This window comes from Pygocentrus nattereri, chromosome 27 (genome assembly GCF_015220715.1).
Source record: "Pygocentrus nattereri isolate fPygNat1 chromosome 27, fPygNat1.pri, whole genome shotgun sequence".
In the NCBI taxonomy this organism is placed as follows: domain Eukaryota; kingdom Metazoa; phylum Chordata; class Actinopteri; order Characiformes; family Serrasalmidae; genus Pygocentrus; species Pygocentrus nattereri.
In genome coordinates this window covers 16,695,270-16,834,833 of record NC_051237.1, presented here as the reverse complement: position 1 = coordinate 16,834,833, position 139,564 = coordinate 16,695,270, and the positions used below count along the sequence as shown (strand labels likewise).

At 40.2% G+C, this 139,564-nt stretch overlaps 1 long non-coding RNA gene across 1 annotated transcript; it reads right to left on the bottom strand.

Moving 5' to 3' along the window:
- Positions 1–72,411: 72,411 nt before the first annotated feature.
- LOC108440255 lies at positions 72,412–125,333 on the bottom strand. The gene is made up of 2 exons (XR_001858820.1): positions 125,126–125,333; positions 72,412–72,605 (listed from the first exon to the last, which is right to left on the bottom strand). It is a non-coding gene; the product is annotated as an uncharacterized LOC108440255 (long non-coding RNA).
- Between the last annotated feature and the right edge of the window lie 14,231 nt (positions 125,334–139,564).

Below are 139,564 nucleotides of genomic sequence, written 5' to 3'. Positions count from 1 at the left end.
CAACAGACCATGCAAACTCACAGAGTAGGGCGCTAAGTAGTGAAGCACGTAGTGTGTAAAAAGTGCTTATTCTCTATTGCATCACCTTCTACAGAGTTCCAGACTGCCTTGGGAAGCAGCATCAGCGCAAGAACTGTGCATCAGGAGGTTCATGAAATCTGTTTCCATGGTCAGGAAGCTGCACACAAGCCTAAGATCACCGTGTGCAATGCCAGGCATCGGCTGGAGTAGTGTAAGGCATGCCACCACAGGAAATGTGTTGAGAGTTCAGTGGAAGACTGAGTCTGGCAGATGCCAGGAGAAATGCTGCCTAGTTTGATGGAGGTGGAATAGTGGTCAGGGGTGGGGGTGTTGGGGGTTCAGGGTTTGGGATCAGCCCCTTAGTACAGTACACAGACATATTTTAGACAATTATTTGCTTCTAACTTTATGGCAACAGTTTGGGGAAGGCCCTTTACTGGTCCAGCATGACCGCGCCCCTGTGCACGAAGTGAGGAATGACGTGTTTTGACAAGTTTGGTGTGGAAAAACTCCAGTGGTCTGCACAGAGCCCTGACCTCAAGCCCATTCAACACCTTTGAGATGAATTGGAACATTGATTGTGAGCCAAGACTTCTCATCCAACATCAGAAGACTGGAGGCTGTTTCAATTGCAAAGGCATATAAATGCCCATCGTTTTTAAATGGATTGCCCAACAAGCTCGTACAGGTGTTGGTCAGTTGTCCATATACTTTTGCCACACAGCACAAGTTAACACATCCACATCCACATGAACTTAAATAGGACATTTTTCTGTATATTTTATTTTTTATTTTTCTCTTTTTTTGAGCAGGCCACTTTTTTTTTTGCAGAACATAAACAATATCTGTGTAGTAAAATGTGCGTCCTCTGTAGTATGGGTACTTAGAAAGTCAACGAAAACATGTAACTTGAATGAGACAAACTTTTTGACACTACTACAGAGCTTATTAAAAATGATATCCATATTATCAGTCCTAGTCTTTGTATTCAGAAATTCAGTCCATACTCCCACCATGAGTTCCCTAATCAGCTAATAAAAACACCCAGCTCACTCTCTTGCTCTCTTTAATGAGAGTTAATCTGCTTGTCTACTATAATCATTTAGCACCGAAGTTGGTTCATTCAGCAAAAGAAAAAGTGCCCTTTCTTTCCAAGGAGTCTTGGCCCTTAATTAAAGCCAAATTTATCCTGGCCGTTTTATGAAAGGGCACCGCTGACCTTTAAAAGGAAATTATTCTGGTCTCCTTTATCTTTAGCCATCGGTATAAGGTTCTGTGAGCAGTCTTCTGTAAATGTTTGTCTGAACAAAATGGAACAGGCTGATACTCAGTGTAAATAAACCAAACGGCTAGATGCACCACTACTTATTTCACTGGTCTCCTGAACAAAAGCTGAGATGTTCTACTATGATTCCTTAGACCGAGGGGGCAAATTGACCTTTTTTAAACTCAGGCTCCGTCCACACATACTGTATCTAGATATTTTTTTGAAAATGCTGCTTTTTTCTGCATTTTGGCCTTTCACTGAATGTTGTTTTCATGCACTCCTCGGGATAGAGATTTTGAAAAGTCCATTTCCAGTGTTTTGGTGTGAAAGGGCAAAACACAGCTTTTTGAAAAGGCTAACATCATGCTGCTAACTTGCGCATGACTTTGGCCGTTTTCATTTATGGAGTATGCAGAGATCCTGTCTGAGATATGACTGATGAGTGAGCTGTTATCACATACTGTAAGGCATTTTTTCTAAGTGGCTTCCATAAAAATCTGGATTTAAATGTTTGTAAAATATTGAATCACAGAAGTCTGATGGCCTGCAGGTCAAGTCTACATCATTTGCAACACAGAACTGTCACATTTCTGCTCCAGCTTTGCAGAGCACCCTGTATTTTGCACACTGCACATGCTCAGGATGTTCTTCTTGAGATATATGACATCAAATATATTGCTCACTAATATTTGCTAATGAAAGCCAGTTTTCAAGTCATTTTTTTGCATTACATGTAGAGGTTTTCAAAAAGAACAGCTGCTGTGGACAAAGATTATTTTGAAAACTGAGGGAAAAGAAGTATATTCAAATACATGTGTGTGTAGAAAGCCTGTAGAAAGCCTGTGATACAGGATGGAAGGATGGGGGAGGTCATCTTATTGGCATGCTGACAGAGGTCTCAGTGCAAACAGATTCCTGTCATTACCGCAAAACCTCACAGGTCAATAACGGCTTATCTCCTTCCAAGGCCAAAATCAAAAGAGGCATTAGCTGTTGCACTTCATATAAACTGCTACAGATGACTTGGGAAATGGAACAGCCGCAAAATACATTCCATTTTTTAAGACCAAAAAAAAGAGATTTTGTCCTGAAGCAGTGCTATTTTTTGCTTGAGACGCTAAAGTATTAACCTAGATTGCAAGGTAAAAGTGCATATCAACAGTGTGACTGCCTGTTGTAATTTTTAAAGTTCCCCTCTTTGGTGACAAGGATAGTCCTGCTTCTCCCACGATGCATTGTTTCAGCTGCCAAAAGTCTGTCTCACCTGCCTAGGGCATGGCCTCATTATGGGAGCTGATTATAGTCCTGCAATAATTAAGGTCAGTGCGAAGCTGTTTAGAAATTATGATAATTTACCTCCACATAGCAGACGAGACCTCCCAGAGTGTCATTTGTCACACGGCTGCGGACCTTGGAATAGAATTTGCGAATGTAATGGGCCACGAGTATGCAGCATGCTTTGAGTGTTTGACCTTTTCAGTGGACAAAATATTAACACATTATATAAAAAGAAAACTGCATCTCAGTGACAGACAATGTAGAACGTTAGGAAGAACGCAACAGAGCAAGAAGAGAAAAGCATAGAAAAGAATAGAAATCCCAGTTGCAGATGTACTGACACTGAAACACATTTGTGGTCTGTAAAAGCAGTTCTGTTTTTCTGTGGTCTTTCAAGGCAGCTGCACAGACAAAAGCATGAGTTGAAAGTGTGGAGGGAATTTACATTCTCCATGACTGCCAGTAGCTTTAATGATCTCCCAGTCCTCAGGTGCATGGTGCCGTGGCAGCAATTTCATGTCATGAGGAAAAGTGTCATCTGTTGTTTTTATGCCAGTCTCTGCATGCCTGTGCCTTTGTAGTAAAGCAGAGGGATACAGCCTGGACAGAAGAGAAATGTAACTGAAATTTCAGGTCAGAAATGTCTATAGCACTACATTAAAAAGGCTGAAAAAAACCCATAGGTGATCCATTTTTAGAAGATGAACAAAGTATAGGACATACATGTCCATTGCCCTACATGATGTGTAACTGTACAGACAGAAATGTATTAGGATCTTATGTCAGTGGAAATGGGTCACTCTATTTTAGATAGACTAGCACAAATACAATGACCAAAGCTGACCGAGTTTGAAGAACAGTTCATTTAAATAGGACAGTGCCACTGATGCTTGCTGTTGACCATCCATTAATACTAGAAATCCCCTTCAAATGCAAAAGTCTATACAGGTTTTTTTTGTTTTGTTTTTTATGATGTATTTTATAGTACATGTCTATCTGACCTGCATACGTACAGACATTCATATCTGCATACGTATACATACCCACACATCTCATATGTACATCTCCTGACCTCTTTTCACATTGGCTGGTTTTATTTATTTATTCGGTGTTCTATATGTTCTATACAGACCCATGAGACCATCATAATATCAGGTTCATTCTGCGTGCTGTATAAGGAATAGTTGCATTGGTTACTGGTTTAATTGTTATTTGAGCTATAGAACAATAGAGAGACTCTGCCAATGCCAATACCATCATGACTGATTTGGTCACAAGCTGTATGCATCAAGGAAAAATGCAAAGCTAAGAAGCCCCAACAATTGTGTCAAGTGTGCTTTAATGTTGGTATCTGGCCTTTTGAGTTACGGAATAGACCCATGAAGACCTGAAGAATCTCCCCTAGTCCCCTAGCTGCTGACAGAAAGGCTGCAGGTCAAATACTATCTTACAGAAGTTGCACAGCTTGTCCATTTTCCATTTTGGTATGTGCTGAAGTAGAAATGTAGTAACAGCTGCAGCATAAAATAAGTCTTTACATAGCTCAGTGGAATGATAATGCTTTTGTGAAAAATCAGTCATGATCAAGTCTTTCTCAAGGTCATTTCTGAACATCTGTTTCATTCTCTCCCCCTATCACTGTTTATTTTAGCAGTGATTCAGTGTTCCTGTGAATGTACTTTGAATTTGAACCTCCAGACATTTAAAAGTGCCTGTGGATCTGTAAAAGTGAGACCTGATATTCGCACAGGGCAGAGGATGCTGTATCATTGTCAGCAGGGATCTGTGAACTGCTTACTCCTGCACATCAAAGGAATCAAAGGTAAGAAAGAAATGGTCCATAATCATGTCCACACCTTGTTTAGAGTAATACGCATTAGCTTAGGATGTATAATGGTTTGAGGTTTTAAGGTTGCTGGAGTTTCTCCACTGTCATCTCAATTTGGGTGAATGTTGTGTTTGTCAACAGTGGATGCAGGTTGCATAGGGAAGAGTTGAATTAGTTGTTGAGGTAATTGTGTGTATTATTTTGCCATTGTTTTGTCTCACCTGGAAAAAATGCATTTGTAATGATGATCTGCCCAACACCACAGTAAGTATGCATTCATCATGGTGCTGCACAACCCTTGCTGCGATATCATAAAAAATCCCTGACCACCTGAAGAAAGTAGCCAGACAGGGGTCTGTCAAATTTTTTTCCCAGGGGCCCATAAGTTGAAGATCCAGGCCTGCCTGACTCTAGATCTTACTTTTAACCATATTATGACCCTGGCGTGTTCTGAGAACACAGGAACATTTCCGTGTTGAGGTGGTGATCAAGCCATTATTGTGTGGTTCTCTTGAATGCAAGCACTTTTTGTTGAACAAATCGTAAAAATTTGTTTGATTTTTCCATTTTTGTACTTTCACCCAAATATGCAAGTTTGCTGCACAACAAAGCCACTTCCACATGAACAGCCATACAGCAAAAGAGCATGTTCATTTGCATTCAACTGTAGCTAAACTGTATGTGTTAATTCACCCTGTAGGTTTTAACTCCACACTGCATATTCTAATTGGTGGGAAGGACAATACATTTCCTTTGCCCACATTGACACCCACTGTAAACTAATTGAGGGCATCTATTAGGTCCTGTACACATAAGTGATCAGTTAGTGTCTCTCCAAGAACACTGGTGAACCATCCATGGGTGAAGGTTTGACAAAAATGTGAGTCTGGATTCGTGTTAGCTCCCAGGCTGGGACACCTGGCATTGCTGGGCAACCACTTTTGGTTAAAACTGAGGGGAAAATCCAGCCCAGTTTCCTTATGGGTCTTCTGCAGAATATTTCATCTTATAAAGTTTGCAACAATCCTATCAGTGGATTACTGCAATAAAAAAACTGACACTAATAGTATGCTCTGGCAAAGTCTATAGACTTAAATAGGCCACTTTCCTTTGAGGGAGTAGAGTACTCTGTGTTGTTTATCTATTTTAATCTTCTCTCCTCAGTAGTTTTTCAATTTAAACTGACTAGACCACTAAAGTGAATGTGACAGCAAACCTCTAGTTTAATAAACATGGTGGAGAAGGTACAAGGGGAAGTTCGGAGGGTTTTCTGTGGAGTATATTCTATAGTTTCTGCATAGAGCAGTTGTTCTTGTGGCAGGCTAGCCACAATGTCACCAGAAGTGACAAAATATTTCCCCTGAACCTGACATACTGAGAAACTCTGCTGTGTGTTCTGTCACCAAGGCCTTAGTATCTACAGTTTTTGGATTGCGGCAGATATGAATTTGAATATTGTCCTCACTTATTCTCCTTAGTGGTTAATGTAACATGACTGTCTACAACATATGGCCATCTACAGACTACAAACATAATGTTCCTGGAAGAAAACAGCCTCCGTGTTTTTGTTTACCAATAGATTTTTGGCACACTAACTGCATCGTGTTCTGTTAAGCAGCTTCACGCCCTCTTTTAAAGCAACCAACCTCTAAAACCTTTTAACCTGGTTAACTTGACTGGCACATATGGTGAATGTACGCACAAAATTAAACATGCAGAACAACACCATCAGTGATTTTGTGTGGTGTCATGGTGTGGTTGTCAGTACAGTGTTTGCCACTGTACTGGTAGGCTGACCTGGACCTGCTGGTAGGCCTGAGCTTTGGGCCAGTGGCCAGCGAGCAGATGGGTGGGTGGGAGGACAAGCTGCTAGTTCTGTGTTAAATGAATTATAAATGCATTTGGAGGCCTTCAGTCATGTTTTGCTTGGTCTACGTTTATTTTGATACTTGTTGATGGAGTTTTTTATCCCCTGCACAACCAATATGGCTCACTGAGACTGGAATTTTCCCAACAACTACTGGATCAAACTGGACTGGCCACCTCGACTGTGGCTGTGATACTAAATTCACTTGACACACTTGCTGAGCTGTTGACTGAGCTTGATATCAGCAGAACTAGTGCTGACAGGAAAACTGAAGCTGTTGGACTACAAAAGGCAATTACAGCAGCAAACTTCGAATTTATTGCCTATACGAATTATAAAATCTTGGGGCTGCTCGATCCCTTCCAGCAAGTTGTGACAGGCGAACACACAGTTTTAATCGCACATGTTCAACTCATTCAAACCACATCTGATCTGTTCAGAGTTTGGGTTTTGATGCTGAATTACAAAAAACTGGACAAACTGAGAAGAAGCAGATCCAGCTTCCCCAAATTCCCCAAAATTAATATGACTGGTGTGTACAATGCACCAGTACGTGGTCAAGGGGACACTTGATCAACACAGAGATGACAATGAGCAAAAGTGCAAAAGGCTGCTCTTCAGCAGTATAAACTCTCCTATTGGGAAAATGGCTGCGCGTTTCAATGAATGTAACAGCCAGCTTGTGGATGGTTTGAGTGCTTTGGATCTAGGCAGTCCAAACTTCTTGGACATGTCAAACCATTACTCGATCTAATAAAGACAGTTGTAGTGGAGGCTCAGTTTGTTGCTGCTCACCATTTTCTACCTCGACTAATAGGGTCCAATGGTGAAAACCTGACCCTGGAAAAACTCATTCAGAGTTATTCTAGCACTTTGGAGGCAATGCCCTGTGTACTGAATGCATTCACAAACACTGACATTTGGGGCCTCTACAGCAATGTGCAAGAACTCCTTCTCTATGCTGAAAACTCTGAACACAAGCACAGCATGTTGCACAAATGCAAAGCCCAGTTGATTCCGGTGGCCTTTGAAAGGGATTTCTCCATCAAATTTCACAGAGAATGTAAGGAAAAAAACTACTGAGAAGATTCACTTCAAGAAAGGGAAGACTTTTTTGAAGATTTTATTGATCATAAAGGCAAACTAAAATGAATATTTTGGCAAGTTTGGTGGGCTCACTTAGCACATAGTGTTGTATTAGGGTCAGGGTTTTTTTCTTTTTTTTATTTGAATGTATATTGTGTGATGTTTCTTTTGAGAAATTGCTCTACTGGCTTGTGAGTTTGGTTGTGTGCTTGATATAGTTGCTAGTTTTGCTTTTAGTGTATATCTATTTGATAAAGCTGAAGTAAGATGCTCGTATTACTGATTGCATTTTAACACCATGTTATAGCACCAATCAGATTGTGCAGTTTTACTTTAAATAGTGGCAAAATACATTACACTCTAATTATCACTGCTCCCCTGAAAATTCCCCACTGTTTTTGCCCAGTGTTCTTATGAATTGTGCTACCTTGTTGAAATGTCCTACTGTAGCACATACTTACAGGTAGAGCTCTACATAAAACTTACGTAGGATATTTTGATAGCCTAAAACACACAAACTGAAATCAGCTTTTTATTCACCAGTTTCTTGATCAAATGTTCCCTTTCCACCTTAAATATTGCAACAGATACCTTTTCGGTGCCTCAGACTACTGAGGCACTCAGGCACCATTTAAGGTGGAGTAGTAAAATCCAAAGAAGCTGGCAAATAAGAAGCTGACTTTAGCCTCGTCTAAATTGTAAGTAGTAATAATAAGTGTAGCTTGGTTAAAAAATATGTACAATTGTATTCCTAGGTCATAGAAAATATGAGGTTCATTTCTGTAAAATAGGTTCCTGTTTCTTTAAGAGCAGAGCTTCCCTGCAAAGCTAGTTTGGAATGCACTAGCTTAACATGTGCTTTGTATCAGCAGGTTAGATGAACTCTTAAATCATTGGCTGAACAGCTGTAACTGACCAATGGTGTCAATCTGGGGGTGGAACTTAGGGAAACAGGGAGAAATGTAGCAGAGAGACAAGAGAGGAGCAGCATAGAGGAGCAGAGAAAGTTCTAAAAGGTTCTGAGAAGTTCTGGAGAGAGTTCTACAGCATGTAGCTGAACAAGTTACTGAAAATGAGTTAGTGTTCATTAAATAACATTAAATAACTGACAGTTGACTAACTTAAGGTAGAAAAACAAATTTACTTTAAAGCAAAGGTTAAAAAAATGCGTTTACTACATTTTTACTTTGTAAGACCCCAGGGCCCCTCGGCTTAGTAACCCATGACCCGGACATGGGGAAGGGAAGCGAGGGCACTACATAAAATGGAGGCAGCGCTGGGATAGGATAGAGTTGGGCTGTTAGCTAACTTAACTAAGATCTGTTTACTAGTGAAAATGGCAGATTGAACAGAGCTTGTTGAAGCACTTCAAGGTTGGTGCCGGGTGAGGGCTTAGATGAGGCTAATGCGCTTTTAGGTATTGTCCCAGAAGACACAGACATTGCAGAAACAGAAGACACACTACAGACTGTTAAATGCCTTGGTCATGTGCTTGTCAGAGGATGAACTTTTTATGCAAAGCTGAGCAATCTCATGGTCTTTTGCGAATGTAGAGAATGTCTGGCTGCAACGCCTGTTCCAGCAGAAGTTCAGTCTGCACGGGGTGGTGAAAGGTGGCCTCGTCACAGTGACTAGAACCCCAGACAATGCTGCACAGATCAGCCAGAATTTGTTGAATTTGCTGAAGACAGTGGAAAACAAAAGGCAAAACAGTGGATGACCTTCAAAGTCTGTTCCCTCAACCTAACTGCCCCACCAGCTCAACAGAGTCCATCTTGAAAGCTGTTGCTGGTATATTAGACAAGACAAAACCTCAAAAACAAGGTGGTAATTATCGCAGACTCTGACTCTTTTCAAGAGTATACTCCAGCAGGTGAGGAACAACTGGAGCTCTGGCTAGAGCAAGGAAGGCTCGTGATTGAGGAAAGCAACTGCTCTGACAGAGAGGAAAGTCTTATGGGCCAGCACTCAAAATGGTCAAAACAGTTTGAGCTACTACCCCTAACCTTAGCCCAAAGGAGTTCCTGGAAGCACTCGAAAGTGTGTTTGGAAGTGCAGAGTCAGGAGATGACTTGTATTTCTCCTTTCCTCTGATGTAGCAGCAACCAGGTGAGAAGCTATCTGATTTCCTCAGACACTTGGAGTTTTGGATGGAATTGATGGGTTTGAATAAACAAGTCAAGCGACTCCAACAGAAGCTTGATAATAGGATCACTGAAACTGGTTCTTTAGCTTCCGTCTCAAAAGTAAAAGCCTCAAAACCAGCATCCCGTTTTCCCCAAGCAGCAGCCAAAAGTGCAGAGCAGCATTTCTGCTATCGTTGTGGTGAAGACAGCCATTTCGTGACAAAATGTCAAAACTCAGAAAATCAGGCAAAAGTTATTAGAAAGTTTATCCAGGCTCTGAGGTCAGTCAAAGGCAAGCATCGTACTGATGAGACTGCAGGTGGAGAAGTTAACTGTGCTGTGAAATAAAGTGTTGTTCCCAAACACAAGTCTTGGGTTGATTGGTCCACCTAGCATTATGCTACTGAAGGTGAATGGGCACCCATGTAATGCACAGCTTGACAGCGGCTCACAAGTAACCATTATCTTTGAGCCTTGGTATCAAAAGTTCCTGTCAGATGTCCCTATTCATTCTGTTTTTGGACTAGGTCTCTGGGGTTTAAGTGAATCCAACCTCAGTTATCCTTACCATGGTTATGTTGTGGTAGATCTTGGAAGACCATTGGAAGTCTTGGGTAGTAAAAAGACTGTGACAGCCCTTGCTCTTATTTTTCTGAGTCTCAAAACTTCAGATCAGACCCCTGTCATTTTAGGAACCAACGCTAGTCATGTTCGACAACTTGTGAAACTGGCATTGACATTGCTCTCACTCTTGGAATAGACATGTGTGATAAGGACAAGCATAGGACTTCCAAAGACACAGCAGTTTCTGTGAAAGATGAAGGGGATGTAGTCGGCTATTTTAAATGGCAAGGCCCAGGTCCCTTGATTCTGCCTCCTGTTGTACATGCAAATTTGAGCTAAAGCACTAAGTTGACCAAGAAATTCTGATGGTGGATGACTCCCTTACAGCTCCGCTTCCAGCAGGGGTGTTACTCCAGCCAATGGTGGTCCCCAGTTGTGCCCTAGCCCTGAACGTTTTCCAAGTCTCTGTTAAGAATGAGTCTTTGAAAGAAACAGCCATACCAGTAGAAACAGTAGTTGGTTGCATGCATCTTACTGAGTCAGTCACAACTATTCCGTCTGTTAAAGTTGTCTCTCCTGAGTTTGATTCCATTCTGATCAACTTTGGAGCACTCCTGCCATCTGGCCCCTGCAGATATAGAGGACCTGAGAAAACATCTCCATGTATTATCAGAGTCACGCAGCCCCTACGCCACTCCGATTGTAGTTGTGAGGAAGAATAATGGGACTGTGAGAATAGTAGAACTGTCCCAGATCAGTACACTACAGTATGTATTGAAAATGCGTTCAATGACTTATCAGGGAGCAAGTGGTTCTCTGTACTTGACCTGTGAAGTCGTTATTTTCAGATAGCCATGGCAGAGGAAGACAAGGAAAAAACAGCCTTTATCTGTCCACTAGGCTTTTACCAGATGGAAAGAATGCCACAAGGGATTATGGGACCTCCAGCTACCTTCCAATGGTTGATGGAGAAAGCAGTTGATGGCATTACTACAAGTTCTATTGTACCTAGATGATTTGATTGTCTTTGGACAGTCTCTCAAAGAACATGGAGAGTCTGCTTAAGGTCCTTGATCGACTGTGAGAGGTTGGACTGAAGATCTCCCTTGACAAGTGTCAAATCTGCTTGCTCAAAGTGATATACTTGGGACACATTGTGTCAGCTGATGATATCTCACCAGATCCATCAAAAATTGAGGCAGTCACAAATTGGCCCCAGCCCACTAACCTGAAGGCCCTGCAATCATTCCTAGGCTTCTGTGGCTATTATAGAAGATTCGTAGCTAATTATTCCACTCTACTCAGGCCCTTGACAGAGCTCACAAAGGGCTATGCCCGTATTAAAAAGGGCAAAAAACACAAAGACCAAAACAAAGTGTACTGGAAAGACTCTGAACCATTTGGTGAAAGATGGGACCAGACTTCCACTGATGCATTCCAGCAGATCATTTACTGCCCGATGCATGCACCTGTGTTGGCATTTGCAGATCCCCAAAAACCACACATCCTGCATGTGGATGCTAGCTTAAAGGGAATTGGTGCCATGCTTTATCAAGGATACCCTGAAGGCTTTAGACCAGTTGCCTATGTCAGCAGAAAGTTGAAGCCATCTGATAGAAACTATCCAATTCACCAGCTGGAATTTTTGTCCTTAAAGTGGGCTGTTGTTGAAAAGCTACATGATTACCTATATGGGGCAAAGTTCACAGTACGCACGGACAATAATCTTCTGAACTAAGTGCTCATGACTGCTAAACTCAATGCTGTTGAGCACAGGTGGCTGGCTGCTTTATCGGCATATGATTTTGATGTCCAGCATTGGCCAGGCAAGTACAACATAGACGCTGACCTACTCTTAAGGAACATGCCTGGTGAGAGCTCTGGGGAATGGAAACCTTAACTGAGTCTGGTGTGAAGTCCATTTGCCAACAAGTGAGTGCTCCTGATACTTCTGAGCTTCCCATGAGGTGTGTGGACCAGTGAACTGTGTCTCCTGACTGTGTGCCAGACATCTACACCTTCCCAGCTCAGCTGGAATTTATATCACTGAGACAAATGTCAAGAGCAGAGGTTAAAGGAGCTCAAGAAAGTTATGCTGTGATAGGACCAGTAATGCAGGGCCTCAAAAATGAAAAATGGCTGGAAAGCATTGATTCCAGCTCAGAGCTAGCTCGTATGAAGCGAGAGATGGGGAAGTTGATCATGAAAGACGGGCTACTTCATGGTGTGAGTCAACATTCTTCTGGGGAGGAAATTGTTCAGCTCGTACTGGCAAAGGAATTCTGAGAAGAAGTGCTAAAATCTATGCACAACAACACGGGGACCCTTGGGCTGGAGAGAACCATCGATTCCCTTAGGAGCAGGTTTTTCTGGCTGAAAATGTCGGTAGATGCAGAAGAATACATAAAGAATTGTGGACAATTGTGGACAGTGGTCACACGAAAATCAGCTTGTCAGATTATGAGCAGCGGACCAATGGATCTCGTTTACATTGATTTTCTGTCCATAGAACCAGACTCCAAGGGCATGAATAGCGTGTTAGTGATAATTTAGTTAGTGACCATTTCACGCGCTGTTCACAAGCATTTGCGGTGGTCCGCAACCAGAGAGGTTCAACCAAACTTTACTATCCCCCAATGGCAAAGATGGTGACAATCATTTCCAGTATGTTGCAAAGCTCAAGGATGACTTGCAACAAGCTTACCAGCTTGCCTCTGAAGCAGCTGATTGACACATTCAAACAAGAGAAATTATGACCAGCGAGTAACATTCCACTTACTGGAAGTTGGCGATTGAGTACTGCTCTGAAATTTGGGACTAAGAGGGAAACATAAGCTGGCATGCAAGTGGAGTCCTAACCCCTATGTTGTGGTGGGGAAAAATGCCAAACCTTCCAGTTTACAAAATCAAACATGAGAATGGTAGAGGTGAAGTCAAGACTATCCACAGAGACCATCTGCTACATCCTTCAGCATGACCGGTTTGGCAGTGGGTCAGTAATGGTGTGGGGTGGCATTTCTTTGGAGGGCCGCACAGCCCTCCATGTGCTCGCCAGAGGTAGCCCGACTGCCATTAGGTACCGAGATGAGATCCTCAGACCCCTTGTGAGACCATATGCTGGTGTGGTTGGCCCTGGGTTCCTCCTAATGCAGGACAATGCTAGACCTCATGTGGCTGGAGTGTGTCAGCAGTTCCTGCAAGATGAAGGCATTGAAGCTATGGACTAGCCCGCCCGTTCCCCGGACCTGAATCCGATTGAGCACATCTGGGACATCATGTCTCGCTCCATCCACCAACGCCACGTTGCACCACAGACTGTCCAGAAGTTGGCGGATGCTTTAGTCCAGGTCTGGGAGGAGATTCCTCAGGAGACCATCCGCCACCTCATCAGGAGCATGCCCAGGCGTTGTAGGGAGGTCATACAGGCACGTGGAGGCCACACACAATACTGAGCCTCATTTTGACTTGTTTTAAGGACATACAGTTGGATCAGCCTGTTGTGTTTTTCCACTTTAATTTTGTGTGTGACTCCAATTCCAGGCCTCCACTGGTTAATAAATTTGATTTCCATTGATGATTTTTGTATGATTTTGTTGTCAGCACATTCAACTTTGTACAGAACAAAGTATTCAATGAGAATATTTCATTCATTCAGATCTAGGATGTGTTATTTGAGTGTTCCCTTTATTTTTTTGAGCAGTGTATTTCAGTTTTTGTGTTTATTTGTCTGATGAGGACATCCAAACGTTTGGATGGGGGAGGGTGTAGCCTGGTTAAAAAATATGTTCAACTGCATTCCTAGTTCATAGAAAATATTAAAGCTAATTTCTGTAAAATAGGTTCCTGTTTCTTTAAGAGCAGAGCTTCCCCGCAAAGCTAGGTTGGAATGCACTAGCTTAACATGTGCTTTGTGTCAGCAGGTTAGATGAACTCTTAAATCATTGGCTGAACAGCTGTAAATGACCAAGGGTGTCAATCTGGGGGTGTACGGCATGTAGCTGAACAAGTTACTGAAATTGAGTTAGTGTTCAGTAAATAACTGACAGTTGACTAACTTAAGGTAAAAAAAACACAGTGAACCAACTTTGCTGTGTGTATGTGCCTTGCTAGTGACTGTATGTGTTCTACCAGCTTCGTTAGCTGTAGCCAGAGTGCTGGAGATCTGCTAACTCATGATTTGAGGAGGACACTAACCAGATAGCGTTATGAACTTTTGCATTGTTCAGAATTCCCCTGGCTTCACGGGCCTGCACGTCACGGGCCTGCAACAAGGGTGTGTGTGTGTGTGTGGGCCCACATTTACTTTAAAACAAAGGTTAAAAATACTTTGGGTTTCCACTGGAGTTGTTACAGTATAGAATTTACTCGTAAATACTGAGCTGTTAAGTGTACAGTCATATTTCTGAGTTACTGAGTATTATTCTCTTTATACTTAGCAGTTGAGTTTATGCTCATTAAACTGAGCATAAACTCATTCATCTGTTTATTAAATTATTTTTATTACTTTGTAAGGCTTAAAGAGAACCCAGGGCCTCTCGGCTTAGTAACCCCTGACCTGGACATGGGGAAGGGAAGCGAGGGTGCTACATAAGTTCAAACTACACTGAATTAAAAAACACTATACACAGCCTGTTTTATGGGATAGCACTGATTTTAAAATTGTTAATAAACAAGTATTAATAGTATTTATTTTAAAGATGATTTACAATCCCAATTCCAATGAAGTTGGGATGTTACATAAATAAAACAAATAAAAACAGAATACAATGATTTGCAAATCCTTTTCGACCTTTATTGAATTGAATACACTACAAAGACAAGATATTTAATGTTCAAACGGATAAACTTTGTTTTGTTTTTTTTTCAAATATTCACTCATTTTGTATTTGATGCCTGCAACACATTCCAAAGAAGTTGGAACAGGGGCAACAAAAGCCTGGGAAAGTTGAGGAATGCTCAAAAACACCTGTTTGGAACTGGAACATTCCACAGGTGAACAGGTTAATTGGAAACAGGTGAGTGTGATGATTGGGTATAAAGGGAGCATTCCTGAAAGGCTCAGTCGTTCACAAGTGAGGATGGGGTGAGGTTCACCACTTTGTGTGCAACTGCGTGAGGCAAATAGAAACTTTTTCTTAAACTGTTGGACTAAGTGTGCAAGGAATTACAAGGAATTTAGGGATTTCATCATCTACAGTCCATAATATCATCAAAAGATTCAGAGTATCTGGAGAAATCTCTGCAAGTAAGCGGCAAGGCAGAAAACCAACATTGAATGCCCGTGACCTTCGATCCCTCAGATGGCACTGCATTAAAAACCGACATCATTCTGTAACAGATATTCCCACATGGGCTCAGGAACACTTCAGAAAACCACTGTCAGTGAACTCAGTTCGTTGCTCCATCTACAAGTGCAAGTTAAAACTCTGCCATGCAAAGCGAAGCCACATATCAACACCACCCAGAAACGCCGAGTGGACTGACGCAGAGAGGAAAAGTGTCCTGTGGTCTGACGAGTCCACATTTCACACTGTTTTTGGAAATCATGGACGTCGTGTCCTCTGGGCCAAAGAGGAAAAGGACTGTCTGGATTGTTATCAGCGCAAAGTTCAAAATCTCTGATGGTGTAGGGGTGTGTTAGTGCCCATGGCAGGGGTAACCTGCACATCTGTGAAGGCACCATTAATGCTGAAAGATACATACAGGTTTTGGAGCAACATCTGCTGCCATCCAAGCAGCGTCTTTTTCAGGGACGTCCTGCTTATTTCAGCAAGACAATGCCAAGCCACATTCTTACAACAGCGCGGCTTCGCAGTAAAAGAGTGCGGGTACTAGACTGGCCTGCCTGCAGTCCAGACCTGTCTCCCATTGAAAATGTGGGGCGCATTATGAAGAGCAAAATACGACAACGGAGACCCCGGACTGTTGAGCAACTGAAGTTGTACATCAAGCAAGAATGGGAAAGAATTCCACCTACAAAGCTTCAACAATCAGTGTCCTCAGTTCCCAAACGCTTATTGAGTGTTAAAAGGAAAGGTGATGTAACACAGTGGTAAACACGCCCCTGTCCCAACTTCTTTGGAACGTGTTGCAGGCATCAAATTCAAAATGAGTGAATATTTGCAAAAAACAATAACGTTTGCAAATCATTGTATTCTGTTTTTATTTCTGTTTTACACAATGTCCCAGCCTCATTGGAATTGGGATTGTAGATTTTTTTTTTGTGGGTATTCTAAAATAAGTCACAGTTTGAACCTAAAACAGACCTTTTTTTTTCTTATACATGGCAGAAACATACAAAAAGCTTAGGAGCCAAACACATATATTGCCCTAGCAGTGCAAAGTGTCAGTAGACTGTTGGCAATTTGTGACTCTTTTAGTAAATCTGTCCCATTGAGTATACAAATACATTTCCTTGCTCATTGGACCAGGGCTGACTTCATGGCAGGCCAATTCAAATGTCCTCTGGGCCAGTTTTGTCCCTTGGGCCACACTTTGAACAGCCCCGTGTTTAAAGGATTTAAAAGTCCCTATCTTTTGCAATAGATGACAACCACTGAATGATTATTACAATTATTAATGGTTATTATGGTCCATTATCACCCCTCGAGTGTTCATAGAACTATTAAATCTGTATAATACATGGGCTCAAGAGTTGAAGGCCATAAGCAGGCAGAAGTGTCATTATACAGGACATAATCATTAATGGGGGACAAATTGTCCTCCATTTCCCTGTGAAAGTACAGCAGAACTGCGTGGAGGACATGACTCTTAATGGCCTTGGTGAGACTTCCAAGTGTCCAGGACAATGAAAAACACTCCTTGTGCAGGTTTTTCCCTCCTTACCTCCTCTTTCATCTCTCGCTCCTCAGAGCGAGACAACAGTTTGTTCTGGCCAGCAGCAGCCCTGTCAACCAGACCTGTGTTTTTATAATGCCACGTCTCCCAGGAGCAGCGATATAGTCATCAGTGTGAACATGGCTCATTTGTCAGGCTCGCTGACTGCCCAGCCATGCAGAAAGAGCTTTTACGTACTACAGACCAACAAATGTACAAAGCATTATGAATAGGAAAGGCCTGACACCGCACAACCTTTCCTCTTTCAGCATCCATTTAAATCTCTGGTGAGTGTCTTTTCCCTGTGTCTGCATGACACTCAGTCTTTAGCACAGATACATGACACAGATTTTTAGTGAATGCAGGCCTATTTTGTGACGTGTCAGGTCATTTCATGGTCCGTAAACATTGTCTGACTGGCTCTCATTATTGTAGTTATGCACTCTATGAACCCTTTGTGGTAGCCTAACTCTGAAAGAGAAAGCAACCTGTACTGCTGTCTACCACTGATAGCATTTAGCATATTTGTTAGGTTGGATTTATGCATTTAGTCTGACTCTGAAAATGAGTAACAAATAAATAAAAATGATTCCTAGCAGAGCCTGGGTTCGATTCCCCGGCCGGGTGACCGGGGTCCTCTCTGTGTGGAGTTTGCATGTTCTCCCCGTGTCTGCGTGGGTTTCCTCCGGGTTCTCCGGTTTCCTCCCACAGTTCAAAGACATGCAGTCAGGCCAATTGGACATGCTAAATTACCCCTGGGTGTGAATGTGTGAGTGACTGTCTGTGTCTGTCTGTCTGCCCTGCGATGGACTGGCGACCTGTCCAGGGTGTATCCTGCCTTCCGCCCGAAGACTGCTGGGATAGGCTCCAGCATTCCCCCGCGACCCTGACGGAGAAGCGGCTTAGAAAATGGATGGATGGATGGATTCCTAGCAGAAAGCTGTAAACCATCCAGAATGCATCATATTAGAAACATGGCAATCAAATCTCAGGCAGATAACTTACCAAGAAATTACACTAAGCAAATAATTACAACCTTGCTATTTTTCCAGTTATTAAAAAACTTGGAACACATTATGGTGTCTAGCTTAAAGTATTTCTATCTAGAAGTTAAAATGTAATACAACTATTCAATTGGCAAGTGATTCCAAACTTTTCCATTTGTATAAGGTGTATACACACTGATGAGACAAAACATCAAGATGGTCCTCCATGTACTGCCAAAACAGCTCTGACCTGCCTAGACAAAGACTCTACATGACCTCTCAAGACCTAGAAGACTCAAGATTCAAGAGTTTTATTGTCATGTGCACAGCAGAACAGGCAGTTGCACTGTACAATGAAATTCTTACTTTGCTGTTCCTCCATTCACCATATAAACTCTTAAGAGAATAAAAAAAGAAAATATAAGAATAACTCTAAAAAACAGTAGTAAAAAGTAAAAGCAAAAAAGTGTACAGTATGTGCAAAGTTGAAATAAAATTAAAGTTACATGTGCGTATGTGCAAATAGGTTGAGCAGCTGTTCATGAAGTGCATCAAGTGACATGTAAACAGTAAACAATATTACTCTGTGCAATAATAGATGTAAACAGTGTTGTTCTAACAGCAGCAGTACAGTGTAGGTAAGATGCAGTTATTGAGTGCAAGGTTAAACCAGTTCAGAGTGCGAGGGGGGAAGAGGTAGTTAGTGAGGTGTTCACCAGCCTGATGGCCTGTGAGTAGAAACTGTTGATCAGTCTAGTTTTCCTGGACTTTACACTCCTGTAACGTCTGCCTGAAGGTAGGAGTGTGAAGAGTCTGTGCTGGGGGTGTGTACTGTCCCTGATGATGTTGTGAGCCCTAGTGATGATCCTGGTGTGATAAATGTCCTGTAGTGAGGGGAAGGCTGCTCCTGAGATGAACTGGGCAGTTTTGATCACATGCTGGAGAGCCTTCCTGTCCTGAGCAGTGCAGTTACCATACCAGACCGTGATGGAGCTGGTAGGAACACTCTCGATTGTACTCCTGTAGAAGTGCTGAGAATTTTGGCTGGCATGCCAAATTTCCTCAGCCTTCTCAGAAAGTACAGTCACTGCTGGGACTTCCTGATGATGAGGTGTGTATTGTGAGACCAGGTGAGATCCTCACTGATGTGGAAGCCGAGGAATTTGAAGGTTTTCACCCTCTCCACCTCTGTCTCACCAACATACAGGGGTGTGTGCAGCTCCCGCTTCCTCCTTGGATCAACAATCATTTCCTTGGTCTTGTCTGCATTCAAGGAGAGATTGTTGTTATGACACCAGGGTACCAGCTCAGCCACCTCCTTCCTGTATGCTGTCTCGTCCCCACCAGTGATCAGTCCAACGACTGTAGTATCATCAGCGAACTTAATGATGCTGGTGTTGTTCTGGGAGGACACGCAGTCATACGTGAAGAGTGTGTACAGAAGGGGGCTCAGCACACAGCCCTGGGGGACCCCTGTGCTCACTGTTCTTGTGCTGGATGTGCGGCTGCCGACTCTGACTGAGTGGGGTCTATCTGATAGAAAGCTCAGCACCCAGTTGCAGAGGGCAGGTGTCAGTCTGAGGGTGAGGAGCTTTTCTGAGAGTTTGTGTGGGATGACCGTGTTAAATGCTGAGCTGTAGTCAATGAAGAGCATTCTGACATACGTGTCCTTGCCCTCCAGGTGTGTGAGGGCTGTGTGAAGGGCTGTGTTCACTGCGTCGTCTGTGGACCTGTTCCATCGGTATGCAAACTGAAGAGGGTCTATAGTGTTTGGAATGGTCTCTTGGACGTGAGACCATCGCAGCATGGTGGGCATGTAGCATGGACTGAACTTCACCGTTTAACCAGGGTTTCTGGTTGGGGTATTTTCTGCAGCGCCTTGTAGGGACAACGCTTTCAACGCAGCTGCTGATGTAGCCCATTGCCCCAGAAGCATAGTCCTCTAGATCAACAGTACAGTCCTCATTCATAGCAGCAGTTCTGAGCACATCCCAGTCTGTACTATCAAAGCAGTCCTGAAGCACTAAGTCAGTTTCTTCTTCCACACTTTGATAGTTTTACTCACTCACAGTGCTTGCTTGAGGAGTTGTCTGTATGCTGGGTAGAGGAACACGGAGATGTGGTCGGACTGTCCAAAGTGTGGCCGAGGCATGGCTCTGTAGGCCCCCCTCACGCTGCTGTAAACTTGGTCAAGTATGTTACTCTCCCTCGTCGGAAAGCTCACGTGCTGATGATACTTGGGGAGAAAAGTCCTCAGGTTGCAGTGATTGAAGTCGCCGGTCACAATGAACGCGGCGTCCGGGTGGCGGGATGTAAGCAGCCAGAATGTGCACAGAGCTGAACTCTCTAGGCAGATAAAAGTCTCTGCACTTCACCATCAGCAGCTCTAAGTCAGCTGAACAATGTTTTTCAACAGTCTTTACGTCCGTACACCACCTGTTGTTCAAGTGGATGCAGACACCGCCGCCTTTGTTCTTCCCCTACGCCGCGGTGGATGGAGTGCGTTTCCAGCTGGATCGCCGAGTCTGGCGTGCTGTCCGAGAGCCAGGTCTCTGTGAGGATAAGAGCACAGCACTCTCTGATCTCACGCTGGGTTGTTATTCTGATCCTCAGCTCATCCAGCTTGTTTTCGAGGGAGCGAACATTAGCTAGCAGCAGGCTAGGTAGCGGTGGTCGTGTAGCCCTAGCCTTTAGCCTAGCATGTAGCCCACCTCTCTTGCCCCGCTTCCGCTTTGGCCGCTCTGTTCATCGGCTGCGCCGCTCACCCGAGGCCGGTGCTGCTGGGCCTTGCCGGCTGGTGCCGGTGGAGTGCGAGCGTAAGAGAAAGTCTGAGAGGCTAAAGGTAAGTTCATGATGAACTTTACCGATCTCCAGGAGTGCCTCTTTACTGTAACTAACTGAGCCGTAGATAATAAATAGTTAGTTAGTATAATAAAAAGATAGTTAAAATAAATACTAAAGTTAAAATAAGTAATAAATAGCGTCGGTTGCAGGAGGAGCACGCAAAGACGTCTGCCACGGTGGGTGCCATCTTATTTCATGAACGAAGACAATCTGACCTGTGGTATCTAGCACCAAAACATTAGCAGCAGGTTCTTTAAGTCCTGTAAGTTGTGAGGTGGAACCATTTGTTGTTGCAGATGCTCGGTTGGATTGAGATCTGGGCAATTTTGCAGCAATTCAGCACCACAAGTTTATCAAGCTGTCCAGGCCAAGTTCTAAAGGCTTTAACTGAATAAATGCTCACAACTATTCCACAGAGCCAAATTATTAACTAAACATTAATCAAACTCTAGCAATACAATGTAGCTAAGATGAACAGAAAGATATACCTGAAAAATAGTGATTTAGGAAAATGGATTACTTACAATCCATTTTTAGCAAAAGTTTAGACACATTTTGTCCACTTTGAAAAGTAGCTTTAAGCACCATGTTAACTAATGAGGATGCTAATAAAAACTGGATAAGGGTGAGAGGACATCTTTGCAGGAGACCACATTCACGTTCAGGCTCACACATCACTGCTGTGCAATAATGTGTAACCTTCACTAAATGAACCCAAAAGTCCCTAAACGTATTCACTGTAAAAAAAAAAAAGGTCAAAGATTAAAAAAATACACTTAAAATGCAAAATAAACATGATGGGTTTATTGCACTGTGCTGGGAAATGGTCAGTGTTACAGGTCACATGCCCCAGCTGTGCACATCTGTGTTAAATTATGACCGTTTGGTGACATCTGTGTGGGTTCAGAATTAGAGGCTGTAATAAAACCAGTTCACAGCAGTTTCTGCACATCATGATGACTGCTTTGACTCCTGTCTACTACAAGCTTAATGAAGTCTAAAATTAGATTAATATTTAATTGAAGAGAAAAGCAAATATGGTCATCAGCCAATAGTCTGAAAAAATAAAAATTTAACCACGTGGTAAATATTACACAATGTATAATGATGCAGTTAAAGCTGGGCTACTCAGGACTGAACAGTTTGGTTTTTATTGAGGTACTGTGTTAGTGTACTTTTCCTTTCAGTACTCTGAAGAGTAAAACAACAGATCAGAAAGCTTCTAAATGTTGTGAGCATTATGAAAAAAAGAAATCTTAGTTGATTCATTTTGATTAAGGAGGGACGGAAATGGTTTTGTACTTTTAAAGCAGTGGTTCTCAAATTGACCCTCAGGGACCCCCAGAAAGTCCACATTTTAGCTCTAACTCTGTGTTGCAAGTTAAGTTGGACCAAAAATCTGGACCATCTGGGAATCCCAGAGGACCAGTTTGAAAACCACTGCTTCAAAGTCCTGGTGCAAAAAGGTGTGAAATTAAGAAATTAGTTTGAGGGGTCTTAGGATGATTGTCACAAAAGGTACGTAGCCTGTATATCCTAATGTATATCTGTAGCACTTCAGGGGTTTAATCAGCACCCCCCACCTCAAGTGGTACAGCCATGGTTTGCTGATCTCAACTGATTCTCCTACAATCGGCAAACTTATTATTCTCATTGCCCATTCCACCTTAAATGAGACAGAGGTTAAATCCAGACTCCTGTATGGGTGCTAGTGGGAAACCACTGCACTTTTTAAGGTGTAAAGGAAATGCGAATGAGGAGCTGACATCAGCCTTGAGAGATAAGTGTATCAAATCCAGTGCAAAGGTACATATCTGGTACTGGCTTTTTTGCATTACTTATTATGTAGCAAATTCCATGAATCATGTGAAGACGGTCAGCTGCAGTATAAGCTTCAAAAACCCATGGTGCTGCCCAACAAGACACAAAACAAAAAGCTATTAAAGGGGGATGAGGACATATCCGAGCAGATGGGCTGTAAAATTGTTGAACTTGCATATTGTAGCATATTGACTGTCATGACTGTCACATTCAATAAAAAAAAATTGCCACTGTTCCTTCATCACTAATGACCCTTCTTGGTTATCTCAGTGAAGCATGTAAATAATAAATAAGAGTAAGAAATGAGGAAGAATTCGAGGTTGGCTGGTCTGCATCATGTAACTCTGTCTGAAAACAAGTCCCACTCTGGCCTTGTATGCCACCATTCATTTACAATATTTCACAACTTTTTGAAAGATTACTGAAAATCATTTTTATTTATATCCATAGAAGTATGTTTGAAATGTCTCATAGTGATGAAAAAATGTAAAATTTAATGGTCATAAGACTAGCTGTTAAAATGTGAAAATGTCACTCTGTCACTCAAATTTTTTTATTTTATTTTTTTAGAATAGTGCAAAAAGCATTCATGTCTTCTTCCGCAACCTGAACTATGGTCCTATTTGAAGGAAAACACTCCAGTGGATATTAGAGCAAGACCTTGTGTAATCAACAGTGAAAGGTACTTAATGGGATCAGAGAATGACACTGCCCGAATGGAGGGTTACAGTATTCTTGAAAGTCTTCTGACCGTACAGGTAGGGCAAAGTGACCCTTCAGTGAACCAGTACTGTGATGGACTAGCAGATTCAATATATGACATGTGTATATGGGTTTTCATTCAGGCCATTCAGCAGCGGACATGGCCAGAGGGAGCATAGTGCACACATTACATGAACACTAGTCTTAATAAGGAGTAATAAATACCAGAGATGGAAATGTGCTCTACTCCTTCATTCTTCAGTCACTGAATAACATATCTAAGTGGAGCTTGATTTATTTGTTTGGGATATACACAGTTCAGATGTTTAGAATCACTGTTAAAAGGTTTGGACTTTTCAATAATATAAAACAAATTTTGTTGCAGATATTTATATAAATATATATTTATAAAATGATTCTAGTAAATTGATAATATAGACACTTCTAGTTCTATTGATAATATATACACAGTGTATACACTATACACTGTAAACCTACACAAGTTAGCAGAGCTTAACATAAGGTAACCAGTTTTCTTGCTATTTTGCCTCACCTGGAGTACAGATTTTAAGGGGCAGTCGTGGGCTGGAGGTTAGGGATCTGGCCCTGTGACCGGAAGGTTGCCGGTTCGATCCCCAGGCCGACAGTCCATGACTGAGGTGTCCTTGAGCAAGACACCTAACCCCCAACTGCTCCCCGGGCGCCGTGAATAGGGCTGGCCATCGCTCTGGGCAAGTGTGTGTGTGTGTGTGTGTGTGTGTGTGTGTGTGTGTGTGTGTGTGTGTGTGTGTGTGTGTGTGTGTGTGTGTGTGTGTGTGTGTGTGTGTGTGTGTGTGTGTGTGTGTGTGTGTGTGTGTGTGTGGTGTTTCACTTCACGGATGGATTAAATGTGGAGGTGGAATTTTCCTGGTTGTGGGATCAAAGAAGTATTACTTATTTAGGATCAGAAAATTTAAACTTGGCACTGGCTGCACCAACAAGGCTAATGCCTGGTAATAAGGTAAGTCTTTCATAATTTTCTGGATGTTTGGTCATAAGCTGAATTTTCACTAAGACCATGTGTAACTTTTACATATAGATGGAAGAAGGCGTAAAGACATAATCTTGACCATTCCTAGGCTATTATTGCCCTTACATGGCCAGGGACCCAGTAAAGTTTGCCTTAATAATCTTAACACAGCAAATCACTGTGAGGTTGGCTTTGAGTTTTACCGGGTTCATAAAGGTTCGTACTGATGAGCTCAGTGACTTTAAATGTGGCACTGCCATAGGATGTCATCTTTGCAACAAGTCAGTTTGTGTAACGTCTGCCCTGCTAGATCTGCCTCGGTCAGCTGTAAGTGCTTTTAAAGTGAAATGGAGCAACAACAATTCAGCCAAGAAGCAACAGACCACACAAACTCACACACTCAGGCTGCTGAGTGCTGAAGCAAATAACATGTACAATTCCCCTATCCTCTGTTGCGTCATACACTAGAGTTTCAAACAGCCTCTGTAAGCAACATCAGCAAAAAAACTGTGAAGTAGGTTTCCATGGCCAAACAACAGGACACTTTGCGCAATGGCAAGCATTTTCTGGACCCTGGAGCAGTTGAACCATTCTCTGGCATGATGAATCACACTTCACTATCTGCCAGAATGATGAGCAAAACCAGATTTGTCAGATGTCAGCAGAACGCTGCTTACCAGAATGTATAGTGGCAACATAAAGTTTGGTAGAGGAGGTATAATGGTCATGGGTATATACAATTTAAACAAGTATATCGCTGTTTCATGATGAATGGACCAAAAGGAATGGCCCAAGATGGCTTGGAAATACATCTGGTTCCATTGATTTACATTAAAAGTAAAGTAGATTTTTTTCCTTCTACTGTAAATTTACCATTTTGGAGATACAATTTTTTGTTCTGACAACAGCGATATGCTACCACTTTTTGGCAGCACTTTAGAGAAGACAGCCCCTGTGCACAAAGTTGTGGAGGAATTCCAGTGGCCTGCACAGACCCCTGACCTCAACCCCACTGAACACCTTTGAGATGATTTTTTTTGTCTAACATCAGTGCTTCATAAATGATCTTTTGAATGAAGAGGCACAAATGGGAATGGTATGTCCAATGAGCTTGAATAGGTGCTTTGGTCCACAGGTGTCCACATACATTTGGCCATTTAGTGTATATAGCTAGAAGAGCGAGCAATTGAAGTGTGAACCCAAATAGATTTTTAAAAAAGGAATATATGAGATCGTGATGACAAGGGAAATATCAAGGAGATAGGTTCTCCAGCTCACATGCAGCACTTCACACTCATGACCTAAAAACACGGTAAATATCAAGATCATGAGCCACATCTCCATCAAAAAGGTCCTTCGAATCCTCATAGTTCATAAGAATCAGAATCAGAATCCTTTATTGATCCCAGAGGGAAATTGCAGATGTTACAGTTGCAACCATTCATGTAAAAGAGTAAACACTTTAATAATTAAAACAAAGATAAAGAGATGAAGAGAAATAAGGTGAGAGATCATAAGATCTTACCCTCAAAGAACAGTGCGAAAGTGAAAAGTCCAGAGTTCACACACGAGCACAGAGCCACACGTCATTAGACTGCCTGATAAATTTCACAGTAACAAACAAAATAAATGCCAGACCTGAATACAGCTGGGACCTGCAGACCAAATGTTCTGGCGAGCAGATGTCACAGTGAGAGAAAATACATTAGATTATTCACCCTGCTAAATCTGAACTGCAATCATTTTCGCCTCCAGAAATATCGAAGCCTGATATTTTTTTTTATTATTTGTATCAAAAGCTGGTTTTCTGTCAAACGTTGCGGAGCTTCTTTTGACAAGACATGTGGACATGCACACGCCTGTGTCTCGGTGGTGGAGCGAGGTGTTCTGAATGGGTCTCTGGTGACTCTCTCTAGCCTGTCCACGGCTCATCTCCCCTGCCGCCCACTGAGCAGTCAAGCAGGCCCGGTGCCTGATACAGCTCGAGATGAACGTTCTGCTCCATTTAACACATATGCTGAGGGGCCCAGCCCATGTAATTGGCATTCCTGAGTGGCATCTATCATTCCATTTTAGCTCCCTCACTTCCAGCCAACGCTAGGGAGGCAGGCTGAAAGGTGTGAGTGTGCATGTGTATATGTGTGTGCATATAGGTGTTTGAGGGAGACCAGCTGGTTATCAGGCTTCAGTCATAATCTTAAATGTCTGCAAGGTGTTTTTAGGTACAAACCACAGCTCGGGGCGAAGTACTTTCTGGTAAAAGCTGGATTTCAACCGAATACTTACAGTAGTATAAATAAAGTAACGGAAGAAGTGTTTTACTCAACAACATTATCCCTTTTCTGTGGGGTGATTTAATACCCATACAGGCCATATGGGCTATTCTATCAGATTAGTTTAAATTGCAGTCCCACAAAAACTCTTTAAAATAGTAACTGAGATAATAAGATAATATTAATAATGAGGTATTAATCCTAATATTCCCTGTGATAGACTGACGGCTTGTCCAGTGTGTTTTCTGCCTTCTGCCCAATGAGTGCTTGGACTAGTAACCCAGGAGGAGAAGTGGCTTTATATATATATATATATATATATATATATATATATATATATATATTTTTTTTTTTTTTTTTTTTTTTTCATCATTTTAACATACCAGCTGTTCTTTACATTGTGTGAAAATTGTATGATGAATGGACCAGTAGAAATGCTCCACTATCACTTGGAATAAAATCTATATTAACTTACATTAATATGTAAGAGAGTTTTTACACAAAGTGCAGCAAAGTGACAGACGACAAAACGACAAAAATAGAGATACAAAAGCAGCTACACACACACACACACACACACACATACACACATACACACACACACACATATATATATATAATATGCATCAAGGAGGAATCTTTGATTCAGTGAGATGAGCAGCATTAGAGTACAGGCATGTTCAGATCACCTGATGGGAGGGTTCAGATACCTGCAACACTAATTGCAGTTGTAGCTCTGAAGCATTTAATGGGTATAATTATCCTGACAAGTCACAGGAATATTCACATGCACCACAGCTCCTCCAGAAAACTATGCAGCTCTCTCAGAAAAGGAGTAGTATTCTCTGCACAGCACCCTCCACACATACTGTCATGACTTTCCCTTAAAATTTATGTAAATTGTTTTATTTTTCTGTTCTTGCTGTCTGAACATTGAAAAACAAATGGGTCACCTGGATACGAGGCACGAATCCTTCTGACACCTATCAGAGAAGGAGAAGCCTCTAACAATTACCTCCAGTGTCAAATCTCCAAGAGCACTGTACCAGGGCAAGACTGATGGCTTTCCAGTGTAAGTTGCAACGAAGAGGGCAAACTAAGAAACACAGGCCAGGATGAGACATGTAGGAGGAGGGTAATCTCAGGAGAGGACATGGCAACCACAGTCAGATAAAAGTCTTGCCATCATGCACTCGTACAATAAAGGGTCCTCAATGGGGTTGCAGGGTCCTGGATGGAGCCGTTTAAACACGAAAACCCTTTTTGCCTCAAGCTATATGAGGAAGGATGCCAGCAGAGCATTGATAACAGAAAAGTTAGGACTGGTCTTGCTGTGTGTTATCAAGTCATGATGAAAGTACATGACATAAAAGCTACTACTTTTGGGTTAGAGTGCAGATAACCATTTAGGACCAGGAAGATGCATTTTTTGGTAGGTAGTTTAGAGCTACAACAGCAGGGTAGCACATCAAAATTATGAAACAAGTTGAACTTTGTATAAAAAAAGCTCCAGGTAAAAAGTGCAATCATCTTTGCTGCAATTTCCTCTCTCTTTCCATCCTCTCAGCATGCAAAACATGCAGTGTGGCACCATGGAGGTTTCGCTTCACTGGTTAGCAAAACAAGTCGTTAACCATGTCACAGTACATGAGCAGCACCAAAGGTCTTCTAGTGATATGAAACATGCTGGAAATGATCTGAGCCTCTGGGATAGCTTTAAGATTGGATCAGAAGAACTCTTCTCACAGCACGAGAGCCGCTCCAATTACTCATGATGCAACGAAACGTCTCTCGCAATGTTGAAAATTTGTTTGGGGTGCCAAAATCAGTGCCACTAGGCAGAAAAAATCCCTGAAGATCCGAAAGAGATGATGTCCTAGTGCTGTTCTGTAAGACCCATCGAGCTTTTTCTAACAGCTATGCTATACGCTAATAAGCTATTTTCTATAAGCCATATGGGTGGTTCTGTTGAATTGGTTCAAAGAGTTTAAGACCGATTGGACTTTTAACTTGGCGTTAAAAGACTTGGAGTTAAAATTATTTGGCTTTGAGTGACCCTATACTTTGATTATTTTTATTTTATTAAAATGAACATTTTATTTTGTAAACATCAAAACAATCTGAACACTGTCTAAAGTTTACCAAATTTAGCGAAAGTTTTGGGAGTGAAATTTAATCTAATTTTTAGCATAACTCCAAAATGCCAGCCAGTACATAACTAGAAAACACCGCGTTGAACAGCCACGCACATAAAAGCATGACATTTCTCATTAAAACACAAAAAAGTTACTTAATTGCAGAAAAGGTGTTTTGGTAGTGACAGTTCTTAATGCTACACATTGATTTTCAGACTTTTCAGACACAGTTACTTTTCGGTTACAGGTACAAAAACAAAGGGATCTAACTGCTCACCATGTGGCCTTGAAGGACAGGGATGCAGTCTCACTTCAAGCTCTCAGGATTTATTTTACAGAGACAGCAGTTTCCATTTGTATGGATTCACCAAGGTGCTGGAAACATTCCTTAGGAACTCCAGGGGCGTGGGCTGGAGGTTAGGGAACCAGTCTTGAGACCGGAAGGTCGCCGGCTCGATCCCCTGAGCCAACAGTACATGACTGAGGTGCCCCTGAGCAAAGCACTAAACCCAAACTGCTCCCCAGGCGCTGCAGATACGGCTGCCCACCACTCCGGCCAAGTGTGCTCCCTGCCCCCTTTATGTGTTTTTACTAGCATGTATTTGGTGTTTCACTGCATGGGTTAGATTGAGGAGGTAAAGTGTCCCCATTGTGGGACTAACAAGGGCCTCTTAATCTTAGTCCATATTAACATGTCACCCCGCCCCCTCATTACATTGTAATGATAGATTGAGATTTGGTGACTGGAGAGGCCTTTTTCGGGCCATATTGACCCAGTTTGAGATGACTTGTGAAAAGGTGGATTATCATGCGTGTAATTTGTGGACATAAAGGGATGCACATGGTCAACAACAATACTCAGATAGGCTGTTGCATTCAAATGACACTCCTTTGCTATTAGGGGGCCTGATGTGGGCCAAGAAGACATTCTCCACACCATTACCCTCCCACCAGCAACTTGAACTGTTGACACTAAGGCAGATTGAGTCTGTGGACTCATGCCGTTCATGCCTAAATTTGACCCTACCATCTGCAAGTCTCAGCAGAAATGATAGTCACCAGAGCAGATGAAGTTTATCCAGTCTTCAGGTTTTTTAGTTTAACTGCGTCTGTGCTTACTGTAGCCTCCGATTCCTGTTCTTGGCTGACAGGAATGGAACTCAAAGTAGTCATCTGCTGTTGTAGCCCACCTGCCTCAAGGTTTGATGTGTTGTGCATTTACAGATGCTTTTCTGATCACCACTGTTGTAAAAGGTGGTCAGTTGAGTTAACACCTTCCTGCTTTTGCTGTAATTTAACAATTTCATTAGTTATTCTGATATACAGTATTTTACCATAATAATAATAACAATACCAACCATTAAATAAAATGTAGAGGTCTGTGAATTAAACTTGTCTGTCAAGTAAAGATGATCATTTGTTTTTGTGAATGTACATTTTATTTCTGTAATTAAACAATGGCAGTATTAAAATACATATATGCTTTATTTACATGCAAGTAACATTAAAAGCTTTCTTTTTTTCCCAAGGCACAACCACACCACTGGTAGCTTTATGTGGCACCAACAACCAATCAGAGGCAACCTGAACAATCAAAGTCACTTAGATCACATTTATACCACATTATGAATGTCACATGATTTTATAAGTAATTGGCTTTTTGGATAATTGCGTGACTGAATAGGTGTGCAGATGCTCTTCATAAAGTGCTCATAAGTGTATATGATGTGCTGTAGACACCTGTGAAATTTATTTTAAAACAACTGTTTAATTTGGCAGTAAACATGTATTTCCTCAGGGGAAAGAAAAAACATTAATACTAATACAAATATAAAAATCATAAAAAAAAGTGTAAATTTCATGTTTTGCCAAACCTGCCCTTGTGGCAGCCCAGTATTAGCTGCCATCCAATACCTGGTTTGGTTAATCAGTGCTTCATTACTATTTGAATTCAGTTGGTGATGGAATTTGACCAAATGAATGAAATATGGGGGGTATTGAAGGTAAATCCAGCTCAGTACCCCTCTAGCTCACAAGATATCAACTAGTTTTTTGAGCATGGTGTGTATATATTACCTAGGACAGAGGTCTATGCATACACAGTACTGTACAAATGTCTCAACAGTTGAAGGACTGATTAATCAGATCAGACGTCGGATGATAAATACAAAAACTTTGGGCTGAGGAAATGGCTAAATGAAAACACTGAAGCACATAAAATCAGTACTTACTGTATTCATTTTCTTTGTGTTTATTTTAAAATGAGTGTTTTTCTGAGCAAATAAATGCTTACTGTCCATATAAATAGAACATAAGCTTCTCTTAAGACATTCATAATACATGCAAAGCGTGGCTGCTTTGCTCAGCACTCAGTGAATAGTTGTGTAACGTCATCTGTAAACTACTGTGTAAAAATACTGTGTCCTGGACTTTTTAATCTTCAGCAATAGGATCAAGAAGGATCAATTTTACTAGTCATACTAACAAAACTAATCATTACTAAAGCGTACAGTTTGATCCAATGATGCCGATGGCTGAGTGTCTTGAGAATAACAGTGTGTGGACAGTACTCCACTTACTGCAACTGGACATGGACATGACAGAGCTATTAGAAGGTGAAATCCAGGGAGAAAATCTCTTTTAAAAAGGCCTCCAGAAACACACACATATACAGGACTTTGTCTGAATGTTGCAGTGAACAATAAGGATGTCACACAATCAGCCTTTTATCAGCTCAGCAAAATTTGCAAAATACCTCTTTTCCTCCCGGCCAGACACAGAGACTAATGGATGCTTTTATTAGACGTTATTACTGCAGTGTTCTCTTGTCTGCTCTACTCAAGAAAGTTTTTGGCAAAGTGCAGCTAATTCAGAATACAGGAGCACATGCAGTTACCAGGTCTAGGAAGTGAACTCATTTTGTTGTTCCTGGGAGAAGTTTATACAGGATTGATCTACATTAAAAACTATTTTTTTCTTTTACTATTTCTAAACTATTTCTTTTCAAAACCTCATGAATGGAGAAATGGTACTATTTCCATTACACAATTGCACACAAGCTCAAATATGGCATGTATTAATATCTATAAATTCACACAGACCAAACATGGATAAAGGCCAGAGTGACAGGGTGAGCGATATGGCAGAAACATATTTAAAGATATTTAAAGTTTTGGCAGATTTTCCAAAATTTCTGCACAATTGAACATGTGAGATCTCATTCTAACCATTCTCAACAGACAGAAGGCAGACATGTGATGAGTTTAAAGCCACTAAAAGGTACATCATAGACAGTTATGACACATAAATGGTAAAAAATATGCTGACTCATGCCCATAACATTGTTTCATGATAATTCTGAGCTAAGGCCTAAAATGTATTATTATTTTTGTTTTTAATGCGTTAATGTTAGAGGGGAAATTAGTGCACGTTTTTTTTTTCCCTCAGATTTGGCACTATTTTACCATTACCAACACGACATAAACTCTCAGAAAGTATTCATTCATGCCTGGTTCCTATCAAGATAAGTCAAGTCATGTCAAGTCAGCACCTCTGTAAAGAAATCTTAGCCAGTAAGTTTCTCTAGAATGAGCCATTTCACATCAAACCAGTCTGAATGACTCTGTTTACATCTCACTGACTGAATCGTGATTTTGATGGGCAATAAATATCACAATATTTGCTTTTTATGGGGTCTGATAAGTTGGAACAGACAAAAAAGAATCAGTTTTGCTATTTTCAAAAATACAAAAATATGATAATTAGTACAATAAACATACTCAAGGTTTCACATACTGTGCTGCACTAAATCCAGCTAAATTGGCCTAATTATGCTCTCTTTGTATTGAGACATGCTGTTGTTCTTTAAGTACTGACAATATTGGCCATATTCTCAGAAAAGCATGTGATGCTATATGACAGGATTTTTTATGATATCAATATCATCATATTGGCCACTCTTAATTTTGAGCATATGCATGACGCTTGTTAGACTTCATCAGTTCTGCTGTCGTCTAGGCATTAATCCGTGCTCAGTTTCTGACAAAAACATATTTACAAATATTTATGGCCAAATATGCACACAAAAGCATCTACACATTACACTTACAGGAGCTTTTGTGACACCTCATCCCACAAGATTGAGGTCAGGCCTCTGTGTGGGCTAGTCAAGTTCTTCCACACCAAACTCATCCAACCGTGCCTTTATACTCCTTGCTTTGTGCAATGAGGCACAGTCATGCTGAAAAGGAAAAAGCCTTCCCAAAACTGTTCACACAAAGCATGAGTCTTTCCTTGGAATCAAAGCTGGAACTAAGGGGGGTGGTGGTTTACACCCTTCCATCTGACACTTGGCCTTGTGTTTGGTGATATAAGGCTTGCATGCAGTTGCTTGGCTGTGGAAACCATGAAGCTCCTGGCACACAGTTTTTGTGCTCTACAGTTATTGAGTCAGTAGAGCATTGGTGACTTTTATATGCTACGTGCCTCCGCACTCAGTTACCCCGCTTTATAGCTTTACATGGTCTAAAAATTGTTGCTGTAGTTCCTAAACGCATCCACCTTTAAATAATACCAGTCATAGTTGATTGTGGAATTTCTTGAAGGGAAGAAATTTTGCAAACTGACTTGTTGCAATGGTGGCATCCTGTTACAGTACCAGGCTTGAATTCACTGAGCTCTTTAGAATGACCCATTCTTTCACAAATGTTTGTATTTCCAAAAAACCTGTGGCACTGCAAAATGTAAATAAGAGCAAAATGCAATGATGTGCAAATCATTTAAACCATATATTTAATGGAAAGTAGTACAAAGACAATATATCATGTTGAAACTGAGAAATATTTTTTTGAAAAATATATGCCAATTTTTAAATTTTATGTCAACAACATGTTTCAAAAAAGTTGGGGTAGGGCAACAAAAGGCTGGTAAAGTTGTTTAATGCTAAAACATTTTTGGCAACAAATCAGTTATGTGAAAAGAGCCTTTCAGAAGTAAAGATTAGGATGGGTTCACCTTTCTTTTAAAGGCTGTGCAGCCAGATTGTGCAACAGTTCAAGAATAACATTTCTTGACATAAAATCGCAAAGAACTTTTGCTTTTTATCATCTATGGTACAAAATAACATTAAAAGATTCAGAGAATCTAGAGAAATCTCTGTATCCAAGGGACAAGGCCAAAAACCAGTATTTGTTTGCTATGATCTTGGGGCCCTCAGGCAGCACTACATTAAAAATAGACCTGATTCTGAAGTGGAAGTCGCTGCATGGGCTTAGAAACCCTTATTAAAAACACAATCTGTGGAAACAGCTTGTCGCTGCATCCACAAATGCAAGTTAAAACTTTAAAACGCAAAGAAGAAACCATATATAATCAGGATCCAGAAATGCTGCTGCCTTCTCTGGGCCCAAGCTCATTTGAAATGGAATGAGATGAAATGGAAAAGTGTCCTGTGGTCTGATAAATCAACATTTGAAATTCTTTTTGGAAATCATGGACACTGTGTACTCCAGGCTAAAGACCACTCAGCTTGTTATCAGTGCACAGTTCAAAAGCCAGTGTGATATAGGGGTGCTTTCATCATTAGTGCACATGGCATGGGTGACGTGCACATCTGTGAAGGTGCCATTAATGCTGAACAATATATACATGTTTGGGTTAAGTTAAAAGTGGTGATGCAGCACAGTGGTAAACATGGAAAACTTTTCTGATCCCTGTTATAGAGGAAACTTGTGTTAAAGAATTAACAAGCACAACAAGAGGTCACAGCACTCAATGATCACATCACTGACCACTGTAATGAACCCTTTTCAAGAAACCTCATCTTAAAAAAAATGTTGGTTTCTGTATGTGTGTCTGTCCTTATAATACATGGTTCATTTTACAATGATAGTATATTTTATTTGCTAGTTTTATTATGTATTGTGGCCTTTGTGTTATGTGCTGTTGTTCTTGGCTTAATATCCCAGAAAGCACACTGCACCATTAATTTCCATTAACCCTCCACTGCACAATGTTGCCTCAGGGTAAAAAATCCATTTTCCTTACTCGACGTGACCTCTGTTTATTGGCAGTCGAAGGGTTAATAATGAAGAGACGCATTTGAGCAACCCATTAAGATGCTTGTACTTTGTCATTACTTGTATTTTTGACCTCTCTTTGGCCTGGTGGAGCTTGTGGACGACATGCCTCTGCACCAGACTATTTCCCCTAGAAAAACATAATTTTCCATCCTTCCAAATATGTTTCACATCTGTTGGAGCATAAAGTTAATTTTGTAACATTCTGTGTCATATAAGGGAATTGCTTGAATGTTGCCTAGAAGCAACACTGTGTGAGAGTGGAATGGATATTGCCAGTAGAAGGGTTTAGCCACTTGAGAGAACACTGCAGTTATTGCTTTGTTTTTCATTTAGAATAATTTGTGTTTTTGCTTATTTAGGAAGTCTACATTATTTAGTAATGCACATGTATGCTGCAATGATGGCTGTTCCAGGCAATTCTGTTGTGTGGCATTCACTGTACTGTCTGTTTACCATTGCCATTGGTTTTGCCCAGAAAGTGAAAGCCAGGTCTGATTACTTGGAAATTATTTGATTCCTATTTGATTGTTTTTGCATTGTATTAAGAGTCATTTGTGTTTATTAAACCACAGTGTAGTGTCATTGTAACATAACATAAAATATAATTATTTGTTTTCCAACAAATTGTATACGTACTCTCTTTTTCTCTAATATTGAGATGAAAAAATCTTGTTTTCTCCATACTTTGCATCATTTGTGTCCTAAAGGCAACATATATGTATTTGCCTTAATGCATGCATTAGAGTTAAATGTACAACAAACATGCCAGTTTGATTTGATCGATACTTATATATAGTATTAACAGTTCCCATTTACAATATTCAGTTTACTTGCTTCTGTTGCCAACAGATGCTTCATCTACAAGCTGCAGTTATTAGCTTGAATTGTTTTTATATTGTTTATCTATTTATTTTAAACAAAATAATGCAAAGCAAAGATGAAACATTTATAACAAGTAATCCAGGATTAAAATGATAGTTAAGGTCAGTAGCTTTAGGACGTCTCCTGATGTGAGCTATGTTTAGTTCACACAATCACAGTATTTTTCTCATTTCTCTTAGTAGATGCAAGATCATGATCTGATACCAACACCATCGCAGCCAGGAGTTGATTTTCTGATAGACACACTATCTATTAACTGCAATTTTAAGCCTAAAAAAGAATAAATCATGCACTGTTTGTCAGCGAGTTGTAGGCTATATTTCACATCTCTGAGTGTGCTCTGTTCATCTGTTGATGGTCCTGAAATCTCTCAGGACCAGTTCTAATGCCCACAGAATGAGCACCACGAGCTAGAGGAGATAGTTATCCCCCAGAAGGCTGAAGTACTGTTACAAAGAAACAATACATTTGCCGAATCATTGCATGTAACAAGCTTTATTTACACTCACATCCAATAGACACCCTGTGCACAGAGCACAATGCATCTTATATATGTTGCGAAAGAAATAAAATCCATAAAAGCCATAAAAGAAATGCATGAAGCATCCAGCAAGTACAAGTGCTAGAGAGAAACTATGGGTAGATGGGGTGGGAAAGAAAGAAAAAAAAATCACACCGCTCAGCTAGGAAACTGTGCAGGGGAGTTTATAGATTTTAGGTTGCCGTGGCAACGCCAGCATCAGGACCATTCTTTGAAATAGCTTCAGAAGATGTTGAGGGTCTATTAAAAGCAGAGAGGGTGAACTATATGAAAAAAAGTAAATATGATTTTCTATGCCAGAGCCTCTGTAATATTCTTCACCTTAATTGGAAAACGTGCTAAAAGACAAGAGCACAAAGGGCTCTTTTGCCACCTTACTCTGTGTCTGTGATCATGCCCGCCATTGTTCTCCATCAATGGAGCCTTTTAGTGCTTCATTATCAAGCATCTGATAACATCTTCCACGTTTCAAAAGCTCTCAATAAAGTCTGCTTATTCCACCCAGGCTAGTTCGTTCTGTAAACAACCATTTCATCCTTTTCATTCATTCTACCACACTTCACGCGTCAGCAAAAACAGCCCCTGCCGTATTCGTCACACTAATGAAATGTGATATGCGTATGCTCCTATGCTCTGAGGAGTGCGGCGGTGCGGCTGGGACACATCAAACGGGGAGGGGATCACAGGAACCAGCAGCAGTCAGTCAAGGGAACGGCTGTTCAAAGCAGACTACGGAAGAGAGGGCAGTTGGCATTATGTAAACAGACTCTGGCAGGGCTGAGAGTGGCCGCCAAGGCAGCCAATGTGACAAATCCCCAGCAGGAGGGCTGAGACACAGACCACTGGATGAAGGCGAACAACAGGGATAGCAGAAACCCCAGCTCTGTTCTCTAGAAGAACCAGAAGGGATTACTACAGTGCAGAGGCAGTTCAATCAAACAATGCACACAAGCCCTCGTAATCAAAGAGGCCTCCAGCAAGAATAGCGGCCCGGCTATGATGCTTGCGGTGACAGTGATGGTCCTTGTGAAGACTCTTTGATTATCAAAGTCAAGTAATCAATACTGAGACGGTGGCATGAATCTGCAGGATATTTCAACCAGCACTGAATCCCAAAGACAGAGCTTGTTTGCTTAAAATGCACTCATTTTGCCTGCTGGAACAATTAGAACAGCTAACAGATGCCTATCCTTCACCCCCCCCCCCCGGCCAGGAGAAATCACATTCCACTTGTCCTTGATTCAAATTAGAAAATTCTGCTTGTCATAAAACCTCTAATCTAAAACATCATGCCAAGGACATGTTACACATTAGCCAAAGATGTCAATGCCAGTGGGGCAGAGTGTTCTTCCAGCTCTCCAGACAGATCTGTCAAAATGGCCCTTCTCTGATGAAAAACCTTACATTACATCTTCTATACTTGATAAGAACAGAAACTTTTGAGACTGAGGTATTCATTTCCTAGCCAATCTTCAGCTGCAATGTATATGTTGCCGCCCTAGTGGTGATTGAGCCTTTCTGATACAGGTGGTGATAATTTAAGACCATCGTATGCGTAGATATTCTTATCTGCATATCTGCAGATATGCATACTCTTCTTAAGCTTATCCATGGCTCTTCATTATTTATCATCCTTTAGTCTGTATTTTTTTTATTCTATTTGTTGTATTTTTATTTTAATTTTTGCTTAGCTAAGTACTTCTTAACAGTCAGTTTGCTTGTCTGTTCTGTTTAACATGTTACCTGTCACACCTGTTTGAGTCATGCCTCGGACAGACTCCGCCAATGTTGCGAACTCCAATTCCCAGGAGCTTGAGGGAGATCGCGTGACCAGTGACGATTCTGGTTGGCTGTTTTTGGCTCCGTGCTTTGGACTACACTGTTTGTGAACTCGACCTTGTTTTTCGGATTACCCTTTTGCTTGCGTTTGCCTATTGGAATGACCACAACCGTGATCCTTTCTGCCTTCCTGGCTTTAATAGCCAGCAATAGCTGCCAAATTAGACAATCACAAAAGCAGCTAATGCTTCACTGTTAAGAAATAATATATGTGGTGAGAAATATATTTTAGATCTCTCCGAAGGAGCCTGACGCTGAGGAGAGAATAAACAGTAGAGCCAGCAAATCACCAAATTCACGAAGGCTGCTGATGTATCTTCCTACAACTTGCACACACACACACACACATCCACGCATCTTCTAAGCCGCTTATCCTTCTGGGTCGCCGGGGGAGCTGGAGCCTATCTCAGCAGTCATTGGGTGGAAGGCAGGATACACCCTGGACAGGTCCATACAACATACAGCACATCTGTAAAGTGCAGCCAGTACAGATTAAGGCATTAAAAACCTATTACATTAATCATTGTAACCTTTTTTGTCTAATGGATGTGGTGTAGTGGTTTGCACAACTTGCATCACTAGCGTAAGCAGAAAAAAAGGGTAGGCTTGTAAAAAGTATATATTAGCATGTTTGGAAATGTTCTGCATGTTATTATGGAGCAATCAGTAAAAATACAGTCAGAGTCACTTTTTAAGGCGACTATGTTCAAGACATTGTTTAAAGAGCTATTTTTAACTCTATTTTAATATTTGGTCTCATAATATGGTATAGGAACCTGAAACTGAAAAAAATCAATTGGTCAAAGTATCAATGTTGCAAGCAAGATCGTTCTCCCATGCTTCTGATGATGAATTTCAGCTGATCTTATCAGACTCCTTAGTACCAAGTATAACAGACTAAATCACTCCTGTATAGTACATGCAATAAAAGCTCTCAAATGTAGAAATTATTTTTATTGTTTTTAACCATCTGGGGTCCACGAGCTTGCCTGCACATCAAAACTGTATGAAACTGACCAATGGACACTCAGGCAATCACGAAGAACTGACCCATCACGTCGGAAACTGAAATGCACGTGAAATGGCATGCAAAAAGTTTGCAGCCACTGATGTTGCTGCAGCAGTTTTGGAAAGTAGCATTTTGATATGAAACATATGGATGTCATGTTATATGCAAGTGTCTTTAAAGGTGAATTTAAGAAGATTTAGAAAATTGAGAAGATGCCTTTAGACCCAGATGGTTAATGTTGTTTTATCAGTGCTAAACTGCAAGACAAATGAAAGTAAACCAATAATAAAGTTAAAGTCAGATGTACCAATCTTTGATGACTCAGTAGACTGTTAGATGTTTGCTTTGACATTTTCACAAAGCCCATGTCAGCTTTTGTGTTATGTTCTCTAACCTCAACTGGAGTTATTCACATTCAAACACGGGCATACTGAAAATGAACTGAAGGCAGCGGTGGATAGTAACAGCTGCTACACAATGACTGGAGGGCTGAGGGAAAGAAGGTGGAGCTTGGAAGAAAGTGTAATGAAATAACTTGTCATAAGACAATGACAGCTTTCTTTGCTTGATCCGGGGTAGGCCTCTGATCAATAAGGCCTACACATGGCTGTGTCCCTTATTGACATGCTTAAGTCACTTATTCCAGGTATATCACCGGGAGTCAATAAAGTGCTCTTTGGTAACAAGGCTGGCGATCTCAGTATTCAAAGTTCACTTCAAACCCTGATCAAGGCAATGACACATGGGTATCTTTCTTTTTTTCTGCCGCAGATTTTCTAACAATTTTACATTGATTTCACCTGAAAAAACAATAAAAAAAGCCATTTTTAATCTTCAATGATAACATGCAAGAGTGCCTTGTTGTGTACTGAACTTTGAATATTGGCATATAAAAAATAGTGGATTTAGTACGGCATGATAATTGGTTGATTGGGCTGACCCCAGGCCTGTGACCAAGCCTTCTGAAGTTCCTCTCCACCTGAATGCACTCCTCTAGTGGATTCAGGTGAGAGCTGAGATCAGAGATATCTTGAAAAGTGATGGAGGAGAAAGGAAACAGTGTCTTTTGAAAGCTTTGCCCTCCATGAGTCTTCAGTTACACCACAGAGAGACACGCAGGAACAAAGTATCACACTTGCACCAGTGTGTGAGCACGCAAACACTCACACTCTCCTCTCTCTCCCTTTCCTTCTCTCTCACTCTCTCTGCAAGAGTCTGCAACTGTGCCAGGCGGCAAAATCACTCTTTTTGGGTCACTCTGCTGAGCGTGACAGTGTGCGGAAGGCTCACAGCAGCAGGTGTGGATTGCCCGTGAGAGCGCTTTGGCTTGCTGTGGACGTTTCCAGCCTCTAAATGCAGTTAATCTGGATCAAGCAATTTTGGCGCCACTGCTCTGTGAGTGCCCTTGAACGAATAGGAGCTTCTTCCTCACAGACCCTTCCTTTGCTTTCTTCTCTCCGAAATGAATCCGATTTTCTGATTCCACCCCCGAGGCCCAGCTTTCCAGGTGCTGGAGAAAACAGGTTGCTTACTTCAGAGCACCTGAGCACCATAGTGAAACATGCTACAAAGAAAACAGCTTCTAAGCACCCTATCCTTCTGCTTTCTGTCCTAAATGTCAAATGGCGCATCAAAGAAACATACACATATCTGCCATTCACTGGAGATTAAACTGTAGGACACAGATAAAGATGGTGTAGTATAGATTGAACTGTAACATCCTGTCCTGCCCTGTCCTTGTCTTTCTCTGTTTCAGCGTTGTTCTCTTGTTCCATATGAGTTTGTTTATGCTTTTGTTGTCGTTCTGGTCTTTGTCTCCTCCCTGTTCCTGCCTTCTTGTCATCTGTTTCACCTGTCTATAGTCTGTATCCCTGCTCTCTCATTAGTCCCAGGTGTTTCTGTTTGGTTCAGTGTGTATTCATACCCCAGTTGTGTGTTTGCTTGGTGTTTTGTTCTTGTCATCTCCCATTTGTTTTCTAGTAGTCTATGTAGTATTTTGTTAGTGAGTGTTCTTATTGTTTAGTTACTTTGTTGATTCTTTCATCATGGCTTTCAATAAAAACAAGGAACTGCGCTTGCATCCTGCCTCTTTGTCTCTCCCAACGTTACGTTAACGTGTCATTTCATTACATGAGGAGCCTTTTAATATTAATGCAACCACTGTGGGAGACATGGTTTACGATGCCTCTTGCAAACAGCATCTAGGGCATCTGTTGATTGTGCCCGTTTTCATTTCTTGCCTTCCTTTTTCCTACAGGGCCTCATTTCCCCCCCATCAGCCCTGACTGCCTTTACGTGATTAAGTTTCCAATTACTGAGTGTCTGGCCACTTCCATTACCTCTGCTGAGCAGGTCTCAGTCGTTCTGCTCTTCAGAGGCTCTGAGTGGCGTATGGGGACTCTAAAACGGGAGGTCTCTCTCTCTCTCTCTCTCTCTCTCTCTCTCTCTCTCTTTTTCTCTCTCTCTCTCTCTTTCTCTCCCTCTCTCTCTCCCACACACACACAGGAAGAGAGAGGGTGGGTGAGCTGAGACTCCTTGGGGCTCTGCAGGCATGCTATAAGCTCAGGCCAGAATTCAGAATTTTTTGCTATGGGGGAATAGGAGGGAGACTGACTTCATTAGAAAACATCTAATCATGGTGCAACAAGCAGACTAGTGAAAGGACTACAAACCTACAAATTTATATCAGAAATATAGTAACTGGCCACTTTATCAGGCACTCTTTGTCCATTTTATCAGGTCCATTTACCATAGTGCAAAAAGCCCAGTACTGTGTGGAGACTTCCCTGGGAAACTTGTCCTTTCTGAAACCTCAAAATATCTCACCATTTTATCCATTAGCTTCAGAGTTATGAGCATTTGTTTGACACTAGGCACAGAAAACTGCCCCATTCACTCCCATGTAAATTTCTCAAAATCAGAATCTGCTTATTTCAAGATTTTCTCTGTGTTTAACTCATCATAAGTCAGACATTTTCTTCTCAATACACACAACATTACACCAAAATAATCCTCAAGGGGTCTTATCTATCCGGTTAAGCGATAGAGTAAACATTGCCCGAGTTATGACTGTTTGTTCAGAGGGTGCAAATTGGACTCAAACAAGGCTTCTCCACTAAGAGCTGCATAATAACAGAGTGACAGTTCATTTGAATGACTCTCCCCCCCCCCCCCAACACATACATCTCTCCCTCTCACACACACCACACAGACACACACACACTTGCAGCTCTTTTCAAGCACTCTTGCAGTTCCTTCAGGAAATGCACATCTAGTTTTATGTATAATCACGGTAGAACTTTTTCTACATTCTTTAACTGTATTTCTTGTTTATGGTGATGCCTGCAGTAAAATAAATTCTTTATACATCTTGTACTTAGAGAACAAATAGACTAATTCTAAATATGAATTTCACAAACTCTATTTTCCTGCACCCCTGTACGATGCTTTGGTCGGTCTTGTTGATGGATCCAGTCACACTGTGCGTTTTAAACCCCTGCACCTCGCAAGTGAACAGTCAGTGGATGGGATCGTGCATAGTTTGCATGATAAGCTGCAGTCTTAGTCTATATATATCAAATCTGTGTGCATTGTGGGTGCATATTGTGGTCGCACTAAGGAACATTTTGTGCTGCACCTGTGCTCATATGCACATCTGGCCCATAATGTCAATGCTGGACTGAGAATAGCCCAGTAACCAAAAATATCCAGCCAACAATGTCCTTTGGTCCTTTGGCCAGACACTGATTGCTGATGAATGACTAGAGGATAACTAACAGAATCTGAGCAACAGATGAGCTGTCGTCTCTGACATTACATTAACAAGCTGGTCCAACTAGGTGGAAGTATCTAATAGAGTGGACAGTGAGTGGACACAGCGCTTAAAAATTCCAGCAGCACTGCTGTGTCTGATCCACTCACACTTACACACCACCACCATGTCACTGCAGTGCTGAGAATGATCCACCACCATATATAGCGGCAGTGTGATGGTCCTTCGGGGGTCAAATTATACAGAGAAACAGATACACTACAGTCTGTAATTGTAGGCCAACAAAATGCACCTATATGGTAAGTGGAGCTGATAATATGGTCAGTGACTGTAAATACGAGAACGTTGTAGAGCAGTGCATAGAAATCAAATTACTGTGATTACAAAGGATTGTTAGGAGTGATAGAATAAACTCCTGTGGAGAGAGGTTCAGTCTTTAACAATTTCACAGAATCAATATTTGCAATTCAGCTGTCTATAATGTCTTGAGTAAGAGCAACAGTGCCAGAGATCAGGTCAGTTAGCTCTGCTTCAAGTTTAAATAATGTAGAGCAGATGTTTGAGCCGTACCCTGCAGACTGGAACAGCTTCCAGAAAGCTAATCAATAGGCAGAAGGCGCTGTGGTAAATGGCGCACAGCCAGCTTTGAGCACAAAGCCAGGCGAGGGCAATGTCAGAGTATCAAAAGAGCAGAATGGAAGAATGTTACGGTCATTATCGAAGCTAGACCCAGTGCTAATGATAGCTGGGACAACCAGTCATTATGACAATGAGGCTGATAGCTTTGTTCGCTTCATTGAATGTAAGATGGTGCAGTTTAAGACTTTTTGGAAAGTCGTTCTCTAAATGTCCGTAGATAGGAAGTCAGAGCACACAGCTATCGCTTCCATATGTCCATCAGATAAGGAGGCGACGCAGTACACTGTAACATGTTGCAGTAATGTAACTATTTTTGAGTACAGTTTTAATTCCTGTACTCACAGTTCCTCTGTAACTGTGTTACTTGCACTAATTACATCTCTCAGAATAATATTTCTTATGCATGATGCATTTAAAACACAAATTTCCCCAACATAGGTTGGCATGTATGTGCTATTCAAGCCACATAAGCATATAGCCACATTACAATGATACTAATGGATAAAAATCCCTGTGCTGAAGAAGAGAGAGATGCAACTTCACCTAAATAGACAAGACTCAGTTGTCATTCAGACAGGGGTGCAAATTTGGTCAGACAAATGGGAGCATGGGGGTAGGGGGGCAACGTCTCCTGACTATATAACTTACATACAGCAATTCAAACTTAAAGCAATTCAATAAACAATAATACGTAAAACGTTATACAGTTACACTTGTCATATTTATTTCCTTTATATGCTAATATTTAAAAACAAATAATATTACCAACAGAAATATCATACACTGTGGTGAAAAGCATAGCATCCCTTCTAATTAATGAGTTCATCTGTTTCTGCCAATAAACACATGTATAAAGTCACATAACCATACAATCTCCATAAGCAAACACTGATTGTAACGAAAAAGAGTTCAGTACTTATTTAAACATTTCACTTCCATAGCATGCTACCTTTTCCGTAAGTCAGTCTCTGAAATTTCTGGCCTGCTAGATGTGTCACGGTCAACTGTAAGTGTTGTTATGTGGTGAGTGGTGTAAAGCACACCAACACTAGACTCTGGAGCAGTGGAAATGTGTTTGGAGTGATGAATCATGCTTTACCATCTTGCAGACTGATGGATGAATCTAGTCCATAGAAAAAGTAGTGTTGTGATCACCTCCAGAACAGGTTTAGTCATTCTTTTGTCATAACTGACTAAAACTAAATGAATGAACAATCTATTTTGAGATTAGAGTTAAACTGTATTTGATAGCTAGCTTATATAATAACTGATATAAGACAGTTTTTTTCAACTCCGCTATGTACTTCTTAACAAAATTAGCATAATTTCAAAAAGTGGAAGGGACGGGTCTTCCGGTCAGTGCATTTAGAAACAGCTCTGCAAGGTTTGCATTTTATTAATATAGATGTTATTTTGATGCAGCTCTTTTTTCTACTGACCAGTCTCTTGGGTTTTGAATAGTGTCAGATGATGTTTACTGTGATTGCATGATTGGCTGTTTCTTTATAAATAAAATACTGAAATTACAATTTAGTTTTACCTTACAGTTGTTTATGGGTTTTAGAGAGTAAAGTAGAAGTCAAATAATGAGTAAATTTTTTTCCATAAAGTAATAAGTAATATAATCACAATGTGAGAGAAGTAATTAGTAATTTGTAATAGATTTTTTTTAGTAACTCTCCCAACACTGTTGTCCAGATAAGTGTGTGTGTGTGTGTGTGTGTGTGTGTGTGTGTGTGTGTGTGTGTGTGTGTGTGTAAATTGATCAGACTATAATTACCCGCCTGTTGGCTGCCATGTAAGGCAATTACAGTGACTCATGTTCAACACGGCCCCCTTTTACTCGTCCTTACACCTGTCCCCTTCTCCAATTCAAACCGAATCTGTCGTTTAGCGACTCTTCGAGGGCTATCGACCTGCTCAGAAAGACACAAGAAGGCATGAATCAACATGCCAGTTTGGACTATTATAGACACAGATGAGTGGAATAAGCATGGATTACCGGAGTAATCCACGGCAGTGAAAAAATAGCGGCTGCTGAGTTTCTCTTGCCTTGAGAGACCAATTGATTTACTTTGGCAGGAGAGCCACATAACACTCCAGTATAACAGTGATCGATTGCTTCTAATACTGTGCATATGCCTTTCTTAGTTAAACAGATTCGTTAAACCATTCTGCAGAGACATGGGAAATTGTTCCCTCCATACTAAACATCATCTGTGATGAGGGATTTGGTGGAAACCGCAAAGAGAGAGAAAAGGAAAAAACAGCCCCTTTTGAGATCCATTCTAAATTGGTCTCTCTAGCATACTGGGGATTTTTGTCAGAGAAACAAGATTATTTGTATCTGGACAGCAGCGTCTGCCGCTCTATTCAGCAGCCGCTGCATTTTCTTTGCGCTGAGCACGAGATTTAGAGGCATTATCACTTTCGCCAACACATTTATCTTGGAGAAACAAGTTCTCACACGCTCACAAACGTAATCCCAGCTTTGCCAACAAAGGCCTTGAGGGCCCATCAGAGACTTTTTCAACTGATTTACCAAAAACAGACTAATCAGGTTGCAATACAGAAGTAAAGCATTTGACCAGGGTAGCAACAAACAAACAGGTCAATCAATAGAACATTTGCTTATACAACCCAGACACGTTGACAAGTCCTTAAGCAAAGAGCTATCATTAGTTATGAGATGTCTAGTACGGCCTGCGTTGAGCCTTGCCAGCAACACTGTCAGATTCTTCATCACCTTGAGTCCTGGGTCGGACTTGCTGCTCTATAAACGGCAGGCGCCATTCAACAATCGTTGCACGGAACTGGGACACACATGCCCAGCATCAAAGTCATAGCAGACACTGGCCTATATAACACTTCAGCCCCTGACTCGCGTCTGGCCCACTAAAAGAGAGACAAACTATTAATACTTGGAGTGTCTGAAGCCTGATAAAAGTAGAGGGCCAACACCGCATGCTTATTTTGACAGCTATTGTAGCACATTGCGGGAGATTAAATGGCAGTGATTGCTTTTTTTATAGGAAACGCAACAACAACAAATGCCACGTCTGGATATTCGTCAACATGTCCATGTCGATTAAATGCTGATTAAAGCGTGACAATGACAGGCAGCTCTGCACCGTCTTGACCCAGAGCTATTCATAAACTTGAGAGTATGTCTTCCGTCTCAGGGAAAATTGTAGGTCAAGTTAAAATGCTTCCTCTAGCTGTTTGAAGCCTGCATGAATTTCATGGCTATGTTCAAGCCCACACGAGAAATCAAGCTCATAATTGGAAGACATTGACAAATTCCAAACTACTTTTTTAAAACACTATAATAACCTACTTAACCCTGTGCAGTTGCTGGTGATATTAAATGGTGTAATTTTAAATTAATTATTTCTGAATTGATACCATATCTGTTATTGTAAGTAGAAGAGGATTAATTTGTAAGTACATAAGTACAGACTTAAACCTGTGGATACAGAATGTAAATTTCATCTTGACATAATTTATTACATTACAATGTAATTAATTGTGTAATTAGATTTTAATTGCAGGCTATGGTAAAGCATGTAGCAGCAATGACACTGACTGGCTTTATTAATGAGGCAGAGCAAATGATGACAGTAGTACAAGCAGCTGTTCAAACATCTGTCATTTTAACAAATGATTAGCCAGTTAGCTAATTAATTTACCTGATTACCAGCAAATATGCAAGCTTACTCAATAAGCTCTGCAAAGGTTATTTCCATTAGTCTTAATGTCTCAGGAGACTGAGGCCATATCTGAACATTTCAGGGCCAAAGATGGGGGTGGGGCTTAAGTGACATATGTAATTGTATGCAAGAATAAAATGAAAATTAACGTTTCTAGACTCACTGAACTTTTTGTACATCTGATAGTGATAAATAAAAAATACAAGCATATGAAAAAGTCAGAGCTTCATATCACTGCTGTCGGAACAAAACCTTGTATGTCCAAAATGGTAAATTTACAGGAGAAGGAAAAAACCTACTTTACTTTTAATGTAAGTCAATGGAACCAGACTTTTTTCCAAGTCATTTTGGGATGTTTCTTTTGGTCCATTCATCATGAAATACACACAATGTAAAGGGCAACAGGCGTTTTCAAATTATGACAAAAATTGAAAAACGGCAAGATATGGAGATATGAGGTTTTGTTCTGACAACAGCCAAAAAAACAAAAACAAACAAAAAAAAAACCAACAAAACATATATTTAGCAGTATTACACAGAAGCCTCAACCTCCAAATATAACATCAAGCTGATGAGTATTTAATGTGTCCACTCTTTGCCTTTATAACAGATTCCATTCTTTTCAGGAGACTTGCTTTCTGTTTTTAAAGAAATCTGCAGCAATATTTCTGACAACTCCAAAGTTCAGTCTTAGAAGTTGGCTAGAAGTTCAGTCTTAGACGTTTTCTGCTTCTCATGACCCGAGTAATCCCAAATATACTCAGGTTGAGGTTTGGGGTGATCCAATCATTATTCTGGGAACATCAGCAGCTTCTTTGTTTGACCTGCAAGTTTTCTTTCTTGTCTATTTCCTTTTCTTTGTAACAGCTTCTTAACAGCTGCATAACCTCTTAGATCCATAGTGCTGAGTGGTCTTCTCACAGTGGAAGGATGGACAGAAACACCTGTGTATTTTTCATACAGTATATGAAGCAGGAGTGGAGCTTGGTTTTCTCCTCTTTCTCAAAGATATAAGCTTTTAGTACTTTTTATCTGATGGTGACTGCTTTGGTGGTCTACCAAGTCTTGCCTATGAGTTATGAGTCTCATTTTCCCTAATATATTTTAATCATTTTTTGAGCTTCACTTTTGGGAAGTTTTTTCACTTTTTTCCTTTGCTGTTCACCTGGATTACCTCATTGATCATCAGAACGTAAGTAAGTTATTCATTTTCAGGATAATGTTCATTTTGACTGGAAATTAAATAAATAAAGGGTGGTGTTTGATTTTTGCACAGTAAATACTCAGGGCGCATTCATGGCCCAAGAGCCCTGGCAGTCATTTATACTGCCTACAGCAAAATTAACAATAACAACAAAAAAAGTCATTCTCAATCATCTATGGTCTGTTTTAATTTCCATGCTTTTTTAATTGATATGAAATTATAGCATTTAATATGATCACCTGGTGCATTATCTGCATTTTGAATGGCTGTTTTATGAAACTTGTTTGCAGCTGCAACTGTTTGCATTTGTCTAACTGATAAGATCGTTGTTGCATTTATTTTAGTTTTACTTCATGGCATTGTATATGAATGTGTACATTAATTATGATACTGTTATAGTGACACTGTAAATGCTTGGGTATTGTGCTCTGGATTTTCTGGACATTATGGCTGGACTTCTCCTGCAGTAACTTCGCTTCTTGCTGGAACAGAATTCCCCTGCGACTCCGCGCTTTCCCACAGCTGTCCTCTCCGTTTCACGTTCCCTCAGGTAAAAGAAGTGACGACACAAGGGAGGGTGCAGAGAATAACTAATTGGTTGATTTGCTACCTAATTGCTGTCAATAAGACATATTTGCACTCTGTCGTGTCCTGCTCATCTACAAGCGAGGGAGTCTCCTGTGTCATAATTATCCATAATGCGGCCGCGGGGAAGAGGAGGCCCAGCAGGGTGCTGTCATCTGTATCTACAGCCAACAGGATAATAAAGCCCACTCTTCAAACGCAACCCCTCTCGCAAAGACAGAATGGCCACAAAGCTGCAGTAACATGCAGTAGGTACAATGCAAAAGTCAGACAACCTGAGAAAATGATATTTAAAGCTACACTGTACATCCAAAAGTTTGTACACCTTTGCTTATCCAGCATTTCTTCTGAAATGAAGGTATTAATAGTGAGCTTGCTACACTAACAGTCTCTACTCTTCTGGGAAGCTTTACACTGAATGCTAGAGCAGTCAGTGGACTTTCTTTTTATTGTTGTATATTCATTTTAATGTGTCTTTACAAGCAACACGATTTTCTCGGCCGCCCTAAGATTTTGCACAGCACTGAACACAAAGAGACACTTCAATGGGTTGTTTCAGACATGTTTAAAATGCTTTTAACAATGTTGGTCTGGACTGAAAAAATAAAGGATTTTTTTTAGAGCTGGCTCGGGAGAGTGGACTCGCCAGACATGAGGAACGCGAACCAGGCTGTGTCACTTATGATTCACAACAAGAAGTCATTACAGAGCAAAGTCCAAGGAGCACAGCTTCAGACTGTGGAAAGCAGCACTTAGTGGCCATTCTAGCTTTGCCTAGTCAGTCACTGAGCAAAAAGAACAAAGTATCCCAATAAGCTCAAAAATAACCCCTGCAGAATCAAACTGCAGAGCAAATAACAGTTTTTAGTTTGTGAGAACAAACACACCCAGGATTTTGGGGGGCTCATACCTACTATGTCCATTTTTCTTACCACTTCAACTTCTGTGGTTTTTCATCTGGTTAGAATCTGTGCTGCTGGTGAAAAGTGGAAACGTTGAGCTTCACTGTGAAGCACTGCAAATGAACTTATTCACAAAATCCAGTTCTGACAGAAAGAATCAGGAGGCAAGAGTGAAGAAGGACCATTTTTATAGGCTCGATGGAATTTTACAAGTTGAAAGTCAACACTGAAGTAGAAATGAAAGAGTCTTTGAGGTAGGCCCCGTTCTTCGTCGAGGTTTTGGCGCGCGAGACCCTCGCTGATCCTGCCAGACAGAGATGGCAGGAGGTGGACCCGACCCCTCGTCAACAGCCAGGGACTAAACTCGTGATGGTGGGCAGAAAGGCGGGGAATGTTGAAACATTGGCACCTGAAAACAGCAGAACTGCTATGCAAGTCAAGTCATTTTAAAGACAGGTGCAGGCCTGTGATGGGTCAGGAATAATGAATGAATGATGCATCGTTAGAGTAGGAAATGCTCATTCAGAATGGCTTTTGTTATTTTTTTTCATCATAACCTAATGCAATTATTATCTTTTTATTTTATGTTATTTTATTTAAAGGTTATTTTTAAAGTTGGTGAAGACTTTTTTCTTTCAAAAAGTAGCCAATGGCAATTCATTAGCTTACAAGATTTATGAAAATATATTTGATGTGTTGTACTTTATTAGTTGTCTGTTCTAATCTTGAATGATTAAGTCTTTAAAGGTAGTCATTGTCACTATTCACTTGTGTAGGACCATCAAGGAGTCAGTTAGTGAGGCAACGCCACTGTCCAATCTTCAGTCTAATCCCACTACGTTTTATACATACTTCTATAGTGGCAGGTGGCAAAAAACAAGATGAGACTAAACTTTGTGTGCACTGACTCTGCTTTCCACAAAAAGCTATCCATTAACACAGGAAGACTTGCCACAAACAGCAAATAACATATTAGATGATAACTGTTGGCCAGCATTTATGTGTTAAAATCTGTAGGTACCTGCTCATCCAATGCTTCCTCTGAAATCGAGGGTTTTAATGCGGAGCATGTGTTACAGCCTCTATTCTTCTGGAAATGCTTCACACAAGAGGTTGGAACACTGCTGTGAGAATTCGACTGCATTCAGCCACAAGAGCATTAGTGAGGCCAAGTGCTGATCTTAGATGATTAGTTCTGAATCATAAATGCCTCTCCAGCTCATCCCAAATCCAGCAGTGCTCCATCACTGCAGAGAATGCAGTTACTGCTCCATCACCCAATGCTGGAGGGCTTTAAGCCCCTCTAGTTTATGCTTGGCATTGGACACGGTGTCCTTAGGCTCATGGGCAGCTGCTCCAGGGTGTTCCAATGTACTGACAAAGCTTTTCTACTGAGATCATAAAAGCTGTGTGCGTGTTTGTATTAGTGTGTATTTGTATTTGTGTTGAGTGTGTGTGGTGTGGTCTGTGTCTGGGTGTGTGGTGTGTTGAGTGTGCTGGTGTGGGGTGTGTATGAGTTGTCTTAATTGTGGTGTTAGGTGTGTGTGGTGTGTATTGTGTTTGTTGTGCACTGTGTTGAGTCTGTGTTGTGGGGTGTTTAGTGTGTGTTGAGTGTTTATTGTGTGTGGTAGGGGGTGTGATGTGTTTATTGTGTGTGGTGTGAACTGTGTGGTGCGGTCTGTGTTGAGCGTGTGTGGCGTGTTGAGTGTGTATTGTGTGGGCTGTATAGAGTGTGTGTTGTGTGGAGTGTGTGTGGTGTGTTAATTGTGTGGGTGTGTTGAGTGTGTGTGGTGTGGTCTCTATCTATGTGTGTGGTGTCATCTGTGTTGAGTTTGTGTGGTGTGATTATTGTGTGTGGTATGTGGTGTGTTGAGTGTGTGTGGTGTGTTTATTGTGTATGGTGTGGGGTGTGTTTAGTGTGTGGGGTGAGGTGTGTTGAGTGTGTATTGTGTGTTTACCTTAAATTCTGTGCCACCTTAATTTGATTGCAATGTTAATTGTAGTTCCACTTTAAATTCTGCTCCATCTTAATTTTAGTTCTACCTTATAGAGAGTTCCACCTTAAATTCTGTGCCTCCTTAAATTTAGTGCTATGCTAATTAAAGTTCCACCAGTCCCACCTCAATTGCAGCATCAGTGTAAACTCAGTACTACCTTAAAACAAATTCCACCTTAAAATTCAGTGCCACCTAAGTGCAATTCCACCTTAAAAGCAGTTTCACCTTAACAAATCATTGTGTGCTGATACTGCGGAGTTTTAAGCTGGGAGACCTCGTTGGAGCCATTGTGCTCTGTGTGTGAGAGAGGGGCCCATTGTGACATCATATATGGCGTGCTGCCAACATTCCGCCCATTCATTCCCAATGGGAAAAAATTTCGACTTTGAACGTTAATTTTCCAAAAACCGTACATCGCATCGCTTAGAAAAGCACAAGCAACCTATTCGGGTATAGGCACTACGATCCTGTAAATTTTCGTGGCTCTAGCTCGAAGCTGTAGGAGGAGTAGCAGGTTTTTGAGTGTAGAATAATAATACAAAGATTATGAAGAAGTTGGCTTTTTCCAGCTAAACTTAATTAGCTGAATTCAAACTTTTGGGCTTAGCAAATGAATTACATTAGTTGTTGTTCTTCTGTAGAGCAGCACTAAATGGCTCAGCTTCAGACCGAATTAGCCACTGAACTAGGCTAATGAACACATCTGTGATGCTAGCTAGCAACAAATCATCAAATAGTTTTCTTCGTTAAAGGAACAATTCAGCCAACAAGTGGAAAAAAAAATGTCCCATTGATTTGGGAATAATAATAACGCCTGTTAATCGGTTCTCAAGGAGCCTTGCATGCTATTTTGTGGTTTAGTGCTGGCGAATGTTATGAAGCCTGGTAGGTTACAGGCCCTGCTCTGAAAAACATTTCTTTTTATGATTGTTTCGAGGCTGTGATTGAACTTGCATTTGATTAGCTTTTTGAAAAGGTCTTTGGGTACCTGAGAAAGCCGTAAGCTCAAAGCAGCTTGTTGCTCTTACAGCTGTTAGCTTTAGCCTGGCGTGTGTGAAGTCATTTCACAGTAGCAATCACTCCAGACCTCTCATTAAAGTCCCAGTGGGAAAACTGTGTGCTCTGACAGGCCTTTTTAAAGGGAGCGTCAGGAGCCAGTGGAGGAGATTCTTTCTCCCTGGCAGTACCGTTGAGCAGAGGCCTGCTGTTTGAAATGCAGAGAACTCCCGGCTCCTGCTGATGGGCCATGATGAGTCTCTCCTGAAGCTCCAACGCTGGCTGCCTGCTTAATAATTCATCCAGCTCTCTCTCCTGATGAGCTCGAGATGCTATCTGTAAGTGTTAGTGTGTGCGGCGTGAAAAAGTAAATCATAACGCATGAGAACTGCATCTTCTGTTGTAGCCACAGAGGCTTGTTTGTGACTGGCTAAGGTCCAAAATAACACAAGAAACTATTATGCGCATAGTAAAGATGGCATTTATACTTGTCCATAAATGAAAAAAGAGGCATTTTTAGTTTTAATAAGCGCTGTCCCTGCATGCCGCAGTACCGTTCTCTCTTGCCCGAGGGACTTGTACATCCCTGCCTGCGCAAACTATTCATTCAAACTGCAGTGAGAATCCCCCCTCACACAGACAGGATCGCTAAATACATTTTTTTCTGATTTTCTCATGTTCAAAAGGCTCGACAGCAAACACCCAAATGCAATCAGTGAAGACATGACTGGTGTAGAGGTTTACTACTTTAGCGCTGCTAAAAATGGAAAGAAAATATATTGTAAAAACAGTAGCGATCATTCTGAAGCCGGAATTTTTTTCTGTACTTTTATATGTATTTTTTTTATAGATGTTTGGTGTAAAAGGTAGGGATGGGTGATAAGGCAAAAAATATAATATCACAGTCATTTCACAACATATTATATTACAAGATATGTCATTTCCGAGCCGATGAATTAGAGCGGTCAAAACAAACCAAAACAGGTATCAAAACCTATGGGCAAGATTTTTCTATAATATTTCATATACTGCTCTGCACTAAATCCAGTCAAACAAGATTCAATATAGTCTCTTTGAAGTGAAGCATGCAGTTGGTCAGTGTTCTTTTAGTGTAGGAGAACAGGGTTGCTGTCGTGTCAGACAGTAACCAACCAACTCGGCTCTCCCCTACTGACAACATGTGTTGATATGCTTAGAAGAGCATATTGTGACAATGTGATGTAATTTATCATGATATCAACACATGTATTGCCTTGAGTACATTCTTTACATAAAAAAGCTCTACTCTGATATATGATTTGAAAGCCAGTGGTAAGTAATGCTAGCTTTCTAACATAGAGTAAATATAACGTTGTGTCTCAATGCGAGTGGGGTTGTCTGCCACATTCATTTTGGGGTTGGTTGGCACATGTGTATAGCCAAGGTATAGGGCTATTGTCACACACATACAATATTTTATGTCATGAAGTGCACACATACTAAATAGCATGCTAAATAACTCAACTGTAGTATCTCATTGTTTATAACAAGACTGCTGGGATAGGCTCCTGCACCCCTGTGACCCAGGAGCATAAGCGCTTTCAGTGATATGTGTGTGTGTGTGTGTGTGTGTGTGTGTGTGTGTGTGTGTGTGTGTGTGTTTGGTTGGTTTCAATTATAAGCTTTGATTACTTCTTTGATTAATTGTTGGTTTAGTCTTTGAAACTACAGCTTTCATTTCCTGTCTGTAGACTGCATTGCATGGTCTGCCCAGGACAGCTAACAAAGGGTTAAAAAGAAATTGAAAGTGAAGGCAAAATATTCCAAAGTGTCAAAGCACTTAATGACTAAAGGGATAAAGCAAGGTCACTTTTTGGCAGTCCAGAAATGAGGCGTTTTACTGAAAATCATGTAGTTTTTCAAAAAAAAAAAGACCTTTATTTTGAAAAATGTCTCTCAGTAAATGGACATAGTAATGCATTGTAAGATTGTGAAATTGGAAAATGTGTCTGTTGTGGTGTAAAAAAAAAAACTAAACCTGAGTCCAGAAGGAGTTTTGCCAGTTTAGTGGAAAGAACTGCTGGACAAAACAATTTTCATGATATTGAAGAAAATATGAAAAAAATAGAAATCAAGACAGAAAAATCATGCTAAATATGAAAAGTGAAATAAAATTAGGCTTGAGAGCCTTTAGGGCACCTATCACCCCAGTAAACCTGAGTGTGGACTCGCTCTTTCTGCCATCTCCCAAGACAATGAGTTCCCGCATATCTCTCCAAGCCCCAACTCCCTGTGCTCCTGCCCGAACTAACCCTTAAGATTTTACCAAAAGAATTTATAACAACCCTGCATATCTGAAGTGACCTCCTTCACCCAATCAGCATTAGCCAGAGAGATAAACACTCATTGTCATGGCCTACAGAGATGAACGACCCGACTGCACATTGTAATACACCTAAGATCATCATAATACCTGATTTGTATACTACCTAAAGCTAAAGGTGAAGTGTAATCAATGGAGGTGAAAGGTGTGTGTGTGTGTGTGTGTGTGTGTGATGCACAGACTTATTGGATGTATGTGTGTGTGACTTAATGGAGCCTAAAGTTGTACATGACATCTCCCCATTCCTTTGATAGAAACAGCCTTGAACATCGTAAAGAACCTCCAGGCACAGAAAACTCTAATCTAACTAATAACCCCCACCAGACAGACCTTCATCGCCAATAAGCGTCGAAATGTCGTCAATTGGAGTGATAGTCGCCCCTCTAATCTATGTGTGGGTAGGTTTTCACGTAGGTATGTGTATGTCTGTGTGTGTGTGTGTGTGTGTGTGTGTGTGTGTGTGTGTATGTACGTGCTTATGTGTGTGTGTATGTGAAAGTGTGTGGGTGTGTGTATGTGCGTATATGTGTGTGTATGTGCGTGCGTGTGTGTGCGTGTATGTGAAAGTGTGTGTGTGTGTGTGCGCATATGTGCGTGTGTGTATGTGCATGCCTTTATGTGTGTGTGTGTGTGTGTGTGTGTGTATGTGTGGAGCTTAACTCTGATAGTTTCAGAGCCAGACAACCTTGACCATCACACAAATAAGCTCTAGGCACAAAAGAACATCTTCCCACTGGCACATTTTAAACTAACTTCTGTAATGATTATATTTCTGATTCTTTAATACCATTGAAAAAACATATAGTTTGGTGGTGAAGATCCCCAGATCGCTTACAAGATAGATAGATAGATAGATAGATAGATAGATAGATAGATAGATAGATAGATAGATAGATAGATATGATCCCGGAAGGGAATTGCACTGTTATAGTAGCAAGACATATAATTGCAAATAATATAAAAATAGAAAATAGAAATAAATCTAGAAATAAGTCAAAGTACAACAGAAATAAAATGAAAGTATTACATATTTACATGGCATGTGAGAAAGATTTGTTGTATTTACAGACAGCAGGCACTGAGTGGCATGAGGTAACTAAAAGCACATATTATAAACATAACTAACTCTGAGTTGCATCAATATTGTAGTGTAAAGTAAAGTGCATAGTGAAAGTGCCATTACAGTAATCGTTGTGATATATTGCACAGTGTGTATTGATCAGAGAGGAGATAGTGATGTGGTTCAGCACAGTTCAGACAGCAGGAGATCAGTACTGTCTCTGCAGTAAGGAGAGTTGTTGTAGAGTCTTACAGCAGGGGATAAGATAGATCTCACACGGCGCTCTTTAACCCAGCACAGCTGTAACAGACGGCCACTGAATGTCCTCTGTTTATCCAGTGTAGCATGCAGAGGGTGTGAGGTGTTGTCTAAGATGGCTCGCAGCTTGTTGAGCATCCTCTGTTCTGCTACAACCTCCAAAGAGTCCAGCTTGACTCCTACAACAGAGCCAGCCTTCCTAATAAGTTTGTTGATTTTGTTCAGAGCACTTTTGTTAATATGAGTATTGGTATTGCTAGTGGTATTGCTATTGTAAAAGAAAAAGTGATATTATGCCATTTCTAATTTTTACCAGTGAAATAATAAATAAAAGTTTGGTAAAGAGTACAGCAGATGTAAAACCATGGTTTTTTTGTCACATTATCATTTTAATTTTTATATGTGGTATATGTCATTACTAGAAAGTAGTTTACTTTGCCATAAGTGTCCTGTGCTACCTAATCCCCCTGAGCCTCTCAATCTCAATAGAGAATGAGCTGAAGCTGAAATATTTATCTAATCTCAGCAATCATTGAAACGATCATTTGGCTTTAGTTTTGCACTGGCCTTGCTGGAAGCTACCTGAACCCCCACAATGTCAGAGAATGGTGACCTATGAAAGGAAAACAGCCAGCATTCGAGACCAACATGTTTGATTTTTCATTGTATTTTTCTTTTTCTTTCCTGGAAATGTACAAGTTACATACTAGATTGGTATATAAACATATATAAGCTGTAATTCAGCAGATGGTGACTGATTTCATATCATATCCTTTGTCCTCAGTTTGTGATCTATGGTTGCAGGATTATAGAGTTTCTTCACCTGGTTCTGTTTCCACATTTCTGGTGCATTACTTGGATCTGACAAGTCCTGTAGGACAGAACCCAATAACCTCACAATGAGCGCCAATGACCTCCAATACTGACTTTATGGCTCTTTGTGTACAGTAAGCTTTCTCTGGAATACACGATGGAAAGCGTCTACAGTACAATGGAATCTATGACTCCGTACAGGACACAGGACGAAATTGTGTCACGTATCTGGATGAGATGGACTTCATTTCCCAGACTCCACTGGGAGATCACATAACAGAACAACTTCCTTCTGATTAGGAGTCTGTGACAGACTCCATTGCTCACAATACTTTGGGGAATCACATGACTTCTGACACTCTCGCGCACCTATCAGCACTCACAATCTCCCGAGTACTAATGGTGTTCACCTGTGTATGTTGTCATATGACTAGAAGAGTTTAGTATATAGTTTCTTTGAGAACTTGCTGAGCGTTGTTCTTCTGATTGTATTTACCCAGTTTTTCGATCCTTGCTTTGTTTCCCTGACTCTGCCTTGTGCTCGATTCTTTTTGTACTTTTGCCCATCGTGTTTGATCTGTGTTTCTTAACCATTTGGCCTGTTTATTTCGACTATGTCTTTTGCCTGGTGTTATGACCACCATTGTAAACTTTCTCTGTTTTTTGGATTTGACCCACGGCTGCTATCTGACGACGTTTTTGCCCAGCGATAATAAAACCGCTATTGTCCTTTTTATCCGCGAGCGTCTGGTTTCTGTTGATTCGTCACAAATTGAGACAGTGATTTTGCAGAGGCTCTCGGGGAGCCAAATGGCCTTTTAAGACTAGAGAGAACTGAACCTTTTCAAATATTCATCACCTTGACTTTAATTATTCAGCTCCATTCTCACCAGAATAGAATATGTTGCTCTTTCGCAAATTAATTTAACTTTCTTGACATGTACAGTACGTATTTTAAGGTAGTTGACCTTGGCGCAGACCTTGAACAGCATCATGACTTACATGCACGTTGCACTGTTTTATGTCACATTGCTGCAACTTGTGCTGAAGTAGAAGCCATTTGTGTTAATTTCACAAAGCCACACTGAAACACGATGCAGTTCGTGGCTGTGCTGCGCAGACGAATACATGCATAAATGTCATTTTTACTGACTGATTTCATGTTCCACCTTTCTCATGGATGTGAGAACCAGAGTAGGAAGAGTACTCTCAGAAATGACACTTTCAGTCAAAGTACTGATCAGCAGTGAAGAAATGTGTCAAATGCAGTCTGTGTGAGATGTCTTTAAGAATACTGTTGGCTGAAGCATCAGTGGAAGAGGGAGAAGTGGTTGCACTTCATGAATTGGTTATGATCCTAATGGTTAAGAGCCTAATGGGCTGAAATGAATAATAATAATAAGAAGAAGAAGAAAAGAAACATCAATCTAGAAATGGTGAAATATGAAAGTTACAGCTGATCTTTCTCTAAAGTCCTCATATTTGACATATTGTTATGCATACAGGTAAAGCAACTCCATGTGGTTTGAACTCCATGTGTAATGATTTAGGCACACCATCGCATGATGCTATGATATGGTTGATAAGCTTCCAATACATGTTAGCAACATTAGCCTTGCAGCAAATGAGGCAATCTTTAGACTAGGGGTGGACGAAATGATGATATTTGGTCTCGCTTTATTTGAATAATCCAATATAGTCCCTTATAGATTATCTACAGATGTTAAGTGATTCTTTTTTGATCCCACAAACGGGGAAATTCCACCTCCACATTTAACCCAGCTGTGAAGTGAAACACCACATACACACTAGTGAATACACACACACTAGGGGGCAGTGAGCATTCTTGCCCGGAGCGGTGGGCAGCCCAATCCATGGCACTAAGGGAGCAATTGGGGGTTAGGTGTCTTGCTCAAGGACTGTCGGCACTGGGGATCGAACCAGCAACCTTCCGGTCACAAGACCAGTTCCCTAACCTCCAGCCCACGACTGCCCCCAATTATTGAGTTAATTATTTGTTAGTGTAAATGTGTGCAATCTAACTTAACAGTTAAATCATTAAAATCTAGCTGATTTTAAGTCCAATAGCTATGCTGCATTAGTTACCTTATACTGAGCAGCCCTGCAGTTGAGAAGAGCAGGTTTTGTTCCTTGTCAGAAAAGCACTTCTGTCTTCAAAGTCTCATAGTTTTGAATCCCAATCTGTCTTCTTCAACATCAGTCTCTGTAGCACAGTGACTGCAGGAATCATATCCAAGGCTAATGTGTCTGAAGAGGTCATTTGTGGAGTTTTATATCTGAAGTGTATTGATTGGCTGGGTGAGCTGTCACTGAATGTCCTCTAAAGACAGACGCACCCTTTGGTGACTCACACCACACGTATGGTACGGATAAAACCTATGATTTATATATTCACATTGCACGAAATGCTTTCATATAAAGCTGTTTCATTCAAAATAATATGCTGCATACTAAGTACCAAGAAGAGAGAAACTGAGCAGCACTGCTAACACTGAGCACTGAAACTAAAGTCAGGCAGTGATGCACACAGCCGGTCTCTCCATGGCCTATTTTACTTAACTAAATCATTGTATTAGCATTAATACTTTGCTGTTCTGTTCACTCAAACTGTTTGTTTATTGTACACTTGGCATACAATACACGGTATAAGCAGCACAAGTATAAGTAAATGAGCATGGTATCGACCCGATACCCAAAACCAGTATCTGCATCAATGCACCACAGCTTCCATGCAACAGTTCAGCAAAATAAAGACAAAAAAAAAAAACAACAAAAATAAAGCAAAAAAAAAAAGTCACTTAATATACACAGATCCTCAGAAAAGCCAGTATTCTTTGCATTCTGAGTAGAACCAAACTCACTATACCAGGTTTTGCTCAGCTTTTTCATTAGCTGCCTGTTTAGCCTGAATGTTTTTGTTCCAGTCCGTCTGTAAAGCATTTCACAGTTCATCTGACCCTTTGCTAAACTGTATTTGGTTTGTTTGTAGCTAATTCCAGGTTGTTTAAATGTTGTGCCAACATAGCTGTTGACAGAAGCTTTCTTTCTTTTTCCTACTCGTCTGTCCATTTTCTGTTTTTATGTGGATGGTAAAGCCAATATTTCATGATCTATGAAGTGTACTATATACGGAGTTTGAATGCAGCCCTAGTCATGCTTATAAGCAGCATAAAGTGACTTTGCTGTTACTTGGCAACCGATGCATAACATAATAATACAGGTATGTACAAAGAAAAGAAGCCTTCTTCTCAGCCAATCAGATTGCGTCACTGGAACCCCTCCTTGTATAATTTTAACTGAAGCACATCATTTAAGGTGAGCATCTAAAAGTAGGCTCATGCTCACACCAATCAAACACTCTGCTCCCCCATGGAGAGAAACACACAGCTAACAATCTGAGTGTCTGCTGTTTCAAGATCGATTTGTTACACAACCGGATAGAGTTGCTTTCTTAGCTTTTTTATTTCTTTCTCATATCCGATCCAGCAGCTTCTGTTCATATAGGCCCAATACAGAGACCCATCAATACTGATGTGCCATCTCTAGCAAAAACTATGAACTTCTATATGTTACTTTCAGCCTCGTGCCACAGAGCAGCTAAGGTAATATGCTACAGCATCTTGTTCTGCACTAGCACTGAGAGAATGGGCAACTTTTCATTTACAATATCAGTACATGAGATGATTCCCCTCACTCATGTATTGGGAAGGCTCCAACTCAAACACACTTGGAGCGCTCTACTGTCTGCCAGGCTGCCTGTTAGAGGAAGGTTCATGAGCTGGAGGATGCTTCGCGCTTTTTTCAAGTCCATCATGATTTTGACACTGTCGACCAATAGTCCATCATTTTGCCAGGGGACTTTGGAACTGTCACGCAACTGAACCTGAATGCCTCAGGCACATGCCTATGCAGCTCCATGGTCTACATGCTACTTTCCATATATCTCATAGCCAAGACATACTGAGTACCAGAAAAAGTGGGTTTTCACACCACTTCATATTCTATTGCTTGAATCTACATAAACTTACTGCTCACTTTCAACAGTCCATATCCTGCCTTTGTCTTGTATTTTATGTTTTGTCGTCTGGAGATCCACGTTTATAACATTTGTGTGGTTGTATTTACAAGAAATAGTCACAGTTTTATTTTACATGGCCATTTTCCAACCTCTCTTTATCTCTTAGAATTAAACGTGCTGGTGTTGTTACTGTGCATTTAAAAGTGTTCTAAGATAAATGAGATTGCTCCTATTTGGCTTTCCTGCATTGTGCCTTGTGCAAAAAACATTCTGAAACAGCTGGAGCATTCACTGGAACGTCAGTGTGAATGCGTGAAGCTAAAGTGCTGTAGGCTGAATATGTGAATTTATGTAAATAAGTTGGTTCTCATCACATCAGAACTTTGCAGCATAGTTTCCCTGTAAGGACTGTATGGACTGGGTCGAGAATAGTACATTTACATTTAGTGCAACACACACTACCATGACATTACAGTGTTGGTGTCGCTGCTGTGATGAGAATGGTCCACTACCTAGATACCTGTGGTGGTCTTTTTCCAATGATGGACACATAGTCAGATTAACTATGTGGGCTATATGGATCGTTCTGCCACATTGGGTCAAAGAGTCGGAAAAACAATTTGGACTTTTAACTGATTTGGGCTTCAGACTAAAATACTTTTGTTTTGAATGAGCCTGTACCTTAATGATGTTTATTTTAGGACTGAAACTTTCCATTTTATTACTAAGTGAAAGATCAGCTTTACCAAATGTTTCGATAGTGACAATTTTAGCTCATTTTGAGCATGACTGGCAAGCATGACTACATGACAAGCAAACACAGCTTTCAACAGTTGTACACATATCAAATATTTTTTTCATTAAAACAAATAAAACACATTTCAGATTTTAGGACATTTTTGCATGCTGCACCATTTAAGGTGGAACATGTGAACAAGAAGCTGGCAAATAAAAAGTTGGCCAGTTTTATTGCTTTCTGTGGTTGTCTGAAGTGAATTCATCCATCCATCCATCTATTTTCTAAGCCACTCCTCCGTCAGGGTCACAGGGGGTGCTGGAGCCTATCCCAGCGGTCATCGGGCAGAAGGCAGGATACACCCTGGACAGGTCGCCAGTCCATCGCAGGGCAGACAGACACTCACACACTCAGGGGCAATTTAGCATGTCCAATTGGCCTGACTGCGGGAGGAAACCAGAGGAAACCCACGCAGACACGGGGAGAACATGCAAACTCCACACAGAGAGGACCCTGGCCGCCCGGCTGGGGAATCGAACCCAGGCCCTCCTCGCTGTGAGGCGACAGCGCTACCCACCACGCCACCGTGCTGCCGAAGTGAATTCAGAACATGTAAAATTACTGACAAACAGTTTGATTTCATGACAAAGTTGACTGTTGTGAATTCCTAAGCTAAATGCAACGCTAATGATGCACTGTATTCACTTACGACATAAAGGTAAGTGGCTGTGGTAACCAAAATAATGGCTAAATTAAATGCTTTAAATATTACAGATGTTCTGAGCTAAACTGGCATTACCCAACCCACCTATGAAAAACTAATCCTGTCCAAATAAGACTTAAGGCTACTCTTAAAAAACAAATGAACCCAGTAACGTTATGTCTTGTGATAGTTTCATTTAGCTTTTTTGGTGGCATTATCCTAAATTGAGATGACAAAACAATCTATGTTAAGGTTAATTTTAAGGAAATTGTAGCGTTACAAGACTGAGACAAGACTAACGTTAACACTAGACAGTGAGGCTGCATCCTAAACAACACACTCTGGAAATTGTGGGAAATCCAATATTTGTTGCCTCCACTCATTTTCTATGCCAATGGGTATATATCAATCTAGAATCACTGTAGTTTGTAATTGTAAAATGCAACATGAGAATTTCAATGGAGCCACACAGTGGAACTGGGAGCTTCTTTACCAGGAGAGCCCTAATTGGCGGCCTATAAACTGTTTGAAGAGGCCTGTGTTTAAATTTCCCAACATCTGCACTAGCGGGAGCAGGAGCAGGCTGGGAGGACTCATTTAGCCAGTGCCAGCAGCTATGCCTGATGTAATAGGGCTCCTTTTAAACTCTGTGTGAGATTGAATTACCTTCCAGTGCTCCCCTCATTGCTACTAACAAGTCCATTTCACAGGCTGCAGTCGAGGCTGTGCTACCGCCAAACTTATTAACCTCACAGGCGCAGAGGAGAAATCCAATCCCCCAGTGTGTAGTGGCTGTTTGTGTGTATCTGTGTGAGTGTATGTGTGTGTTTGTGGTTCTGAAGGAGTGTACATGTTTGCTTCATGAGGAACACTGACGTAATGACCCTATTCTGAAGACTAAAGGACCGGTGGACCGGTTTGTTTAAGATGGACCGGTTTGTCTTAAAGCTTGCAAGCTTATGTTAAGCAATGTTATACTAGTTCAGTTCCATGTTGTCATTACTTTGTATTTTGATTGCATTGTCTTTCATCCTCCCCAGAGACTGACAGAAAAGTCTGCACTGTTTGGGGACACCTCAAGAACACTGAACTTTAATACAACCTTACATTACAGCTAAATAGTTCTTTAAAAAGCCTGCAAATGTTCTTTCGGGAACTAAACAGGGCTCTGTTATGGCATTGCTCCAAAGAATCCCTTTGTCACCTTTATTTTAGAGTGCACTGGCTTGTTTAAAGGCAAATAATTGTACATCCATGCATCCATCATCGTTGACCGCTAGTCCATACAGGGTCGCAGTAGCAGTTGGGAGAGAAGAGAATCCCAGATGACCCTGTCCCCCTCAACTTCCTCCAGCTCATTCCCGGGGACCCCAAGCCGCTCCCAGGCCAATTTGGAGACGTAATCCCTCCAGCGGGTCCTAGGGCGACCCCGGGGTCTTGTCCCGTTAGGCCGTGCCTGGAACACCCCCACCGGGAGGCGTCCAGGGCGCATCCGGATCAGATGCCCGAACCACCTCAGCTGGCTCCTCTCAATGCGGAGGAGTAGCGGCTCTACTCTGAGCTCCTTCCGGATGAACAAGCTCCTCACTCTGTCGCAGAGCGTGTAGCCCGCCACCCGACGAAGAAAGCTCATTTCCGCTGCTGGTATTTGCAATCTCATTCTTTCGGTCATTACCCACAGCTCATGACCACAGGTGAGGGTTGGGATGTAGATCGATCGGTAAACAGAGAGCTTCACCTTTTGGCTCAGCTCCCTCTTCACCACTACAGTCCGGTACAGTGACCGCATTACTGCTGCCGCCTGTCCCAGCCTACGGCCGATCTCACGATCCCTCTTCCCGTCACTCGTGAACAAGACCCCAAGATACTTAAACTCCTCCACCTGGGGCAGGTCTGGCTATGTTGCAATCATAGAAGTGAGTATGAATCCTCTTTCATACCAGAGAGTGCTTGAGGCGAAGGTGAGACCATCTGTAGAAAAGTTGAAGCTAAAGAAGTGGACCTTCCAACAGGATAATGATCCCAAACATACAAGTAAATCCTCCAAGGAATAGCTCAAAAGGAAGAAATGCATCATTAGGCAGTCAAAGCCCAGATCTGAATCTCACTGAAATGCTGTGGGGGTATTTGAGACTGGCTGTACATGCAAGAAACCCACGAAACACTGCACCGTTGAAAGAATGGGCAAAAAATGGGACGGTTATAGAAATGCCTAGAAGTTGCTTCTTCCACAGGGGGAGTATCCTTTACTGAAGCCAGGGGTGTACTTGTGGATAAATTGTTAAAGCTGATTCTTTGCAGGGCTAGCCCTTTACATAAAGCTCCTAATGTCTAGAAGAGCCAAGACCAGAATTCCACCTGTTCTGACATATTCTGTAAATGCAGTCTTTTCCTGTTGTAAATTTGCTGCAGCCTACCATCACTGGAACATGTTGTGCTGCAGCTGTACCCTGAAGGAGATTGCTTCTGTTTTGTCAAAGCGTAATACCTTATTTTCTTGAATTCTCACAGATACTCCACTGAGCTATACCAAGGTAGCGATTTTCATATGTAAAAGCACCCTTAAAAAGAAAAAAAAACAGCCGATTTGCTCCGCTCCCATCACCAACCACTAGAAGAGAAATACATTTTCTTGACTATTCTTTTAAGGCCGGTGGATATTCACTGACTGCCAGGTGATTTCATCCTGCATCAAGCAGGGAAACACATCATGCATGAAAGGCTTGAGACTTGAACCTTGTAAAACAGCACTGTGTAATTCTACTCCCCAAAAAACAGCAACAAAAAACTCCCCTCTGTGTAGGACTGAGGAGAAAATAAATAAACAACATTAACAAAGTCTTCCATTCGTCCCTGAGGCAGAACTTTACTTTGTTATTAACCCAGACTTCTCCCCACATCCATCCCCCGCATACGTTCTCTCTGGTTCTTCATATTGGCCCTGGGCTGTGAAGTAAGACTGCACCCACTTTCATCATTCTCATTCTCCCCTGCCATTTTCTGTTTATTCATTGCTAAAACGCTTTTAAAGCCCCCCGATTTATTCGTCTTATTTCTATTGTGAGGCTTGGATGCGTTGGGCCTTTTTAAGTATTTTTTTTAGGTCAATAATGTAGATCATCAGTGTTTCTCTATACAGTTACAAAAAAAAAGCACATGATTTTTTGAAGACATTCTGTTTAAAAAGCTAATTCAAACCTTAAATTGGAAAAGAAGCATGTCTGGTCAGCAGTGACTGCCATTGTGTTCCTAAGTAAATAGAAATGTTCCATCTTTCCATGGATAGACTGACCGGGCCATCGGGAACAGTACGCATGGACCTCTTGAGGGCTTCAGGCTACAAGGCTTAAGGTGGATCAAATCGTTATTCCAGTTGTGAACTGTGTCTATTAGAGCTAGGCCCAATTTGGGCCATAAATGTCAAAACTCAAGGGAAAACACATGAGCATTGTTTGCCATTGTGGCACTTGAAGCTTGTAAAAGACATTAACATACATTTTACCTTGTAGCAAATTCACAGTGACTCTTTCAGAGCTCTGGCATGGAGCTTCCACTCCAAATAAAACGTGTTAGTCAGGCTACCACTCGTACTTACAGTCAGTGATGTATTTAAGACTTCCAGAAGGTCTGCAGTGACATTTTTCTCTCACTAATTCAGTCCCGTCCATTGTAAATCGAGCATGATTGGCTGATTCCAGTGTTAGTTCCTAATTATGTTAGGGGATCATCTGAAATACTCTCATTGGACATCCTATCCAACGAGAGAGCTCACTTGGCTGTATCTGTCTAGATTCCACATTTCATTTTCATTTCATTTCATTTACGGCATTTGGCTGACGCTCTAATCCAGAGCGACTTACAATCTGATCATTTTACACGAGTAGGCGAAGGCAGTGTTAGGAGTCTTGCCCAAGGACTCTTATTGGTATAGTGTAGGGGGCTTGCCCAGGTGGGGGATTGAACCCCAGTCTACAGTGGAGAAGGCAGAAATTTCAAGTGGGTAATTAGATATTCTTTTCTTTCCAACAAAGACTTCATAATGAAAGAGTGCTGGTACATTACCTGCAGCGTTTAAATCCAACAAATTTGATGATTATATTAAATACAAATAAACAAAAGTTATAGACACATTTTTTTACCTCAGAAATCTTTATGCTTTCTCTGAAAGTCTAGAAGGTCCTGAAGGTTCCCCACTGGTTGTTGCCACTCAAATGGGTTATGTGTAAATGTGTTTACTCCTCCATGTGTGTAAGACTGCTAATGGTTTTGCATCGTGATCAGCTTTAGTTTGAAAGAAATCTTGATACAGATCGTACACAAATAACTGCTACACTGTAGACGCATTTTAGTTTTGCACATTTATAATGAGTTTTGTTTGGTTTTACAAACACAAATAAGCAGATTTCCAGTGTAACTCAATGTATTGTTCTCAAAATATTGGATCTATTTTAATTATTACTATTAATTATTTTTTATATATATAATTATGCATTATTATTGGGTTGTGTGGAGGTTGGAGTCATCAGTGTCAAGTGGACATGCTAAATTGTTTCATGTCAAGAAGTCTTGTGTGTTCTAAGAGTTTCAGTTACATATTGCTCTTATCTACCATCACATTTTCCCAAGTCAACCATTTAGATATTTTTGTGAAAAGCAACAATGATAATTATGGCTCCATCACACTGAACTTGTGATAGAGGGGAATGTGACGAGGTGGAAAATTTCATGCAAAACTGGCTGCCATGCTGTCTGTTATCAAGCTTAGACCTTGAAACGTTACTTGTTCAGCAGTTAATCACAAGACTTTTCTGTGAATATTGCCAAAAAATCATCGTCTCTGCCTGTGTTTGTGATAGGGGAGATGTGTCATGCCAGCCACACTCCATCAAAGATGGAGAAAACAACAAATTATCAGTGTTGAATAAAAACAAAAGTCACCAGCTTTTGATTTTGGCTCCTCTGAAGGCTTGAAATGATGCCATTTACTCTTCATTATGTGCCTTAATGCCACCGTATATTATTTTATAGCTAAATACGTTGGTGTGATGGAGTGGAAAGCAAAACTCAAGGACAAATATAAAGGATCACATTTACTTTAAGTTAAGCTAAATGTATACATGCACTGTTTATGTGAAAACAGATATACATCTGAGCATCTTATTTTTTTATTATTATTAATATTTGAGACAGACTTTAGTGCAGCTTTTGACCCTGTTGATCAAAACATGAGCACAAACATAAACATAACTTTTCATAGCTATGCTGATGGCACACAGTTGTACATTTCCATTCCTTTGGAAAAATGAGATATTGTTGACAGAATTATCCGCTTTCAGATATTTCTCAGCAGATGACACAAAATTCTCTCTTTCAACTAAATCAAGAAAGCTGAAATATTGATCTTAGGTGCTAAAAGTCTGCCTGAGCTCTGTTTATATTGCATGTAAATGAGTAACTAAAGTGGCTTTTTATCATTTGAGAATTATCACTAAAGTATAGCCTTTTCTGTCTCACAGTGACGTAGAGAAACTTGTTCATGCATTTGTGACAAGCAGAGTTGATCACTGTAAGACTCTTCTTACTGGGATTCCTAAGAAACAAAAATGCATCCCTTACAACTCATACAAAATGCATCAGCACAGATCTCAACAAAAACAAAAAGAAAGAAAGAACTGAACTGGCTATCTGTGTTTTTAAGACAGATTTGAATGTTCTGCTCCAAGATTTTGAGGCTGTAAATGATCTTAAAGCACCTGCTTACAGCACACACTGTCTGATTGTTTATCCGCCCGCATGTGATGTTAGATCTGCATATATTGGCCTTCTGCAAACACCTTCTGTAAAAAAGAAAATGTGGAGAGACTCTTTCAGTTATTACGCTTCTGAACTGTGGAACTCAATCCGACCTTTTATTTCGCAGTTAAGCTCTGTACACACATTTAATAAACATCTGAAAATGCATCTTTTTAACCCATTAAATGACCAGGGCCCAAAGTTTTATTGCACACTTCTATAACCTATGAATAGCTCCGCCAGTTTGCTTTGAAGTCCCTATAGTTTCTGAATAATAAGCCATTGTATGTCATTAGCCTGAGATTTTAAGGTGTTTAATATAATTAAATCACCATGTCTTGGTATTTATCTGTTTAATTCAATCTGTGTCATTGTATTATAAGAATTTAAATTAATCTCAGTTTCTTCTATTACTGTTAAACTTTGTCTCTAAAACACGTTGAGCTGCCACCAGTATGAAAATTAATAAAGATATTATTATTATACTGTTATCTTTTCCATGTGCAATAATAAATATGCTAATGATTAATTTACCTAGGCCTTACCTTACTTAGGCTTTAACAGCACTTATTTGGAGGTTTCTCTCTCCAATACTAATGTTGTGGACTTCACAAATGACCCCTCTCATTAATGACCCCTATGTAATCATTTTATTTGTACACCATTGAGTTCATTGCATTCCTAAAATGATGAAAACAGAATATGATCAAATACTCTAATGGTTCTCTTTGGCCAAGCAATATCGTTTGTAATACTGCAGCTAAGCCATCTAGCAATTCCTTACAAAGTTACATAATAATCCTTTGATTTTTAATAACTTGTTGCATCAACAGAGAATAAAACTGAATCATGCTTTGTGTGCAGTGAGTATTTTACAATATCATTGAATGTGGCCCGGCCATTTATTTAGAACTGCAGGGATCTGTATAATAGCAACATACACTACCAGCTGAAAGTGAGTGTATTTAGGTAAACAGACTTTATGATATGTAGAATCTTTTCTCTCAGTATGTCTTTTAGCCTTTTGCCAAGTTAGAAAGGTGCTAATTAGCTCTGCCATGAAAGTGTGTGAACGCCAAATTTAAACAGCCAGTCACAACACACACTGTTCTCCTGTAATCCTCCACACCTTCTGGCTTTACTCAGCAAGCACTTTAGTGGGATAGAGAATGCATTACTTCGCTGCATCACACACAGGAGTTTACGCGATTTAATTTGGCGGTACCAATTTTGTTTAAGCTGCTCATGAAATTTTAGTTGATGATTACTTCACTTTTAAACAACGGGATTTAGCAATTTATTTGTCTTTGTTAATTGCATACAACTGTTAAAGATCCACTGCACTGAGGAGCCTGTTTTCTGAAATGGTTAACTCCTCCTGGCTGGCTCATTATGGTTCTATAGACTGATATTTCTATGAAACGTGTGCACAGTATTCACATTTTCCATGAAAACCTCAGGCTTTCTCCAAAAAAGTGATTTGTGGGGTGCTACGTAGCTTCGTTTTGTAGGTTCAAGCTCATGATGTGTCACACTTCTGTATACTAAAGTATGCTAATGAGATGTGCCATACACTAACCAGAGCCATGACAGGCAGCAGAAAACCAGTACTGGAGTCCCTAGTGCCATCGAGAGCCGTGGGAAGTGACATGAACCTGAGCTCCTGATGACAAATCAGCATCAATGGGCTCTTGTTAAGGGCAACACGTAAGCCAAGAAGGAGTAAGAGAGCTTGCTGCTCCTCCTATTTGCCTCAGTCCTCACATCCTGAGGGCAACACAACTGGGATTCAAAAAGGATTGAATGCCATGGTCTGGCAGCCACATCACCAGATGTTAGCAGCACACATTTGTTTTACAAGGAAGCCTGAATAGCTTTACACATGATCGTGGTTCCTCCTGTTTCATTAAAGAACGTGAAGCTAGTTTAGAGAATAAACATTCATATCTGAGCAGATAAATCTGTGTTTTTGTATGTGAAGCAGTTAGCTTAAGCTACCTTTACTTTGTATCCTTGTTAGCGCCAGATGCTAAAGTTAGCTGAGCAAGAAGACTAAACAGTCATTCTGGCTCACTGACTGCACACAGGCAAGCTTAGAGGATAAAGACTTAAATGTGTGCAAGTGAAATCAAGTGACTGGTACTGGTGTGACAGAAAGACAGAAGCTTAGAAGTTTAAAGTTCCAGTGAGAGCTTATTTTTGCTTATGCTGTGTCTGATCTGATTAAACGCAGACAGCATGCAGGGGACTGGGGAAAGGGGCAGGGTTTGCAATTTGCATAATAGATCTTTGCATTCTTAATGAGTGTTGAGGTTTTTGCATGCTGCTATGCCATTTCTAGTTGTACTTTCTTGAGCAGAACAATTGATGTTTTAGCTTATAATTTTACAGGTTCTTTAACATACGAGCCAAAAGTAGGTGATACATAGTGGCTCCCAACTGACCACAGAAGCAGCTGAAGCCCAAATAAACAAACATTTCTCAGTGCTGTCCTATAAGGTGTTATAGCGCCAGCCACTGGTTAACAAAAATATATTTTATTTGAAAAAATAAATAACAAACTTCGCGAATACAAGCGGCTAAAATGAGTTTCCTCCGCAGGGTGTCTGGACTCTCCCTTAGAGATAGGGTGAGAAGTTCGGTCATCCGGGAGGGACTCGGAGTAGAGCCGCTGCTTCTTCACGTCGAGAGGAGCCAGCTGAGGTGGTTCGGGCATCTGGTTAGGATGCCTCCTGGATGCCTCCCTCGGGAGTGTCACAGGCAAGTCCACCCGGGAGGAGACCCCGGGGAAGACCCAGGACACGCTGTCGTGACTATATTACCCAGCTGGCCTGGGAGTGCCTCGGAATCCCCCCCAGGGAGCTAGTGGAAGTGGCTGGGGAAAGGGAGGTCTGGGCCTCATTGCTTAGGATGCTGCCCCCGCGACCCGAACCCCGGAGAAGCGGAGGATAATGGATGGATGGATGGATGGATGGATGGATGGATGGATGGATGGATGGATGGATGGATGCATGGATGGATGGATGGATGGATGGATGGAATAACAAACTTTTGTTATTGTTGCTGAATGCATTCTCTGCTCACTTTTGTTTACATGCATTTGCCTCAATCTAACCCAAGTAATATTTTGTTTGTGTAAGGTAAACATGTGTGGCTAAAACTGTGAAGGCTAACTGGGATTAGGTAATTATGTAATAATTGTGACAGGCCTAGTTATGTTGGATGTTACACATCACTGTTTCTAAAACCTTTACAAATTGTTAATATTGAGAACATTAGTAAAAAAATAAATCGTGTTAACAATAGTAAAATGATGCAAGGCCTTGAATTGAAGTGCAGGGCCAGTCTATGAGCTGGAAAAATGCTTTCTACCATGATCGAAAGACTTAACGTGTACTTAACTTCCCATTCTAGTGTTGTAATAGGCCATTTGGCCACCAGCATTAGTGCTAAGAAATGAGCAGCGAGCAGGTAGTGTAGTGCTCTGTCAGATATGAAAGTGTGACACTGCACTTTGAAAGAGTCCTCCAAAAACGAGCATTTGCCCTGTTAAACTGTCCTGTAAAGCATCCATATCAAATCCATATTAAAAAGAAAAAGTCACATTACCAGCATTCTCCGCTACACCATATGTGACCTAGATAGGCAGTTTTGTGTTACCATTAGCAATGGACTATTTTGGTCATGGTGCATTTTGCTTTGTAGGTGAGTCACTTCTCACAGTAAAAATCTGTTGAGAAACGTCTCGACACCTGTTTCAGGCAGAAAATGGACGATGCCATGTCGAATAGATCATCTGGTTCCCAAAATAAAAAATGAGCTTGGCAACTGAGAGACTGAGACTAGGTAAGAGAGATAAGAGATGCGTGTTTTTCTGCTCACGCTTGCTTTCAGAAGTTTTCTTTGAAGAAAGCAATGATGACTGAATACTGAACACATTGACCATTTGTGCTGTTCCTCGCTGTTACTTGATGTTTTCTTCATTTCATCACCTGCTTCCGTCCACAGCTGTTCCCACAACACCCCAAGCCAGAGTTCCACCTGTACGATGAAGTAAGAAAAAGCGGTCATTGTAAAATACATTGTCCTACTTTTGCTAAACTCACCATACTAGAAAGTAATGATAATATAATAATAAATGACTTGACATTTTCTAGATATTCAACATATCCCAATAAGAAAATTTTGCAAATTAGACTATAAAATAGGTATCTGTGATTTTCAGTCAATAATATGTATATAATATCATGCCACAAAACACACCCAAGTCCAATACAACACATGTTGAGCTTGTCACTGCACTGCCGAGGAGTACTGAGATAAATCATTGGATCATCACATCGTTTTATCAGTCTACTCAGGCTTTAGCATGAATTTGATGTTTGTAAATAAGTTTATTTAGTTTGTGTGTGTGTGTGTGTGTGTGTGTGTGTACTCTTGATTGTGAACTTGAATATATATATATTGGTGACAGCCCACTGGAAATGAATATTCCTGCAAACAACAATTTTTTTATTTATCCTCAAGTGTACAGAAGAATTCACAATTTCTACTGCACTACAGTCAGTAGAGACTGCAGATTCCTTTAAACACCTCACTGCACAGTGACCTTGATGTTTAATGAAAATTTCGAGAGCATGATGTTCCACTTCGCAATAAATTAATATTCTGCAGTTACTGAAGCCTTTTCCCTTTTTCATAAAAAAAAAACATTTCCCAGATGATGAATATGAGAGATGTTTGGAGCCTTTGTGTATATAAACACAAAAACAAATGTATAATTAGAAATGTGCAAACCAGCCATTTTCTCTCGGACATCCACGCATGCTGTAGTACTGCACAAACACAAGAAGATGCTCACAGATTGTAAAAACTAAAATCCAATATCGAAATCCAAAAACCAAGCAAGAGTCGACAAAACATACAGAGCAGAAGGGCAAATTCAAAAGAGCAAAATCCAAAAAAAGGTCAAAAGTTTCAAAGCACAAGTAAAGAAATAAGAATCAGGCATCCAGTGAAATGACAACACCTCACAATGAGACCAAACCAAGGAATATTTAAAGTCTGAGACAAACTCAGAATTCATGTGACTGAGAATGAGGCAGTTGCATGTGATTGGAGGAATAGCTGACATCATCAAGACTGGAATTATGGGAAATTGAGTCTTGGAGCAAGCTAGGCAAGGGAAGAGAACCCAGAAGTGTGACACATGCCCAGTTAGTATTTTCTCCAAATAACAGCTGGATGTAGATTTGAGGTGATGCAGAGCATGCAGAGCCTCCCGTTAGTCCAGGTGGTAAATGTGCATGTGCATGACATACAAATTAGCATGCAATATTGCAATTAAACATGTATTTAAAAGTTCTACTGGATTTTACTTAAGAACAGCAAATGTCTGCTTCTCTTGCATGGACAGAGTTAAGGCGGCTTAGTGGCCACATAAACGTTTTGTTGTTTTGGCTCTGTACCGCGACACATTAGATTACGAAATGAAATAAAATCTCTAAAGTTGCAGTGCATCCTGTAGGCTTTAATTTGAGGATATGTACGACTTTATTGGATGAACTGTGTAATTGGACAATTTCCTGCTCAGTTGCTTCTAGGCCAACTGTGTGTCATTGCATCATTGATTTGTGCACAACACATCTAACAGAAGGTATCTAGCTGATTCTATATGTGGCATTTGCATTTGTAGTGTGTTGCTCTTGTCCAAATGTGGACCAAGGAAAAATCAATGGCAACAAAGCAGACCACCATGAGGCTGAAACACCAGAGTAAATCAATTACAGATATCTCCAGAACAACAACGACTTGTTTCCCAGGCATAGATAAGGTGTTATCTTGGGTTTAATTTTGGACTGTTGACAAATCACCCCTGGAATTTTTTTTAGTCTAGGCATAGGCTTAATATATGTGTGCACATCATTACCCATTTAACAAAGAAAGCCCAGCAGCAACTTCACTTTCTAAGGAGGATGATAAAAGCAAACCTCCCCTCTTCCATTCTCACTTCCTTGTGCAGTGGGACAGTAGAGAGCATCCTGACCAGCTCTCTAAATGGCTGGTATGGGAACTGCATAATCTCATACCATAGGACCCTACAGTGGACTGTAAGATCTCCTGAGAAGTTCAAGTACTGCATCCACAAGGCCACCAGCATTCTGGACAACCCCTCCCACCCCTCTCATGGACTCTTCACCCTCCTGCAATCTGGCAAAAGGTTCTGGAGCATTACTTCCACAACTACCAGACTCTGCAACAGCTGCTTCTAGTCAGTCTGTTTCCAACATCCATCATAGACACCTTAGCACACACTGCTTAACCACCACTGCATGCCTGAACTTTAATATATGTATATATATATATATATATATATATATATATATATATATATATATATATATATATATATATATATATATATATATATATATATGGATGGAGTTGAGGTTAGGGATCTGTGCAGGCCAGTCAACTTCTTCCATACCAAACTTACCCTGCCATGCCCTTATGGCCCTTACTTTGTGCACTGATTCACAGTCATGCTGAAACAGGAAAGGGCCTTCCCCAATCTGTCCATATCATTATCCCTCCACCACCAAACTTTAAAGTTGGCACAATGCAGTCAGGCATGTATTGTTCTCCTGACATTCATCAAACCCAGTCCAGCGGCAGCATGCTTCACACCACTCCATTGCACACTTGGTGATATAAGGCGTCCATTCATCTAAATCTAATTTTAATGGACAAGGACAGTTTTTTCGCTTCTATCTTAAGGAGTTAACTGCTCAGATCCAACCAATTGGCTCAAAACAGCAGTACACTAATGGAAAGCCCAGTACTAAAACAACTGTGGGTCCAACAAGTGTTAAATGATTGACTGGTCAAGTCAGTTCCTTGACTTGAATTCCCTTGAGCATGTATTTTATCTGACACTGATGGATAGAATACAGAGTCAAAACAACAACAAAAACTGTCACAGTCCAGTTACTTATGGACTGCACTGTATGTGGTTTCTGCCATGTAATGGGTCCACAGGCAGAATGTGCCAGAGCTCTGACCCACACATAAGCTGTGGAGAGATTAGGAATATACCAGTTTGACATTTGAGGATCATTAGGTGGCTAGAATAGTGAGAGGCAGGGCAGGAATTTGGGTGCGCTGGGATTTCTAATGAGCATGAGGCTGAGCTGACCATGTCAGTGGCCTGTAGGCTGTAACCAAATGTCTGTTTAAAAGTAAAAAGGCCCAAGGTTGTAGAAAATCCTTTGTTTAAGGTGCAGTGATGCTAAATTAATGACCAGTGGCCCATCAGAGAAATGGGCATCATTTACAGCACTCACAGTCGCACCAACAGTGAATAGCAAATGTTATTGGCTAGAGGGATGAATGCCAAACACTGACCTTTCAAGTCCTCTTTTAGTTATGGATGAATTGTCTCAGAAGGACTACCATTTAAACACTGTCCAAGTGGCAGCAATACTCAGATCATGACAATTTCAAAGTACCTGTATGAACCGTCAGATGATCTAATGACTAGGACAGCGGAAAAGAGCATTCACTCTTGTGACTGTAGTATTTATTATATATGTATTCATTATATATGTTTGTTTTTGTGGAGAAATTAGTAGATATACATACACAGAGACCTAACTGGCTGATGGAATCAGTTATATATATATATATATATATATATATATATATATATATATACAGTATCTCACAAAAGTGAGTACACCCCTCAGAAATTTTGCAAATATTATATCTTTTCATGAGACAACACAATGAAATGAAATTGGCTATAATAAAGTAGTCAGTATACAGCTTACATAGCAGTATACATTTACTGTTCTTTGAAAATAACTCAACACACAGCCATTAATGGCTAAATAGCTGCCAACACAAGTGAGTCCACCTCACAGTGAACGTGTCCAAGTTGTGCCCAATTGTGTCGTTGTCCCTCCCTGGTGTCATGTGACTTGTTAGAGTTACAAGGCTCCAGGTGTGAATGGGGAGCAGGTCTGTTAAACTTGGGGTTTGGGCACAATTCACTCATACTGGCCACTGGGTATTCAGCATGGCACCTCATGGCAAAGAAATCTCTGTGGATGTGAGAAATAGAATTCAAGGTCACACAGTGGTTTTCCAGGACAGGTTTTACTTGGAACAGGCCTTGCCAGGGTTGTGGAGTGGAAGAGGATTCCAGTCGCAACCTGTGCAGCTGTGGTGGATTCTATGCCCGAGAGGGTTCAGGCAGTGCTAGATAATAATGAAGGTCACACAAAACATTGACACTTTGGGCACAACTTGGACTGTTCACTGTGAGGTGGACTCACTTGTGTTGCCAGCTATTTAGATATTAATGGCTGTGTGCTGAGTTTTCAGAGGACAGTAAATCTGTACTGCTATACGAGCTGTACACTGACTACTTTAAGTTATAGCTAAATTTCATTTCTGTAGTGTCGTCCCATGAAAAGATATAATAAAATATTTGCAGAAATGTGAGGGGTGCACTGTTGTGAGATTATATATATTCAAGATTCAAGAGTTTTATTGTCATGTGCACAGCAGAGCAGGCAGTTGCACTGCATAATGAAATTCCTACTTTGCTGTTCTATTCAGGTTATTAATTTTTCAGGAGATATAAGATTAGATACAAGAGAGTCCACCTGCATAAGGTAAAGTCATTAGAAAATGATCAAAAGATACAGAGAAAATGAGACTCCTAACAACCAAGCATGACCTGGTAGACCACAAAAACGGCCACCATCAGATAAAGCTTTCATCTTTGAGAGAGAAGAGAGAATCTCACTCCACTCTTGCTTCAGATCTTAAAAACATCCACAGGTGTTTCTGTCCATCCTTCCACTGTCAGACAACTCGACACATCAGTTTGAAAGGATGTGTAGTTGAAGGAAGTCATTACTGAAAAAAGCAAATAGACAGATCAATGGACCGACCATCCCAGAGTCCAGGACTTGAGTGTGTTTGGGATTATGTGACTTGTGAAAAGCAGAAAATGCAACCAAACTTCCAAGACTGAACTTTGGAGGTGGAGCTTGGAAAAGTATCCTTGCAGATTTCTTTTCAAAAAAAGAGGACGCTTGAAAAAGAATGGAGGCTATAATAAAGGCAAAGCGTGGACACACTAAGGCCCAATCCCATTTCACCCCTTGTCTCTATCACTTAGCGTTTAGCCCTCTGTTCTGCGCATTCACGTTGTTATGAAAAAGAAGAAAAACTGGCAAGATGGCTGCACGAACGAGCAAAAACCCCACAAATGTAAGAATCTCCTCCATGATAAAAATCATGATAATCCTTGTATTGTCTTAGTTTACTCTCTTTTCAGTGTGACACTGTTGTTTTCTTTGTAACAAGCACAAAAAAGCACTAATTGCATGCTAATGTTTCAGTAACTAGCTCATTTATCTGTTCCACCTTAATTATTGTAACTGCTGCATCATTTAAGGTGGAACGGGTAAATTCAAACAAGAAGATGGTGAATAGCTGACTTCAGCTTCGTATCACAGAAGAATTAGTGGTGGTCGATAGTAACTAATTATTTTACACCCCCTCCTAGAAAGCATATGATGCCCTAAATGTAAATAAAGCCCAGCAGTGAGGTCACTGAACTTTACCCTTCTCTGCTAGTGTTATCACTGAAGACGGGCCGGGTCGCCTACAGAGCAGTGCTAGTAGCTGTTAATGAAGCAATGTTTGTTTGTTTGTTTGTTTGTTTGTTTTTTGAGGGTTGTCCTATTTCGTGGGGCAATATTTCAACCACTACCCCTTGTAGCTCAATTCCAAACAAGAGATAGGGGTACAAAGAAGGAATAATATTGCGTCTCAATATTGAAATTTTGTTATTATGTTTAGTTGTTGAGGCTTCTCTGTAATTTTCAGATAAATGTTTTCTACCTTCTTTTTCATAACAATAAAAAAATGACTAACTTATTTAATGGCTGTTTGACTGGAAAGCTGAAGCGCAGAGGCTTTTGTGCAGAGCTCCACACTGCCATCGTAAGAAAAGTACATATCCCTACTGTGCTTCCACCGTATTGTAGGTGTTATTTGGCTGGAACGGTCATTTATAGGCTGTTTTACAGTTTGAGCCCTAATGGAACTTTTGTATTTTTGTGTTGTATGAGTAATTGAATGATTGGCTCAGTGCATTATTTCTTTGAGAAAGCTGGCTTACTGCTCACAATTTATCACTGGCTGCAGATCATTGAATCTACAGTCTACTGAATGGTACGTCTTGGCACTATTATTCTAACACAATAACAGTCTATGTCTCTTGTGAGTCTTGAATGAAAGTGTGTGGGCAACAATGGTCCGTGCATGTCCGAGGAACCAATTATTGACAACCCTATGTTCAGTACCATATATTTTGGTGGTTAGGACATTAAAGAAGTCCAAAGCAGCATTAATCTAGTTGGCCCTGTGGAACAGTAATTCAGCAAGACGTGGTAGTTAAACGTTCAGAGAATGGTTGACATCAGCACAGCTGGAAAATGCTGATAATGCTGCAATGTAGCATTTCTCCTGAGCAGGAGTGGTAATTGGTCAATGTCACCTAGCCTGTGTCAGAATCTGTCAAAGAGAGGGTGATGTATAAATATAGGGGCAGTGGGGAATCCTCAGGGCTTTCTAGGAAGGCCTAATGATTTCTGTGAAATAAAAAAATACATGTCCATAATTTTTAGTACATTTTCATTTAGTAAAATTTACATGCTTTGTGGATTTAAAGTCTTGCAGAAACACTTTTATGTCATCGTTTTGTTTTGAAACAGAAGAGTTAAAATCTTAAAACGGCCGACTAAAAACGATCCAATCAGGATTTTTTCCTTTCTGTGGTCTTGAGGTAGATATAGCCAAGTGAGCTCTCCCATTGGTCAGGACTTCAGGAGTTGAACTGAAGGCCTAAAATGTCAAATTAACCACTAACTTCATTATAAATTCACAGTAGAATCAGGCATTCACAGTATAATTTCCAAGGAGTAAAGCCAATTTGGTGAGTTGGCCTTCTGGGTGTTCTGGGTTTACCACTGACTGCAAGTACAAGTGGTAACCTGACTAATGCATTTCAGCTAGATGTTCAAAATGCAAGCCAATGGCAGCTGTATGTTAGGGTTCCTTACTGAGAGAGTCAATAAAACTGCTACAAGGTAAAATATATGTTAAAATGTCTTAAAATCCAAAAACTAAAATGTCTGTTATGACATAGAAAGTCATACAAATGTCTGTGGTTCATTTAGACCAGCCAAGCAATGCTCGTTTAAATTGCTGCTAGCTCAGCACTATCATACTACTACAATGGTGCTAGCAGGAATTAGTATTAGTCGAAGTGTTCTCTCCTTATTTTGGACAGTGTTCTGACATTTATTGGCCGATTTGTAGGCCTCACACCTCCTCTTTTGTGTAAAATAATGTTATTCCTGCATAGCAATGGATGATGAACAGCTAACCACAGATGGTCAGAGGTATCACACATTGCATAAGTGATGGAACGTCAAACTTGCACAGCCAAGTGAAAAGTTACAAAGAGGCAGTTTTTATCACTGCTGTATAAATCTGCTGAAAAATGATGAACAAGTCAAACTCTCATCCACCCTTTGCTGTGATCTCTTTGAGTTTTGTCATGCTGGCCTCATTTGATGGATCATATTAAGACAGCTGTCATATTTTATGGTCAACCATCTGACCTTGCACTGCACATTGCAACGCAGCGCAAGACGTTTGGTTTGCACAACAGAAGCTTGATTATATACCAGGCTTCAGCACACAGAGCAGTCATCTGACTACTTGTAAATGAGCGCTGAAATAAATTAGAGCTGTTAAATATACTTTCTATGATGAGATACTTTGCTCTACTCCAGAGTGAAAGTTTCTCTGTTTTTGCAGGGCTTAGTAATTCAGATGGCTGCTGTATTTACAGCACTCCACTCTGCCTTTACCAAATCCTCAACACATGGGTCTAATCCTAATTTCCACCAAACTGCATTCTAAATAGTGTGGGGTTCTTTCTTTCCCTCTGCGAGGCCTTGAGTTGGGATGCTAAATTCTCATTGAAACTGCCTCATTTTTATTTATTTCTACGAGGCCTTCTGTCGTAGGGTCTTCTTATCACTTTGTGTTACTTAAACACCTTTGGCTGAAAAAAGTGCTAATAAGTGCTGTAATACCGTTTTTCAAAGAAGAAGCCGTTTCGTTGTTGCAAACTGGCAAACAAAACTCATTTACTTTTTAAAACATTTTGAAAAGCTATATATGCCCAATCTTTTAAGGGGCTGTGTAAATAACGATCCATTACCTCCCTGTGTGTGTCGGCACTTACCCACAGCTCTGGAAAGCTCCTTGTCTGTTACACCCACTCTATTGGTGGTCTTTGCGCAAGGTAGGCTAGGGCCCTCGTGAAAATACAAACTAGATATACTGTCTGCAAATACAGCAAGATAATTTCACTTAAAGTGTGAATTCAAAACAAGTAAAATGTAAAATAAAGTTTTAAAACATTCTTATGAATATGTACAAATGCATACTTTTCACCTGAGGAAAGACTTATGTAAGGTACACAATTGGACATTAAAACCACTGCTGTACCTTTGAGGGGACATTTCCATTGTTCATACCTTGATGAATGAAGCACCTTTATTTCTAATAGTGTGCAATATCAAAAGCAAGCAAATGCATCTAACACTAACAGCATTAGCCTTGGTAAAATGATATTTTTATATAGTGTTTTTGTGTTTCTTTTGCATTGTGGTGGACAAATCACGTCCAATGACTCACCTTATGAGTTGCCCTTGAGAGCCACAGTCATCACCTAAGCTGTATTAAAAAGGGAGGACAAAACTAGAGTTGGAGCTAACAGTGATGGTTGTGCTCACTGGTGAGTGAATAACACTCCCTCCATTCTCTTGATCCAGTTGCACGAACTTCTTAGCCCCTTAAAACCCCAGGCTTATTATATACTAAGCCTTGTTGTTATTATTAGTATGTAATAACTGCAATGTAAACTAGTTGAGCTATTCTTAGGTGTATAATAAAACTTTGGGACTGCTGGTGGACCCTGGCCATTTAAGGGGATAAGTAAATTTGTATGAATTGTATTATGATTTTTAATTTTTAACTTTACTGAGGTAGGCTTCGGGGTAAAGTTTCAAAATATAAAAAAATAAAATAAATGTATAATTATCTGTGATTAACTAAACACAGTCGTGCCAATAACTGAAATTAAAAAATGTAAATCACTTGACGGGCCTGTTTATTGTGATTTATTATTGCTGAAATTAACATATCTTAACATAGCTTAGCCTAACGTAGATATTCAACATGTCAATAGACCCAGGGTTTGCTAACATTTAGAAACAACTATAAAGCATTTGTAAGTGTAATTCTAGGCAAGAAGTAGTTGTAAATATTAATGGTCGATTATAGAGAAATCGGCTTTAAACCCAAAACTCACCATGTGTGGAATAAAGGAACACATAAAACACACCAGCACATAATTCCCTATTAGTCAAAGTTGCAATATAATTAACATTATTTGCTCTTTAATGGGCCAAACTGACCTTCTAAATTCTTAAACTATTATATTTCAAAATAACACAATATCAAATCAAGCGCTACATGGAAAATGACATGAAACTGTCTGTGGAACACAAGGAGTTATGCATATGCTATGAAATATTGGTATAGGTCTAGCAACAGCATTTAAAAATAGCATGAGTGCACTTAACTGCCTCAAGTTATTTAGGTCAAAAAAGAAAAAATTAAAAATCATTTGATCTTGGCTGATTTCTGAAGTTACACAACCGCACCTGCACCCAAGTTACACAACTGATTATGTAACTTGCCGTGTTCACAGTTATGGAGTTTAAACATTTAAACAGTATAGCGAAATAACAGTATTAACTCTATACTTCTAAACGAACTGTTCCACTTTTCTTCGTATATGTATAGGTGCTCAGTGGGATCCCAGGTCAAACCTGCACGATTCCCACTGAGAAGCTCGCCTGGTTGTCTGCTCGTCACTGATGAATGGGACTTTAATCTGCTTTCTGATGGTTATCACTCTCTCGGGACCCCACGTCCGCCCCCTCTACCCTTTTCATCTTCAACTTTTGATCAGAAGGCATTCTCTCCAGGCTTCCACCGCTCTGCTGAACAGCAACGTATTTGTGTTTTCTTTTGCCTCAGACTGATTTGGAAAAAAAAAAAGAACGAAAATGGAATAATTATGAGATGGCATAGTATTTTCATGGCCTTGGGCCACACAGAATAAATGCGTTTTCACTTTTATTTAAAACTGAACTCTTAAGTGCGAGTTTGTGTGCTCACGCTCCAGGCCATGTGCAGATAAGTTCAACTCCATTTGTCTCTTAAGTTTCAGGACTAAATGGAGGCAGGAGGAATTCCTGGGCTGTCAAGTGCCCTACTCACGGCCAAGTTTAAAGGAGTTGTTATAGTCGAGTTTTAACCCGAGGCCATTTTCACTGAGAGTTCAGAATGTTTGGTCAAAACATTGGGCTGGGTGAGCTGCTCTTGGCTAGCTGGACTGTTAATCATGATTGGTTCAATGGTTTCTTCTTTCTTCTGTATTTATACAGGAAGATCCAAATAACATACATATGTATATATTTCATTTATTTTTGTTGCACACTTGTAGCATACGTTGTGTATTTGAGTCACTGTCTGAATATTTTCCGCGCTGGAAGAAGCCAAAGTCTGTTGCCATGGTGATGCTATACCCCCGCCACTCCCCCTGCAAGGATAACGTCGCAGCAGAACCACGCGCAGAGCCAGGCTACTAGCTAACCAACCGCCAAAACACTGCAGCGTCGGGAAAATGTGAAGCCAAACGAAAATATGAAGATGAACACAGAACCTTCTTACCAGAGTGGCAGGATTTGTATTCTTTTTTTTTTTGTTGAGCGGAAAGGGAAGCCGTTCTGTTTGATATGCCAAACGTCGTTATCCAATTTTAAAGCTTCCAATCTTCAGCGCCACTTTGCCTCACTGCATGCCAGAACTTTGAGGACAGATTCCATGATCTGCAGCTTAAAAAGGCCACATATTGCATTCCTTGTTAATCCTTTTGCTGCTGATTCAGTCTGTTTGAAACCCCCCATTGGTGACAGATGAAGCTACATCTCAAACGGAGATGATTGAACTTTTTGAAGATGATAGATAGGTCTGTTCTGAGTGAGGAAACCCTGGAATTTTGGAAAATCGTGCCTGTGGAGAAGTATCCCAAAGTAAAACAAGCTGCACCGAAGCTCCTGTCAATGTTCGGCTCAACCTATGTTTGTGAATCAGTATTTTCCACCCTGAAACGTGAAATCAAGGCATGGCTCTATTCTTACTGATACAGATGTGAAAGAACTGCTTCGAGTAGCACCAACTGAATACGGGCCAGATTTGAAACGGATTGTGGAAAACAAAGAATGCCAGAAGTCTCACTAAACTCATCTACATGACAGGTAGTAAAATGGGTTTAAAAACTATAAATGTTTGTGTAAATACAGCCTGTGGCTCCTAGTAGTAATGAGCCTTTTTTTCTGGCTCTTGGTGTCTGAAAGGTTGGCGACCCCTGTCTCAAGGTATTTTTCCACTGGGTGGTGCAAAAAGGTGCAGATTATTGATAGATCAAATGCAACCATTGTGTGTCTTCAACGCCTTACCAAGCCATGGGCCCACAGGTGGGCACAAAGTTTCATTACACACTTCTATAACCTAAGAAAAGCTCCATTAGATTGCATTGAAGTCCCTGTAGTTACTGAACAATACACCAAAATATGTAATAATCCAGTTGACCACCATTTCTAAAAAAACACTAGCTAGTGAGAATCGTCATCTGTTACTCTACCCAGTCAAATGAAGAGCTAAATGAGATCATGTGACCACCATACAACCTCCAGAGAACCCTGCCTACTTCCATGATTCTGTTATATATGGACCATTCTACCAAATTAGTTCAAATTTCAGTGCCACAGTAAAAACTAAAGTATGTAGATTTTAGATATTTACAGGGATTAAGCTATGATCTATTTAAACTCAAGGCATTAATTGAGATAGTAATAAGCTAAATATCATTTATATGCATCATCATTTATATGGTATTTTCTATTGGGAGTTGGCTTTCCCAAACCATAACCACTTCTATTTTTTTTAGATTTTATTTTTGTTGATTTCCTTTACACTGAAGTTGAAATATTTTCAATTTTCATGAATTTATCTTTTAATAATGAAAAATTTTATTCAGAAAATGGTGAATAAATGGTTTCATGTCGCTACACATGCAAATAAAAAATTATTTTGGCTACACCTCTGCGTTTTAAAGCGGGAAGTGAGACTGCGTCCCTGTCCCTCAAGTCTGAACATCAATGTGTAACATGTTTGACATAATTGTCACTGCTCAAAAGTTTTTGTGTTTTACACACACGCATCTTCTAACCTGCTTTCTCTTCTGGATCACAGAGAGTGCTGGAGCCTTTCCCAGCGGTCATCAGGCGGAAGCAGGATACACCCTGGGCAGGTCGCCAGTCCATCGCAGGGCAGACAGCCTCACTGACACCTAGGGGCAATTTACCGTGTCCAATCGGCTGCGTGTCTTTGGACTGCGGGGGGAAACCAGAGTACCTGGAGGAAACCCACGCAGACACGGGGAGAACATGCAAACTCCACACAGAGAGGACCCTGGCCGCCCGGCCGGGGAATCGAACCCAGGCCCTTCTTGCTGTGAGATGACAGGGGGGGGTTTCTGCTCAAAAGTAGCTAAAAGTGTCACTACCGAAACAATCACTTCTCTACGGAGCCCTGCTGGGGACATCAACATATAAATAAAAATAACACCTGACCACAACAATCATAAGTAACAAGATAAGTAAGTCGTGGCCATAACTTAGTGAGATGTGGACACATGATCCTAATGCGTGGCCATGGCTTAATAAGACATTGGAATTAGATAATTTAGCCTTGACCACAGCTTAATAAGGCATGATCTCATTTCCAGGCCTTACTAAATCATGGCCACGATCTTGTTCCCATGGGTTAATACAGCATGGCCATGCATTTATATAATTCATACAGGATGTCACCAGCAGTGTTCTGTACTACTGAAACAAAATTTAAAAAGTCCAAAGTGTGTTTTTAAGAACATAATTAGCCAAGCTTTTCTGGCCCTTTAAATCAATTCACAATTAGGATTGAATTCTACATGAAAACATACCTGGCTCCTCCCACCAAAGTCAGGCCTATGTGCGCAGATTCAAATATTCAGGAATAGTGTGAAAACGCTTTTATAAACTGCATACAAATCAGTTTTACGGTTTATAGCTCAAATAGATCAAATCTGTACTTATCTTAGGTCTATATGGTGGGCAACAAAATTGGTCATATACTGAAAGGAATTGGACTGGACACTGTCCATTGATGCCCTTGGGTGCATAACAGGTTGAGAGCTTCTCTCCAAGTGCATCGTCAGTTCCACATGGTTCTAAAATGTCAGAATGGCACTGTTTTGAGATCCCACACCTCAGAGGAAGCATTAATAGCCTTTGTACTCCAGTATGATGATACAGTTAGATACAGTTAGTTAGTTAGATACAGTAGCAGTAAGAACTGGGAGAACTGGCAAGGACAAAAACAGTTCAAACTACTGAAATACGCCTTCAAATAATACACGTTGATTGTTTCTGCTCACACTTTGTTTCTCGCTGATCGGCCTGCGGTTGTTTTTTTGCCTACACTTAGGCTTACAGTAGCAGCCCTGGAAGAAAAACACAAGGTGCAGTAGCTGCATCAGATTCGTGTGAGAGCTTAGCAGTGTCTCAGTAATAGAAAGGGTTTTTTTCCTTTCCTGAGGCGCGGGCTGCCAGCACTGTCTCTCTGCTCTGTTCCTCTGTGCCGTCTCAGCAGCGCGAGTGTGAAAATCCCCTTCGCAGTGCTAGCCCAACAATCTGCACAGTCTAAGACTGACATCATCCTCTTCCATCAGATAACTTCTGAACGCTGCTGATGCTGCTGGGAAAACTGGCAAAGCTTATTCCAATCCCAAAATTGTTTCTTTTCTCTTTTTTTTATCATATAAAAATAGCAAAACCTGCTTGTGTCATCATAAAAGTCATGTACAGTAGCAGTCAGAAGTCTGGACACACCTGAATGAATTGTGTTTGTAAAAATCAAGACATTTGGATTTAAAGGTGAATTCCACAGGTCTGAAAAGGAATTCCGCACATTTAAAAAGTAAAATTCAGAGTAGTTTGATGTAAAATGCTTTGTTGTAGAGATTCCGAATTTTTCCCAGTAGTAGAAATGGGAACCAGACATCTGAAGAGTTCAATGCCTCTAAAAGCTCCCACACCGAAAGTTTTTACATGAAATGGTCATGAACCCGTTGCCTGGTACATTATTAATTCATGGTGGAGAGATGTGCATAGGGTGTTGTTGGTCCCCAAAGAAAACTTACAATTATTTTCATATTTACCACTATTTAATATTTTATCATCATCAACATTAAATACAAAATCTCAGAAGACATGCATACTGAATACTAAATAAAATATATTTGTGTGGCAGACAGCATAACCTCTGGTTTCTATCACCACCATTGTAAAGTAATCTGAGTGAGTTTCTCTAGAATGGAGCATTTTACATCACATGGCTTTGCCTACACCTGAGCCAGGGAATTGTGCAGAAATTTCGGAAAGTCTGTAGACTTCCCCTGAAAGAACTGTTTCTAAGAAAAATGAAAAGTAAAAATGTAAAAAAAAATTTCAAGTGCTTTATAATAACAGGCCCTAATAAGCAGCGACTTAATCATTATGGCAGTTAATGATTATATAATAGTTACACTTGCATTGATAAATGGGACCATTGCAAATATAAACAGTTTACATAGTGACATAGGAATAACCAATATGTTATATCATCTGTATGGCAAACCTAATGATTAATTATAGTTTGTTAATAATGGTTTAGTTAATTTATACTAATACCTCAGAAATGATCTAACATGAAATGTTAAGAATTTATTTAGCTTCACAAAAAGAATCCTTAATAATTAAGCTGCTCAGTAATTGTCTACATCTTGTTTAAAATCATTAAGCAGTTATTTGCTCTTTTCCTTAATGCTTAGTTAGTCATTATTATGTAGAAATGAGATTGAGAGATTGTTCAAAATCAAATATCAAATAAAAAATCATTTACATTAAATATTAAAACTGTTTTCCCTTTCCTGTAAAAGTCACCATCATGGAGATACATGGTTTTTACTTTTTATTTTGCAGAGCGATGATATACACTATATAGATATACACTATATAGATATACACTATATATTTGGCCCTGACCACCGACAGTCTGCATTAAACTATATATACACTGTCACGATTGGCTCCTCCCACTCCATGTGCCTTTTTGTTTTGGTTTAAGTCCTGCCTCCTGTTTGGTTACTCCGCCGTATAATGTCCGTATAATGACACACCTCTTAATTAATGAATTCAGGTGTTTTATTCAGTCCAATTGCTGCAGGTGCCTTAAATCAAGCAGCTAGCCATGCAGTCGGCCTTTAGAAACAATTGTGAAATAATGGGTTGCCCTGGTACTGTAATGGGATGCCACCATTGCAACAAGTCAGTTTGTGAAATTTCTTCCCTCCTAGATATTCCACAATCAACTGTGAGTGGTATTATTGAAAAGTGGAACCGTTTAGGAACCACAGCAACTCAAAGAGTGGGATTGGCAAATGTTGAGGAGCAATGTGCTTAAAAGTCACCAAGGCTCTGCTGACTCCAACCACAGAGTTCTAGCATTAACATAAGCACAAAAACGTCACGGCATGGGTTTGCATGGCTGAGCAACTGCATGTTTTCATATATGCATTATTTCATAGTACTCAAGTCTTCACTATTATTATAAAATGAGGAGAGTAGTATAAAAAGGGAAAATTGATAGTGTATGTGTTTGTAAGCATTTTCAAAAATGGCACTGCCACATTAAAAAGAACAGTTAAATAACATTAATGTCCATGCCTTTAATCTTGATCCTAAGTTCTGTCTGGACAACTTCACAACTTCACAACTTCAGTTCCAGTGGAACTTTTGAGGCTGTGCAAATAGGTCTCTCAGAAGAGCGAGCAGTGAAAAACGCTGATGTGCTTCAGGAAGCAAAGAGTTAAAGACCAAACTGTCTCGTTATTTAATACAAGATTACACACTAACACATCTTCATGACAGATAAAAGCCTACAGTTGTAGGCTTTTAAGAATCAGGCCTAAATCTTGACTGGAATCGATGCTGTTTTACCTGATAAATTGCTCCTCTGTGACAGGCTGCAGTCGTCTGTGCAATCGTCTCCTTGTGAAGCCAGATGAATTTTTGCGGTCGTGGCGATTGCTTCTGAAGATTCCCTTCTATATCTTTCTATTTCTCGCACACTTCTCTGCACTGACGCCAGTGCATATTTGACACCTATATTTTTGCCCCTATTGTCAGCAAATTCGCTGCTCCATATATTGTTCCATTAATAACAGCCTCAACCCAGTGCACCCAGTACTTCCTATTGTTTCCTGACAGGCCTGCGTCTAGTTTTATTAACAAGCATCAATTTCTCCAACATTTCCGTCTCTGTTGTCTATTTCAAACTTGTCAAATACGCACTGGCACTGAAAGATTTTATAAATAGCACCCTTGACAGACACATTGGCTTTATACAGAGTTCTGGGAAAAGAGTTTACACGGTCACACTCAATGTGTTTTTAGCACTGTGTGAAAAGAAGGTCACTTCAGCTGGGGACGTCTGTGCTACAGTGTTGTTGCTAAGCAACCAAACAAACTTTCAGATTTAAACACTAGCTTGTTATTCATTTTGATAATTGATATCGAACTTGCAAAAGGTTTCATTGCTGACACACGTTTCCCAAAGTCCCATAGCAAGCTATGATTATCTGAATATAAACAAACTTAATAAACACTTTTGTCCACTTTATTAGAAACATCAGTCTTGTACATCATATCCTTCATAGTGGCCACTTTTTGGAGGTCCACTTGCTACACAAGTCCACTACATTACACATTGTAGACAATCTACTGTCATGCACAGTTTCTCAACTGCCCTCTACCCCATTCATCATTTGCCAGTGTCTGACCACAGGAGTGCTGTTGACCAGATATTATTAAGCAGTGACACTGATAAGGTCAGAGACCGATCACTGCCAGGCCTTGGGGCTAATTGCTAGGGGTCTCTGACCGCCAGAAGCCTCTGTTAACCACTGTCCTGGGTGGTCAACAGAGTCTCAAAGACACTCTTTGGACACTTTGGACACTACAGAACATGTAAACATAGTGGCGTGATAGTGGTGTTAGCATTTAGAGTTCCTTCATTTTGTTTAGCTTGATTCTCTATTGTGGTTTTTCATGGTTAAATATAAGAAATTGTGCATTTAAAATGTCATTCAGAAAATGCCGATTGGTCTTCATGTGAACATCAAAATAATTAACCTGTCACCACCAATGTTCGTTGATGAGGTTGGATTGCAGGCGGAGGGACGATCAGCCACGCTCACCCCCACGGTACTAGCCCTTGTTCTGTGGGACTTCCTCGTCTCAGGTCCGGTCTCAGCCAGAGAGCGTCCTCTGTGTGCGTTTAGCTGTCCCCCTCCGTTGCAACTCCGAACTCATCCTGTTCATGACGCCAGTTTTTGGTGGAAAATCGTGACAGACAAATGAATTTGAGCCTCTGAGTTTATCAAAGTGAGTTGGAGGCAGATGACCGCTGTGGTGACCCCTAAATGGAGCAGCCGAAAGAAGAAGAAGAAGTTTATCAAAGTTTATTAAAAAGCGAACATGACAAAAAATGGATTCTCTCTCCCTTTCCTATATCTTTCCTATATCTTTCCTATATCCTTCCTATATCCTTCTCTAGCTGTGTTGTGCTTCTTATACCCTTCTGTCATTCCCCCGCCCTTATGTTCCTTTCATGGCAGTAAGCATTACTCAGCATTATTCTCAATTGTACACCATTCTCTTACATGTTTATCTTATGCGACCTGTTTACTGCGAACAGCCAGCGAGAACATCCAGATCCGACCCGTAGCCTTGTGGCTAGGCTCTATGGCTCTCTCGCTGCCTCTTATCTTCACACTCTGTTTCTGTTCTCATAGTGAGGTCACTTCCACTTATCTCCTGAGACACAGAACAATCCCGCTACCTCTCGGCCACGGTCACATTTACAATCATCCTTACGCATAATTGCTCAAAAGGCGTATTTCAACACAATTAAATACATTTCCTCAACACCACTTTTTCCTTGTTACATAAATTGTTTGGTCTTTTAGATCATTTTTTTTTAGTTGGAGGAGGAGATGTTCAGGAATTCTGAAATTAGTGGACTTAGTTCTAGTATATCCTTTTTGTCTTTAATCTTTGACTTTAATATGGATCTACGCTGATGATATTCCAGAAACTGGGTACCCTCGATGTCATATACCTGGTTTAAATGTGAAATGGTTTAGAGAAGTTTTTATTCTGTAGAATGTGATGTAAGTGTGTAATACCTTTGTCGTTCCATTTGTGTGAAGTTGTTGTTTTTTTGGTGGCACAAAAGTCGGGGTTGTGCCACATGGGTGAATGTTTGGAGGGTGAAATTATAGTGTCAGTGATCTTGTCAGTGTTGATGCTATCTTTGGGTTTTTGAAACAGGAGTGGCATTTGAGTGTTGTGCTGATGAATGGTAAGTCTGAGAGTTGTATTTCATTACTTGAAGCTCTACTGCTCTCCATAATTCATCTGTTTGATTAGGCTTTATCCATTTTATTATATATTGTGATTGATTTGCTAGGAAGTATTGTTGGAAATTGGGGGCTGTGCTTCTGTAATGTAGCTAATTTGAGCCTGGGTGGTTTATTTTTCCAGTAAAATTTGGAGATAATAGAGTCTAAGGTTTTGAACCAGGTAGAGTGGGGTTGAACTGGAATCCTTGAGAAAAAAACTGTTTACTTTTGGTAATATGGTCGTTTTGATTGTAGATATTCTGCCAATAAGGGATCGTGGAAAGTTTATCCAGCGTTTGAGGTCATTATAATTTATAGTTAGGTCAATAATATTTGAGAGTAATGGGTTAAAATTGAGTTAACAGATCTGTTGTATTGAATGTAGTTAGCTAGTATCTATGCTAATGGCATGTGGATATTAAGGGCATTATTCTTATGATTTAATTCAAATACATATTTACACAGATAATAGACACAACAGGGTATCACACATTTTTAACCAAAAGTAAACAAATTTCCAGCAGTGCTTAAAGTGTACATGAATGGTAAACATAACCAAAGCAAATGAATGTGATGACTTTACAGGATGACACACAAGCGCTCACGTACACCATATTTTAGCATGTTTTTATCTCCTGACTCTGAAATGCTACTTCTTTCCATTTTCAATAAATCTTATATAGTGCAGCTTTAACCCTTTTCACAGTAGCCACCAAATACAATTTTCTTCTGTTTTAGTCCCTCGGTTGAACTGTGCATTTCTTTAGGTGATGTTATGATTTTCAAAACACAAGTGAACTAGATTTATGGCTTCACAATTGAGCAAGCTAGTCAGTATTTTTAAAAGTCAGTTTTATCTCAGAGTGGCCACCTTTGTCTCCCTTCCCTTTTACCCCACATTCCTCACTAGCAGCCCAACCCAAAGTCACAATGTTTGAAGCACAGAGAGCCAACAGTGTCCTAATTAATCGGATGACAGAGTTATGGGGAAAATATGTTCTTAATCAAAAATATTGTCAATTTCCATCCATTCCACCAGTTGAATGGTGACAAGTGGTCCCTCAGTAAGAGGGATCCTAGTCTTACTACACTCTAAGGCTTATTATTCAGTACAGGGACTTCAATACAAACTGCCTGAGCCATTCTTAGGTTATAGAAGTGTATAGTAAAACTTAGGGCCGTGGCCATTTAAGGGGCCAAAGAGGCATAACCTGGTATGAAGAACAGAAAACGAACCCTCTAAACAATAGAAAAGTCACCCTGTAGCAGGCATACTGCCTGTCCAAATGCAACACGGTGCAACCATTGGAAGTTTAGAAGTGACTTTGACATGCAAATGTTTAATCGCAAAAGGCCCGGAGGCTCCAAAGGGACATCACCTCAAAAAGATGGAAGACGTGTCTTTAAAGACAAAAAGAGTTGCATCAGTGGTTGACGCCAGCTCAATTTCAGTTGATAATCGCTCAGTCCAGGGAGAACAGCTGTCATGTCGTTTCTGATCTGTCTGATCTTTTCTCGCTATGCCTCTCATTTTTTTATTTTATTCTTTTTTATGGCACTTGCTTTCTTGCACCTTTTTACCTCTTACACCTTCTTACACTACCCTCAGGTGTAGCTCAGACCTTTGATTGAACGCAATGCGCTCTGAATGTTCTTTCACTCAGAAGCTGACTGTTCTCTTCTGGTCCGGCCACTTTCAGGTTTCTATTTATTTATTCTTCCTAGGTTGTAATAGCAGATTTGAAGATCCTTGTCATGCATTAGAGAATCCTTCTGTTGAGTGAATCATGCTATTTAATGTGACATTAGGTTACCATACGCTGACACTGTGTAGTCATCACTTGGCTGAGGTTAAGATGCTGAGTTACTGTCACTGTCATTGTCATTGCAAAACAGCAGCCAATGAGAATGAAGGAGATGGATTGAAAATAATAGGCTGTTATTGCCAAGATATTCTGCCAGTGTCTGACGCAAGTTTCATCCCAAGAGCATGTAACTCCCTGAGCTCTTTAACGCACAGGGTTTTTTTTGGCCAACAGTCTAAACTGCCTCCAGCGCACCGAAGTTCGCCTTGCGCTGGGAAACACATGTATATGCATTACGAATAAATAATATAAGCCTCTAAATGTCTTCGAAATGTGCAGAGTAGAAAACATTTTACAACGAACATCATATGCTCAGTGCTGTGGGGCATTGGGGCACTTCCTTATTCTTGCTTTGCTTCTCCAGCATGTCGGTTCAGGTCAGGACGTATTGCTTTGTCCATGCTATTTAACTAGTTTAATTAGTCCAAACTATGTTGTTCTGAAATATAGAAAGACATATAGTCATGTGAAGAAGTAAATAAAAAGCTGAGACTTTTTCAACATGTTTGGAGTTACAGATATCAATTTAACAGGTGGCACTTAAAATATACAAGTCCCATCCTTCATATAACTGAAATAAACAGTAATGTTTATTTAGAAGTTTCAATGCAATATGAACCACGTAAGTACATCCCAACAAATATCACTACTTCAAATAGGTCAGACTGAAATTAGGTGCATCTAATCAGGTGCTGATGATTAGAACACTACTGGTGTTGGCGTTGGAGACAATCTTGGAGGAACACATGTTATTTAAACCTCAAATATCTGGCCTGGTTTGCTCTTCGTTATTGAAGTGTGTGGTATCATTATGCCTAGATCAAAAGATCTCTGAGGCCTTTAGAAAAGCTTAGATGCCAACGAATCTGTGCAGGGGTATAAGATAGATATCTAAAATATTGGAAGTCAATCGTCTGGAAGACCATCTACAAGTGGAGAAGATTTAAAACCACTGTCCAGACCAGGCTGGAGAAGATATAAACCGTCATTCAGAGTGCTTTGATGTGGTTTTTCGTACTTGTGGTGATAGAAAGCAGATATCCCAAACATATAATGCCTCTAAAAGCTTCTTCACTATAAGTTATTATATGTAATGTTTACGATTGGGGCCTGGGACATTGCTTTACAATAGTTCTGAGATAAGGTTTTGGCCTAAAACATATATTATTTACATCCATGGTAGAGAGGTGCATGCTGGATGTTGTAAGACAAATTTACCAGTTATTTTAGCATCATCAATATTACTTATTGACCTTTAACGACACTGAGAGCTCTGTAATTACTTAATTTTGTTGCTCTTAGTTACTTATATTCAACTCTCGATGTACTTATTTTAATGAGAATACAAAAAGGAGAAACAGAAAAACACAAGAAATGAGAGAGTACGGGCTACCCCGTAGAGTATGTTGGTGGATCTTTAGGTATCTAACGTGTTTACTATCTTTGCCCAGTAATGAAGAGTCCTAAGAGTATACAACAAGTGTCTTAGTTTTACTTCTACATTTGTGATGACTGCAGTTATGTCCATGTTGTGAAAATGAATATATTAATAATGCAGCAGTTGAACTCAAGTTAGCTAAAGCTCAGGTTTTAGCAACGGTATAGTTTGTATTCATACTTTATTTGCTAAGCCTAAAAGCAAGCATGTATATATGAAATTACATGTATAATTTATAACAACTGAAAAAAAATCTGAGTTTCAAAACTTTATTCATTTGAGGCAACAAACTAACTCAAATAGTAAACTGAGCTTCTCAGAGTTTCACTGGTTATTTTGGATAATACACAAAACGTTGATTCGTAGATATTGTGACTCTTGGTTCTTCTCACCACAAGAATTCTGCCCGACTTTATTTTCATCTCACAAATAGAATTCTGCAAAAATTGTGAAAAACAAAATTTGTCTGTCCCTTTTAAATTCATACTAAAATACACAAATACACAAAGTTCAGTATCTAATTCCAATTCAACGTTTTCGCTGGTTGATAAGTAGCTCATATAAAATGATGCCATACTTTTGTTATTTTAGGCAATAACTGCACCTCATAGTGGTTAAAACACACAGCTTACTCCAAATATACTCCATTGCCCAAGACATGTTTGATGTCCAAAGTCTGCTTCTGTAGTTTTGCAGTGGAGATTTAGACGTCCATTACTTGTAAGCTGCATTAACCTCCTAGCTTGAGTACAAAACTATCAAGTCAAACTTTAGCCAACAAATATGTCTTGGCCAGTCTACTATATTCAGAGCATTAGGGAAATGGCGTAAATTCAAAATTTTGACCCGTTCTTTTAAGCTAATGAAGGGCTTGGTAAGTAACTGAAGAACTCCTCCAGATTTGTTATGAGCTGGGAAACAATGCACTCCAGACTACTCAAGAACTAAGACTGAGAAACACTCCTCTAGAGGTCTAATTCTCACTTAGCACAAAGCCTTTGCTCAACTCTCAGATGAATCAAGTCCCTCTGCTTGTGCCGCTAGCGTCTTTGCAGTACTGCATATCTCTGCCGAGGCTTTTTTTTACCATTAGACCGCCAGCAAGCCAAAGCAGATAATGACAGAGAATATAATAATGCTTTCACAATGGCGGCTTTGTAGAAATGTGCTAGGATGAGCTGAGTTCAAGATAAAGAGGTTGCTCTGTTGCACTTTAAATAATGGATTCCACAATTTTTCTGATATAAATGTCATATTTTGATGAGACCTTTTTTCATGACGGCGTCCAGAAGGCTGGAAAATTCATGTAAAATTGTGACTTCCAGGCTGGAAAGCTGAGGTTTGGGGTAGTAGCTCAGTAGCGCACTACTTTTTGTAGTTAGCTAGTAGCTGTATCCGCTACAGTTTTATGAAATGCAGCTAGTTGCTGTAGCGCCTACAAATTTTGATGTAGCTATAGTGAAAATGTTTGCTAGAATTTTGCTACAGGCTTCAGGCGTTCTGCGCAAATTCTGAACCACAGGATGTGGTAGTTAACAGGGCTGGTGGCGACTGTGCAATCCTCTGAGCTCCTTAGAAGTTTCTCAGGGTTTTATGAGATTCAAAAAGTGATGAAACGACACAGTGAGCGGTGAGAGGTTCTCAGCTGACCTCAGTACATCTGTGGCTCGGCCATAGACTGAACTGCTCAGTTTGTCTCTGTACGAGAAGCTACACAGCCCAGAGAATCAGAGTAACTTTGACTACTGAGATGTTCAGGTATGCAGCACACACGCTATGAGCTAACACATAACATCGCTATGGCACGATGTAGGTAGCTGAGAGTTTATGAGCACAATTAACACCAAAGATTGTAAAATGAAAACCCTATATTGCATTTAATTTTTTTTGCGTGGACTGCTCGTAATGTTGCTAGCCAAATCAGCGTGCTTTAGTCTAGCTCCACTAGCTCAGTTTAGACTACAGGCTCCATAGTTGGCTGTGAAATTAAAGTTATATTGTGTTACTTACTCATAACCTACTGCAAGCAACATGAATTTCATTGTTAACCAGCATATTGAAGGTATAGCGTCGTGTAGGAAACATTAAGAAAGAAATCAACAGGTACATTAGACTATATTTTGTCTCATTAACCATATGAGTAGCCGCCTATCCGTCTCGCTGGGCTTTGGTACGGACTGCCTTTTTATAAAATATGTTTAATGTAAGTTTTTACAATAATGAGTGAGTACAAAGATGCAAAAGAGACAAGAAAAGAGAGAGAGAGAGAGAGAGAGAGAGAGAGAGAGAGAGAGAGAGAGAGAGAGGTAAATGAAACAAAAACAATTTGAAACTATCACCTGATTTAATGTAGGGTTAATGTATTTTTTTATCTGTAATAATAAAAATAAACATATAAACAAATAGTTAATTGATTAATCAAACTTAAACAGGACAATTGAAGTCAAATAACTTTATGGAACACTAATAGCAGTTCATGGAAGAACAGAGGGATGAAGAATGAACAAATGAAAGATAAAGGTGCATAACAGTTATAGATGGGTAAACAAGGAGCGGTGATTGGAAAAAAAAAACAAAAGGAAAACCTTATTTTTGCTTGTAACACAGAGCGAGGTAAGCGTGTGGAGGTAAGCGACTTTTATTGAGGGCAAATCCGGAATCAGGGTCATAACAGTCCAGGGTCATAGCGCCAATATGGAGAGAAAGGGATGCAGACATGACGAACCAGAACACAATCAACAACACAGAGAGAGATTCAAACAACGCAAACATCAAACAGAGACCAATACATCCAACACAGACCGATACAAAAACCAGCAAACACAACGTGCAAACACAGGGCTTAAATACAACAGGGATAACGAGGGAAAACAGGTGGAAAACAGGTGGAGACAATCAGGGGAGGAGTTACAAAACAAGGGGGCTGGACTAAACCAAAACAAAAACACATATGGGCAAAACCAAAACATGAACACATGGATTGGGAGGGGCCAATCGTGACATTGCTGTAATTCTCATATTTTGTAGTTATTTTAATCGCAATCTGATATACGTAACATTTCTGTTTGGTGAGTCAGGTGGAGGTTCACAAACATTCTGACAACCCCCGCTTTGAAAGTAGCTAAAAGTAGCACGCTACATTTCAAAAAGAAGCTAAAAAGTTGCCACTACTCTTTCTGGAAAAGTAGCTAAATTGTAGCTAGCTACACATTTTGGGAAAGTAGCTACAAAGTTGCTAACTACAAATTTTTTTAGTAGCTATCTCAACCCTGGGAAGGCTCTCCTGTAACAGGGCTAGATTAAGATCCTCTGTTGCCCCTTGGCATTGGATTTATGATTTGTCCCCACAAAGTCTGCAAACATAAGTTAAGTGACCCTTATTAATCCCACCAACAGGGAAATTTCACCTCTGCATTTAACCCACCCGTGAAGTGAAACACCACATACACACTAGTGAATAAACACACACACCAGGGGGCAGTGAGCACACTTGCCCGGAGCGGCAGGCAGCCCTATCAACGGTGCCCGGGGAGCAATTAGGGGTTAGGTGTCTTGCTCAAGGACACCTCAGTCATGGACTGTCGGCACTGGGGATCAAACTGGCAACCTTCCAGTCACAGGGCCAGTTCCCTAACCTCCAGCCCACGACTGCCCCGAATAAGACGTTCTTCATCATATGCACCACATATCAATAGACAGTACACCCAAGACCTTGCAACAGCTTCAGTGAATTGTCCGGTTAATGCTTCACAAAGCTGAACTATCATTAGCTCCTCAGCTAAGACCAGGTATGCAGGTGACAGCACATCAAATAAGTTAATTTAAATAGTCAAAATAGTTAATAACGCAAATGCTGTCTAATAGATTTCATCTTATAATGATGCTGCTTATTGTTCATTTACAGCTGGCCTGTGAGACACACACTGACAAGCCTGGTCCTCAAATCACTTTAAACATGTACACATTTATTTTATTGTCTATTTATTTATGTCCTGGCAACTTTTTGGTGCCCTTGGACATTGGGCAAGCCCTGGAAAGTCACCTGGGTCACGTATATGTTAGATCTGGCTGTGCCAGTGGGTGACGAATATAAAACCAGTTCAAAACTTAGAGGTGTTTGGTCTAGCCCTAATGCTTTTGTCAAATTTCCATCAGGCTCAGATCAGGTCTCAGCTGCTCCTTAGGTGCATGGGACAGCATCGATTTATCCCCTTTTAACCTCATCAACATTCCACAGCTGTGGCAATTAGCCACCAAGGACCCCGGCAGTGATTGTTTGAAAAGTTCCTCTCTGCAGATTGTGAACGCGGATTAAATATTTATCATGTGCTCAGGCATTTCATCAGGTTGGGCGTGGAGAGGCCCTCAGGGAGAAAGATAGATTTATTAAATTCAGAGATGTGGCTCAGTGTTTTAACTTAGGAGTCTGAACACAGGCTTCCTGTGGGACTTGTGATGTCATAATCTCCCCACAAAGACTGTCAGTTTACATGAATGTATTATAGTTTTCCACTCAACAAAGTGCCAGGGGCCAGTTGCAACCACGTTTAGATGTAGGCTAGTTGTAAGGTAGTGTTTACTAAGTCAAAACAGCTCGCACCACACTAACTAGTTTAGACATTTAGCTTGGTATTTAGTCAATGCTCACACTTCCCACTAAGCAGGTGTAAGCATTGAGCATACCAGCAGAAACCCCACAGAGCATGCAAAGACAAGAACGTTTTGGTTTAGATAAACAAAATATGTTCTATGCTATAACTTAACTGACAGCTCTTATCATTCCCCTGATTTTAACTTCAGACATGAAGATAGCATCTATAGCTCCAGATCAGTGAAACTCAGCAGCTGCTGAAACATTTAAATCAATGCAGCTGAGGTGTTGATTGGACATTTAAAACAGAGCACATTTATAAGGAAACATTACTGAATAAATAAACAAATGATGCTCATATGGCTATAATATAAACTTGTAAATCCTGTAAATTATACACTGTACATTTTTTTTCCATGGAAAGCAAAAAGTCAGCATAAGCTTCTGTCTTGTTTCCATGGCAGCGTGTTTTCAGATTAGTTCTGAACATGTTGCTTTATCATAATAAAGCAACATATACATTAGTTGATTTGGGTAACACTTTACCGAAGGTCATTGTACATAAGGCTGCATATCCACCTACATAAGCTCACCAGACAACTGAAATAAGCCTACATGAATCTGCAAGGTGGTTCATTTGCCAAATGAAGCCTTAGAGTGACACAACATTTAAACCCTGAACTGTGGTTAGTTTTTATGATGGAAAATCAACTAAAACCTGAACAGTAAACTCTGCTGGTTCCTGTTTGCTGGTGCTGTTTACATTCTTGCTTATGAAACACTAGGCCTGATGAACGGGGTTGGGGAGATGAACGTGAAAGTGTGGGGGTGGAGAACTGTTCCATTGGCAGCAAACACCCCCCCCCCCCCCCCCCCCCCCCCCCACCCCACGATGAGGTGAAAGCCAGTGACTGGCAGAAATATTGGGATGGCCAATCAGATTTCCAGAGAAGCCACTGCGTATAGGCATCGCATGGTTAAACGTGACCTGCCCCATATGGAAAAGATTATATATTCATATATTCATATAAAATACATTCAGTATTATTTTTTTTCAATGTATGACAATGGCCAAAAATGTATTTGATAAATATATTTAAAAATGAATTTACACATATTTTTTATTTTCAGGAATTCTTTCATTTTTAGGAACTGTGTATACTCAATGAAATTACACAACAATATGTAAGAGACTGACTTTTGGACAGAAGGATAAATTATCACTGAAACTCGGTTCTGAACAGCATTGAAATAAAACTCCCTGTCTTCTTGAAAACTGGCTGATGAATTGAAAATAAAGCCTTAAGCATTCATGAGGATATCTGAAGAAAAATTACACCACAAATCTGCAAGACAATTCTAATTGTGAAAGGAGACAAAGAGTTCTGAAATATTTGACGGACAGCATTCACACAGTGTACATACACTTACAAGACTTACACTAGTGACTAGCAGTGTGTATTTGTGTGTGTGTGTGTGTGTGTGTGTGTTCCCTGGACATCAAAAGCACTGAGCTTTTTTGTCTCACTGAAGGTTACTCTGCTTTTAAAATAATTTTTTTGAAAACTTTTTGCAGTGGATGAAGTTCCACTTCTTAGAGATAAAAACAAACCATGATCCTTTAAAAGACCTTCACCACTAAATGCACTGACAGCTCCACACATTCAGAGTTTCTCATATATACTTTTTTGTTTTGTGAGCTTCACACACTGATGAGCTCTGAATCCTCTTCACACACACCTACATCATGATACTAACAACAACAACAAAAACCACTATGCACAAACAAACTAAAGAAAGAAAGGCTCTGAGTTACTGATCATGAACAGTACAGCTGAATGCTAAAGTAGGCTGCTTATACAGTTAAAGAGACAAAATACAGCCCAATTTATCTGTTCATTTCACATTTCCATTACTTCATATTTTGCCATTATCATGTTAGTTAACAGTGAACTCTCATGCTGATTGAGCTGATTTAAAATGGACTGAGGTGGAAAAGTGTCCTGTTGTCCAACACATCAACACTTGAAACTGTTTTTGGAAATCATGGGCACTGTGTCCTCCAGTCTAAAGTTCAAAAGCCAGTATTCATGATAGTATGGGGTGCATTAGTATACATGGCATGGGTGACAAGCACATCTGTGAAGGTGCCGTTAATGCTGAACGATATATACAGGTTTTGGCAACATATGCTGCCATCCAGACTACGTCTTTTCCAGGAAAGGCCTCGCTTATTTCAGCAAGACAATGTCAAACCACATTCTGCCTGTATTTCAACAGGGTGGCTCCATATTAAAAGAGCCTGGGTGCTAAACTAGCCTGCCTGCAGTCCAGACCTGTCACCCACTGAAAACATTTAGCACATTATGAAATAAAAAATATGATAAAGGAGATCCAGAACTGTTGAGCAGCTGAAATCCTGTATCAAACAAGATGGGAAAACATTTCTCTTTCAAAACTACAGCAGGTGGTCTCCTCAGCTCCCAAACACTTTCAGAATGTTATTAAAAGGAAAGGTGATGAAACACAGTGGTAAACACGCCCCCGTCACAAATTTGGAACTTGTTGGCACGAAACTCAAAATGGGCATATATTAAAAAAAAAAAAAACTATAACATTTCTCCGATTCAAAAATTGATATGTTACCTTTTGTAGTACTGACTTTTAATAATATGGTTTCCATGATTTGCATATGATTACATTCTGTTTTATTTACATTCTACACAGTGTCCCAACTTTTTCTCAAATGGGATCATATATTATGACTGTTATTACCTTAATCACCCTAATTACTAACATTAGCTAATTAGCTTACTGCTAACAGTGAATATGTCCATGTTATTTTCCGCTTTGTGTGGAGGTCGAAAATGCCACAAGCTCAAGTCGAATTCTTATCGTTTCCTATCAGCACATTGTATTTATCTCATTAGCATAATTAAATGTATTGGAACATGATAAGCTTGCTGGTTCTACTGAGATGGCTTGTTTTTTTAAGTGTACTTTTCAATGTGGTAACACATTTGACACAAATACTAATGTACATAATCATAATAAGCATAATAATCATAATAAGCATATATAAGCTTGTGTTCTTTTTTTTACACCATTGAATATGGTAGTTGCTCTTTGCTTTGTGGCGACTGAACCAATAAACTATATCCTAACTGCTGCGTTCAAAATGAAGGTTAGGCCTTCATGTAGGCTACTAGCACTCATGAATTGTGAAGTAAAGATATGAGCTGGAAAGTGCCTCAGAAGTGGAAATATAGGCTAGCCGAAGTATCTCTGAGGTCCCTGCATTGAGCATTGTGACCCATTTAGTCATCTGTGCTTTTTAACCCTGTTCCACTGAGCTCATCCCCAAACAGATGGGTGCTGGGGGGAGCAGGCGGAGTTTGGCTCCGGCACTAAGTTACCACACCTGCCGCCCTGCTGGCGCCCGCTCAGGCACACACACACACAAACACTCTACACACCCAAAAACTGCCACGTGCTCCTCCCACCAGAAGAGAGAGTTGGTCTGGTGCCACCTACAATTATGAAACCAAAGCCAAATTGAGATGAGAAGGATTTCTGCTTGCTTTTTATATTTTTGCTATAAAAAACGAATCAAAACAAAGCTGATCAATTTGCATATGAATATTAAGGCACAGGTTATAGTCTATATAAGGATCTGTTCATGTTTGGTGTATTGAGTGTACATAGGTTGTTAATTGTAGTTGGTGTCAGTGAAAATGTTCATCTTGCTTTCTCATTATTCCTTACTGACTACCTAGGTCAAATTAAATGTTTTGTTTATTTTCTAAATGAAAACAAATTCAGACTTGAAATCTGCTCTATAGGGAGCAAACTTAAAACATGACATTTTTCTCCACAAAATTTAGTTGTATTGTTGGGGAGCGAGGAGGCGGACGCATATGTGGAGATAAGCGACTTTTATTGTGGGCAAATGCAGGGTCATAGTCAAAACGGTCCAGGTTCACATAGCCAACACAGATTGAACAGGGGGCATACATGACAGACAAACCACAATCACACAAACAATCAACACGATCAAACATCCAAACAAGTTCAGACATCAAGGAAAGATTCAAACAACAAAGACCAGCAAAGACAAGGGGCAAACCACAGGGCTTAAATAACACAGGGTAAATGAGGGACAGGCAGGAAACAGGTGGAGACAATCAGGGGTGGAATCACAAAACAAGGGGGCTGGACTAAAAAACCAAAACAAAGAACATGCGGGCTAAACCAAAACACAACACGAACACAGGGACAGGACTGGGAGGAGCCAATCGTGACATTAGTGCACAATTTCTATTTAAAGAGTTCATATTTAAAGAATGAACACCATCCAAAAGTTGACTGTGGTGACTTATTCTTAACATACTTTTTCAATATAAACAGTCAAACGGCAGCACTGTTCACGAACAGAGCCCAGTAAATCCGTTCAGCGAATCAATGTGCAGTATTCAGGTAAGGCAATGCAACACTGCCATGAACTGTTTTAAGCAGAATCTCCCTTCTGCCTACAAATTGCAGTAGGTAGGTCTTGAAGTAATGACTACTGCATCTAAACCAGGGTTGTCCAATCTTATCCGTAAAGGGTTGGTGTGGCCGTAGGTTTTCATCCCAACAAAGAAGGACTACACACAATCAGTTGTTTGAAGGCTGAGCCACTGATTAAACAACTGGAATCAGGTCTGCTTCAGCTGGTTTGGAAGGAAAACTTGCAACCACAACAGCCCTTTGTGGATAAGATTGGACACCCTTGATCTAAACAGTGCACAAAATTATTGTTCAGTGCTGGCTTCCACCTCATTCTCTTTTACAGCTGCACACTGGTTGCAATCCTTTTTAGACAACCTATATTTACAATTATCTTCAGAATGAATACAGTAAATCCAGCTACAATAGGATAGGGCTGAATGGAATTGAAGATGTGAAGATACTATTTTTAACCTGAGGAAGTACGAGGTTATGGTAGACACATGTATGGGTGTGGGGGTTGGGTAAAAGGTGTAGTATAAGAGGTAACTAAACCAAGACCCAAACCAAACCAAACTTGATTAAACTTAAATGTGATTTTCTTCAACAATGTATAGACTGTTGGGTTCACCTTCTGCACAGTAAAATTTAAAGAAGACATGGAGTAAAAGGCAGAAAGAATAACAAAGTATAAAATAAAAATTTTTAAGAAAAAAAAAATATTTTGGCTGTCAAGAAATTAAAAAATTCACTGAAAATAATATCGTTTTTCAAAATAAACAATTAGGACTTTTATTTTGAAAAATAGATCTGCGTAAAATGACATGGTAGTCCATATTGATGTCATATCAAACATGTACACCTTATGAAGTTTGATTGAAACATTCATGAACATGCTATGAAGTGTTTGTGTAAGCTGTTATGAACATGTTATGTAGACACCCCTCAAGTAAAGCGTTACTGTATAATAATGTTGTTAATTGTCGTTTTTATGCATGATTTCTTTAAAAACTCAAATAAAAATTTGATTTAAAAAATCTGAACAGCACAATAGGTCTAACAAAGAATCACTGTGGATTCAGCTGTGAGTACACGATGGACATAAAGTACAATATTTGAGTATAAAAGCCAACATTTCATAACTATATAGGGAGCAGTTTGTCATTCAGCCTTTTCAGATTTTCTGAGGCGTGATCTAACAAATGTTTAATATTTACCATCAATGGGCTGTTTTTGTTGCAATTTTTAGCTCTTTACCTTGTTTTATGAAAATGTTAAATATTGCACTTAAATAAACTCTTATCCATTACATGGCTTTGTTCAACTCTGAAACATGAATAAATTCATTATCTGCTTTTTAATTTTATTTTTAAAGTTTAATTTTGTCAGTAACCTGCATTTTCTTGAGTTGTTTTTACCTAATCAAAACAGCCCAACTGCAGTTTGATTGATATTACATGGAGTGTGTGATTAAATTAAAAAAAAAAAAATTATAAGTAAGTAAAAACATTAAAAAGTGATATTTGTTGTTCAAATGAATTTTTCATTTATTTGCTGCATTAAACGTACTGGGAAAAAATATAAAACACATAATAGGTATAGGTCATATTTTGGTTTATGTTTTCTTCCAACATGTTAAATTCATTAGATTTATCCACTCGGAGGTTTCAAAAGGACCATTGAGAATACAAAATGCCACACATTACATGTAATTACATCTTTCCACCAGAGAGGTCTCCAAATCCCTGTTTCTTACATAGTGTAGCTTTAAGTTTGTTACCTATACAGCAGGGGTGTCAAAGTCAACTAATAGGCAGGCCAAATTAAACAATATCAACATTTGGCTATAATCCAAACTGACCACTGTTAATTCAAAATACGTAAAAACGTCAATAATAATATATAGTGCAGTAGACCTTGAAGTATTACATGGATACTTGAAATATTCCAAATTTAAACGTCCCTAGGAGCTCAGTCTTTTAGAACTACTTACTTACTTGAACTAGACACCTGGCATCTTTTCTTTGCTGCAAATTCATTAATACCTGGGCTCAATTTCTTGTGTTTATATTGGCTGAACTGCAGTTAGTTTTTTGATGTTGTGTTTAACTGTGTAGAATTGTATAGAACTGAGGTATAACCGCTGTCCCATAGGTTTTGCTATGGTAGTCACACATTACGTGTGAAGCTAATATTAACAGAAAATGAAAATAATTTTGCGGGCCAGCTGGGATTGTGTTGTGGACCTGATCTGGCCCGTGGGCCTTGTGTTTGCCCCATGGGCTATAGAGGATGTGTTAACTCGGTTTTTTCTTTAGAAAATATTCAAAACATTTCACATAATTTCAACACGGTTGCCCAGTCTCTCTCTAGATGTAACTCCGAACACGAGAATTCTCTGCGAGGTAATGGTTAATCGAGTTACATACAAGAAATGTTTCAACAAACGTTGCAAAAATGTATTTGTTTTACACAAGCAAGCCTGTAAAGCTGTTCCGGTTTCCACACGTAGATATACAGTTGAGCTGAGACTTTAAAATCAATACACTGAGGCAGTTAAACACAGCAAAACATACTGCGCCTCCAAAGTCTTACCAGAGCTCTATAATTCTGCATTAATGCAATGCACTGAATTAATAGGAGCTTTACAGAGCTAAGTCATGGCAACAAGCTCTGTTCATCCTCCAGTGGCGTCCCGTTGGGCTGGGACAGCCTCTAGTATCAATTATGCATTGATTAGAGCACCCCAGTGCCCCTCCCTCTTTTTATTACTGCCTCTCAAGCTATTATTACCCTCTTTTTCTCCCTTTCAACCTCTCTGCCTCTCGAAGCCACATAAAATGCTCAGGATAATCATTTTAAGCAGGGTATTCACCATTTTCTGTCTTAGCGTCTTTGTGATAGAACACTGCTCCATGTCTTGTTTTGGTGGGAAGCAGGTTGGAGGTTGATATTTCCATTTGAATGCAAGCTACAGAGCCAAACCGAGTGGCCAAACATGTAAAATGGTGAATGTAAACATAGTGGCACAGTAAAAATCTGCTATTATACAATACAAACGGTTGATACTTGTGTAAAAAGCATAGTTTTAATGTATTTTGACAGACAGGCTATTCGACCATTGTGGTGCAAGGTGCCATGAAACCATGAAAATGAGCTAACAATGATGATTAATAAGTAAACCACCAAAACTGTGAAGTGTTGTTACTAATGTAATATAAAGCTATTTTATTATAAAATTTAAAATTAAATATTTTTAATTAAATTACATGAATGCAATATTTTAAAGTTTCTACATGATTTTGATACCAAAGCAGAATTATTTATTTATTTATTTATTTATTTATTTATTTATTTATTTTATTGTGACACTGCATCTGCACAAGAAATGTCCTAACATAGCTGTAGTAGTATGAATGTGACAGGGTAACACACCCAAAGTTCTGATTTTAAAGTGTAGGCAAAAACACTGCAGACTTTAGCATGCTGCCTCCTTAAACACACCTGATTCAGCTCATCAGCTTATTCTTGAACTGAATTCAGAGCATTAGATGATGGTAAATGCTAATACCTGCAGCACCTTGGCCCAGAAGTTCCCCAGTTCAACAAGCCTGTTTTAAACCATCTTGAAATGCGAATGGTTTTAATACTATATATTTGGCTTCCAGTTCATCCTGTTTCAATACCAAAACTAGTATCAGGGACTGATACGCTTCCTTTACTCTTTCTTTACTCATACTTGACCTCTTAATAATGCTCCAATAGCAACATGCGATACCACCTGATACCGAGTGACATAAGTCTAGCTAGCATATGCTGGCAGTGAACACCGTAAAGTGTTACTGACACTGTAGCAGTCAGACACAAAGTCACTGGGCACTTTAAACATTACATTTCATCATATACCTGTTAGGAATACCAAGAGCAATTTTGGCACATTTTTAAATGCACCCACAATTAACTACTTCCCCAGTATGGATGGAAACATGTAGACCATCAAAATAGGCAAAAAAGTCAACATTTGCTACCAACTTTTTTTTGTTGACTTTACTCTATTAGACTGAATAGATTACAAGGTATAAACTTGATGTAGTCTCTGTAAAGTAGTTTGTGCCAAGACCGTATTGTCCTACTGTGGATATTCCAGTACACAGTGAAGTAAACTGAGCTGCTGTAGCTCAGTTTCTCAGCAGGTTTGCTCAGTACTCAGTGACCAGCATGTTACTTTGAATGAAACAAGTTTACTGGAATACTGGAAATTGTCCATAGATAGAGCTGCCTGTATTGTCACATTTCGCATAGTCTGTCAATTGGACAATCAAGTGTTTTTATACAGTGTGAGCACATAAACTGTGGGCTTTGTCTACATATGGTGGTCAGTGTGAGTCATCAAAGAGGGATTTCTAAAATTGCACAGAGTATGTCTAATATTACTACAACTCAACCAGCCAATCAAAAAGCTTCGGAAAGACGTAAAATTCCACAAGTGAACTCTTTGAATGCATTAGCTTCAGTTGTGATTTCTGCTGTCACTGTGCTACAGAGACTGTTGCTGAAAGAAATGAGGAGTGAGGATCAAAACTATGAAATGTACTTTACTTACAGCTGTATGGAAGCACTTTTCTGATGCATAACAAAACCTATTCTTCTCTACTGCAATGCTGCTCTATCCAATTTAACTAATGTAACATAGCTAGCACATGCATGTAATTTAAAATAAATTCGATTTTAATGATTAATTTGTTAAAATACATTGCATTCATTTACGACTACATAATTTTATGTAGGTAAGTAACTGTGGTATCTGCAAGTACTAAATGTACAAGTAGACTCGTTCTGAAAAAATTATTTATAATTACATAACAGGAAATATTGATATGCACTTATGTTACTTGCATATAAATAAGCTGTACTGCTATAATCCATCTGAATCAGTAAGTACACTAGTAGCTACACTGTTGCTGAATATGTTGTTTATGTGTAACTACACAATTATTACAGACACTTGATGTAAAATGAGTCCAATACTTTTTCTATAAGTGTGTGTAAAGTTTTCTCGTCATCAGAAAGGATTAAATGTGCTGCATGATTTTGTGAAAAGCTTACATAAATTAACGGAATGAGAAGTAGGATGTTATCTGCTGTCCCTTCTTTCAAGGGTAAATCAGGGCAAACTGCAGATGGTTTAAACATAAAATGTATATTCTTGAGACTTAACTACACCCATAGCACCAAGCTGTGTATCATCTCCCTATCCAGCTTTGACCCACCACGAAGAAGTCTTCAGCAGCAAGATGCACAATGAACTGAGAAAATATTTACTCACAAATATAATTACATCTCTACTGAGTCATTTCCCCACCTGTTCTGTTCAATCAGTCTTTTAGCGACTAAATTAAATCAATCTGTGAGTCACAATAATTACAGTCTTCCTCTCGGTTTGTTGTCGTACACAGATGTCATGGCTAGCTAGCTGCAGACAGATCCTGATACGTTCATAATTGTGCCGCTTTACATGAGGAATACATACACACTGCAAACGCCGACACACATCATTTTATCTGCCGGCAGTTTCATGATTTGCATTCACAAACATAGCACTGAGCTATATAAAGCATTGTACTGTATTGGGTAGCTGCTGCATCTGAGCAAAGGCTGGTCATCTGCTGTAAACAGCTGCTTGGAGGATGACATATCACGTCTCTTATGTGTCCTCTGCATTCGAGCTGACGCATGCATGCAGGCCAACAGTGCCATTCCATTCTGCCAACAGGCAAAACACAAACAGCCGTGGCCCCCCCGGGGGGGTGGGGGGGTGTTGTTGAGGGGTATGGGGGCTTCCACATGCCACCAATTAGAAATAAGTTTCAGGAAACCTCTGAGAACTTTCAAATTACATTACACTTAGCGCCAAGCTTACTTGTTCTCTCCACATCCCTCTCTGCAGAAACATGTAGGTCAGCACAGCAGCGCATTTCATGAGTTAAATGCTCCACAGCTATGAAAACACTGCAGAAAAGTCTCAAAATGCATTCCATCCATTAAACGATAGAAACACACTCTAAATCAGAGCACGCTCACCCAAAACATGGTACTTTCCATATTTTATGTAAATCTGTGAAGTAGTTGTTTTTATTTGCTGTGTAGTTTCACATCGTTATTAGTTTGTTATTTTGTGGACGAACGTGCTAACAACACTGTAAAAAGTGGAACAGTACAGTGTTTTTTAAGTTTTGAATTGATATAAAATATTGACTTTATTCATCTAAATGAAAAACATTTGCTTTGCATTCATTTTATGGAAAGTATTCGTTTGGGTTGAATAAAGCCAAATACATTGTGTGCTACAAATAACTGTATTAATCAAGTGTTGACCTGCCCATGACCTGCAGGTGGAAATTAGCTAGTTAGCTAACTCTGGGGCAAAGCATCTTTCTTCCTTTCTGCAGGCCCCCTAGTTATCCTTCTGTCAGCAGGCAATTTAAAAAAAATAAAATTAAATGAAACTTTAATATCTCTGTAATCAGATTAATTAGGCCACAGCTGGTGCTCTGAATGTGAAATGCTGTCATCGCATGCTGTGAAACCAATTGACACCTCTCCATGAAGATGACCATGCTGAACACTGGACAGCACAATTGCAGCTTTCTTCATCTGAAACAGTGGTTTCAGCCCCTGTATCACAAAAAAGCATTTCACCACACGAAAATGGGTTTTCCATCATGCCTTTATGACAGCAAAATGTGTAGTTCACCTCTGAAACAGGTAAAAATTGCCTTTGTAAAAATAACATCATAAAAAATGGTAAAAAAAAAACAGTAAAGCTAATTTCTGCTGCAGAAGCACCAGACAAAATCCGTTAATTAACAGTAAAAGTATGTTTTCTCAACGACGTTAAAAATCACAGTAATTTCATTTAATAGATAAACACTATACTATAACAGCTTCAATAGTTCAGCAAGTTATTCTGACATGCAAAGAAACAACCACACACACATTTTCTAAACTGCTTATCCTTCTGGGTTGTGGGGGAACCATTAAAACACAAATGTCTGTGACATAAAGGTAATCGTTTGTTTTTGTTTATTTATATTAAATTTGCGTAAATGATCGAAAGCAGTGTTAAAATGCTGTAGCATCCTGCTACCAGCTTGTGCGATCATGGATGCGTGGGAAGGCATGACCATGCACACAGGCTCAGAGGAGGTGTCACAGCTGCAGTAGGAGAGACTTTAATCTGTAAACAGGTTGCTGTTGTGGATATTACCAGTGCAGCAATGTTCTTTGTACTTTGTACTGGGGTTAGTCGGTAAGGTTTTGTGGCTACCATGGACTGGAATTGTGTGGCTGTTAATGACGTTCTTCCCTGATGCTGATGTTCATTAAAAGAGCATTCACTTGAAGCACCAGCATCTCATTTTACACAGACAGCACAGCATAGTTTCTATGTGAAAACTTGCTGTATGTCCATTTCTAACAATTTTGCATGTAACAACTTTTGTATTCATTGTTGACTCAGGATCCGCTATTCTAAGTCATTTGTGCTGTTGATCACAGAGTGGCGGTTATTAAACGGCCTCTTCATTCCCATACGTTCCAAAACGTGAGCGGCGGTTATTCAATCAAAACACAAGCAAAGCTGCCGAAGCAGCCTGATAAAATGACAACTGGGTCCAAAACATATCATCTCAATAGCTGTCCAACTGGTATGAGGAGGCAACACAATGATTGACGTAATATGATTAAATGTGAGGATGATTAATGTAATATTAATATTCTTGGCAGTTTAACTGCTTAAGGACTCAAACTCTCTAAAGTACAGCAAGCTGAGCATATTTGCCATTTCCATAAAAGGACATATACAAAAGTTGGGGGGCAGTCGTGGGCTGGAGGTTAGGGAACTGGCCTTGTAACCGGAAGGTTGCTGGTTTGAACCCCAGTGCCCACAGCACATGACTGAGGTATCCTTGAGCAAGACGCCTAACCCCCATTGTACCCCGGGTGCCATGGATAAGCCTGCACACCGCTCCAGCCTTTGTGAGTGTGTGTGTGTGTGTGTGTGTGTGTGTGTGTGTGTGTGTGTATTCACTAGTGTGTATGTGGTGTTTCGCTTCACGGATGGGTTAAATGCGGAGGTGGAATTTCCCCGTTTGTGGGATTTAAAAAGTATCACTTAATTTAAATTAGATGCTTTGTTCAGGAAAGAAAGCGGAAAGAAGCACATTCTCTAGAGGGAGCACACCTCAGTCAATGAGTACGTGGGAGAGCTGGGAGAATTCCCAGTTTGCCAGTAACTCTAAACTAACGTATAAGCTCACACATATAAGCACATGAGTGCTGTTGTGTGATCACAGGAGCACTCAGACAACATATCAGCATATATATCAACATTTATTATGTCAAATTGAATGTGATGGTGTGAATCTGGTACTGGCTGATGCAGTCTACAGATTTTATTAAAGCAATAAGCCACAAGAGGCTGTGCATTACTGCGAGTTTATCACGGGAAGAGTGTTCTTAGGCATGACGTGAAATGATACAATCACAGTAAAGTAAGGCCTCAAGAGCCTTATTGCTTTTAGAAAATGGTGACCAACATAAAATATGATAAAATACACAATTTTTCAGAAAATAATTTGTTCTTATTATTAATAATTGACATAAACAAGTATGCCACCAAAAATGTTTCCTTTAGAGTATGGTATCACTGCCAAGCAACCATGGATCACTGAATGAGGAGAACGTTTGGTCATATAATAATGAACGTATGATAACACAGCACTGTTTAACGCAACAACCTTTGCTTCATAAGTACATTTTGGTCACCAAATTACCACCACCAATTTTATTTAGTCCTAATCCAGCAGCGCCCCTCTTCTAGTGCTGGGGCTGAATCTCAAATGGCTCCCTGATGACTACATACTGCGCTACGTAGTAAGTTAAATACTGGATCCTGCACCCCAACAGTGCAAAATATAGGCAAATAATAGGCATTTGGGACATGCATACTTACGTATTAAGTACTTTAATTCAAGCCTGAGACGTTAATGATGGAATTGTTTAGCCCTTTTAGCCTGTTATCTAGCTGACCACCCTAGCTCTAGCTAAGAATATAGGTTGCCTCCCCCTCAGTTTAAACAAAAATGGGTTTTTACTTCATCAGTATACTTGGTGGTCCATGGAGCGGCATGAGAGTCAAAGATTAACAGCACAATTTTTTTGGATTTTACAACGGCTTTAATTGTTGTTTAGCCAATCAGATTTTAGGACTGGAACTATTGGTTTAATACATTTTTTACTATTACCAGTGTAGCAGTTTTTATAAGCGAATCAAGTGAATCAGACAAGAATGAAAAGGCCACTTAAGAGGGTATATCTGAGCAAGTGGGGAATGCTGATCTTAATTTACTAAGCTAACATTAGTTTGTGGTGTATTGACTGCATTGATTATGTCACATTTAAGATAAAAGCTTTAGCCAGGTGGGCTGATCTGCATCATGGATCTCCTAAGCTCAACAAATACAGTTGTGATCAAATTTATTCAACCCCCAATGCTGTGAAGGGTTTTATGGAATTCAGTGCACATTTGTAATTGCGTTCATAATTAAATCTTACAAGGACTTGTTAAAGAACTAAATGCAACTAAAATAGCATCAATTGTTTTTGTAATAAAGTATTAAATTGTCTTTTTGTGATTTCTTCATTGACACAATTATTCAACCCCTTTACGACTACCACTCTTAAGAACAGAGGTTCATTCCAGTGTTTTCAATCAGGTATTAAAACCACCTGTGGATGTCAGCGAGCAGTAATCAAGCATAATTAGCACCAATTAGGCAGATTTAAAAGGACTGTGATACTCAGCTCCTTCCAGACATCTACTGGTGTGTTTACAAGCATGGTGAAGGCAAGAGAATGGTCCCAGAAGACACGAGAAGAGGTTATTTCTCTTCACAAGAATGGCAATGGATATAAGAAGATTGCAAAGTTGTTAAATATTCCAAGAGACACTATCGGAAGTATCATTCGCAAGTTCAAGTTAAAGGGCACAGTGGAAACGCTACCTGGTCGTGGCAGAAAGAAGATTCTGACCGCGACTGCTGTGCGCTAATTGAAGCGTAATGTGGAGAAAAATCCCTGCGTGACTGCTAAGGAACTGAAAAAAGACCTGTCAGATGTGGGCACCAAAGTTTCAGCTCAGACAATAAGGCGCGCACTGCATAACGAAGACCTCCATGCCAGAACTCCCAGGCGCACCCCCTTGCTGACTCCAAAGAACAAGAAAAGTCAACTGCAGTATGCCAAAAGTCATGTGGACAAGCCACAAAAGTTTTGGGACAGTGTACTGTGGTCAGATGAAACTAAATTAGAACTGTTTGGGCCAATGGACCAGCGCTATGTTTGGAGGAGGAAGAACCAGGCTTATGAACAAAAGAACACCTTGGCTACTGTGAAGCATGGTGGGGGGTCAATTATGCTTTGGGGCTGTTTTGCTTCTAATGGTACAGGAAAGCTTCAACGTGCGCAGGGTACCATGAATTCCCTTCAGTACCAGGAGATCTTGGAGGAAAATGTGATGGAGTCAGTCACAAACCTGCGGCTTGGGAGACGTTGGACCTTCCAACAGGACAATGATCCGAAGCACACATCCAAGTCCACTAGAGCATGGTTGAAGATGAAAGGCTGGAACATTCTAGAGTGGCCATCGCAGTCACCAGACTTAAATCCAATTGAGAACCTCTGGTGGGACCTAAAGAAGGCAGTTGCAGCACGCAAGCCTAAGAATGTGACTGAACTGGAGGCTTTTGCCCATGAAGAATGGGCTAAGATACCCATAGGTCGCTGCAAGACACTTGTGTCAAGCTATGTTTCACGCTTGAAAGATGTCATAACTGGAAAAGGATGTTGTACTAAGTACTAAAAAATAATGTCACTAGGGGGTTGAATAAAACTGATAATGATGTGAGCACAGAAAAGACATTTGTGGTTATTTCATCATAAATGTTATGTTATATTTGTCTAATTTATAAGTGCCTCTTTGATATAATTGTAAATAAGATGACTGAAATGATCAAAATCAAACTGGCCAAAACACTTTATTTCAGTGGGGGTTGAATAAATTTGATCACAACTGTAGGTAGAAATTGTTGTCTATTTGCAAAATGCCATATTTACATGCAATTTAACTGGGAGGATTCCCCAAAAGGAAACATTTAATACCTTTAAACCTCAAGCTCAAAGTCAGCTAGCATGTTATCCTGGCTCTTTCTTCTTTCTTTCTTTTTTTGTCATCTAATCACATAAGGCAACGAATGCAGTATAATGAACATTGTTTCAGAGTTGATTCAGAGTGACCTTATTTCCAGATAATTTCATAAAACTAATCTACTTCCCTCCTTGTTGCATTTAGCAATGAGGTGTACTGTGAGGTTGGTTAACCATCTGGAAAATTGTTTTGATGAATGGAAATAGGTGCAACGGGCGACCCAGAATCAGGAGAGTGTAATTGCAGCGTGTCATTTGTTCACGATTCAGATGGGCTGTAAGAGATGGAGCCAAAAAAATAAAACACAAAGCGCTACAAAGAGCAGGGCAGAAGAAAGTGAATCGCTTAGAAATGAGTCAAACTAATTAACCTCGTTTACTTAAACAATAACAGTGAAGGTTGGAGAAGAGAAGTGTTATCTTCTTTAGAAAACTAGTTCAAGATGTTTTCGACACCATTTGTGATTAAGCTCCAAATTCACCCCCATCCATGTTGGGCATCTGATACAGATAACATGGCCAGTCTTGGGCAGTGTCAAAGTTCTCATACCCGGACATGGTCATGACGTAACGCTACAATGTAGGATATGTAGAAGTGCATTATGCAATGTATAGCAGCTACAAGTACATGTTTCACAATTTTTGACACAGCAGGAGCCAGACAAAAGAAACTCTTTCATCTAAAGTTTGCAGAAAGTATGGTGTTGCATGTTCAAAGCATTTTATTGCTTCTGAGAAAACGAGTATTTAAAAACCGAACATTATTATTAAGAGACCCTTATTAGTCCCACAATGGGGAAATTTCACCTCCACATTTAACCCATCTGTGAAGTGAAACACCACATACACACTAGTGAGCACACACACACTAGGGGGCAGTGAGCACACTTGCCCAGAGTGGCGGGCAGCCCAATCTGCAGCGCCCGGGGAGCAGTTGGGGGTTAGGTGTCTTGCTCAAGGACACTTCAGTCATGTGCTGTCGGCTCTGGGGATCGAACCGGCGACCTTCCGGTCATGAGGCTGGATCCCTAACCTCCAGCCCACGACTGCCCCAACATGGTGCTATTGCCGTATGGGGAATATGGGTGTACATGAATATTTCAGCCAGGCCTTGTTCACACTGTAGCACTTATCACAGCATTAGTGTATTGTTGCTTTTGGAAGAAAACTAGTACCGGAACTTTATATAAAGAGGTTTTATGATGTTAAATTTTCAGCATTTCTCTTGGTCCATTCATCATGAACTTTTCACCCCATATAAATTAGCATTTCCAAATTCTGTAAACAAAATAATAAAAATAACTAAATGTACCACTGACAGCTGTTGAATGGATGGGTGGTACACACTTACCATTAGTCAGTTAGTGAAATGCCCAAGAAACTGCTAATCAGTCTGCTGTAGTATCTTATAGCACAGCCTAAAATATGTTTCTTACAAAAATAACTACAAGTTTTTGGACCAAAAAGTAAGTGGGAATACACACTGCAAAAAATAGAGATGGGTCACACAATGTCATTCACTCCTGTTAGTGAGCAACACTCACTCTGGTGTGAATTCACACTGAGACTGTGCCTGATGCTGTTTCAGCATAGAGCCAGGGTTTGGCTCTTTATCTGAACACAGCAAGGAGAGGCAGGAAATGGGATACAACAGTTCAGTCTACAAAGAGAACGCTTGCTGAGGAAGGAGTCAGTGTGGCACACTGGACTTGGCATTGAACATATCTCTCTTGGAGTATTCCAACAACACTCTCTTCACTGATCACTAGTCTTATAGTGCAGGAAGGCTGTTGCATGTCCAGTGGTTTGTAGATACCATCGCATCCAAAGTATCTTCTGAAATCATTTGCTGATTTCATGTGGCCGCCAAATCGAAATCCAAAGTGAGGCTGAGGTGGAAAATTTCCAGATACAGCTACAAACGGAATAGGGTGAAGTCAGAGAAATTTGGCCAGATTCTTGTAGATGTGATGAAAAATAATAATGCACATAATACTATGTTAAAAAATATTAGAGAAATACTTTTCTTCTTCTATTCAGGTGTAAGACATCTACCTGCAACATAATCGGTCAGGTCAAAACGGGAAAATATGGGTTTTACACAATGGGCTCGTCGTCAGCTGAAATGAGTCCGTGAACCTTTACTACAAAATCATTATTTTTAACAAAAAAAACCTTTTGTATTTTAATTTTTAGTTAAAATATCCTTTTAAATTCCATTTTTTAAAATTGTCTGTTTATATGAACAGTGTAAGGTGGATTTGGGTGTTACAAACAAAACAGTTGTTGAACAGTATCATACATAGGACACCACACAGGAATAATATTAAAATTCAACAGTAATAGTGTAAAAAAGTGGGTCAAAACCAGAAAACACAGAAGGATCACAATGGTCATCATAACACCAGGCGAACAAAACCAGAAGGGCAAGGCAAGTAACGTGGTCGGTAAGTCAGGCAAAAAGGTTTCATAACACAGATCAATAATCCAAAGTAAAGGTACCAGAGGGACAAGCAAAAAGGCAGAGTAGAAGACAAAGCAAAGGTCAGGAATCAGAATAAGGCCATCAATACAGTCAGTAAGCTCCAGAAGAAGCAATACCTCACAGTAAATCTGACTAAAGCCCAGGCTTATATACTAACTGTGCTAATCATGTGATAAATACACACAGGTGAAACCACCTAGTAATCAGGAGACTGTGAATGCTGATAGGTAGAGAGTGTCATAAGTCATGAAGTCACTGAGAGTTCATCCAATGACTGACAGGTATCCAAAATAAATGTTACAAATCCAGACTTGAATTTTCAGTCTTTCAATAAAATTTGAATATTGTCCATTAATAGCAACCACAAAATCACCTACTTAAGGTCAGTTCATAAGGTGGCCCATTTTAGCCATAATCAATGATTCATTTTAACTGTGTGTTAAGCTACAATTCCACTAACTAAAAAAATTCTTTAAACTGATTTTGCAAATCTCAGTATTTCTTTAGACCATAAACCCATTAAATATGGAAAATAACATTATTATTGAAGAATAAAATTTAGCATGTCAGGACATTCACCATGTGGAATGCCATTCTTCAATTAAGGTAATACCCAGCCCACCTTAGCAAGCTCTGACCAATCAACATTGGTTCATACATGTCACAAAATCTGACATTATTTGTAGTGATAGACTGTAAAAAAAAATGCACTAGGACACCCCAAACTTATCTGACCCATTCAACAACTTCAGTCTACTTATTACAGATGTGCATCCATTAATTAGTGGATATTCATTTAACAAAACCATAAACAAAACAGTACTTCAGCTGATACAAGTGTAGTTGATATTACTGTTGTTAAAGTCATTACCAAGAAGGTTTTGCTATGTATGGAGATATACATTTGAAAACAAGCGAGCCAGGGTGCACACTAGGCTAATGGCTAACTTCAGATGACCAGCAGTTCCATTGCTTCTTCTCACAATTGTTTGCTCTTTGGAGAATAAACTGGACTACCTCCGGATCCAGCGGGCTACCCAGCATGAGTTCAGAGACTGCTGTGTTTTCGTTTTTACAGAGACGTAGATGACGAGCTCCACTCTTGCCATTCAGCTCGATGGACTGTTGTGCTTCCGGGAAGTTCCCGACAGAGACGCTGAGCTGTGCGGTAAGGCTCGAGGTGGGGGACTGTGTATTTACATCAACACTCATCATGACAGTGAGGAAAACCACACCTCATCCAATTGAACAGGTACTGTGTCTGTCCACAGCTGATGTGCAGAGAACTCTACACAGAGTCAACCCACAAAAAGCCCCAGGATCTGATAGCTTACCAGGCAAAGTGCTCAGAGAATGTGCTGAACAGCTGGCTGATGTTCTCATGGACATATTCAAGATCTCTCTGAGTGCTGCAGTCATTCCAACATGCTTCAAGTCCACCATTGTCATCCCTGTGCCAATGAAGTCCCCAGTGTCTTGACTCAGTGACTACCATCCCGTTGCACTCACTCCCATCATCATGAAATGCTTCGAGAGGTTTGTCATGAGGCACATCAAAGGCCAGCTCCCCCCCTCACTGGACCCACTGCAATTTGCATATCGCCCCAACCACTCAACAGACGACGCCACCTCCACCACACTCCACCTGGCTCTCACCCACCTGGACAGTAAAGACACCTGTGTCAGAATGCTGTTCATAGACTTCAGTTCAGCATTCAACACCATCATCCCTCAGCAGTCTGATTGGAAAACTGAGCCTGCTGGATCTGAACACCTCCCACTGTAACTGGATCCTGGATTTCCTATCTGAGAGGCCTCAGTTAGTCAGGTTAGGTAATAACATCTCCAGAGCCACCATGCTGAGCACCAGTGCCCCTCAGGGCTGTGTGCTCAGTCCACTGCTGTTCACTCTACTGACTCACGACTGTACAGCTCAAACCACATCATCAAGTTTGCTGATGACACGATTGTGGTGGGCCTGATCAGCAAGAATGATGAGTCAGCGTACAGAGAGGAGGTGCAGCAGCTAACAGACTGGTGCAGAACCAACAAGCTGTCTCTGAATGTGGACAAAACTAAGGAGATGGTTGTTGACTTCAGAAGAGTGCGAGGTGTCCACCCCCCACTGAACATCACTGGCTCTGCTGTGGAAGTTCCTCAGTGTACACATCACAGAGAACCTCACCTGGTCCCTCAACACCAACTCCATAGCCAAGAGAGCCCAGCAGCGCCTCTATTTCCTGCAGAGATTTAAGAAGGCTCATCTCGCCCCTCCCTTCCTTACCATGTTCTACGGGGGGGACTATAGAGAGCATCCCGAGCAGCTGCATCATTGCCTGGTTTGGGAATTGCACCTCCTCCGACCTCAAGACCGTACAACGTATAGTAAGACACCTGTGAAGATCACTGGGGTCTCTATCAACTCCGTCATTGACATCTACACCACACACTGTATCCAAAAAGCCACCAGCATCGTGGACGACCCCATCCGTCCCTCACACTGACTTCTCCCACAGCTTCCGTCAGGCAGAAGGTACCAGAGCATCCGTGTCACCACTGCCAGACTCTGCAACAGTTTTGTTCCGCAAGCAATTAGGTTTTTAAACTCACAATGACTGACCTTGCTGCTAATACAGTGTTCACACCATGTTGGATGAATTATGGAGGCTTCCTCAGAGAAGATAATGAGCTAAACTATAGCTAGATAGGGGTGAGCTAAAGAAAAGTGTCTTTTCTGTAACCTTTGTTCAGTTCAGGTTGGTCATTTTGGTTTCTGTTGTCATCTAAATTCAATTCAAACTAGTGGCTGTTTTTAGTTTGCTGAGCCGGTTTGTATCCTGGGTGCTCAATGTTCCCAGAAATCATCAAAACAGTAATATCTTAAAATATCATTTTTAGTGCAATAGAGTCTTTTCATATGTAGCTGCAGTACTGTTTGTGTATATGAGTACATCTGTAATTGTTATCTGTGTACCATGATTTTTGTATTGTATTTAATATAAAAGGTGATATAAAGGGTGAAACAAAATTAATTAAAAAATTAATATACAGCTCCACACTACTAACATGCTGCCATTCACAAAGGCTGTATTACTGTTACCTCTACATTTGGTGTTCAGTGTTAAAATGACCTTAATTTAGCTAAAAAATGTATACTGAAGATTAGGACTCTGGACTTGACGTCAAGACTCAACTGTCTTTACTTGGGACTTGATGCTGGAATCAAGGGTGTTTCATAGAGTTAAAGAGTCACATTTACAGTACTGTGAAAACAAAATATGTAAATGTATACATAAATTTCATAATAAACGGACCAAAAGTAATGAGCTAAAATTACCTGGAAAAAAAGTCTGGTTCCATTGAGTTACATTGAAAGTAAAGTTTTTTTCCTTCTATTACTATTTTGGATATATATATATATATATATATATATATATATATATATATATATATATGTGTGTGTGTGTGTGTGTGTGTGTGTGTGTGTGTGTACAGTACTGTGCGACAGTTTTAGGCATCTAAGCAAATTCTTAAACAACTGACCTCAGGAGTGAGTTTATCACAATATACACTAGAATAAAATCATATTCAGAATTCAAATAAACAATAAAAAGTAACAAGAATTTCTTGGGTCCATATTTTTCCTGGACACCTTCACAGCCGCCACAGAGACTCATTAATATCATCAATTACATCATGAGCTCAATTTACTGAGCACTGATTGGTCAAACCAGGAGCTGCTTTTTAACTACATAGAATACTGGACTTCCTCGAGGAGAGGCTTGGAGATGGGTAAACAAACACACAAACACACCAACATCTAGAAAATCACTATTTATTATATATATATATATATATATATATATATATATATATATATATATATACAAAATCATTATTAATTCATATTCTATACATTTTGTTTATTCTAATATTAACACTTTTCTCAGCAAATAAACTCAAACTACACAAATAAATAGATTCTGAAATTGTGTCTTGGGTGCCTAAGACTTTCACACACTACTGTATAAATACATACATGTTAAAATACTGCCACCTAAATGAACTCAAGTACTCAAGTATCTGTGCTGTGTGATTCTTTAATTTCCCCACCTCAGCCTCACACTGCATTGTAGACTACAGGTGAAAATATTGTATAACAGTCTGTACTCTTCTGGACAATCTTCACTCTAAACTTTGGAACATTGCTGTGAGGATTTGACTGCATTCAGCCTCAATAGCATTAGTCAGGTGCTAATGTTGGGTTGATGCTGAGATTTTCGTTGGGAGTGACAGGGCTGGACAAGATTAGAAATGAGCAGATCAGAGGGACAGTGAAGGTGGAGCAGTTTGGAGATAAAGCCAGAGAGGCCAGGTTGAGATGGTTTGGACATGTGTTGAGGAGGAATAGTGGATATATTGGGCAAAGAATGTTGGAGATGGAGCTGCCGGGTAGAAGGAGAAGAGGTAGACCTCAGAGAAGGTTTATGGATGTAGTGAAGGTGGACATGGAGATGGTTGGTGTGAAAGTAGAGGAGGCAGTGGATAGGGCAAGATGGAGGCAGATGATCCGCTGTGGCGACCCCTAAAGGGAGCAGCCGAAAGAAGAAGAAGAGGTGGTAATGTTTGGTTATCAGTTCTGGGTCTCAAACACCACTCTAACTCATCCTAAAGGTATTGGATGATGCTTTGCTGCTGAAGAGAACACAGTTCCGCTGTTTCACAGCCCAATGCTTCCTTTTGCTGACGTTTGGGCATTAGGTATGTTGACTTTAGGCTCATGTCCAAAAGCTCCTGTCCATTCCTTTCTATTGTCAATGCTTTTTTTATGGAAATTTTACAAGCTGAGTGCAACTGAACACTGTCTTAGCAATGGGTGCACCTAAAAGTATGAATTTACTACCCAAGTAATCATAAGTGTAAAATTCGATAAGTAGCGATTTGAGGGATCCAATAAGATGTAATTGGGGCTTGGCCACCAAACACGTTACAGGCCTCCAGTGTGATTGCCCCGTCTTCTCTTGCAGCAATTATTTAAGAAATCAATGTATTCATTGGCAGTAAGCTATAGAATATATGCAAACCACTGACATTACAGAGGTCGTTAAAACCAGACAAGGTCAGTGAAATCATCTGGAATGTGTAATGGGATTTTACTTTCTTTCAGATAAATAAAGAGCTATGTCAATAATGTCTTGCCAAGGTCTTGGCAATGATTTTTGTATGATAATGCAGTCTTCCAGTAATCACATATGCAATGATGCTGCTGCTAATGTACTTTAAAGCCCCGGGGAAACTAAATAGTTTTCCTTCTAATTAAGGTCATTTTGTTGCTCGTGGCCCAAAATATGCATGAACAAAGTATGTCTGAGGAACACCTTCCCAAAGTCTGTGAAATATCTGCTATATCTCACAATATTTCTCTCCTCTTGATATAAACTGGGGGGTCCTAATATTGGATAACACCTGATTTTATTTATTTCGTAAGCAATTCCTAACCAATCACAAGGCTGATGTCTCTTGCTCTGCCACACAAAACAGTTTCAAAGTCAGACTTAGTCTTTAGGAGCTAACCCAGCATAACCCAAAGCTAGCGAGCTGTGGATCTGTGGATGCCGGTCATCTGTTCATTCGCCCTTTCTTCATTTACACGTTGCTTCATCCATCCGTTTGTTCAGTCATATGTTCGTCTGTACGGATGTTTGTACATACACTATTTTGCATCCAACTAGCGTCATATAAAAGCTGGATGATGATTTTAGTTCTGCATGAGGCCACTGGAACAAATCAGCTCAACTCAAAATGATATAGTCACTGATTACATGGCTTTTCTTGAGTTGACTCAACTTGAGGACACATAACTCAAATTTCTTAGGTGAGTCAAAAGTTCTCTTAATGCTTTGGTACTGCAACTCAGTTATGTAAATAAAATGAACTTGTTTTTATACTCAGCTTCCTCACCAGCCAAGACCCTCTCCATCACTCCATCCTGCAAGACACTGAGTACACGCTTATGGATGGCTACGGTATCACTGGGGCTCAAACTCACAACCTCCTGTTGGGTAGACGGCTCAGTCCACTGCACCACTCAGGAACACATGAAGCAACTCAGATTTTGTGTCTACACATGTTTAATACACTGGGGAAGATATGTGTTGTTTTGACTTTGAAGCATGGCATCATCTCATGTGGTGCAGCTGTGAAATAGTTCATCCCAACATCAGGAGGTTGTGGGTTTGAATCCCAGCAATACCACAGCGGCCCATTATACTATAATATCCATTATTAAACCCAAGAGGAGAATATGCCAGATGGGGCTGCGTGACAGAAGGAGCGTCAGCTAGTGGGGAAACTGAGTTTGATTTATCTAACCGAGATGCAGATCTAGAAAGAGTAGCTTGGAGAATTTTTGACTCAACTAAGACCTTTGAGTTGTGTGAACTAGAAAAGCCGTGTAATCAGTTACTAAATCATTTTAAGTTGAACTGACCTCTCATTTTTTACAGTGTGGCAAAGAAGGCTAAGAGAGTTGGCCTGCCAATCAAGATCCTCACTAGCCCCGCCCACGTAGTGCTCAGGCAGGACTGATCAGCGGTTTTTAAGCCGTGTTTTATATTTATATCTTATATTTTTTCATTAAATATTTCTTGGATGTTTAAAATAACATTCAATTTAATATCATGAAAACATTTGTGACATTTCACCCTGTGTTCTTTAAGCCACATAAGAATAATCAGATCAGAAAAATCCTAAACAGTTTAGTCAGTTTTAGTCGTTGTCTCCGCTATTCACTTTTATTGGAGCCTTTCTTCACCTTTAGCACATACACTATATGTCCAAACGTTTGTAGACACCTGCTTTATAAAGTTTCTTCTGAAATCAAGAGCATTGATAGGGAGTTTCAGAGCTCCACATCATCTCATTCAATTAGCAATGCTTTTCTATTCCCTGTGTTAGCAGTGGGTGCAGATTAAAGCAGCTCAATTTGCTAAATAGAAGGAGTGCCTGGATATTTTTGGACACATAGTTTATCCAAAAAGCAAAATAAATGCAGCATGAAGAGAGAGAGAACCAAACAGGGGAAGGGGTGCGAGTAAGAGGGAGTGGGTGAGTGAGTAAGTGAGTGTGGGGGTAAAATTAGCCCTTGAAGCTTAGAAAAGCCCTAAAATAGCCCCTGAAGAAAGAAGCAGCTAATTATTGTCAACCACTTTTCCCACACAAAGAGCAACGTCAACTACACTACTACTTACATTCTGATTGAGCAGGTCTACAAACATTTTCACTTAAGATTACAGTGTCTCTCTTACAAAAACAAGCACTCTACTGTTATTATAGATTGCACACGTCTTGCGTCACACATTCCAAGACTGTTTGTTTTGGGGTTTTAGGCCTTAATGAATGTTATTTGCCAAATGAACTGCACAAATGACATTAAAATCTTGTTCACCACACCAATGTCAACTGTAAACAGGCACCAAGCATCAACATTTAGTGTCTCAAAAAGATTACTTAGAAAACAGTGCTGGCTATAAAAAAATTTATTTTATCAACTCTAGCAAATCAAGGTTTCTAAATGGTCCTTAACTTGGTTGCAGAGTTCTAGGAAAATCGTTTCATTGCTATTGAACATTTACATTATATAGAATGTTCCTTACCTTTTAAAAAGATTCCCTAACCATCAGGTGAAGGGATCTGAAGTGGCTCTTCTGTGGTATTCACCAAAAATCCTTTTTACTTTTAAGAGTGCAGTGGTAGGCCCAGGGTGAGTGACCAGACCAGAGGAGGTCACTCTGAGCTTTTAGCATGCAATGGCTGAGTGACATTGGCTCAAACAGTGAAACCCACTATAAACGGCACAAGTATCAAAACCCTCCTGGTGTGAACCTAGAGCTAATTGAGAGGTAATCAGTAAGTGTGGTGTAATACAGAGCAGGTGCTGAGGGAATGGATGAAAGGAGATGGGGTTGAGGGGAGTCCCATGTGTTCACTCGTAATTGAGCCTCTGATGGGCCAACAGCGTCATTAGTGCACCAAAACATGCTGATCGTCAACATCTTGTTAAGCAGCCTATCCCGGCCAAATCCCTGGCCCTGCAATTGCATTAGCATAATGCGCTGCGCTGCTCCCAACCACAAGAAAATGAGGTAGGGGATGAGTGAGAGGAGCTGATTTATGAGTGATCTAGTTTAATGGCCATGATTACTAGGCGGTAGTAGCAGCACCGCTATGTTGGAATCACCCCTATTAATTCAAGGAAGGTAGAGCCCACTAGGCGGTGTCAATTATTTCTTTTATTTTATTTATTATGTGTTGATATGTACAATTTAGTGGGTGGTCTTTGCTGTTTTCCATCTCTTGCTCATCAAAGTTATTGAATCGATGATTAATTTATATGATTAAAACATTATTTGATTGGGGTGAATGGGAGCTCCCAACTAGGATATTGAAGCCCCAAATGTTCCAAAACGATCGGATCTACTGCCTTTTTGTTTCATGAGCATATAGAGTCATGTATGAAATTTTGCAAAAGAAAAGGAAACCTTTTTCAATCGTTTATCAGTTAACAGATTAACAGATTTAACCCTTTTCACAGTAGCCACAAATTTCAATGTCCACCTGTATTGGAGGAGGTCCCTCAGTTGAACAGTGTATGCTTAGCCTTCAATAACATTGATGGAATGTACTTTGATGAAAATGTGCATGATTTTCAAAATAGAAAGAGAACCGGATTCTTGTCTTTGTGGGTAAACAAGCATGTCAACATTCTTGCTATTGGTGTGAGTAAGTTTAACAGTAGGATGCTCTCAATTCACATCACTAGCATTTAAACATAATAAAAACACTTTTCATTTGACTGGATGTATTGCATATCAGTGCTGTCAGAAGTTTGTTGTGTTTGTCTTAATCTGACAGTGCCTGTTGTGCTTTACCATCCATCCATCCATCCATCCATCCATCCATCCATCCATCCATCCATCCATTTTCTAAGCCGCTTCTCCGTCAGGGTCGTGGGGGGGTGCTGGAGCCTATCCCAGCAGTCATCGGGCGGAAGGCAGGATACACCCTGGACAGGTCGCCAGTCCATCGCAGGGCAGACAGACAGTCACTCACACCCAGGGGCATGTCCAGTTGGCCTGACTGCATGTCTTTGGGCTTTACATTGTCTTTAAATTTCATAACGAAGCAGCCCAAACTGACTAATAATTTTTTTTTTCCTGTTCTTGTAAAGTTAGCATTTTGGAGTTATAAGGTTTTGTTCTGACAGCAGTGATATGTTAACTATGTGAATTTCTTTAACAGCAGGGTGTTCTCCCCTGAGGGGAGCAGCTGGTCTTTCACCCCTCATTGCTCATCAGCTGCTCCACAAGAGCCACGTTTCACGCACAGAGAGCCAACAGTGTCCTAGTTTATTTGATAACAAATTATGGCCGTTATGAGAAAAACAATTTTATTTGATTATAATGCATCCCACTTGACTTCCATTCTGCTGGTGGAATGGTCATTAGGGGGCCTGCAGAAAGAATCTCCAATTAATTTTTACTCAGCCCATCACTTTGGAAATATGTCTAAGTTCTTTTGAGCACGATCGTATACAACCAGCCAGGCTCATGTTTCTCAGTTCCGTTGTATAGGTCATTACAGAGCCCATAATAGCTGGAATTGTTCAGGCTGGATATTATTACCTACAGGAAATAAAGCACGTCTGAAATTAGGCTTTGCATATCAAACCAGGGTTTAAACACATGATAGAAAACTCAATGTCTGCGTTCGCCGCATATTCTTAGAAGAGGCATTGCATGAGAGAAGCATTCACACTCTTGTGGCAGATGTTTTAGTCCTTGTCTTGGCTATTCCTTTTTATTAGGGTCTTTGCTTGTTCATAGTGCGTATACTATTGTATGTGTCCAAAAGTTTGTAGACGCCTGCTCATACACAGTTTCATCTGGAATCAAAAAATCATGACTACTATCATTTGAATGAATACAGTGAACACTGTGGTTTCTATTGTGGTACTATTTATAATAGTTTGTGATTTTTACAGTATCTGCTATCTGGACATCCCTCAGATCATCCCTAGTTTTGAAGCAGACATCACAGAGGAGGATTTCTAACAGCAGTTCAGATTTGTACTACAGCACTGGTCTACAACTGAACTACAAAATGACCAAGAGGAGCCCTGAAAGACATGGTGTAATGGGTCTACTGAACAAAAAAAACGAGAAACATTCATCACCATGGGCAACAAGCTGAAGGGAGGAGACTCAGTATTTTAAAAACAGGCTAACAAAAGAAAATCACATCCCAATAGTTGTGGCAATAGTTCAGTTCAGCCCCTTGCAGTTTGTTTATTTTTCAAATGACGCTCTCTCCATGCACAATAAAGGGCTCCAAATATTCAGTCCACAATAAAGCATGCCTGAGTGCTCTGTCTGTGTGCCAGCCACAACAGGCTGTATCAGGTCTGATGGCAGTACAGTGGCAATGTGAGCGAGATGCTCTCCAGGGGGTGAAGATGGAGGTGGGGGGATTGGGGGCAGTAGGGATGCAGCTGCCAGGATTGCTGCCACTCCGATACCCCTACATACTTTGATCAGGTCTAACCAATCACGAATGCCTTGATTTTTCTAGCAAAGCCATCTGTGGCTCCCTTTCCTGCCTAAATATCACACTGCCTCGCTTTCACACCTCCCGCAGTAGTAAGTGAGCATTTTGAGCTTTCCATTATGAGTCACAGATGCAGGAAATACCAGCTACTGTTGCAGTGGCATCGGAAAAGGAGAAAGAAAAGGAGCAAGGAAAACATTACTACACTTTCCACCCAGCCACTGTCAAATACAGCTACAATGTGCTAATTTGTGCTTGTCACTTGTGCTGGTCAATGTGCTAATTTGTGCTTGGTCGCAAAGCATTTCTGCATTCCCATCCAGTGCATTTACATTTTTATGTAAATAAAATGAATATATATATATATATATTTATTTATATATATATATGTCCAATAGTATTCACTCACCCATCTAATAATCACTTACATGGTCACAGCTGTATAAAACCAAAAACCTATTCATGTGGACTGCTTCTACAAACATCAGTGAAGGAATGGGTCGCTCTTAGGAGTGCAGTGAATTCCAGCGTGGTACCATGATAGGATGCCGCCTGTGCAAGTTGTAAGATTTTCCTCGCTACTAAATATTCCACAGTCAACTGTCAGTGGTATTATAAAGTGGAAGCGACTGGGACTCAGCAACTCATCCACAAAGTGGTCGGCCACATAAAATGACTGCACAGGGTCAGCGGATGCTGAGGCGCATAGCGCTCAGAGGTCACCAACTTTCTGCAGAGTCAATTGCTACAGACCTCCAAACTCATGGTTGTGTCCTCATGTGACCTTCAGATTAGGTCGAGAGCCGTGCATAGAGAGCTTCATGGAATGACTTTCCAAGGCCGAGCAGCTGCATCCAAGCCTTACATCACCAAGCGCAATGCAAAGCATTGAATGCAGTGGTTTAAAGCGCCGCCACTGGACTCTAGAGCAGTGGAGACGTGTTCTCTGGAGTGACCAATCACGCTTCTCCATCTAGCAATCTGATGGATTACTCTGGTCAAAATGGTCAGAATGGAAAAATTCCCATAAACACACTCCTAACCCTTGTGGAAAGCCTTCCCAGAAGAGTTGAAGCTGTTATAGCTGCAAAGGGTGGGCTGACATTATATAAAACTCTATGGATTAAGAATGGGATGTCACTCAATTACATGCGTGTAAATGCAGACGAGCAAATACTTTTGACAATATAGTATATATGTACTCCCTGTGACCCTGAGGGAGAAGCAGCTTAGAAGAAGTATATATGTGTGTGCGTGTGTGTGCACTTATGTGTTTATAAAAGTATGTATATCTTATAGATATCCATCCATTTTCTAAGCCGCTTCTCCGTCAGGGTCGCGGGGGGAAGCTGGAGCCTATCCCAGCAGTCTTCGGGCGGAAGGCAGGATACACCCTGGACAGGTCGCCAGTCCATCGCAGGGCAGACAGACAAACACAGACAGTCACTCACACCTAGGGGTAATTTAGCATGTCCAATTGGCCTGACTGCATGTCTTTGGACTGTGGGAGGAAACCGGAGAACCCGGAGGAAACCCACACAGACACGGGGAGAACATGCAAACTCCACACAGAGAGGACCCCGGTCACCCGGCCGGGGAATCGAACCCAGGCCCTCCTCGCTGTGAGGCGACAGCGCTACCCACCACGCCACTGTGCTGCCCATCTTATAGATATACATTTACTTTATATTCTTGTGGACCATTCGTAGCACAGCTAAGCTGAATAACTAATAAAGGCTGCTACAGTCTAGACTTCATGTCCCTTTTGTAAGAAACAGCTACTTTATATTTCCACTCACATATACATTGCATTTACAGTACAGTGAATTTATTTAATTTCCTGTCATAACAGATATTAAGCACAAGTTATTTATTTTTTAGCATCAAGTAGGGAAGCAAACACACATAGATTTAATAGATAACTGCAAAGAAGCCTCAACAACCAAATACGTATAATATCTCATTTTTCAGTATTTAACATGTGCATTCTTTGTCTGTATTACAGCTTCCATTCTTTTCGAGAGACTTTCGTTTCTGGAGGGATATTTTTCCACTCTAAAGTTCAGTCTGACAAGTTGGTTGCAGTTTTCTACTCATAATCCAAAGTAATCCCAAACACACTCGATGATGTTGAGGTCTGGACTCTGGGCTGCTCAGTCCATTGTTCTGAGACCACCAGCAGCTCCTTTGTTTGCTTCTTTTTTCTGTATATCCTTTTCTCAGTTATGGCTTCTTGAGAGCTACACGTCCTTTCAGACTTATAGGCAGTTGTCTTCTCACAGTGAAAGGATGGACAGAAACACCTGAGCTTTTTTAAGATCTGAAATAAGAGTGCAGTTTGATTTTCTCCTCTCTCCCAAAGATGAAAGCTTTATCTAATGGTTTTGGTGGTCTACCAGGTTTTACGTGTTTGTTACGAATCCCGTTTTCTTTACAGCTTTTTCATCATGTTTTGAAGTATGTTTTGGAAAATCCTGGTTTCTGTCCACGTTCCTTCTCCGTATGCCAGTAGATCATCTTATATCTACTCTCCTCAAAAATACCTCCTAAAAAATGCTTCATTTACACTTACTTGCCATTTTGACTGAAAATTAAATAAATGAAGAATTATCTGTGACTTTTATAGCATTTTTAATATACTTTTATATACATTTATAGCATTTAGCAGACAGTCTTATCCAGAGTGACTTACATAGGTGTTTGCTCTGTACTCAGAGAGGTTAAAAATACCCGTTAGCTGAGATACTGCCAGAAACAGAGCCGGTGCTGATACCTATATAGAAAGATACACAGCACATTATGTAAATGCAATATAAAACCTTTTAATAAATACAAGATTAGTGCTCATTTAAATGCTTTTCAAAGAGTTGGATCTTCACATGGCAGTTGAAGATGATGAGGGACTCTTCCGTTTGGACAGCCAGTGTAAGTCTGTTACACCACCTGGGTGCCAGAACAGAGAAGAGTCTTTTAAATCTGATGACCACTCTTTTTCACCCCCCACCTGGTGTATTAAAAACACTTAGCCTGCATTTTTACTTACTGGCTACGTTTGACTGTCCCTATAGGTCTGTCCCTATAATGGTAGCCATGCCCAAAATCCCAGCCCCTTCTACACCGCTCATCTCTGATCTGTTTCTGAGTACAAGACTGATATTATTTGGCTTCTGGCAGCAAATACATTGAAATCGTAGAGATGTAGTAGTGTGTTTGTCACTGGTACAAGTGTATCAAGCACATCAGTGGTGCTGGGGTTTTATATGCATACACATATATGTAAGATTTTATTCCAAGCAATTTCAGAGCATTTCTATTTGCCCATTCAGTTGCTGTGTCCAAATGATACAGAAAAATAAAAATTGAGACAAATGGCCTTTTTTATTGGACTATTTTTTGGATAGTGACAATATGGTGCTGGGTTGACAGTGATCAGTGATGGACATGCGGAAATATCCAGCCGAGAGCGGCTCTGTGGTCATAATCTGACCACTGGTGAAAGACTACAGATGGCTAACAGATGGACTTCAGTCTCTGTACAACAGCAAGGTGGACGAGGCAGGTGTTTCTAATAATGTGGCCTCTGAGAGTGATGCTCAAAATAGTGGTTAGCAGTTTAGAATTCAAAGTCATTTTTAAACAGGAGACAGTACAGGCTACTCTTGTTACAAAGCTAACATGAAAAGCAAGGAAAGATATGACAGTGCATGATCATTCCATGTTCACTTCCCATTGCAACTCCCGGGATACCTCCAACTTTTGTTTCCAGGATACAAGAACACAGCCAAGACAGCTAAAATATTTCTTTAGCCATCAAAATTAAGTGACTTGTCATGACCTTAGTCTAAATTTATAATCACAAGCATGTCTTCTTCTGTGATCTTTCATTGGCTGCACAAGGAACCAACACTAATGCACAAAGAGAACAGTCAGAGTGGGGTTAAAAATCTTCCACGAAGAGGGCGAATTCTTTCACGCTATGGTAAGAAGATTAAAACTTTTTTTTTAAGTCAGCACAACAGTGCCATAAATAACTCTGAACACAAAGAGCTGTTCAGATTCTGAGTAAACGTCTATAATCGGGGACATGAGGGGAAAGTGTTGAAAGGAGAATCAGCTTTAATGGCATTCAAAGCCTTCAACTTCTCTGACTCGCATGAAACAGAGAGGATTTTAAGCAGCTGGCCTGAGGGCACAACACATCACTGGCACTAGTTCCTCTCTTGATATGCCATCTACATATGAGCACAAGAGTCATGCATAATACACAGAATGCATTACTACTGTCAATCTTTCAAGAAGTCAGGAGGAAAATGGTGACAAATCATCGCATTATATCACCGGTGACCTCACCTGGACTCTCAACTTCACTTCCTGCAGGGGGTGAAAAGAGCAAACCTCACTTTCATCCTCACTAATAGCTTACTGTCTGGCATGGGAGCTGCACTTTCTTAGACTGCAGGATCTCACAGACAATTGTGGGGACAGCTGAGAAGATCTTCAGCGTCTCTTCACCTAACATTGACACTGCATTTGCACTGATTTTTTGCACTGATTGCATTTTTGCACTGATTGCATTTTTGCACTGATTGCACTGCATTTGCAAAAGCACCAGCATTCTGGATGACCCCCCCCCCCCCCCCCCCCCCCCCAAATCATCTTCACCACCCTGCCATACATCCACCATAGACTAATCACACACTCCTTTAAATATTTAAAATACTTTCAATTATTGAAATGCTGCTATGAGACCTCAATCTTTCTGTGTAGTTGACGATGTTAGTTCCTTCACCACTCACATGCTGCTTTGTCACTCATCCATATGTATATATATATATATATATATATATATATATATATATATATATATATGCGTATATATGTATAAATGAATGATGCTCATTTGCATCTATTGTTTGGTTATCCTGCCTAGTAGTCATTGTCATGCGTATTTAATGTTCTGTACATTTCCCTTTTTTGCTGTATTTATTGTCCACTTGTGTCACACTGCCTTGTAATGTGCTGCTGTTGTGTGTTGCACCATAGGACCTGAAGCATGACATTTCATTCCAATCTATACAAGTTATATCAAGGATGACAATGAAAGCCATAAGACTTGACTAAATATGGTGTGTTGAAGGCAGAACATGGTTTGCTCAGTAAACCATTTGACATGTCTGTACAGCAGAGCGAGAGCGTGTTTGCTAGCGCTTGTTTGTATGTGTGTGAGAGAATGAGAGAGAGAGAGAACGAGGGAGAGAGAGAGAGAGAGAGAGAGAGAGAGAGAGAGAGAGAGAGAGAGAGAGAGGAAAACAAATACCCAGATTAAATTTCTGCCGAGGTGTGAAAAGCATTAGTTTGTTTGGATGCTGCCTGGCAATGGGCTTTCCATTCCCCATGCCTGTGCAGTTGTAGCCCTGTGAAATGACTTCGCTGTGGTGGTGATTTCATACTGAAAGTTCAAGACAGTAAGACAGTAAGTGTAGAAGCCAGACAACAGCCGCCAAGCACTGAATACAAAAATACTCCAATCTCTGAGCCACGAACTCAGGGACATCATTTTGCCCTGCTGCTTACTACACCAGCAGTAAGCACAGGTTTACAGGAGCAGTCAAAAATCAGTGCATGTTTTTCATAATCTTAGATATTTTGATGTAAAATGAATACTTTACTTTCTGTAATTCCCTCTAGATTCTACACAGATGCTTTCATTGTTAATAAACTATCTGACAAAACAGAGTTGATTATCATTAGGGTTAGGGTTAGGATTAGGTTTAGGGTAAAATTTAAGGATATGCTTATGTATAAATATTTTTATTAACAAAACATCTACAATGAACTCTCAAAATAACGTGTTTGAGTTTCAGTCTGAGATAAATATAAACAGTGAAGCTGATGTTTATGGATGAATGTATTTCAAAAACAACAATAAAGACACACACACACACACACACACACAAACCTTTCTACGCCGCTTCTCCTTCTGGGTTGCAGGGGGTGCTGGAGCCTATCCCAGCTGTCATCGGGCGGAAGGCGACATTAAAAAATACATTAAAAAATATTTTTTCCTGAAATTACCTTCTTTTCCAATTAATCAATTAATCACAAACTCAGCACACTCTTAAAAATATAGGTTACAAAATTATTCTTCACTTCATTGAATTGTCCAAAGAAGAGTTTTTTAATAGCTATTGAATTTTTGCAATGTGTGGAGGTTCTTAACACATTGGAAAGGTTCTTCCCACTCCCCTTGCTCTTTGATTAACTGTCCCCTGAAAGCTTGTTAAGGGAACCAAAAATGTATCCCCCAATTTTCTTCTCAATTTAACCACGTCCTATTCCACCTGTTAGCTCAGTCTTCCTCAACCATGTGACACTACCAACACTAGGAGGATAATATTTGGCATATGCTTCCTCCAATCATTTGAAGCCATTCCACCACATCTTTTCCAATTACTGGTGACGCAACCTCATTGGACAGCTCAACACGCTCAGAGGAAAATACTAACGGTCAGTTCTGTTACCACACTGCCTAGCATCACACGGAGTGATGAGGTGGAGAGGGAGGGTCATCTTACCCACCCAGACAGAGCGAGGCCAGTTGTGCTGTCTTGGACTCCCAGCCATGGGTGGATACAGCAGCACCAGAGGCTGAGCTTACAATCTCACAAAGCCTTCAAAAGTTTGGGCACCCCGGTGAAAAATGTCTGTTGCTATGAATAGTGAAGTGGCTAGAAGATGAAATTTATGCCAAAAAGCATGAAGTTATATATGAAACGTTCTTTTCAAAATCTTAACCCCTTGAAATCCCAAGTTTATTATATACAATATTTTATTTTTCAGTAACTAGAGTAATTACCAGTGTAAACTAGTTCGGCTATTCTTAGATTACAACAGAATAATGATCCTAAGCACACAAAATCCACGGATTACCTCAAGATACACCAGCTGGTTTTGCCATGGACCTCACAGTCCCCCAACCTAAACATAAACAAAGATCTGTGGATAGACCTCGAAAGAGCATCTTGCATGCAAGATGGCCCAAGAATCTCACAGAAATAGAAGCCTAGAAGAACTAGAAGAAAATGGGCTTTACAGGCAGAGAAAGGGAGGAAATCCACCAAACAAGAACTGAAAGACTCTTATCTGGCTGCAAAAGCCATTTAGAAGTTGTGATACTTGCCCAAGGAGATGTTATTAAATGCAGGCCAGACAGGGTGAGCAAACTTTTGCTACAGGCCCTTTTTTTTCTTTTTGTTATTTTAAACCGTAAAAGACAAAAATAAGCCAATGATCTTGCTTAAATATTAAATAAATGTGTCATCTTTATCCCTTTTGCAAATCAGAGATTTAGCTGCAGCTAGTTGCCAGGTTTAGTCGGTGGCATAAGATGAAATACAAACTGAACTGGAACGGTTAACTTTGGGGGGCGGGGGTGACCGGAAGCCAATCATCTCAATTGCATAGGCCGCAAGGCCTCACTGTCAAGCCTTTCTACTGTCTGCATAAACTTTAAAATGACTAGGTAGTTATCATGTGTGTGTGTGATAGCAGAAGCACTGAAACAGTTAATGCACACAGCAGAACAGGCTACTTCATACCACTTCACACAAATTGACAGTTACTTGCATCTAGTAGCCTGCACCTGAAATAGTATAGGTAATGTAGATAAAGTACACAGGCAAGAGCCACAGAAATATCACCAGTTAGCTCTGCACAATAATTAAATGACACTGTAAGATGGATGATTGTGTCTTCAATTTGAAAACTTACATTTTCAAATAAAAAGTGTTTTTAATCTGTGATAAATGTAATGAAAAGGCCTCAGTAGGTACTTCGTAAAACAGTGATTGTATATTGAAGCAGAAGCCGGTGTCTGCTGTAAACATATTTTAATCCATTTTAATTTTTTAAAAGGGTTTCAACGGATTCAATTGAGCCCACTGAGTTTGAATTGAAATATTTTAATCATCATCATCATCATCAACATCATCATCATCATCATCATCATCATATTTTGGAACAACAGCTGATGATAATGCTTTCATTGAAAGTATCTTATGTTTTAGGCATTGAACAGCTAAAAAAACTCAAACTATTTCATCACAGCTATTGCTTCACCTGCTTTTCCTCTTTTCTGTATTTTAACATTTTATGCTAATGGTAACCTTTGTTACTGTTTGCTATCCGGTGTCAACCAGATGGATGGGTTCCCTTTTCGAGTCTTGGTTCCTCTCAAGGTTTTTTCTTTTGCTCTTAGGGAGTTTTTCCTTGCCACTGTTGCCATTGACTTGCTTATGGGGGCTTAGACTTTTCCGCGAAGCTGCTTTGTGACCTGTTGTAAAAAGTGTTGCATAAACTTTGACCTGATTGGAATAGGCATGAGATACAAACTCCAAATTGCTAAGTAATTATTTAGGATAACATGATGGTAAATTTTAAGGTGGTTGGTGTCACGATTGGCCCCTCCCAGTCCTGTCCATGTGTTCATGTTTTGGTTTAGTCCATGTGCGTTTGTTTTGGTTTTTCTAGTCCGGCCCCCTCATTTCAAGTCTCCGCCCATCATTGTTTTCACCTGTCCCTCGTTACCCGTTGTTATTTAAGCCCTTAGTGTTTGCCGGTCTTTGTTCGATGTAGCGTTCTGTTTGTTTGCATCTCTGTGTTGTTGATTGTATTCTGGTATGTCATGTCTGGTGGTTGGTTAGTGTAGTGGTTAACACATCTGCCTTCAGTCTACACTGTAGACTGGGGTTCAATCCCCACCTGGGCAAACACCCTACACTATACCAATAAGAGTCCTTGGGCAAGACTCCTAACACCGCCTTGGCCTCCCTGTGTAAAATGATCAAATCGTAAGTCACTCTGGATAAGAGCGTCAGCCAAATGCCGTAAATGTAGATGAACCCCGTTTTCTCCATGTTGGCTCTTTGACCCTGGACTGTCTTGATTGAAATCACACCCCCCGTTACAGTTGGACTAATATACACAAAAAACAGGTTCAAAGTATTAACTGGGTAAGTATTACTGCCCATGGTACAATTAATTGTAAAAAGCACAAAAGATTGTACAAAAACAAGACAAATGAGAGCCTTACACAGGTACGTACCTAGAACTGAAACTGAATTTGTGCTATAAAAGACAGTAATGACTCATACTATAGGATTACTGTGTTCTTACCATTTACTTCAGAAAACTATACTTGTATATGGGGTCATTTTACCCCATATAACTTTCCCGGTACTACCGGAAGATCTTTCTGAAATACTTTCCTGTTTAAACATGTCAACTTACAGGGAAATTAAGTGAGAGTATGTTTATACTTACCTTATTATGTTAAACATTTATAAGTGTTTTACTATGTCTTTATCAATTTAACAACTAGAACCTGTCATTCATTCCAGTGTAATTTACTGAGACAGTCTTGGCACTCTACTCAAAATAGTGCCCCAGTGACAGTTTAGTACCTTTTTTCTGAGAGTGTAGTTTGGTTAAAGGTGTCTGGTTAATACCTGGCACCTTTAATTGTTCATTCGATTTATTAGGTTATTTCTTAAATTATATTTATTCGTTAAAAAAACATTTTTAGCACCAACATCAAAGTGATGGTCGAGACTCTTTTTAGACGCGAAGCACCTCATGGACCAGACTCACTCACAAACTCACTCACCCAAGTTTAACAAGTTTGACCAACAAGGGGAGCTAAAGGCGCTCTAGTCAGAATTCCCGGTGGGCCACTGGGAGAGTGAGAAAGAGAGAAATACAGGGTCATTTCTGATGTTGTCCTATATGAAATTAATGGAGACCACCCGGGACAAACGGTACACTCTTAGAAATAAAGGTAGTGAGCTGTCAGTGGGGCAGTACCCTCAAGGGTACATCGCAGTACCTTTAGTCATGGAACATAATTGTAACATAATGCACTGAAATTATATGAGCATAGTTATATTGGCTCCACACACCCCGTCTCATCCCCAGGTACATTGTTTGTACCTTGAAGAATGAAAAATGTACAGAACCTTTATCATTATAACAGTGTATGTGTGAATGCTTACTGGAGTGCACATACATCTACACATATCAGTGTGGAGAGGGCTTGTCTACACAGATGTCCATGGCTGAATTTACTTTCCAGTCAAGCCCTTTAATCAAGGTGATTTACAGAACTTCTCCGCTATGTGTTGCATATACAACCAGCCAATTCACTGGGCTCCTCACACTCATTGTCCATTTTATCAGCTCCACTTTGCAGCACTACAATTACAGACTGTAGCCCATCTGTTCCTCTGTATAATTTCTCAGCCCTGTTTTAGTCTGTTCTGCGTTGGTCAGGACCCCCATAGGACCACCACAGAGCAGGTCTTGTTTGGGTGGTGGATCATTATCAGCACTGGCACAGTAGTGGTCTGTTGCAGGTTGTACATACTGCACTGCTGCTTGCGTAAAAAAAAAAAACCTTCCACACATTTACTGAGACCTGATGCATCTTCTCTTCTGTGTTTGGTTAAAGAAATGAGTAATAATTCATTCTTTCCACCAGTGTCTTTAGAAATTGGGCAAATATTCTGAATTACAAATACACTATGGAATATTGTTTTATTTTAGGCATATCCCTGGCATAGTTTCAGCTGCAAAGCTATGAAGGGCCAACTAGATGAACCAGTTTAGTACAGCGCCACCCTGAGGCAAACCAGCATTGCCTCTTTAGTTAATTAAGAATATTAAAGACTGACTGCAGATCATGAGGTAAACAATGAGATTTCATAACAAACACCATAAAACCACAAGTTTATTTACAGGAATCCCCCAGAATTTTGATTTTAACATATTTAAGGGGGCCAAGTGGCTAATTAGGCGGTCTCAGACCCCCCAGAACTGCCTATATTTCACACCTTGCTAATGAAGTATTACATGCTGGGGCATCGCATCATTGACACTTTGTGTCCTTTGGCTATTCACAGTTAAAATGACAATTTGTTCCACCCACATCAGAATTTGGACAACCCACATCAGAGGCAGATCATCAGCCGTGATTACACCGTGAAGGATGTCATCCTGTTTTCGGTAGTAATATAGGCTCTGAGAAGAGTATCCTGCATTAGTCCCTCCCACACATGGAGGCTACTGACAGTGATAACACTCGCTGGTGAGAGAGGACGCTGGGAGTGCCCAGCACACGCTGCAAATAACTACACATTAGAAGACAACCTCTCAGCAACCCCTTCAAAGGCTGTGACCAAATCCAATTTCGTCTAATTCTTTTTTTTTTCTCAGGCACCTCGAAGCCCTTTTACATCCAAACATATCACAAATCAGCGAGGCAAATTGCTCCTTTAACCCTTTATAATTTAAAAGGCAAAAGTAATTTCTGAGCCTACTTTTATCTTTAATTCATTTGCTGCTTTTGAAGGGAAAGAAAGGACAGCTTGCAAGTGACTCACCCTGCCATAAAAAAAGGAAGTGTGAAGAAACTGAAACAAGTGGCACACAGAAAA